Source organism: Perissodus microlepis, chromosome 23 (assembly GCF_051167445.1).
Source record: "Perissodus microlepis isolate ML-2025 ecotype Zambia chromosome 23, ASM5116744v1, whole genome shotgun sequence".
NCBI classification, from domain to species: domain Eukaryota; kingdom Metazoa; phylum Chordata; class Actinopteri; order Cichliformes; family Cichlidae; genus Perissodus; species Perissodus microlepis.
This window is the reverse complement of record NC_140482.1, coordinates 28640853-28757186: the sequence shown is the minus strand read 5'-3', so window position 1 is coordinate 28757186 and position 116334 is coordinate 28640853. Positions and strand designations below refer to the sequence as shown.

At 39.2% G+C, this 116334-nt stretch overlaps 2 protein-coding genes across 4 annotated transcripts; one reads left to right on the top strand and one right to left on the bottom strand.

Moving 5' to 3' along the window:
* Positions 1–22936: 22936 nt before the first annotated feature.
* Positions 22937–91800, bottom strand: tgfbr3 (transforming growth factor, beta receptor III). Of its 2 annotated transcripts, none has more exons than XM_084920612.1 (17): positions 91574–91800; positions 86976–87153; positions 65839–66026; positions 53374–53511; positions 45503–45686; positions 43393–43555; positions 42814–42961; positions 40403–40580; positions 40022–40275; positions 39117–39266; positions 37376–37474; positions 36714–36902; positions 35182–35469; positions 33571–33691; positions 30204–30251; positions 29571–29675; positions 22937–25560 (listed from the first exon to the last, which is right to left on the bottom strand). In XM_084920612.1, exons 2-17 carry the CDS (start codon positions 87034–87036, stop codon positions 25442–25444), a joined length of 2433 nt encoding a protein of 810 aa, XP_084776738.1. In that variant the 5' UTR covers positions 87037–87153; positions 91574–91800; the 3' UTR covers positions 22937–25441. The 2 variants fall into 2 exon arrangements, with proteins under 2 accessions (XP_084776738.1, XP_084776739.1); XM_084920613.1 differs by having other exon boundaries at positions 29571–29672.
* An 8912-nt stretch (positions 91801–100712) lies between these two features.
* brdt (bromodomain, testis-specific) lies at positions 100713–115198 on the top strand. Of its 2 annotated transcripts, none has more exons than XM_084922393.1 (20): positions 100713–100990; positions 104853–105123; positions 105257–105394; positions 105662–105797; positions 105991–106127; positions 106444–106785; positions 106877–107005; positions 107925–108122; positions 108211–108392; positions 108504–108793; positions 109611–109721; positions 109795–109971; positions 111237–111292; positions 111384–111507; positions 111867–111937; positions 112717–112777; positions 112872–112978; positions 113279–113451; positions 113683–113899; positions 114010–115198. In XM_084922393.1, the coding sequence occupies exons 2-20, from the start codon at positions 104932–104934 to the stop codon at positions 114070–114072; spliced, it is 2904 nt and encodes a 967-aa protein (XP_084778519.1). In that variant the 5' UTR covers positions 100713–100990; positions 104853–104931; the 3' UTR covers positions 114073–115198. The 2 variants fall into 2 exon arrangements, with proteins under 2 accessions (XP_084778519.1, XP_084778518.1); XM_084922392.1 differs by having other exon boundaries at positions 112714–112777.
* Positions 115199–116334: the final 1136 nt, after the last annotated feature.

The following is a 116334-nucleotide window of genomic DNA, read 5'->3' as shown; positions in this document are numbered from 1 at the left end:
TGGTTTAGCGCCTTATTCAACAGAGATATGTTTCTTTCAGAGATATTTCCAAGTCACTTACTGTATTTGTGCTTGCCTCGCTGTGATCTGAGCTCGTCATTGCACCCACCTAGATGGCAGAAAACACAAAGCAATTCCGAGGAGCGTGTTGTCTTTTTGTGTGAGATATAGGGATTGACACAATCCCTCTGTTTTCAGAGCATGAAGTAATTCTTTTAATGGCCTGCCAACTGCGCACTCCAAAGTTTGATTTTGCTCTGCAAAATGAGAGCAAAAATCTCGAACAATTTATTATGCTGTTTGTGCCTCGCTTCGCTAGTTATCGTCTGCAATTTATTTCCTACCTTGGGGTACTGCGAGCCATTTTTCTCCATTTTCAGTGGCTCACTTTTTTTTTTTCTTGATCCTGCACGCTGCTGACTAAACTCCTGCCTCCAGCCATGGTGTTGAAACATCACAGAAAACTACATCATTATGCTGAAGCTGGTTAACAAAGAGAGGCAGACAACCAGTTTAAATCACAGGGCACAAGACAGTATGCGAATTACCAAGTTCACCACGTCAGATGCAGCAATTCATATATTCTCTCTCCAGCAGCGCAGGTGAACTGGCTCGCTAATGACGACTGCTTCACACCTCAGTCTGAATTCAAGGTCAGCACCTGACCACTCTGCGGCATTTTAAATTCTATTTTTTTTTTCAATTATAAATTAAGCTCGAGTTGAAACGTGAGTCACACGTCTGCATCAGCTCAGAACCAGCGATGACCTTTTTCCCAGACATTTATTAATACATTATTTACACCTGCGCTGTTATTACTGCGACACGTCATTAAAGGCAGTATTTTCGAGAAAATTGTGATTTATTAGTGATTGAAAGTGGACACGGTGACGCAGATAAGGCCAGAGTGTAGAAACTTTTCCACAAGCTGCAGATATTGCAGGTGAAAGAGCAGGAGCATCATAAAACAGATTTTAAAATGAAAAGCAAACAGCAACTACAGCACCACAGCCTGACATAAACAGTAACCATTATTCAGTGTCTTATTTACTTGTTTCAATGGGAGAAATGTCAATATATTAATATAAGAAATTTACATTTTGCTGTTTATATACTGGGGAAAAAGGAGGAAGAATACCTTTTTAGACCTCACTGCTGAGAGCTGCACATCAAATGAAAGTTTAAAAGTATCTTCGGAGCACCCAAAGATGGCCAGGTCATGGCTGAGCCTCGTTTCTCTGAATGACATTTGAAAATTACAGACCAGAAGTCTCATAATGTAGGGCAGAAAGAAAGAAGGAGTGCTGTTAAGCCTTCGGCTGAGCACCACTTATCACACTCAGACACACTCTGAAGATGCAGTTCAGCTTTTGAGTAATGCAGCCTGTGCATCGCTTTGTACTGAATCAGTCTGTGTTGCATGTTAGCTTTGTCTGTGTATGAATATACATTATATTATTTGATCATTTTTAAATAATAGCAATAAATCAGGTTTTATCATCATAATGTGGAAGAGTACAAGTGGCTCAAAGCTCAATTCAAGTGGTTACATGTCAATGCTGATAAATTGATAACAAAGTTTGTGACAGTCTAGTTACGCTGTCCCTACTTCTTTATGTAGCTACATAGTCAAACTACCCATGTATTTGTAGCAGTTCCAAAAATAACTCAGATAACTAAGAAGATACTTTGCAGCTTGGATTTTTAAAATAGGAAATTCCCACAGACCATAAATTCTGGCCTTTATCGTTTGTGTCATAGCCTGGTTATAAACCTAGAGTATGATATTTGTGGCTTACCGCTTTAATAACAGCTGTATATTATGTGCACCTCACATGTGTCCGTATCAGGTTCTAAAATGTCAGGTATATTGTAAGATAGTAATAAAAAAATGTTTTGCACACCCTTTTCATTTCCACTTCAACCCTGCAGTTGGAGAAAATGACCACAAGGTGGCAGAGAGAAACTTAGTGTGCCCATCTGTACTGTGCCTTTTGAAATGAGTCTTATTAACTACCATTAAATCACTGCTCACAAATTGTAGTTTGATATGCAAAACGATTTTTAAACGCATATTATATGCTGTTTTAATCCGTAATATCAGTAAATATGGCATATTAGGGCTTTTAGTATTCTTAAGAGATTATCAGGCACTCGTTGCCTGTGTGCATATGCAGACTTTGAGCATTATCAAATATTAATTTTTCTAAACTTGGACTTTTAAGAGTAGCCCTTTGATGTAGATGTAATTTTTCATCTGCTAAGCAGATCTCACACAGCGGTATCTTTTAGAAAGCAGTGGGCCATAATTCATTGATGAGCCATGCGTGGAGTGCAGATATTCACGCCCTAATGCTTATGCAAGATCTTAAACAGTTCTCAGTTGTGGAATGGATATAACAGAGCACTGAGCTGTTGGCCTCAGACTAGTTTAAAGGGCTAAGTAGAGGGCGAGGAAAACTGATCAGCACGAGCTTTGTATTTATCAAAAATGCTTTAAAAAATCCAGATAAGTAATTTGGAACATGTGTAGACATTCGAAGAAATTAGAAGACATCATAACTTCACAGTTAGCGCTTTGAAAGCTACTTTTCCAAGTCTGTTAACAGCAGAAGGTCAAAGTGATTATTTTTTTTGTCACCGCTGTGAAAAAAACAAGCAGCGCTGCTTTGATTCTAGTCATGTCTGTTTGGCGCAGAAAAAATCAGGAAGAGTATTACAGAGGCAATTATGGCAAAAACAGAAAGTTTAAGGTTATCATTAGTAAATTATTCATTTCTGACAATGTTGGCCCTCTGAGTTTGGGAATTGATCTCTCTGTAAACACGCTAAAGCAAGTGAGATTGACATAAATTGCACAGACGAAGCCATCTTTTGAGCGCTCTTCTTTCTCTTTCATGTTGCCTCACTCTGGGGGCTGAATGTTGCTAATAAAAAATGGGAAGACCTTGGGCGAGTAACACAGGCTGATTAGTTCTGTACACGGGAGACGAGAAGTGCTTTGGAGTCTGCGATGATATTTGTTTTCTTTTCACAAGATATCTGAGGAAGAGAAATAAAGAGAATGCTTAAAGTTTCACCGATGTGTTTGTTCTCTTCAAAGCACAGAGAAATCTTGTGAGTCTGTGTCAGATGTTGTATGTGCATGCTCATTATTTCAATAAAGCCCATTTTGCCTCCTGTGATTGCTCCATAAAGAGAATAGTGGATGACCTCGGTTCTGTTGTTAAGTTAATGTTTTTGCACAAAGGAATAAGAGATGCTGGTTTGGATAACAGTGAGGTTACGGCAGGACCCCCCCTCCTCCCCGTCTGCCTTGTTATCGGCCTCAAATGGACTCGATGAGTCCGCAGCAGAGTGTGGCCCTCTGGAACATGCTTCAGTTATTAATCACACAAGACAAACAGCACTCTTCTGTAAAGTTTTCCACTAATGGGATAATTGATTGACAGTCTTTGAGCTTTCATGCAGCTGCATGCTGCAAACTCTTTCAATTTAATTGAGAAACAATTGGGTATAAGGGCAACGCTGCCATGGGGGGTATCAAGCGATGGGACTGTTTTAATGATTCCCCCTCCAGAAAAGTTAGATCCACAGTCAACTGAGTCTCTCTGCACTCTGATCTCGCAATGACTGTACACTATAGTGATTTTTATTGTTGATAGTGATCATCTATTCTGTGAAGTCCCATCCCAGTTGGAAATGTATTCAGCATGTAACGCTGGCAACTCTGCGTCAGTTTCAATATCACAAATGAATTCTTTTGTTTTCCAGACAGTAGTGGTGCAGGAGTTTCGCTTGTTTTTAGTGGGAGTGTGGCAGCATACCATGTACTTTTTCTGCTCTGAGGCCTCGGTCAGTTATTCCCCCAAACTTTGGCACGATGAGCGCACGCAACGAGCCAAGCAGCTTCCTGCACATCCGGCTGCTGTAATAAATGTGCTACAGTATGCTGGTCTGTACTGTACTGCTGTGGAATGCAGACTTTGGCTCAGGGTTGCAGTCTGCACTCCTCCACACACTCATCTCTCTCACTGCAGAAGTGTCTGTCTGTGCTGGAGGGGTTCAGTCAGGTTCAGATGCATCTCAAAGTATACTGCACTATTTTTTCATTTCAGTCAGAGAGGGCTAAGTGTACTTTGTGCATGAATTCAAAGGATACTGCTAGCACTGGGTACGAATACAGGAGGAACTAGCTCACGTTCATGAGTCTGTCTGTTCTTGATAATGAATACTGCATTTTACCGGCTCTTTTTGATGACGTTTTAATTATTTTCGGCTTAAATTTGCACCAGAAAATACAATTACCTAAAATGCGCCATACCGAGAATTATTATTTTTTCTTATGAATCATCTAAAAGTAAGAGAGTGGATGTATGAGTTTATAGATTTGTTCTTTTCTCTAACCCAACAATATTTTCTTCTCACATTGGTCCATGTTATTCTGAATGTATGATGTAGTCAAAAAAAACGGCTAGGTCAAAATAGCACAAAACAACAGTGGGTCTAGTACATCCACAAACCTGAAATTAAAGCTTTATGGTGATTAGGACTGGCATAGTTGAGAGTTTTAAAGTAACCCTCATTTATAAATGAGTTGTCACATACTTTTTAACATATAGTTCTACAGTATATGATCATATATCTGTTTTATTATACAAGTAAGTACAGACCATGGAAATATGGGATTTCCCCAGGCCGCATTCACTGCACTCTGTTTCAGAGTGGCAGCTAACTAAAGAGCTGAAGCGTTATATCAAGTAAAATCCATCTGCTCAGGATTCAAAACGAAAGCTTAATTCTGTTGGATTTTTTCCCAAAAATAAATAAATAATAATAGCTACCATCCTGTTTTGGTAGATTTCTTTTTAATACACATATTTCAATTTCAGATTTGAAAGTGAAATCTATGAATTGTGTTTAAAACTAAAGATGCAACTGAACTATTTATTGGTAAACACAGCAGAAGGTCGTATGAAAGCAGTGCAGGATCTCTGTGTGTTATTGTGTGGGTCCGGTGCCAGTTTGGCTTTTAGGTAAATTAATCAGCCTAAAAATACATAAAAGTTCTTACAGCCTGTTGATCAATCGTCTGATGCGTTTGAGGTTTTGAAAACACAACAGAGAGAAAGAGGAAGAGGGTCAGAGGGCCTCACTGAGAAGCTTTGATAACTGCACACACAAATGTAATTATGTTACTCAGTTTAGATTAGCAAAGTTCTAAGCGGTGACCTCAACCAGTTATAAAAACTTTAATTCAGTGAAAATGATTGTTTTAACCATTGTATGCACACACTCCCACATCCACACTGATACTCACCCAAACAATGTCTTAATATTTAATTTTATGTTAATGTATTAACAATATACTACTTTAAAAGAAAGAAAGAAAGAAAGAAAGAAAGAAAGAAAGAAAGAAAAGAAATAGGAGACTTTTTGTTGTCCAGCTCATGGCATTTTATTTCCACCAGAGGGCGCTGCAGATGAGCAAATGTTAGTGGCTTCATTTTTCTAACTTTCCATTTCATGTTTACCTGCGACAGCCGGGTAGCCTGAAGAAACAAATTGTGGCATGTTATTGATGGATGTATTTATTTATTAAACTAAAAGCATGACTGTGGTCTTTAGATTATAAAAAGAAGACACCCCATAATTTATTAGATAAAGTTGGACATAAAACATAAGATTCATATGTCAACTATGAATAAACAGACTGAAACGTAGATTTTAAAAAAAAAAAAATGTTTAAAGGCGTTTAAGAACATGCAGGGATTCATCTGAATTTTATGTGCGTGCGTGCATGCCCTTTCATATCATCTGCAAACGTATGCTTTATGGTCCACTTTATTCATCTGGTAAGCATGTGTGTCAGTCTGCAAAGAACTGAGTTTCTGCCAGTGGGTGTGCAGACATCTGAATTTTGTAGCGATGACACTGCTGCACAGTGTGCCTTCAATGACCTCAGCACTTCGACCTCAAATTGACATATGATGTTTTGTGTGTTATCTCACAGCTTGTATTGACTGAAAAGCTAAAAGTGAGCTCCTGGCAGTCGCTCTTTTTCTTGCACACTAAGATATGTGGTCACACATCTGCAGCCTGGCTGAGCCTCTATGACAAAGTCTGAGTAAAACTCCACTCAGCACCTTTTATTAGAGAGGCCAGTCGTCCTTTGGGACAGCTTCTTTAGTCTGATGGTTTGTCTCTTTCCCTCCCCATGGCAGATACTGCACAGAGCTCATATTAACGTTGCGCAATCCACTCTCCTGGTTCTTATCCAACACAAATGTTTTCTGCCTCCAGAGTGTTACCACGGCCCTCTGCTGTGCCAATGAACACATCTCGGGCAGCAGCAGAAACTACAATTTATGCCATCCCTGTAATCCTGCGGGGAAGTTTCTTTGAGCAAGAGCAAGAACATGCAATGGCTTCACTGCTGCCTTTTAATGAACAGATTTAAATGATCAGTAAAAGAAACTTACATTTGTTTTTGCTGGCACTCGAGCCATGCTCCTCCCTGAACCTTTTGTATGCTGCTGAATCCTGACTGCCACCTGTAGTTTTATTAAAAAATATTGGACCTTTTGAGGTGCTGAATGATGACACTCCTTTGTTGTTGTTGAGGTTTATTTTCTTTTTTGTAGGAAATGATACTGCTAAGCCAGGACTACATCTCCCAGCACGCTTTAGGATGCAAGTGTGCTTTTGTTAGGTAAAGTGCACTCATGCTTTCTAGATCTTTTTCTTTCTTTCTTTTTGCCAATTAAAGTCACTATTTACTAAAAAGTTTACTACTTAATTAAGCAAATTGTGAATATAATGTGCTGAAAGGCAGAGGCTAAAAGTTAATCCTCAGCGAATCCATGTGTAAAACATTAATAAACAGGCTGTTTTGCATTGTGCAGATAGAATCGGTGTAGTAACTGTTGCAAGAATAACCAAAAAACATTGTCTTTTCTCTTTATTATTACAGCATAAAAGGTTTGGGGATTGAGAACTAACTGTTGTGTTTGGCAAATGCAGAAGTATCTAAGGTAATGCTGACTAGGGCTGCAGGAGAGTAAACCTCTCCAAAGCTAATGAAAATAGCCCGATACCCTCTAAGCTCTTGGATAGTTTACAGCGAGGAAATAAGACACAGTTAATGTGCTAAATATGAAAAGAGTTTTTTGTGTATAACATTTTAAAGCTTAATAATTAATTTGAAGTATCCCATTTTCAGTATGCTGGGTAATTAGCTTTTTAGTTATAAATGCTAATATTTGTGTTAGATAGTATAAATACACTGTTTAATCTATTTCTGCAGTTTTACTATTCTGATTTTCAATTTGGAAAAGAAAAAAAAACACAAAATTGGAAGTTGTGATGCGAATCATTTCCTTTCATTTGTTCTTACTCTTATTAAATGAGGCGATAGTGGAAGGATGGAGAGCACGGCTAGGTTCATCTGAGGCTAGTCAACAAACATCCACAGCGACCCTTTGGCCCAAACACAACACAAGCAGGAGTCTGCAGCCCTTATGCCAGGATGAGTTATTCCTTTCTGTCCCGTCTGGAGGAGACGCTGCTCTGCTGCCAGGATTTTCACTCTAGGGAGTCACTTCCTCTACACATCTGGATCCCTGATCTTTTTCTTTAATTTGTTCATGCTCTAGGATTATTAGCATTCATCTGCAATTCAACATCTGTGAGCTGATCTTTATTCCCCCGTACTTTTTCTTCCTCTCCCCTCGATGATATGGTGTCTACTCACTGGGCTTACAGGAGGCAGCCAACTCTCTCCGAGCTGCAGATGTTTTTTGCTGCTCTGCACGAAAGAGCAGGTGGCTGCCGGACAGCAGGTAGACCACAGCTTCCTGAAGAGGAGAGCTCTGGCAAGAGGCTTTGTACTATTTCAAAGCAAGGTAAAACAAACACTGGAGTCAAAAATGCAGTGTGTTAACCAATACTCAAAAACATTTTTGCAGGGGTATTCTTAAGATCTTCATTTTTAAAAACGTAGTATTGGTAGATCGATTAAAAACACGCACACTGATACATGAAAACCACACGCTTTCGTGTGGTTTTCGGCAGCTCGTGGATCAACTTTAAGCGTTCCTCTCCTACCATTTCCTGTTTACAGGCGGAAAATGAGGATACATGTGACAGTAGTCTGTCTGTGAAACTGAAGACAGCTGATGTAATTTCCTACATTTAACACCCCTTAACTCACATGCGCTAAAGTGGCCTCAACCTGGAAACATCTGGCTCAGATAAGATGTACTTCACAAGCACATTCAAATCTCAGCCCACAAAGAAAATAAAGAACATTTAGTGTGTGAAGAGGCCTATTTTCCTTCAACAAATCAACATTTTTTTTTAACAGTGTTTGATAAGGTAGCTCCTTCCTTGCTCCGTGCAAAGATTGCGTTTAAAATTCGAGCAAGGCTCAGGGAAAATCTATGTGGTAGAGCCAGCCAACAGCCTAATTGTCAGTTGTGGCGAGTCTAATGGTCTAAATATGCTTTATAAGTGCAGGGAGAGCTTTTTGTGTGTACGCTGCGGTTTTGATCACAACAGAGCCTGAATTTTAATGATTGCCCACGTGATTACGTTTACCACTGGGAACGGAGATTTGGTGCAACCCGGATACCACACGAGCTATACGCTGGCACCATTAACCGTGCAGTTTATAGCAAAGAAGGTCCCTATCCGCTTTGTGGCCACCGCAAGCATGTGGTCTGCATTTTTACACAACACACTACATTTCCTTGGCACCACAGCTTATCAGATGTTGTTATCGGGGTTCAATCTGTGAGACAGACCTGAGTTAAACTGGCTTAATGTAAGGGTTTTACACTAAATCCTGTTATTGTCACGAATAAGTTTTATCAGTTGCTCTTAAATACTGTTTATTTCTGAATGTGACCACATTGTGCAGATAGCATCTTTCCACTATTTTCTTTTCTTGGCTCAGTGCTCTGCAGGCATGCAAATAACACAGAAAACTGGGGATATGATTGTTATCCAAAACAGAAGAAAAACAATCACTATTCATCCCAGCCTATTTCTTTAATGTCCACTGAGTAGATTAATAATTTTAAATATGCATAAAATTCACATCAAAACCCTTCTATAACTGGATTACTTAAAGAAATGTAAGGATTAACATTGAAGTGTCAGGTAAAAAGTTGACTCCAAGTGATTTATTTATATTTAATACTGGGCAAAAGTCTTGAGCCACCCTTCATTTCTTTATATTTTGCTGCGAAAATAGAAAATACATGCAGAGATTTATTGAAACATGCAAATACACATCGAAATACAGCATATAAGGCAAAAACAGTCAGTATTTTTTATGACCACCTTTATTCTTCAGCACAGCCTGAACTCTCTTAAGGAAGCTTCTTGTGATTTCTTTAAATAGCAACTAAGAAATAAACCAACCACTACAAAAATGCAAGGGTTGATTTTTTTCTGTCCCACTGCAGACCTGATTGTAGATTAGCCTTTAAGTGGGTTAACAAACAAAAAAGAAAATTTGAAAATGGTCAAGTACAAGGAAAAAACAACCAATATCCAAAGAAAAACTTTGAAAGACCTTCAGAAAGTGGTTTCTTCTATCCAGAAGTCTGAGCACACCTCGCTGAGCTGCACCACATTACCTTGTTTAGCTTCTACTTGAGTGTTTTTTTCCCTTGGAATTAAACAGTTTTTGTCTGAGGGTGCTGCTGAAATACACCAGAAGGGTCTTTGGAGTTTTTTAGAGCCTGCTGCATAAGGGATGACAGTGTTGTTTTTTTCTGTCATTCTGCTCCTCCATGGCTGATGTCTGACATTCTTACCTGGGAATCTCCACCAGTTGTTCTAGAGCTGAAGAAGCATCTTCAAAAACCCCAAAGAAGTCCAGTTGCATTCTTTTTAAGCACTCAACAGTACAACAATCAAAGTGCTCCCTAGTCAAAGCATGTGTGTTAACAACTGAAGAATACAGAGAACAGTGAATACAGGTTAAATATAGGACACCACAAACATGAAAACAGACAGAGGAAAAAGGAAAATTAAAAAAAAGAATATTTAAGAAAATCACAAACTGAAATCATAGTGACAGCAAAAAAAAAAGCACAATAAGGGACCACAGGTTCAGCAAAAGTCTAAAGTTCACATAGATTTGAGGGACTATTCATTGAATGTTTGATGCTCTCCATGAAAGCGGTTTTCCCTCTGTGAGTATGTGACCACTAATGCCTCTGGATCAGCAGCACTGAGAGAGATGAAGAGCAGCAGTGATACATTTAGCTCCTGGAGGGCACCAGTTGATCTCTTGAAGGAGTCCAGACACTCAGCAGTGAAATCAAATCAAAGTGGACCAGCTATCTCTCCAGTGGCAGGGACCACAGAGCCCATGGTTTAGTGTGTTGCCTCAAAGGGCTGCTTTGAATTCTCAAGTACACATCATGCATACATTGATCCAAAGACCCATAACAATAATAATAATAATAATAAAAAGCCCACAAACTGACATGTTAAATCATAAACTGGTGAATGCTGAGCTTATTTAGTTTTTGATTGCATACGGTTAGGTTATTTGACTATCAGATATCAATGTTTTTTAAAACAATAAAACGATTCGTACCATAAATGTAATTGTTAGTGTCTGGAAACCATCATGCAAATTACTAACTAAAATATAAAATACTATTATCATTTTACATTACTCTTCTGGCGTTGTTATACTTAAGCCCAGTTATTTCCATGGCTACCAATAGGGAGTGCCAAAGTGGGATATTTTTTATGTCAATAGTAATATCCCATTTTTACTGCTTAATAACATCATGTAGAGACATATAATGTAGCAGGAAGTGTGGTTTTTATTTGGCAGTACTAAACGAGGTAATTATTAAATAAACAACCACAGTCTAAATGATCAGATCCAGTTGAGTTTTGCACAAATAAAGGTTTTCAAGAAGTCAAGTCCAAGATCACATTAAATGTCTAAATTAAGACCCCCGATGGCTGTTTTATCCTCGCTGTCAAGCAGCACCAAAGAACAAAGAAAACAAGGAAAAACATAAAAAGGAAGAGCTGAAATCTTGTATGGAAACTTATAGAAAATAGAAGAGCACAGCTGGAGACGATGCTGACAGGTTCAACAGACCCATAAGTGGCGAAGAACTCAAGAAGTCCATTCAATCAGCACTGATACATAAGGCACAGTCAGTTTTTCACACAACAAGGTTGCTCTGTTAGCACTGCAGAATGAAGACATTGATATGAAGAAGAAGCAGGTTGTGTGAAGGATATTTATTTGGTCAACAGCCAAACTGGGAGGAAAGGAGGGATCCCTGGTTATGGGGCAAAAAGAACATGAATCTCAAACACTAAAAACCAGGTGAGCCATCTGTTTCACGGCAACAAGAAAGGTTTACATGTGGGTTCATCATCAGAGGGAAGGAACGACTGCAGAACAGATTCTTTTAAAACAGCAGCGTTCATGCAAGATCAAAAAATTATTATATTTTTTTAGACAATTCTAGATTTTTTGTACAGGTCTGAATGACTTTTAATAATGAATATTATCATTTAAATATCACATTCTGCAGTAAAGAAACTGATGTAAAATAGCTCTGCCCTTTGATGGGGCTTTGTAATTTCTAGGAAGGCTTCCATGAACGCTTAACTAGCCCTTGCAAGGTAATTAACTAATGTCTCTTGGGCCTCTTTGGCTAAAAGGCTATGATTATAGGTGCAATTTTGATAACTAATGACATAAAATATTCACTTAATTCTGAAATATTTGATCATCTACGTGATAAATAGTGATTTATTAAGCATAAGCAAAGCTTCTCTCTGGAGTCTTACCATATTATTCTGCGTATCACTTTGGTTTTAGTACTTCATTGCCCTGTTTTAGTCGTTCATTTCTGCCACAGGGAATATGGGGTATTATTTAAAGTAACAATGAAGTAACCGCTTCATTCTAAAAATTAAACCCTATGTTGAATTTCCCAAAAATTTAGTTTCTCAAATGGCCAATTGAGGCTGGCTAAAAAAAATCCTTATCCTAGACTCTCATGATAAAATAAAGAAGAAATAAACATTTTAGTGAAAAACCATCTCTATAATTAAATCACCCCTTCAGTATCTTTGTGTTCATGAAGGGTTTTTTTCTGTAACTTGGTCACTTAAAGTGAAGTAGCTTAAAGTTATGCATCATTAGGGAGCATGGCTAGTATTGTATTTTTCACAGTGTTTGCTGGTACTAAGACACTCTAAAGCTTTACATTTACATTTATTACAAGTCTAGACAAAGTTTGCACCCTATACAATATCCCAGTAAATAATGAATATACCTTGCTAAAAAGGCCTGCTAGCCAATGATGCAGTAACCATTGATGTTACAGTGGATACAACCATCTTTTATATACAGTCGTTGCTCAAAATATTAAATGCCATTCAGCACTGCTAATTAATTAATTAATTAATGCCCAAAATATATATATCCATCCATCCATGCAAGAATTTCTGTTGTGTCAAAATCATTTTGATGTGTTAGCCTTGCATACACTGGCAACCTGTTGCCTGGTCACAGCTGTGATAGGCTCCTCCCTAACCACAATCTTGAATCAGTTAAGCAGAAAACAATGGATGGATATAGCTCAGCTTGAAAATATTGTTTATTTGTTTGTTTGTCCTTTGTTTGTTTCGTGATAAGCCCCAGACCTGCCTTGCAGGGACGCTCATCCAGGACCTCCATAATAACAGAGTGGGGAAAAATGCATCTGGGTAATGCATTAGTAGATCAACCAGAGAAACTCTCAGCACTGCTCACTAAGGGCAGAGCACTCTGCTCTGCATCATATCTACTTATGATTTATCCCAGTACTGAGGTGTTAGCACTCCAATAAATTCCCCTCATTATTAGAAAAAATGCTGAACAAATGAAACACATGTGCATACCTAATAAGCTGAACAGCTGATGTAAACCGATGGAAGTCAGCATCTGCTGGCCTGCAGAGGTCTCTCAGATGCAGAGCAATGTGTGGCGTTTTCATGGATGTCAGTATTAATTGTGTGTTTGTAGAATATTGTTCATAGAGATTTATAACATCGTGTTGTTAAAGTGCACCGTTACGGCAGGGCGTAATGCTTAATTTCCCCATGTTTTTCATGGTGAAACTTTGCACAGCTGGGCTCCTGAACAGGACAAGAACCTTCACAAAAATGTGAATCCTGGAGATGTGTGACACTTCCATAAACAGAGGTCCATGTGAATAATTTGTTTTGGGACCTAACCCTGAGTGGTTTTACTATGCTGACCATATAGGGTGTAAAGTAGACTCTCGTGGTAGCACTGCATGACTGGATCCTCAGAGTTGGGAGAGCACTGTTTACATCAGAGCAATCAGGCCAGCAGGACTTTTATAAGAATCAGCAAGTTTTAATAAATTAACAGCCTGCTGCCCTTCTGCTCCTGACAGCCTGCAGAGTATAAGGAGCAGATATTTCAGTGTGAACGGTCTCTAAATCTACAAAGTTGTGAGACTGTTGTGTGGGGCCCTCATGACGTGAGCTCTTTAATTAATCACTGCTGTCTACAGGCATTATTGATCTTTAGATGAATTGAAGAGCATGTCAAGCCAAGCTTTTAGAATGTATAAATTAGCAGATTTGTAATAACGTCACATTCTGTGAGAGCTCTGTACAACCAAAGTAATGCAGAACACATTTAAAAACAGAATTTAAAAACTCTCTAATAAAAGAGAAAAAGGGCTTTCAGTAGCAGGAGTAAAGAAGAAGAGGACAAACCACAGCCAGGTGTAACCTAAGCTTGACTAGGTTGCACGGTGTCTGTTTTTAAGATTGTGAGAAGGAGAAGAGATGAGAACTCCTCGGGGAGTCGTTTTGGTGACGTGTCTCTGGAATTTAACTCAGTCCAGCCAACATAGAGGGCCCCATTATAGGATACCTTGGTAATTGTATTCTGCTGTTTTTCTTTGCCAGTAACATGACCACAATTAGGAGAAAATATTCCATATTTGTCCTTGAGGTACCTTAAAACAGATGCCAGTTTTCCTCTTTGTGTCATATTAACAGGAACGAGTGGAAGTGAGGAGGGAGACCCAAAGAGCCCAATGCAGCTTTTATTGCAGTCAGGTTTTCAGTTTACCAGAGAGGAGAAAACTGGTTAGTGGTGTTTAATGGAATTTGAGGAGTGAATTGTACACACAGTATTTTGATTAAATTCTTACTTAGGTCTCTTTCAAGGGCAGAATTACAACTTAAGGTGGACCTGCTCATGGGTGGAACAAGCAAGTCAGGACACTGCCCACACTCCACCTGAAAGCAGGAGAAAAACGGGGTGAAAAAAGCAGCAGTGCCTGCCAGAACCATGACAATTTAAGGCTGATTGGTACCACTTGCTGCAAGCTTATTAGACTCCTAGCTTACTCTAATGCCAACAAGATACATGAGATCCTTTTTCCTCCTTTTTTGTGAAATATTACAAAACAGAGCTATCAGCAATTACCTCATGTTTTCAAGTAAGTCTGGATATGACGTTAAGAGCCGGGCCTAATTCCAAGACCAACAGATTCAAGATGTTATCAGACTAAACAATCATGATTTGATTGTTTCTAATTATTTAATTTATTTCGGAGTCAAAATTGTTCCTTCATGTTGCAGGTGTTAAATCCGCACATGAAAATCCAAAATAGCAGTTGTTATCTGTCTGCTGGTTTTTAATATAAACACACCTTTCCTATCTGCCCACTCTGCTGGTTAGCTGTTGCTACACTGAATCACACTGTTAGGATAAGACAGGAGATGATTTACTGCACACTTTTGCAGTTATAATGTTCAATGTGGGTGCTATGAACTTAATGGGCAATAGTTATGTCGTAACATACTGGTTTCATAATGACGGTCGAATTGCATTTTCTGTTTTTTCAGTTAAAACCTTTTGGAATCAACGCCTTTGCCATTCTCACAGTCATCACCACAATTTAACTCTGACATATGTACACATTCATTTTTTCATGTCATATGTTCTTTTTTGTAATTTTCATGGAAAATGACTCAAAGGCAAGGGGTCAAAGGCTGATTTTTAATGATTTGTCAAAAAAAAAAAAAAAAAAAAAGATAGATGTGTGGTATGACGTTTCTTCATCATCTATAGTGACAAATGCCAGAAACAAAATTGAGAGCCTGCATTATGGCCTTTATTTGAGAACATGTCTCTCAGCCTCAGGGCTGCTTCAGGCTTTGAGGACTAGTTTGTGAAATAGACTCACACCTGATCCACACTGCTATTGTTTTTCTGTTCATGCCGGCCGGATATGTGATCAGTTATCAATGAATTTGATGATGTTATTGAGGCCATTTAAAGTACAGTCAGCATACACTGATCAACAACACATTATAGCCACCTAAACAACTAAAACAACTCTGACCAGAGAGGCATTGACACAGAACATTGGGAGTGGGTTATCTTAGATCCTGTGGGTTGAATTGGAGGGTCTCCTTGGATCAAACTTGCTCTGGGGCATCCCATGGATGCTCAATTGAATAAGAATCTGGGGAGTTTGAAGGTTGGGTCAGTGCCTCAGGCTATTTGTGATCTTCAGGTGGATTTCATCTCCCCTTTTTTTTCTGCAGTAAACAGAAAACTGTATTTCTGGTTATTATATTATAATTTAATATAGTAGGAGCCCTTATCCGCAAAGCATTTGTTATTGACCAGAAAAACTGAATTAATCAAATGATAAAATTATGCATGAACGTAGTTACTCATGCCTAAAATGAAGGCAATCAGTTTTCTGATTCCAGCGGTTTTCACCACTAAACCCACTGAAAATTTGGCATTGGCCTCTCGGTGTGTCAGTGTCAGCTGCAGCAGCTTTCCCTTTCCATGCACTATTTTACTATTCTTAAATTACACCTCTGCCTCGTTCACCTTTCAGTGCTGCCTCGGGCAGCAAACATAATTTCTACGCGCAGTCTGCACATCTATTTTCTGGATGACAGATTTCACTGATCAGCTGGGGCTTCCACTGGACCAATCACAGGAAAGGTGTGTATTTTCTCTTTCTCTTTCAGAAGGGGGCAGGCATCTGGTTGTGTTTAGTAGAGGGTACTTGGACCTGGTGTATTTGGTTTGGTTACAGCATAGATTTGAGCTCTTGAGGGATGGTGAGGCATTTTTCCGGATCCTGGATGGAAAAACAGATCTTAATGAAGTCTGGCCTTTCCTCGTGCAACTTTTGCTGCGTGTCACTTGTGGGCCCAGGCAGTAAGTAAAAGCTGTGTTTTCAGGAATCAGATTCTGTGTAGTTAAACTGAAAAGAAGATTAATGTCCCATGAGTCAGGTTTTTTGTGTGTGTGTTTGTGTGTCAAAATAAACCTAATAAACCTAACTAAGCTCAAATAATTTTATTTCGGAGATAACTGGAACTTCCCATTAAGCATCAAGGCCAGGTGATGAAGTTCCTAGTAAGTTCCTAAGTTTGACAAGTCCCGAGTTTTGTGATTCAGTTCTAGGGGTTTCAGAAGATTTGTTTTAAAGCTTTTAATGTACAAACACTAATATAACAAGGTGCCATTCCTTCTGGCACCTTTCTCCTCAACAATACACTCTGCCCTACTCGCAGACAAGCAGTGTTGTCTTACACCAATGAACACACATACAGTAAGGCATTTGCAGGTGAGACTGTGTGTAAGAGTTAAAACTTTAATGTGTTAACAGGAACAGGAAAAGCTGCTAATTATTGTCTCAAAAGGCAACTGGCGCTCATCAGAATCTGTTCCTGTCACATTCGGCTTTAGCATAACAAGTTCAAAACCTACATCCCCCAAGACATTAATTTTCAAGTCAGTGCTACAGTTAAAAAAAACAAAACAACAACAACAACAACAACAAAAATGGTAAGAACCAATGACACTTAAAAACCAAAACTAACACAGTAAATCCCAAACTAACAAATATCAGTTTAACACCAATGACTCCAAAGTCAAAGCCAATATTCTCTTTTGGACCAGGATACATTTGGCTTTCTTGTAAAGATATGAAATCTTATATAAAATCTGTCTTATTTACTATAGTATGTTCAGTATAACAAAGCATTACTTTTCCACTTCATCTAGATTTGATTTTGGTTTTACCAAATTTTATGGCCAGAGGAAAACAAGAGGGAAAAAAATGCCTACGTCCTTAATTTGACTTTGACTAACCAAAGATGATTGATCATACTTGACAAAATAAGAGTAAATAGTTAAAAATATTTACTGACTTGTGATTCTTTTCTCTATTCCGTGCAAGTCATGTGACATTGGCGTTGTGGTAGTTTGTTAAAGCTTTATTTAACAAGGTATTTTCGGTAAACTGAATAAAAAGCAACAGGCAGAAAATGGTATGTTAAACACACATCCGCAAACATAAAAGCAGGCACCATCTGTTGCATTAATGGCATCTGCACCACAGATGATATGATTGCTGTGGCACAAATCCAAACGAGCTCAACAAAAGTTCCTTCTGTTGAAAATAATCAGTGATGGTCCTGCGCTCTGTGAGTTTTAGAGCAAAAACAGTCACTCGCAAAGGTTAAAAACCTCCAATTCAGTCTATGAATTAGTCTCACAAAAACATAAACATATCTGTTTGCTCGTTTAGAGAGCTGCTTTTTGGATCTATCAAAAACGACAAGTAACGCATAAAACAACCAACAGATTGTGGTTCGGGATTCTAATCTGTTTATGTGTCATCCACTCAAAACCACCTCCCGGAGCGGTTAAAGTTGCTTTGGGGCTGAGGCCACAATGTGGTCAAGTGTAAATGAATGATGTGTCTGCACGAGCCACGTGCGCCCCTAGGCTCCTCCTAAGAAATTACGACTTCGACCACACTAGCAGGAACACAAACTGCCGCCTGCCTCAAATGAAAATAGAGTTATTTTCACAGGAAACTGTTGGGTTTATGCAATCTGACTTCTCCTGCGCAAGGGAAGGTGCTGCCAGGTGCGAGTATAACGCAGACACATGTAGATCATGAAATGAACAGTAGGTGAGGTGAATATGATGAGTCTAGCAGGTTTTTTGTGGTCCCCAGACTCCGTCATTAGAGAAGCATGTGGATATAGAGAACAGCTTTTTCAAACAGGAAAGTTTGTCCAAACAGTACAGACTTATGAACTGGAAGAATCGGCGAGTGCTGGCTCAGTTTTTCCAGTTTGTTTTTGTTTTCAGCTTGGATTGCGGCTTGGGCAGCAAACCACTTGGTGAAATTAAATGCAGGGAGGAAGGACCCTGTTTGGCTCGTGCGTGCGTATCATGCATGATTACACACATTGCACACACGCATGCAGAGGTCCAGCTTGGAGATGAAGAAATATGAGCACAGAGAGAGAGAAAAAAGAAAAGATGTTAACATTAATTGACTGGGAGATGTTTGTGGTATAAAACTAGTTATAATTGAGGTTTGTCATTATGAGGAGGAGTGTAATTTCAAGCTACAGAACTTTTTACTCGTCTTCCAACTGGAATCACTCTTTTCCATTTTCCAGCAATAAGCACGAGGGCCTCCAATCTCTACAAAGAAAAAAAAAGAAAAAAAAGCACATGCAGTACCCATGTGCCACAATCAAAGCAGAACTTGCAATTCAGCAAAATGAGTCCTGTTTTATGGATTCTGGCAGCAAAATGAAATGTAGCCTAGTCATATTTTTGCGCAGTATAAGAACCAGCTGTGATGTGAGGCTAAAGTTAGTGGACCTCAGATAGGGGCTATAGTTTTAGCATGGCTGAGAAAAGAATACCCCCAATAGGAATGGTATGCTAACTGGACCAAATAAACACTTTTATTGCTCAATATGTTGAACTTGTTGAAACGCAGATTTGAGGGATATCTCAGCAGAGACCTGCAAGGAGATTTTGAAAATATCACCGTGTGTGTACATGAAGTGCAGTGGGAACCCTTTGGCTGATGTTAGTGAGTAATGTTAACCTCATGGAAGAACTGTGTGACAATGGGTCCCAGGGCAGAGATGTGTCAAAGCCCCCCCCTACTGACTCACTCACTCATGTTAGTGAGACACCCAAACAGAAAGCAGGGCGTTGTTTGTGTTGTCATTTTGATTCTCCTTGCGGTCATTTTGGTCTCTCCGAGGCTGGTTTAACATCTTCTTGTGTTTATTTTGAGTCTTTTTTTGGGTCATGAGTTGATTTGTTGAAGTAATTTTATCTCATTTTGTTGTGACTTCACTTTTTTTTTTTTAGTAGTTCCATAAGTTTGATCTTTTTTCAGCACCTAAGCATTTTCCACTCTCAGTTAACTGCCTCAAAACTCTCCCTCCTCTGCACATGTCCAAACCATCTCAGCCTTGCCTCTCCAAATTTGTCTCCAAACTGCCCAACCTGAGCTCTCCATCCAATATACTAATAGCTTCTTCCGTGTACCAATAAACACTGATGATTTTTAGCTGCAGAAGCAGTAGAAAATGACCCATTCACCCATTCAGTCATGAGCAACAGGGAGTAACTAACAGTGAGCAAAGGAATGCCTCACTGTTGACAGAACAATATGGTAAGAATGAGTGGCAGGACCGGGGATATATATTCTGGAGTTCGATGATTAGTTGATTGAGACCATATGTGCTATTGTAGGACCTGTGGAAATCAGAGGAGTCCACACAAACATGATATGACACTCAACACAGAGGCCCAGTTCCACTCTTACATTAGTGGCACATCTAAACGAATTTTCAGTTGTTTCATTCACGTTTATTCACCAACAACGCTGCTTGAAAATAAACTTAGTAATCGAGTCAAAACTCCCTGAAAACGTTTCAAGCTCTTCTGCCGCCAAGTATTTGCACCATAGACTGTGTTGGCTTTATTATCATCGGTACATAATATAAAAGATGCACCAAATATATTACAATGAGTGTGACTGTGTGGATCAGATCCGGCAGAGATGCACCAGTTGAGATTTTCTTAGAACTGTGTTTTCACAAATGAGATCAGATTTCATTTGACACTAAGGACCTGCTTTTTTCAGTGCAAGGTTTGTTAGCACACGCACAACATGTCTGCTTTTCATCTATGAATAATGTGTTCTTTTTCCTGCCACAATATAGTTTTGTGCCCTGAGAAAGGAAGAGGTGCTGTAGCTGCTAAAGCTCTGCGTAGGTCCACAGACTGTTAATCTGGTCTCATCCCCCTCTGTTGTTGTATAACAGCCAAAAATTTCCCAATCTTCTCACTTAACTTGCTTCACATAATCAACTTTAGGACCAGATGTCTGGTCTAAATTAGTCTGGCCTCCCCAGCGTCAGTGTTTGGAGTCTTGTCAGCTTTTAAAAAAAAAAAAAAAAAGCCAGAAAAGAAAAAAAAACATCTCTTTTTAATTTCATCCTGCATTTGTCATGCTATATTGTCTGGGCCACATGCAATCAGTGACTAAACAGATTAGCTACAGAACAACAAATGTGTGTTCCAGGTACCCAGAAAGGGAAAGTTGGAAATAAAAATAATGACATCATAATCTACGGGCTGATTCGTTTGTTGAAAAATTCAATAAATTAGTCATCAGTTGGACAAGAGTGTTGCAGCCTGAGGATGCCTCGGTGGGGCCGCTTTTGGGGGGAAAAAATTACAGATACAGAAACAAAAACTTGAAAGGGGTCTGAAGGATTTGGGACATGTGGACGTACTGAGCCAAAACAGAGCTGGCAAAAGAGCTGCTTTACTCTTCGCCCTTGGCCTCTTTCCCTTTTCAGTTTACTCCAAGGCAGGCTGCTTACAGCTGTCTCTAAGGAGCCCTAATCAAAAACAAAAAAGGGTAAGGACTCACATTGCACTCATCTCAATGGTCACCCCCCATCCCCCCTACGGAATCCTCAAGGCAGAGGTCCACGTGGTCTATATCACGCTATGAGCTCACCAGAGGCGAGTCATGGCTTTAGCGCCAAAGAGCCAAGCCTAACACATCATTATTGCAGCTCATTGTTCCAAACTGCATCCTTATAGGAGTTACCCACATTTACGTACACTCACAAATAGGACTCAAATAAATACCTAAAAAATGGCAGCAAAATGAACAGTCATGACAATTTCGTGAGTTATCATGAACATTTATTGGTCATAATGGGAATACAAATGTCGTGCATATTTACAGCATATAAAAAGTTTTATAAACCAAAGGGAACAATAACGGCTAACTTGTGCTTGACACATGTACAAACACCAATAAAAGGCCGTCTTGGCATTAAGGGGAAGTTGTAATTTGCCATCGGTTGCTTTCAAAAATCAAATGGGAAACTGCTTTCAAACCATAATGGGGCCCCAGAAAAATAGCAAAGCAAACACTCACATAGATACAGACACACAAATAACACATTCATAGAAAAACATGAGGTAGTCAAATGGTTAAAAAAAAATACAATCAGTAACTAGTAATCCATAACTAATCTATGGATTTATGCTCCAATTTTCAGCTGTTCTGTATTCAGCATTTACTGTCTCTCAGCGAAGCCACATCTTTTACTGCTACAGTAACACGTTTGGTGTGGCACAGCATTATTTCGTATTTATTAAAAACCTGACATTATCCATACCTGTTCATGAGGGGGGGAAGTTTTGAAGCTTTTCCCAGCTTGCACTGGGGCAAAACTCAGGGAGGAATGTTGGTATTTGAAAAGTGACTCTCACAAATTGTATTGAATTGTTAGTTTGAGTGAAAAATATCCCCAAATTATCTCAAATGAGAAGATTAGATCCAGAACATAACTCGAGGCTCGGGCGCTTAACAGCATGAGTGGATGAGGGCGGGTGGGGGGTGAGGGGGATAATTATATGTTTAAAATGGCTTCGCCACACTCGATAAGAGAAACCACAAAAGTACAGGAATGCCAAAAGCGTTAATCCCGTTACGGCTGCTGATTATAGGCTGCGGCACATTTCAACTCTGCAGCGCATGGATCTTTCACTGAGGATGATCACTGTACCCTGTAGTGGGATAATGTTTTTTTACAATTATGCTAATTGCTAACAGCAACAGTGCTCTGCAAAAGGACTGCTGCATATATGCATAACTTAGCTTTACCAAATAAAGCTTTTAGCTGGATTTTGGCTGTGGACACACATGGCAGAAAGCCTGATAAAACAAACAAGCTGTGAAGGTTGCTCCAAACCGAGTGTTTCTAATACAGCTTAATAAAAAATATTTCTCGGGTGTTATTGAAAACAGTTGAGTTTCCACTATCAAAATATCTGAAGGTTGATTTTTTTTTTTTCCACTGTTCCATCAGGGGTTTAGGCATGATTTCATATTTTTTTCATTATCTTAAAAGAGGGTATATGTCACTGTTGTGACAACCAAAGAACCAAAACAAGTTGGGTATCTGGGTTATTTTATATAACAATGGGGAGGACTCCATCCTTTACTAATTTTATGTGGAAAAATATATATTTTTACATCTATAGCTACAGCTTATCTTTAGTGAAATAAACTTTATACTTAAGATGTACAACATCTGATTTCATTACTTCATATCTGACACAATTTATATAAAATAGCGAGAAGCGGCACATGGAAAATTGAACCCAAACACTATCTGACAAAATAATATCATGCTTAAACAAAAGATTTGTATTCCAGATTTGTTTACATATGATAATAATAACAATCTCTTTCTATTGTATTCTTTATGAAGTCAATAAGACACATCATCCCATCGAATAACAGAAAGAATTAAGAAAATAATCATGACATATTTTTTTACATTTTTTTCAAAAATATTAGTCCCTTTCTGACTATAAATACTACCATTTCATTTTCATTAAAGTGTCCTAAAGATTGGTATAACGTTTAAACAAATAGTGTAAATAAATCCTCCCGCAAATGTGTGTTATGTATGAGCAAATCCACAATTCACAGTACGTACTCACATAGAAGACAATAAATTTCTTTTAGTTAATATATTCCAAAATATAATTTTATACACAAATATATATATTTATACTCTCTGTAGAAAGCTTTATACATGTTTACATGAGGAGAGAAAAAAATGAAAAGCTTTAAGATGATACACATTCTGGTTACTGCTTACAAAGTTAAATGATAGCAGAGAAAGGGCCCAGTTTGTCTCCCACACACATACAACAATCATTCATCAACGGTGGGGTAATCGTGGTGCTGCAGTTTGAAGAAGGCAGGAAACTATACGTTGGTAAAAGTCAGCTTCAGCTGCAGCTTATTCAACACACAGTCAGTGCCGAGATTCATAGAAAAACATCTGGGAAAAGGAAAACCAAACGCTTTATGTTTGATCTCTTAAAAATGACAACAAAAAACTCTCTGATAAGGAGTTCAATGATTCATCAGCCAACTGACAAAGTTAGTCCTCGTGTTATCATGAGAACAAACCAAATCTTTATTTTGCAGCCTTTCAAATGTAAAAATGTTCTGCTTTCACTTTATAACTTTGGTTTTGGGGTTGTTGGTCTGACGGGCAATTGATTATCTAATAATTAAAACTGTGGGATCCAAACCATGATTACCATATAAAACCATGACTGTCAAAACTGTTAACGTAGTTTCTGTTATTATAAAATCTGATTAATGAAGCTCACGCTGATGATCCAGCGAAACTCAAAAAAAGAAAAAAAAAAAAACCTACTTTGCACACACGAGTAATTACAGTAATATACAAAAATATACAGGCCTTGAACGAGCAAATCAACGCTTCGAGAAATACCCTTATTCACTTGCTTAACATGAGTTGCATCAGTATTGAATATAGTGCTGAAGGCAGTGGCGGACTAGCGTAGCTTAGCATACAAACTGCCGGCAGAAAGAATCAGTAATATGAGGCACAAAAAGGCCACGTCCCAAATTTTAACTTTTCTGATTTTTTTTATAAAAAGACAAGATCTAAAGTAGCATGTCTTTTTAAAAAATCTTTGCTTTACACAAAAGTTGGTGATAAGCTAGGTTTAGCATAAGGAATAGCCTAGCTGCTAGCATCACGGTGTCCAAAGCTTTAGTTTGGTGGGCCTATTTCCAAACTTTTGGACAGAGTATTTAATGCTCACTAATCCACAAACCTAAGGGATAGTTCAGTCCTATAACTGAGCCTGGGCAACAGTTTTTACATAAAATGTAAAATGTTCAATAATATTTCATAAAAGAGATATAAAAAAAAAAAAATCACATAAATCAATTTATGGCCATTTTTGTAACTTTGTAAGGTCTCACACATAACAGAGTCAATCACTCCCTGCAATAAGTTCCAAAACAATGCCTGCCCACTGTATAATTTAGTTATTATTCATGTCATAATTATAGTCTTGCTGTCACAAATAAATATTGATTCCTAATATTTTGTATTTTATATTCACCATGACTTAAACATACTGAGTGTTTTAGGCCTATTACCCGGAACTACTCTTCCTAGAAATGACTACCACTCCCCTGAACTACTCATTTCCACCAGGTATGCTAAGCTAGGCCACTCATCAACTGAACAGAGCTCTATAATTCACACACAGACATAAAAGAAGTGTCAATCATCTCAAATAAGAATAAGCAAATATTTCTCTTAATGCTGAAGTTTTCCATTAACAACAGCTAGTAAAAGGGAACCCATAATGCCCCTGTGAAGTTGAGTGAAACTAAAACTCAAATCTTTGCCTATACCAAGAGTTACTAAAGCATACTATTAGATCAATATACTTTACCGGCCTCCATTAAAAAGTACAAACAATTCGAAAACGTGGAATTTTCTCAGCACATCTTTCACATTTTTCATTCACATTTTTTTGGCATTTACCCTTTTGAATACATTCATACCCAGACTACCTTTTTAAAGCCATAATCTCTGTGTCAAGATGATGACTTGTTCATACTGCACACTTGTCCGCATGAAAATAGTGGTTTATTTGCTTCCTTGCAACTTTCTAGGTTCCACTGTCATAAAACAACATGCTCCAGCCCAGCCATCAACATCTCACTTACTAATACTGACGTCACTCCAGCCTTATTGTGTTGGCTTGCTCTCTGAGCACACCTGCTTAGCACAACCAGCCCCAATCAAACCATTTAAGGTCAAAACAAAAGGCTGTGTTGTGGTCAGAAAAAAGCAGCATTTGGATTCGAAAGAAATGTCTGGAATAAACTTGCATCTGTTTCTCGGATGAGGCTGCCAAGCTGTGTCTCAGAACTAACACACATCAAGAACCTTCACAGACATAACACACATCAACATAACCAAGACAGTTCATTTGTCTGCACACACTTAAAGTGGCACCAATTTAGCACAAGGACTTAAGGTGTTATTTTTTCTTTTTTTTGTAATCATGCTTTTTTTCTGTCCTGTCACGTCCCCAAAAATAATTCCTTTCATGGAAGGAGATAACAAACCGGTCCCTGTGAACCGTCAGAACTTCCTGGCAGTGCATCCTGCTGGGCTACGCGGTGCTGCTGCTGGAACACGGCGTGCTTTGCATGCTGCCGATACTGTGGCCTGTACTGCTGTTCTCCGAGGCAGGCTGGGACTTCTGGACCGGCTGTGTGCCAGCTGTCTCACCTAGATGTAGAGCAGAAGAGGGAGTGGGGCCGCAGGAGGAAGGGGATTGGACCAGAGGGAGAGAGGAAAAATGAGTATAATTTACAAAAAAGCCAACCCTAGGCAAGAACATTACAAAGTGATTTGGTTAAAGCTACAAATTGAACTCCTCTAAGACTGTCGAGCCTCCATTGTTCTTCTGCACACAGAATAAATGGGCTGCATAAAGCTCCTACTGTTTACTATAACTGCCACTTGACATAAAGCTTTCACTGAAGCCCGTATAAAATCTGAGCATTCCTATTTAGATTAATGTACTTTTATCCCTAAGAAAAACAGTGTACTTTTACGTATAAAGAACTCGGGACTTCATCTGCCCTCATTTTTGACCATTTTCAACCATAATCTGCCACAGATTCTGTTTTTAAAAACGAATCCTCTAAAGATGCCACCTCAAAACGACCAGAAACAAATGGTCGCATCCTATCTGACAGATGATATTTTAAACAAAGAGAAGAAGATGTTTCTACGTTCACAGAGTTCATTTCTGTCTGGAACCAATTAGCCTTGCTTTAGCAGATAAAGGCGAACAAACACAACACGGGCCCTGTGACCGGAGCTCAAACCAATGACTGGTTTATTGTTCTATGTCTAAATAAGCGTTTCATTTCGTAAACTCTTGGGATCCAATGGCTAAAATGAAGGGAAAATAGAAGTGCTTGAGTTTGTTTCCAAAAACCGTCTCTGACAGACAATGAACAGCTTCTGAAATAAAGCCAAGTCTGTGTTTAATTTGAGTATTTGGTACAATTATTACTGCAGTGTGTCCCTCGCTTGCTTTATAGCTTATCTGAAATGAAGATAACACATTTTCTCCTGGAGAGAGATTGTTCTATCGATAGTTTAGTTTGTACTAGAGGTCGTGTGTGTTTTATACATATGCTTGCATATATGACAGGCATATGTATCCACAGGCATCCCTTTCCCTCTTTCGGGCCCCACATTTCTCCTAATGTTTACCAGAACAGGGCTGCCAGCAGTCTTTCCCTCACAGGACCAAGAGTGCTGCACAACAAAGGCACTTGGATTCACCTCATCTGTCAGAGGAAATTTTAATTCCCAAGTCTGATATTATCTTTCTAGATAGGAAAGATAAAGGCTGCTTTTATCTGACCGAAACATAAAGTGAATGAAAACTCTCTATGAAAGTTGTTGAAACAGATGTCTACTCAGGGACAATTTGCCTTAGATTTCAGTTTGGGAAAACACTGACCCCGGTATCTCTTGGATACAAAAATTCAAACATACAATGTCTTTGTAGTGGCTAAGGATACAGTAACAGCATCCAGGACAGAAACTTCTCCACCCAACATCCGCTCTTTGCATGCACCTGCACAGAAAGCACGCTAACACAAAGTTAGCAACGAACCCGGCCGTTTAGCTGGCTTCATATTCAACTCATGGCACAGTCAGGCTTGTTCCACCCTACTCCTTCTACAGCAGAATCACTGTGGTGATCTCTGTGAGGTGTTCTTTGGGCTGGTTAATATTCAGAATTTCTTTTGGTAGAATTTTCCCAGACCATGACAGCCAGAATCAGCCAAGCATGCTTTTCAAGGGCAGGAGAAACCAGAGCTTCCACATAAAACCCAGTCGTAGGACTGGGAGAACATACAAACTCTACATTAAAAATAACGACATAGCTCTGGCTATAAGACCACGTTGCCATTATAATTTTATAAAGGCTTGTGGAGTAATATTGCAGAAATCTGGACTCTAAAGTGAAATCTAAAAACAACACAAAGCTCTGCAAAATTTTATATAGGTACAGCACAACTTTGAGCTAAATCCCAATGTGACAAAGATAATATGGTTATGTTTAACAGTCTCTTACTGACCATATCTGTCCAGCTTTTAAGCATGACGACATTTGGGAATTAGGACTAAACAGAAAGTAAAGCAGGGGCCCATGGGATTAGCGTTGGTCTTGAATGTAGTAAGTATAAGACACATTCACATTGTGATAATCAAAAAGTATTTTAATTCATTTTAAGAGGCGTATAAAGTATTTATCATGGAGTTGAACTCATTTGATACTAATTTATACAAAAGTCAGCCTCAACAAAAATCATGTAATCGTGAAAAAAGTGTTTCAGTAGTGACTCAACAGAATGCCATCGTCATGCTCTGACTGAGCTTAGAAAAGTTGGTGTGGCCGTCTAGGTTTAGGTTAGATAAAACAGTGAGTTTTCGGATTATCTTAGTAACGTATTTAAAATATGAGTGATAGTGGGACAATTTACTATGGCCAGATGAGCTTGTTTAAGCATTTCTGAAATAGCAAGGCTTGTTGTGTGTTCTCACGGTCAGAGGAAGGACAAACAATGACCTGGTGACAGTGTGTGGGATGTACTGGAACAAATTTGACCCGAATGGGTCCAACTTTCAACCTGGAGGTTTTGCTGTGGGTATCAGATTACACGGGACACATTTAAAAGTCCTGCAGCATCCTAGGCCTCGAAGTGATTGGACCTGCTTAGGTAGGAGAGGTCCTAACATTTTGGCTCATCGGTGTCTCACTGAATTTCAGAGCAGATAATGTGTGAAGTTTCTCCTTGTGTCTGGCTGTTTTAACAGTTGGTTTCATTTTGTGGATGAAAACAAAATTCTTGCACAAGGTGACAACAGCTCCAGCAATCTCCAGCAACCTACAAGCCAACTACAATATATGTACCAAGACAATGAGAAAACTGTCAAAGGTTATAATGTGAGGTTGATGTTAAAGCATTTATGTTGCTGACTGCCTTGTAGGGAAATAAATCGTAATAGATAGAAAAACCCAAAATATAATTCCAAGGACTATATCTAACTGTTTTCTGAGAGGTCCTCAGACCCTGAGGGGATAGGCTCAGTTTAGTTTTCTTGTTTCATCATTGGTTTAAAATATGCTCTCAAGTGGTATTTTGAGTGGTTGTTTTGGAGGATATACTTTCTTGGGTTTACATGGGACAGAAAGTGTTGCCATATAAGGTCATTTCAACTAATCCTGCTTAACACACCCATCTAAAAGTGTATTTTAATAATGGAAGGAGCTCGTGCCTTTAAGTCATCGCCATGCATGTTTCCTCCTAACTGCTATCTCCACCCCTGTTTTTCATGCGTGTTCACCTTTGATATGTACTGCCAGCCAAATGTAAAGATTTGTCTTTCTTTCTTGGTCACCCACTAGAAAATCCATGAAGCACAAGTGAAGTGGTTTTCTGAAGAGAAGCCAATACCAATGTTGTGACAAAGATAAAGGCTCTAAACTCTGACAGCTGATCTTTACGTCTAAAAGATATTCAGAAAGAGCTAAACTCATTAATGTGACAGAGCATGACTGGAACAGTTTGCAGCACTGTAACCCGACTCGTGCCTGTATTGTTGTAACTACCTGGGAGAATGATTTACACTGCCAAACTGTGAGCTCTTAAAAAACTTTCACTTTACATACTAAATGCTAAAGTGAAACAGCCTAAACCCTTCTGCAAAACGCACGGTCAGTCAGTTAAAAACTAAGGCAGAGAAGAACAGGGCAGCTCTATGCAACGGTGAACTCAGTGGGCTGCTGGGAACTCACTTCCTCTCATAGGTCAGTTAGGGTCAGCGGGCTAGGGACGAAGGGGAAGGTCTTGGCATCTAATGGACAGATTGTGTGTCTTTTCCTGTGAGCGCCCACTAAACCCTACAAGGGGAATTTCCAACTCGTCTCCAGCCATTGTACTGGGAATGTACTGAGAAAGACCACCCCATGGCCCCCAAAACATTCAAAGGCAGGAAAGAGAAGAGCTCTTGCTGCTGACCAACAGGATATATTTACAGTAGAGGAGTCAATACGTTATTGTGAGCAGGCCTCTGTCAGCAGCAGGATGTTTGGCAATCACAGCGGCACATTTCTGGCACAGAGACCCTCAGGCATTCCTTTGCATCTTATCTTTTCATTAATGTGGAGAAGTGAGTTGGGGCCACGGAGAGGCAGGTAAAGAACCTACCTGTGTGCGCGTAGATGAACCACAGAGCTGCGGTCAAGAGAGCCCCGATGACAAAGGCTGCAAAGGCGATGCCCACCACCACAGGAGTGTCCAGTACATACACTACTGAACAACAAACCAACACAGAACATGGTTTTAATGTTAAACAAGTGTATTATACATACAAATACAGTACAAATATAAATTACCTAAAATGTGTAAAACAAGAAAACAAATATTAGGAACTGAAATCATAACTAAGTTCACCTTTTACCCAGTCACGCTGCCCTTGAATCTATTGCCTATATTCTTGGACTCTAATAGAGTAGCTATGCATGATTTACAAAAAACAAACAAAAAAAACAACAACTATTGCCTGGCCTAGTTAGCTGTGTTATCAGCAAACTACAGATCCATAGTTACTGGTAAATTTTAGTTACCTTCTTCAATTTGAAAGAAAAAAGTCCAGCAAGCATCACAACTGTTATGGTAAGGACCAATATGAAATAATAAGTGACCTAAGCTGATGATTCCTTATATAGCTTCATTATTTACTGGTTTATCTTATGCAGTTTATTCATTTTTGGGATCCATATAATCCACTTATATACACATGGACATACGCAAAATAAAATGCAATCATATAATACTTACCATCAGGAGAGGGCTTACGTGGCTCTTCTGATAATTCTGATGTAGGATCTGCAAAAACAACATATAATAGTTTAAATATATGTTGACTATTGCGTGTACAGATGCACAGTATACAGTATGAATTATGGTACATTAAAATAGCACAATGCAAGCTCTGAGTCAGCCTGTCAGGAGCAGTAGATTGCTGATACTGCAGTGTGTTGATAAGCAATTCTCTGTGGAATGTGATCCAGAAATCTGAACCAGGAAAACGCTGAAAAAGCAGCTATTCTGTAAGCCGGCAGTGTCCTAACGGATGAACCTTTTAACTCCAACCAATCATGCTCACCCATTTATTTCAAGCCATCTGGAAGGCTTTCAAAAGTGAAATTAGCTATAATAATGTCTTAACAAACAATACAAAGGCGCTTGTGTACGGGCGAACTCAAGAGGCAAACCTGGTATACGTCCAAGACTGGGGCACAATGGCTGCTATTCTCGGACAGAACACCTTTAAGTTTTCATCTCGGGTAATGGATGATGACAGGTCATCAGAGAAGACTTTAATTTCAGAGGGGACGATGGCCAGAGGACGTCCTCTGTGCCACCCTACTCCCCTTCAGTCTGGAGCCATCTGTCCCGGGTGACTTGTTATGCTAAAAATGTCGAGGCCATGAACACATGCAGCCTCATAAGCAGAAGATAAAGGAGGAATATACAGACTGAACCCAGAAAAGCACAGGAGTGTTTAATGCTCTCGTGTTAACTCGCCTCAGAGATCATGTGCAAAGCTGAAAGCTCAGTGCAGTTCTAGGGTACAGCTCTCTGCAGGACATCTGACTGGTCTTGAATGTTGTTTTCTACTTTTAACAGAACCAGACATCTGCTTCAAAGTTGAACTTTTGATTTATGCTAGCTTTATGTTGTTGCCAAACTTGAAACAGCCCTGATATCTCTATGAACATCATTTATTTATGTAAATTTGCCTGATGTGGAAAGAAGCACTCCTGCGTAATGACTTGTTTTTGTTCAACTTTGGCCTTTCGTCATAGAGCTGTCGCTCCAAGACTCTCAACACAGAAGAGTTTCAAACTTATAAACCATGCAAAGGTTGAACTCCGTAGCTCAAAACATGTTATTTAACCCAGCTCAGGTCCATAAGGTTACTAGCTCTGCCTAAAGTGCGGTGTACAATCTGCAAGCATATGTCAAAGATTTACTCTCTTCCTTTGTTCATACTCTGCTGAGGCATGAATCCTAACTCATGTTCAGCCTTTCTTTTTCAGAACTAAAAAAAATATATATATATATATTTATGATATTTTTAATGATAAAGTGAGCTTCTTGACATCTGGCCAGTGAATACAGCAAACCATATGGAGAGCCTCATTCAGTTGGTTTTAAAGTAATAAATTAGATATTTTATGAGAAATCAGTTACTTAGAAAGACAAAGTTATCTAAAGGATGAACGCGTTCATATATTAAACGCTGCAGTTCAACCTGTTCAGTCCAATGTGATATAAAAAATTATCCTCTGCCTTTACACTTTGCAGACTTTAAACTAAATTAATACTACATGTACTGATGTGACGATATAACCAACACTGCCAGCCTCTCAGATAGATTATACCTTTCAAGTTTTTCTAAACGTTCCTGAACCCATAAAAAAGGGATCAAATTTATTGACGTTGTGAAGCAGTAAATCTAATTTTGATGGTAGAGCTTTGAGGCTGTTATGTTTTTCCATGCACCAAGTTGGCCACAAGTGGCTCCCTTTGATTTGTAGATTGAACTCAGCTTTTTGGGATGTTGTCCAGTGCAGAACCGTGGCCCTTGAAAAGGCTGCTTATTTTGTTTGCCATCCTAGCATAAGCGATGTCTTTGTGTTCTTTGAATTCGAGGGTTTTTTTTTTTCCAGTGTGTTTATGGCATAAGTGTGTTTACTTACTCCATGGAAAATAAACCCACTGCACTGGCATAGTGGTGCAGGCAGTGCACCCTGCCTGTACCACTATGGACTAGCTTGGCTTAGACACTCAGCCATTACTTCAAATTTCACAGTCTCTGTTCACCAATATCCTCAGCATCAACACTGGCATGTCTGTGCTAAAAAGTGACTCCATCCATATAGTATCATTGCCCAGCATTGGAGGCTGACGTCCAATTAAAATGTAATAAAGCCACAAACTTCTGGTTAGAATTATCCTGCACAACTCTGACTCACACTAGAGCTCAGACAAGTAGGAACTTTAAAGCTAGTAAAATTACTGATGTTGAAGAGGAAGACCAGGATCTGAAAAATACCATCAGTGCATACACTGCAACTGGGAGAAATCAATCAATCAATAAATTGTTTGGTCTATGAAGAGCTCATCACAACTGATATTACCATCCGAACAAAATACAGGGTTCAAATCCACAATGGAACACTATTCTGAATAGCACACATATACTGTAGCACAGAGATTGACCAAGCCAATACCAAAACCAAGTTTCGTTAGGTAAAGGAGTAATCAGTCTATTTTCTACCATTGTGAAATAGCGGTTGGGCTGTAGCTTACACCAATTAAAATGATCTAATTTACATCAAATCACAAGCCAATAAACATGACTCAAACTGACCCCAGGTCTCGTGTTGATGTCATTGCTCAGAGGGGGATGCTAATATGAAAAATGCTGGCAGTCCGCTAGAGAAAAGGCACTGATTATATCAGTCCATTTAGGTTTAGGTCATAATAAATATCATGTGATGGCATTACCTCAGGTCTCCATCCTGCCTTCTAAATGTACTTACACCCCCTGAGGTGCTACGATAAAGAGTGTGAACCAACGAGTGACTAAACATCGAGGGACCTTTAGGCTCTGATTGGGTGCTCAAACCTAAAAAGGGGACCAACGCTCCTTATTTTCCCCCTCACTAGTGGAAAGCTGAGGCCACAGTGAAGGGCCTAAGTGAAAACAACTGGATCTTAGTAACGTATGACTGTTCTTTTCCATGTCTCCCTCAGCATGGTCTGGTCCACAGCAGAACTGGGCCTCAGCGTTAGCACACTCCCCTTTATCAGCCATATGCTAGTTTGAACACACACACCCAAAAACACACTCTTGTGTACAGATGTCAATGTAAACGGAGACACACCATATGTGTATGCCTAAGCACCTGTATACACAATCATATACACACAACACAGTTAATAAGGACCAGATGTTGGACCGTGATCCCGTCGTTTGGTCTGATCTCCAAGTATCGACTTTATGCGGTTCCTCTGCCTTCAGAATTGCTTCTTTCACTGTGCATACTCGTATTTGTGGATGTCACAGTTCCAAGCACAACTGAACTCCTGGTGTAAACAGATGTAAATTATGTTTGCTTTTGCTTTTACTGACCCGGTATGTGGCTCAAGTCATCCACCACAACCAGCGGTTGAGTCGAGACCTTTTTGTTCATCATCATCGCCATGATATTGTCCACAGAGAGAGAATCACAGTTTTCAATGGGTGGCAAACACTGTGCAGAAAATAAAAAAAATATCAAATTAATAACTTGACATTCATATTTCTCAAACTCAAAAGTGCATTCACTCATATCTGCTCAAAACTCAAAAGTACTAATTTGGAATTCAAAGTAAGGAAAAGCTTGCAATCTTCACCCACTACAGCTGATGGCAACTGTAATAGAACAGTTAGCACCACAATCACAAGCCAGCCTCAGGATACCACACACACACACACACACACACACACACACACACACACACACACACACACACACACACACACACACGTTCAGCTATCTTAGTGAGGACTTTCATTGACATAATGGTTTCCCTAGCCCCTTACCCTAACCATTAAAAATGAATGCCTAACCCTAACCCTTACAAAACAAACAAACAAACAAACAAACAAAACAAAAAAACATGACTCTATTAGTGGTAGAAATAAGCTTATAATTATTTTTATATTTAAAATATTAAATAATTATATAAAAATATTATATTCATATCAGATGGATTAGACAGTTTCCTCTTGCACTGAGATTGCAAATAAATGTGTGATTTATAAAAACTAACAAAAAAATTGTGTGGGAATGTTGAAGACTAACAAGTAATTAACCTCACAATTAATTTTAAGAGCACAAAATAAAGCACTATAAGACTCAGTGTTTTGTGGAGGCTAAATCCTCTCCACAATTCTTTGGAGGAATCTGTCTGCCTTTCTGGTTTCAATATAATGTTTTTAGTTTATTTTTAGGATTTTTTTATATATACCACACTTCCCATTAGCTCATAAGCTGAATTCTTACACAATAATTTAATATAAGGACCAGTCAGTCAGATGGGCCAACTACAGTATACGCCAAAGAGGACCGTCGAGGAAAGGAGAAGAGGAGCAGAAAAGTTTATCAGGAGCCTTAAAGGAGAGTATGGATGATCCAGCGGCCCCTAGGACCGTGCACTAAAGCTTTAACAAAAGAGAACTAAATCAAACTCTTTTTCATACCTAACCATAACCTAATTGTTACCCTGACACTAAAACCGCATTTTGAGCCTCAAAAATGCCTTCAAACTTGTGAGGACCGGTGAGTGTGTCCTCACAAGTGACTGTTGGTTCTCACAAGTATAGTAGAATGCAGATTGCGGTCCTCACAAAGATAGCTAGACAGGAACACACACACACATATATATTTATTTTTTTGGGGGGGGTGGGGGTAACATTTAGGTAAGACTTACAGAAAGTAAAAGAAAGCACTTGCACCAGACAGAACAAATAACAGAGGGAGAAAAAAAAGATGATTATTTTGCTCAGTGGTCGGCCACTTGGGAAACTGTGCATCGATGCATGGTTCCCGCTTAGGTTTGGGGGCAGACCTGACACTGAATGTTGCAGGTCAGCCGGAGTAAAGATGGTCTCCTACAGGCCCGGCTGCTCAAACAAACTCTGGGAGACTAAAAAAAAAAAACACGGCAATGGCTCTTTGGGGAAGATTATTCTGCATACCTGTGGTAAATTTAGATTCCTCTGAGATGACTTTGAGCACAGAGACATCTCACAATGCAGGAAAAGCAGGGACACTTTGAAAGTTGAGTTGAAGATGAAGCTGAAGGTTTTCTTATCCATCTTTGTAGGATGGACAGGGAATTGAGGATAGTATGTGACGGAGGCATCTGTGGGACAAACTGTCTCAATGAGTGTGTACCCTGAAGACACGCTGGGATTGGAGTCATGAGAAATGAAGCACGATATGATGGTGAACCCCAGTTCTGGATCTGATGCAGTTGATGTGATCTGGAGCGGATGAGAGGCAAGTAAAAACAGATTTTATTTGTCAGTTGTCGTGACAGGAGTCTTCATGAAGTGAAGTGACAAAACTGAACGGCAACACAATACTGCTCCGATCCGATGTGAGCTTTACTTTATAATATAATCATTTTTGGAAGAAAACCTAATCTGCTGTTGTCTGAAGGAAGTCTGCAAAGTAATCTTATTGGACAAAACATGCAAAATGAAAAGGTGTCATTTTGTATTTGTGTTTCTTTAAGAAGATCGCAGAAACAATAAATACAAATTATTATTGTGTTTTATTGCCTAGTCCTAAAATTGGGAACAACGATAAACACAAATACAAATAAACATAATTTACAAGATGTTAAAATGCTAATTTAAAGCTGAAACAATCAATATTTTCGTGTTAACACTGGGCAGGACAAAAGGGGCACAGTCATGGTGATAACCCTCAGCTCTAATGAGCTTCTGGTTTCTTTTAGAGCGTTGTTTTGGTTTTATGCTTCAGCTCACTTTTGCTGTACCAGCAGCTGTTCGGGAAAAATAAAATTCAAATCCTACCTTTTACTAACCACAACAGAAAAAGAAGTTCAAAAGTTAGCAGGCAGCTGGTGGCAACTAAAGTGCCAAATAATTCTGTCAGCAGCAACCCATAGCTGAGCCAAAATAGACTAAATAAGTCTTCTAATAGAAATATTGCGATGTATTTATTGCTGCCAGTGTAAAGATATGCAAAACAAAACAAGAACGACTGCCTGAAAGGTGAGAAACAAATATTTAGTCATGTTTTACTTATTTCTCAGCTAAAATAAATGCAATGCACTTAAGAGGGAAGGATAAAGACACTCTGTGAGCACTTTGTGTTTACAGCACACTGTCTTTGTGTCCATGCTGCGAGTGAAGCATCTCATGCTGATGTCATCCTACATCACCTCTTCTAAGGACTTTTCAGTCTTTGCTATCTCTTATATGACTAGCATAATTACTGTAGTGAAACAGATATTTTTAGCCAGATGACATGCAGAACTGTGATATAATAAAAGCAAGAAGCGAAAGAAATTATTAGCTTTTTAGCTTGAAACAGTCACAGTGCTCTTACCGACCGAAGGGCTCGGTAAGAGATTAAATCTGGAAACGCTAAAGCCTCAGATGGAGGCAGATGGTTGCAGTTTTCTGCCAAAAGTTTTCATTTACACCAAACATGTATTCTGGCGTGAGAGGTAATGTATTATAAATGCAAAACATACCTCCACAAACACTTTCTGATTTTGTGAAACGGTGAAGAAATTCTGGCGTGCAGGGTTGTTGATAGGCAGCGAGTCGTACAGCTCCATGTTAAACGTCATGTTGTTGACCGGTTGCCTTGGTGGTTCCTGTACAATCCTGGGAGCTGAGGTTTCCTGATTCTTAGTTTTTCTTGTGTATGTGCAGTTGAACTGTTAGAAGAATGAGGCAAAGCCAAAACAAATATCAGCAGGACTCTGATGTTACATTCCACGGCTAAGCACTCTCACTCCACATGACTGTGTGTCACTGTTTGACCACATTAAGACAGACCAGGAACAAAAGAGATATGTATAAACAAGAACAATAAGTGGGAGACGAGGACTGGATGAGATAAAGGAAACTAAGCTAGCAGAGAAAAGATGGAGAAACTTCAAAATGGAAAATGGAAGGTCAAGTTCATTAAACGGACATCATGGAAAGATGGGGAGATTGCAGCAGCCAGAAGAGTCTTTACTAGCAGCCCAAGGGGCAGTAGGAAACTGGTGTTTCTTCCAACTATGCATGATTTACTGCAGTTGCGCATATAGAGATACAGTTTATCAGTAGTCTCGACTTGTCAGCTTTCCCCTTGCAATGAAGTGCAGATGTGACAGAAAAAGGACCACAATGATTCCAGTCTTACCAATATGGTAGGTGAATCGAAGGTTTTCACGGGAAGCATTCTCTCGGGCCCTCTCTGGTCGCTATTCCCATCTTTAGTCTCAGCATGACTTACAGTGACCTGCACATCAAAAAGAAGTTTGTTACTAAGCCTATGCTGACAAACCTGAGCACAACAATCAGCAATTGACGGAAAGTTTACACAAGATTTTTTCCAATTTTTTTCCCCCTTTTCTACTCCTTTAGCATTGCCTCATTCAGGTGGAGATTTGAATTGTTAAGAGAGGTCGGCAAAACATTCTTGCTTAAATCTGGGAATGTCCTGTGGCCTCAGTGAGACAGGACATATTTCTAATTTCTCAGTGGAGTAGTGGCATGTCAGGGCCTGAGATGAGTCTGCTGCTTTAGAGAGAGGATGTCTCAATGACACTAACAGAGCTGTTTTGAAGTTTGCTGACCTGCCTTTGGTGCCACTGCTGAAATAAATCAACATATCACAGCAACGTGGGGACAACAGCCAAAACACATTAGCTTTGATGAGTGGGAACCTAGACAATGAAAATTAATCTCCTTTGACCAGAGGTCAGAGGTTGTCTGCACGTCCAAATGCTAGCACAAAAGATGACCTTGGACTTATGCCTGGGTTTTCAATCTGCACTGGACAAAAAAAAGTGTTTTTTCCAAACTTCCCCGAACAAAAGATTTTAAAAGGCCAGGGTAGAAGTGATTCATGCTTGCTTGTTAGAACAAACATGCTGAATGAATGCATTCCACAATAATGAAGATAACTGGGGATGTCTTAATCACATAAAAGCAAGTGATCACAATTAGATACGAAAATGAGTCAGAAATGTAATCATTTTCCCTGCACATATTGTCCATATTTTTCCAGTTTCCATTTGTACACAAAAAGAGCATGGCTATCAGTGGACATCTTCATTAAAAAATATTTATTTATGACACAAATAAGTGTCAAGCCTCTGAGTGAGCATTTCCCATGGCAGTGCTGACATTTAAGTACTGGTCATGCTAAAAAAAAATACCCTAACAACTAATCTAATCAAATTAGCCTTCAAAGCTTTCTGCCAGATCTTTTTTAAAATGTGATTTATTTTCTTTGAAAGAATATGTGTGTTTGAGTATTTCAAATGATGATCTTTTTCTAAACTAATCAAATACATTTATTCTCTAAATGTAATTACACTGCAAGTGAAAGCTAAAAATACCTTAAAATAAAACAAAAAGGCTTTCTGACAGTGGGCACATTTTTCCCTGACTTCAGAGTGTCACAGCTCTGTACTGCCCATAGATATCAATGCTTTAACAAGCCCAAGATGTTACTGGTGTAAGACCAGTAACATCTTAATATGTTAAACCTAGGCTAACACACATCTGTTTGGATGCTTGTCACTCAGGAATTGTTTAGACAAGCAAAGTTTGACTTTGGCACATGGTTAAAACTGTGTAAAGGGTGTATTTCAACAAAAACTACAATCTTTTCTAAAGCTTAACCAAGTAGAAAAGAAAGTTTTCTGACTGAAAGCCTTTCTGTTAAAATGTTCTCATTTTAACAAGTTCACAAGTTAAAATAAAGCAAAAATAATTATAGTGACTTTTTAAAAAATGAGAAGTGTTTTGTAGTTTATTTCAATTTTAAATTAAATCATATCTTTGTATTTATAGTAGCAACTAGAGGTCTGATATACAGAGAGGGCATTTTCAAGTAATTTCAGCTACACTGTAACACCAGATAATATACTCACAGAATTGATGTAGAACGTGCTATCCTCTATGGTAAATTCGGTGGTCTGACAGCCAGTCAAAGGAGTTTCCAGAGTGTAGTGGGTGGCATTGACTGTTGCTTTGCATTGTGGGTCTTGAAGTGTGAGGCTGGCATTTGTAAACCCACTTGCCTAAGTTAAGAAAAAAGAAATAAAAAGACAAACATGGATGGAGATCAAAACACTTTTCCTTTATTAACTTTTCAGAATTGTAAAAAAAAAAAAAAAAAGGAGAAAAAAGTCCAAGTACTTGTGCAAAACCTTGAGTTCTCAGGAATAAACAAATCCCACAAGGTGGTCTAGCTCCAGCTCCCAATTACAGCCTATGCCAGTTTCCATTCTGTGATGTGGGCTGATTGAGCTGTCCCTATGTTCAGACGCCAAATGCTTGAAACAGCCCTGCCTGCTTCAGTGATTTATTTTTTCTCATTTCACTTTTGTAGAACTGAAACTTGCTATCCCCACACAACAGATAGGTGGGGTCAACTGTCTCCATAATTATCCACATGTAACCATTAGACCAAGACAGCATCATTATTTGGTAACAACCTCAGCACACAGTGCGTGCTTTTTGAAAATAAACAACACAGCATCATGGAGGTTTATGCTAGTATTTTGTAATCGCTGCAGAAGACATTCATTCAGCCTTTTAATTGGTCTAGACGCTTCTAGTCTTTTTGGATGAGCTCCATTTTGTTGTTTTCTGCTCTTCTTGTCACATTTTGTCACACTGACTCTGTGTCGTGTGAAAAGAGATGCAAAAGTAAAACAACAAAATGCCTTTCTCATTGATCAGAAGCATAGAATACATCGATATTTAAAATAACCATTATTTGTAGCCTGTTGGGCTCCGGGCAGAATCAGAGAATGTCCGGTTTTTTACTCACCTGCAGACTCTGTTTGTCAATGCTGACCACCATCCTTTCTTTTTTGCACTGCACAGTAAGATCAACATTCAAAACGTTTTCGGGCTCATCGGGCTCGTAGGGCAGGTGTCCCAGCGGAGGCATGCCCCCAGTTGTAAGGAATGGAAACGGCAGACCGGATCGTCGCAGTGGCGTTCCATCTACAGGAAGAGGACTAGAATCACGCAGGATGGCGAGTTCGGGAGGTAATTTGCTCTCCAGAGAATCCACGACATCTAGAAGTCACACGCAACCTCATGAGGCTGATTTTGCATCCAGGAAACTACACCTACAACTTTTTACAATTGCACGCTAGTTTTATGCTTCATCATGAATGGAGAATGTGATTCTTCTTCAGCTTACCTGGCTCTCTAAGTCGGATATTGAAGTGGTTTGCCACGGGAGTGCTGGTGTAAGATGTGACTGGATTGTGGCCACGATCGCTTGCCCACTGGATTAAGGCTTGTGGCCCCGATGGCAAGTGCTGCATGGGGGATTTGGACACTAGCGCCTGTGAGCCAACAGTCACTGTATCAGAGGCCTGTGGAATAGAACTCTCATTAGATGCTTTCTCAAAATAACAAGAAGAGAAATTTAAGTTAGCCAATACAGAATCTGATTTACAAAAAAAAAGAAAAAAAGAAATATGGTTTACTGTTCAGGTTTTATCACAGATATTCAACTTCAAGTACAGTCCTGCACTTATTCTGCATGAATCATGTGTGAATCATGTGAATGAGTGTGAGGTAATGGGCGTGTCGCAGCTCGATCATTGCTCAGAAACCAACATGTTAGCTTGCTCCTAAAAATTTGCGTCCTGCCCTGCTGCTCCCCCAGTGAGGGAGGCCTCATTCTTTCTCACAGCCATTTCCCACACATTCAAGTCTCTTGAGCAACACTGACGAGAACCTGCTTTCTGACAGATCGAGGCCTGAGTTTTATTTTGGCCATCATATCACTACCGTAGCTGACGATCTCTCACACATTGGTTGCACAAGCAGCGTATCCTGTGTACCGCTGCTGTCAAGTAAAAGTCAAAATGTAAGCAGTGGGGGAGCTAAAAAAATGACTCACCTTTTGGATGTTTAAGATAAATGGTTGAGGGATGTCAGCTGTTGTAACCGGTTCAGGTTTACAGCAAGCTAGTGTTACACTCAAAGTCAACCATTTAGACACACATTCACCATGTATGTGACAATCTTGTAAACATCAATTAAAAAGAATAAAACAACAGTGATGTTAGGTTCTATTTGAACAGTTCAGCTGGACGTAACAATGCTAGAAGATCATAGCAATGCCTGTTGCTGTGTGATGCACTGCTACATGCTAAAGTTAGCGGTTTCACATATGCACAAATGACGACTTTAACACGCTGATCTTTACGAGGTGTAATCTTCCAATCATATTAACATTAAGCTGTTTGCTAATTAGCTCTAAAACAAAGTAAAGGAAGGAATTCAGATTTTCCAGAGGCTGCTCTCATTGTGAAGACGATTCAAATAAACTGCACCTGGGACCACCACATTAAACAATCCAGGGTGTGTACGCAGCTATCACACTAGTCAAACGAAGTGGTGTTTGAGGGACAAACGTGCTGGAGCACAGATCCTCCAGTGAAAATGCATCCCTTAGTTGTTACATTTACAGCCAAATTGATGTTTTTCTTTGTTTTGTACATCTACTAAGCTGCTAGCTAAATATAATCCAATAGATGAACAAAATTTAACTCCGTAAAGTTGTTTTATACACAATGCATGACACTCAATTGTTCTCCCCACTAAGTGTTATGGATTTTGACCTGGCATTACACCCAAAAAGCTGATTGACTCAGTGTATAGCAGGCAGCTGTACAAACATAGCATGCCTGGCAAAAGTGCAGTGTCACTGCTGCAGCAGCGAGTATCAGCATTAGACACTGAGGAAACACAAGCCCTCTCCCACACACACAGACAAACACACCTCAGGGAACACAAATATACATGCTAGAAAATGCAAACTTAAGAAAGTGGCATACAAAATGAAAAAAGTTGTTGGTGATTCTCTTTCAGTTCAACTGGAATTGTTTTTTTTACTCCAGGAAAAGAGGAGCTCTAAATTCCAGCCTTGCAGCAATTGTGGTGGTTGGACCACGGCCAGTTGTGTATCGACATGATCTACAGTTAAACTATTCTTCTAAAGTGTGCACAGGTGTCATATTCTTATGGTTCCCGAGGGTCCTGAGACTTGAGTGGCAGTAATGAAGATTTAATATCAAAACTATATGCTCAAGCACACCATTGATACGCACAAACCCAGATTTCTCAGTAAAGTGTATACTGATATATTGTAGTAATTAGCCTCTGTTTGTCTTTTGTGTGTGGTGAGGAAGCCCGAAAGCCTGAATAAAGCGCCTTGCGTATTTCACATTATGATTGATGGGAAGCAGCTCTGGCCCAATACTGCAGCACGCCTGGCTCTGAAAATATATGATGCCCTCTTCACTCCAGCCTCTGGCTCTCTCAAAGTGATGACAATTCCTGGAGGTGCCACAATGACATTTCACAGTTCCTCCTAACCTGTTATCCCCACCCTGTCCCCCAGCGTGGACCAGGCGCCAGTTCAACACACATTTTTGCTGTGACAACTTCTTCCAGCAGCGTAAAGTGTTGACATTTCTGTCCGCAACACCCACAGTGATATGTGATAAACTATATAAAATCATCCGTGATGCCTGGAGAGCAAAAAAGATATCATTTGATGGAAAGCCTTTGTCTCTTGTAATGCTGCCAACTTACCACCACATGCACATTGCCCGTCACATTGTGGACTTTGACGACCCAGTTCACAGATTTAGCGCATTTCAGCAGCAAGACAACGTCACGATGTACCCAGGTACCTTCCTTCAGTGGCCGCAGATCAACTATGACATCCACCTGGAAAGCACTGCAGGAAAAAAGGAGAGAGAAAGAATAAATAATAATAGATGGTCAGGTCTACGTAATGTTACTGTGCCTTTGTCTGGTCAACTAATTAAAAAGCTGGAGGTATTCCCAGAAAAAAGAATGCAGACGTATGCACTACATAACAGATAACACCGCAGCAAGATACAACACATTCCCAGATTTTCTGTCTTTTGGGTGTACAGAATAATCACTCCACTGGGGAGTGAGGACATTATCTGGCAAACTGGACCGTTAGACCAAGTTTTGAAATCTCTTCCTCAAAAGAAAACCACTAAGTGAACATAACCCCCCTCCGCCTTCATGTTAGTTCCCATCCAAAATAAACTCCACAGAGATTATTGAGAGCATCCTGACCTCAAAAATAAACCGTGACAACATGTATTCTTGGCCTCTGCAGCCTTGGCTGCTCACCTGCTGGCGTTTGGGGCTTGGAGCTCAATGATGTGGACTTCTTTGTCTTTGTGGGGCACAGAGAGGACGCAGCCTTTTGATGTCTGTGGCTCCTTGTAGCTGCCCAGGTAGTTCAAAGACAGGAACTTGGAATCAATCTTGCAGGTGTCAGAAGACAGTGGATCTGAAAGTGGAGAAATGTTTGTGTTACTGTTCAGAGGGGCTGTGAAACTATTTTGATCCTGCAAAGGAGAAATATAGCTTCTGGTACTTCTCTACCACAGAGAGGTCAGAGCCTGATGTCAACAACAGAACAGCAACCCCTGCTCTAGTGGCGAATTCAACGTCCTGCTCACGAAACCTTCGGAAGACTGAACATTTGCTTTAACCCAGCTGTTCCCATCTGCAGCAGAGTTGCTCTTGTAACCCTGCAGCTACTATTCGCAGCACTAACAAGGCCCTGGGTTGTGTGCCCAACGAGGTTGGGTGTGCCCTGGTTGGCATGATCTGTCTTCCCATCAACAGGGAAATTAGATTTTATGTAGGAAATCTTAGCAAGATGTTTTACCAGAATTCTTTTGCAATAACAGGACAATAATATTCATGCTCAGTCATCAAAACTTCTTGTGTTTTTTCCTTCAATTTCACAACAGTTCAAAAATTCATTAAGATGAAAAGTTGTGCTCATTCTCAGCACAACGGGAAAACACAGACAGATGCTTCCTTATTTGGCAAACAGAACTTTGGACAGAGTGTAAACTGAAGGCTGGCACCTTCCTCTCCGGAACTCTTGTGGCACTTAAAGAGCTGAGGAGAGACCTTGAGTGTGGGCATGCTAGAAAGAAAAGTGAGGATCTCTCCATCTTCATGAAACACTTCTGAAGATGTGAAGGAGTGGAAATCTACAGCTCTTTACTTGAAGTAAACATCATGGCACTCTGAGGTTTTGCCAAACCACAGCCCCTAATGACACCAGCCAAGAGCGTGAAGGCTGAGCAACCTCTCCGCTCTCCACAGAAACTAACAAAACACAGAGAGAACTTACTTAGTGGAGCCATTAATTTCTTTCTGGACACAAGCTTTGCTCTATATTCATGTAGTAAAAGATTCTCATTAAAAACAAGTTATCTTGTCTGAGAGCTTGTCTGAGTTGGATGTGTTGTCTGTTCACAATGTGAGTGCAGAAAATAAAGAATTGTAATTCTGCATCTTGAACATGTGTGAAAATCAGTCATAGCCACCCCGGAGACTCCTTCTGTGCTCTTCAATTGAGAAACCCTCCTCCCTAAACTTATTGAAAAAAACGGAAAGAATTTGTCTAATTCTTTCTAACCTCATCTTTCCCTCCTAACTTTTTTCTTTCCTGGTAAAACTACCACCTATTCCCCCAACTACAGAATATGACACCTTGCACCTTGTTAAAAAATGAAAAGCAGTACTGTGTGTTTGTTTGGCTTCACTATAAAGTCTTCTGGTGTATTAACAGCAAAGTAGCAACTACTTTAGTGTCTGTAAGCCCCAAAATTCAGTAAGTCAAAGTACTAAACTCGTCATTTTGGCTTCGTAGTTCAGCTGCCATAACTTTTGTTTTACAGTTGTTGAAATACAAACCAATGTACATTTTAACTGCAGAGTTGTTGCTGACAAACGTCTATGTGTGTTTTTTTCTTTGTTTGCTTGCTCTGATATGAGGATTTTAAGTTTGAAATAAGGATGATAAAAGCGCGACATTTTCAATTTAAATGGGATCATTTTTTTTGTCTTGTAGAGAAAGTACTTGCCTGTATATGTTTTTTTTTTTTTTATGTATTGGCTTTATTCTGAACCCAGTCATTTTTAAAGATGTTACAATGTTACAGAAATACAACCATTTTTGTTCTGGGTTCCAAGAACTCTTGAGGCTGTAAGCAAGCAAAACTTAGGAATACCACAGGCGGCCTGTTAAAAAGTGTGAAAGGGTGACTGTCTTTTGAGGGAAGGAAAATCTTTTTCTAGCGTAGTGCATGTAAACCTCTAGCCCGGGCTAAAACACAAAAGCTAAGTAAAGTTATGAAAGCTAAAGGGGAATGGGGTGGAGGAGTGCCTTGGGGCCCAGAGCTATGTTTGGGAATTTTGGGAATCTGGTGCACACCTTCTCCGACTTTGATGTAGATGTCTTGAGTCATCTTGAGCTCAGAGAAAGAGGTGACTGCCCTGTACTTCTTCTGGGCCCAGTTGAGGAGTTGCTCATTGCCGTGGGGAAAGGTCTCTTGCTGTATGCGGGTGGAGAGGGAGAAGTTTTCCGGCTTAAACCTGACCTGTGAGCCCAAAGATACCTGGAGGAGAAGGAAAAAAAGCAGGAGTGTAAGGAACAAAGGAACTGTTGGGATAAAACGTTACCTGCTCTATATAACGTGTTCTCTTCAGTTTTTTCAGCTTTCCTCACGTCCAACTCAATTTCAGAGAAAATGTTTTCTGTTAAAAGTGTTTCACTTGTTGAGAATTACATGCACTTCAATGTTGCTCATTCTTATTGCGTCACAAAAATATAAACTGTAAAACACAACAAAGCAATCAAACTAACTCTTTAAATACGATTGAACTTCTCACTTTTTTTGCAAAGCTTGTACAAATATGCTCAGGATATTTCTACACATGTTCCTCTACACAACCAGGTGTCTGGTTTCCAGTGGAGTGCGTCATCACAAATGTATAGTTGTGTTTTAAAGTGGCCACAAGGGGCTACAGATATCCCACAAGGGACAACACATATCTTTGACACACACAAACCCAAGAAGGCAAGCACATTTACATATTAAAAAGAGAAAATATAAACTTTTTCAGGAAAAGACCACCTTTGCAACTTACTGGAATTCAGAGCTTCATTTCACAGACATAAACATTCACATACATATTTACTGAAAGCCTACCAAACATCCAAATGAATCCTAGCGCACGGTCTAGACAGCCCACCTCCTTTTATTTCCGTGCTTGTTCTTCTTTCCTCCAAGGTATATTATCTGTATGCATGAGCTGAGACAGTGCTGGCAGGCGCAATTGAAACATTAAATCCATTTGAATCTGAGAAATAATACGTCAGACCACTTCTCTGTGATGAATTTATGAAGTTGTCCCTAAATTGCAATCATGCTTCAATGATAACAGAGTAATATCCCTTCTGACTGTTTAGGCTTTTCAGACATAACTTTTCAAATCTCCGCATGCACAACATCTGTCTGACCTCTGGACGCTCCTCTCAGTGTTCCTGGCATTGTCACCAGAGGCTGTAAATACTGCTGCCTAGGAGACAGACATTGTCGAAGAATTCACATTGACTTTATTTTTAGTGTGTTTACTACAGTAAGAAGCAACAGAAAGAAAGATGGCGAAGAGGAGAGGGGTGGTGCGCTAAGCTGCCGGGGAGGGGCCGGGGTATCCTTGCCAAGCTCAGCAGAGTTTATCAGTTTAATTGCGGGAATACGACCATAATTAGTCGCAAAGAATTAGAGGGGAAAGCCTGAAAGCCAAATTAGCTCCAGGCCTTCCAGAGTGCTGGAAACCTCAGGAATTTGAAACGGGGAAGTGAGGCACCCACTCTGGGCTTTAACAAACTCTCTCTCTCTCTGCTCGGCCTCTCTCTGCACGCCTGGCAGACCAAAAAGTGCTGGAAACCAAAGTGTAGTTTCTTAAATGGCATTTATAAATATAAATATACTGTACTGCGTACTGTTTACATAAGCTGTCATTCAGTTCTCTGGTGCTAGTTTCGTTGCTGGTGTACTTAAACAGGGTGCTTTAGTTAATCCATTTTGCTTATTCTCATGTCAGGAAAATCTGGAAAAAGATCTTAAAGATGATTGCATTGTATTCATGTCCTTATAGGGCTGTAGCATGGACTGTATATATTTTGAAACCCAACATTAACAATTTGGCTGCAACCATGTTTGTCTTTTGGAGCCAGAAGTGACCGTATTTGGTCGAGTTGTTGAACTGCTAAGTTATCAGTTAATCCTAGCATGCCTAGTTAGCAAGCTGCTTCTAAAAAGTGCGTAGGTGCAACACAGTGACACATACCTGCTGAATAGGGTTAAATAACCTAAGGCGCTAGAATTTCACTCAACAAAACCAAAGCATAAACGTTCTGTGCCACAGTCTGCCATATTATTTGTTAGATATTTCCATTGAAAATATCCCAAAAGACACAAAAATTGCACAAACTGGTAGGGAGGGCCCCGTTCAGTGACGTTAATTAGTGTAAAGTGGACACTGTAGGAAGTGAGCTTGTGAGGCTTTTGATGTTGGCTTCGTTTTTGGGCTCCAGCGGTTCCCGACTGAGCTGTAGAAAAGAAATACTTGTGAAGTAAAATTGTCTCTACTCTCGGGTGGCGATCTGTTTTAACAAAGTGCTGCCATACTGAGTTCTCTGTAATGGTGTCAGTTATTTTGAAGCTGAGTCACAGTAAATATATTAGACTACCAAGCTGGGGAAGTCAAAATTTGCATGTTTTAACAGGAAGTCTGATGTTTCAGCTTCCAAAATTATTGGATCAGTTCTGGAGGCTACTAATGTACCACTCTTTTTCTGATTAAAGTAACATGGGCAAGAAAATCGAAGTTTAAAGACATGACTGCCCTGAATAGAGAGACATTTCTCAAATTTTGCAGTTGTTAGAAATTAACTTTAGACCTCTGCCACTGACACACATGCTTTCATGTTCATAATGGTACTTTTAGTCAACCATGTTACTGAAAGTGGTTACAGTTGGAGAGATTAAATCAGTTTTTTCTTGTCATTTCTGCTGCCCTCTTAAAAAAGAAAAAATCTTATTCTCTATTAGATTTTTACCTGGATAAATAAAGGATTCCAGAAAGCTGATTCTGGTCATCTGGTCATTGCATTTTCAGTGTTTTCAATGAAGGATATATTAAAAATCATGTAAGATAAAAGCACATCTGCCAGTCCTGAAGATCCCAAACATTTAACAGTATATTTCCGGCTCTTTCTGCCTGTATGGATCAACATGTTATGGCCATATGTGGAGCAAAAGGGAGACAGCATGCCAAATGTTTGAGATCAATTATCACGAGCTGCGTTCTCACTGAGCAACACCCTTAGCCTGGGAAATTGCAAAAAGCTGTTTGGAAAATAAGAGGTGCTGCAAACACAGGAGGGTGATGGAAAGTGCAGAATGAGTTGATGGATATTATGAGCATGCAATAACTCTCTGATATTAATGTGATAAATGCTTTGGTGGCTGATTTGATCTTCTCTTACTCAATGAGATACTGGGACCTAATCATGTTGCTCTCTGCAGATGTGTTCCTGTGAACTGGCGGGCTCTGTTGTGGAGAAAACAATACCATATGTCTCAGCGCCACTCTGGAGCGTTCCTCTGCCATTACTGTCTCCAAATAAAAACACTAGTGGCTACCCATGGTTTCCATTGGTGATTACAGTGAGGAGAGAGCTCAAACTATGAGCCTACAAATAATGAAAGAAATACTAGAATGAAAAGGCAAAGTTTGGCAACCAGGCAGTGGACGACATACATGCCAACAGCAAAGCTTAAACAGTGTTGTTCCATGAAAAGTCATAAAACATTTGCTCCAGATCAAGCCTTTCAAGCGAAGATGCAACACAGCTCTCAACCTCAAACCCACAAGAAGAAATATATGCATTTGGCCACAAAGTCAGCAAAGCACACTTTGCAGATGTCTCACTTCTAATCATGGTGTCCCTTGGTAAAATAAAATTTGGCCTTTATTCAGTGTTCATATTTCATGTCAGTTTACAAACGCAATGATTCCCACCTGCAGCTGATTGACAAAAAGCACTGTGGAAGGCATGTTTTACAACAAAAGTCTGGCATTTTAAAAGCCATCGGAGTCCAGTGGCCAACAGTAACAGTGTGCTCAACATCTCTGAAGCTTTTCCAGGCAGCCCATCTGTGTCCATGGAGCCCTGAGCACTGGGACCAGGAAACAAGGACTGGCAGGTCTGATTCAGAGTCCTGTTAGTCGCAGGAAACAGCCTCTCCAGTGGAAAGGCAAGTGAGGGAGGTCTGGCATAGGGTTTCTGTTCTGAAGTGTTAAGTCCAAAACCGACTTAACTTGACTCTTTGCTCTCACTAAAGCGACATCTCAACTCCTTTCTAAAGCAGAAAGAGTGGAAAGTTCCTTAATGTGCTGACCTTTTTTTGCATCAGTGGTCATGATCAGTTGTCGTTTCATGCGCAGTACCAGAAACGAACCTTTTCTACCTCATTAAAGGCGTGGATGTCAAAGAGCCCTGTGATGTACCTTTCCAGGGTTTACTCCACCTTTTGACAAGTGGTTAGGGAAAAAAATGGATGAAGGTAAAAGCATAAAGCAGGTCTGACCAAACATCGATTAGAATTAGTTATGACAGTTATTGGAGATGACGAAGATGAATACCAATTAACAGTTAGGAGAAGACTCAAGCAAGATGTTGAGTTGTATTTCAGTTTTGTGGCATGTTAAGGAGGTGTCATTGTGGTGAGAACCTGAGAAGAGGAGCAACATCCGGGACTTCTTTGGGCAATGTGCAGCAGTCAGGCTGGTGGATAAGATACCAACAGCTTGCACTGCCAGAGGGCTCAGTGCTGCCACTCAAACAGAAATACTTAACACCTAATTCAGCAGGGGCCCCTGTAGTCAGTCAAAGCCATTAGTTCGGCCTACAGTGTTTAAATTCCCTTTATCTCTTTTCAGCTCGCTCAAAAGCTGCTATTATGTGTCGGACAAATATTGTACTAAAGGGCAAACAAGAGAAAGCTGACGCCTCGGTTTTGTTGGGTCTAAAATGCTTCAATTTAATGAATACTGTGAATTAAGTCAAAGATGTAAGAATGCATTTTATCATTTAAAAAGAAAATTCAATAAAATATATTCTTAATTGGAGATTAAGCTGAAGTTATTAAAACCAACATGGTTACACTCACAGCATTAGCTCTGCCTTGAAGTTTTCTTTAAAATGATGGTTTTCAGCTGCTGTCTGTTCGCCACCACTGACAAGGGAAGATATTTAGTGTGATGCTGACCTGCTGGTCTTTGCAGAAACACTCATCTCACTGGCCACACATTATCAGAGCTTAAGAAAACACAAGCTGGCCAGATGCTCATCCATCTGTATGAAATGCATCAGTTTCTTTCTGACATGAGAACATTTCCATTTGTACAGGAAATGATAATTAAAAGGGCTGTTTAGCACTCAGGCCTAATATCCTAACGTAGTAAATTTCTCTGAAAACTATGATCCCACTCAAGGACAAACAGATCCCATATTGGTTAGTGAATTTTAGGAACCTCAAACATGTCTGTTAATGCTTTATTTAAAAAAATAACAGATTTTCTAAATTTCTCTAAAAATAGAAGAAACCTTTCTAGGATACACGATGAGTAAAAACAAAACCTTGTCAGCTAACTATGTAAACACTTTATTGTACAGGAATCACTCTTGATGCAGAGGTGATGAGACCTAATATGACTCTGTGGTGAAAGTCCCTGTCACACAAGCCTATAAGGTTTCATAAGATCTAGCAGAGGCCTATTAATACTCAGTGAATTACTGTTCTAAATGTCAACCAGGCTGGGACACACAGAACATTTTATTGGAGTACGTAGTTCTTAAAATTAGATATGGAGAGGTGACAAATTAAAGGAAAAGAAGTTTGTTTCAAGACATGACTGAGCCTTTACGGGAGAACCTCTCTGTTGAAAGTTGTAACATAATACACAAGTGGCATTGTCTCTAAACCAGTTTTCAGTAGTAAGAACACATATGAAGGAGACTATGCTCTGCTGTGTGCTACATGTGAGACAGGGTACTTGAGGACAAGCTAATTCTCCAGATACTGCCCACTGTTCATGAGTGAAGACAGCTTTAGTGAGGTGTTTGGTGTTATGTGCCCTTGGCCCTCTGGTTATCTGTAAATCAGACTCTATAATCCATCCCTCATAATTTGTTCACTCTTTATTTAGATGTCTCTGGTCTGGTCTAATGAGCTGGAAGCCAATAAAAGAGAACAGGAAGCTTGTTCCTCGTCTTTCTTCTTCGTCCACAGCAGCAGCAATGTATACCTGTACAGATTATATTTGTTATTTCTTTATTTTCTTTTGATCTTTTTTTCTGTTTGGTTTAATTCTGATGTTAGGTTAGATTTTGCGACCATTCCAAAGCTGGTCTCAGTGAATTTGATGCTTTCTGTTGATTTTGGCTGGCCAATCACTTTTTTGTTTGGGAGTAATATTTGATTACGGTTAATATCTTGGGTTTTTTGCTTTTGTTGTTGTTGCTGGATATGTTAAGCATCGTGCATTTGCTTGAGTGTTTTACAGTGGGTTATGTTGGGACAACTTTTGTATACACCAAGTGGAGTCTATAAAAGCTGAAATGCATTTAGCATTTAGCAACTGGTTCCTAAGGTTATTACCAGTGTTTTGATGATAGCAGTGGAGAGTGTTTAACATGTCAGACTCGAACATTTCACATAGGTTTTCCACCAGTTTGAGAAATGATAAAAGCAAGACTGACATCATTCTCAAACTTTTGGCAAACTATTCATTGACTGGGGGATTGTGATTCTGGAAGATACAACATCTATCAGGATATAAGTCTGCACTGGATAAAAGTGATGACCCACTTTATTGACTTGTAGTGACCCTTTCCTGTAACAGGGCCAGTAGAGTGAAGCGCTGCCAGCAAATGCTCCCAAACAACAGTCAGTGGATCCTCTTGCTGTCCTTGTGTTATGCGCCTGTGCGTAACACAAGGCTTTTGCCATTTGTCCGTATTGTCCTCCATATCACATTGGCTTTATGGGAAGATGTTTTGAGCTTAAGAAGTAAGCGTGAAAACTCTCAACCACATATGGAAATAATTTGCGTACCTGATGCTGCGTTCTTGCACAATGCTTTGGTGTTAACATAGAAATTGAAAAATGAATACTTCTGGGAAGCCAGCAATACAGAAAAGCCTTCAGCTCACATGAATGCAAAGCGAAGTTTTCATAGTTATATAGCACAGTGAAGCCACAGCTACAACAGAGACCACAGCTACAGCGGAGGCTTCTGGGTTTCATTTCGCACTGATTTTCTCATGTGATACACGGGCTTTGAACAAGAGCACTGAAGCAGTGCATTTTTACATTTTTTATTAAGTTTCCCAGAGAGGCCCCCTGGTACCTTCACTAAATATGGCTGACTCCCCAGGGGACCTGGCTCCAACTTCACTAAGATACCCTTCACTAAATCTTTGCCTCTTCCACCCGAGTCCTAAGAAAAACTTCAGTCTGCAAAGCAAGAGGAAGAGATCTTGTAACAAATAAAAGTTACATTTGTAGAAAGAAAAACACAGGATTTATCAATATTATATACTTGCTTGCAAACCAACTTGTACGACAATTTCAACAAAAATCAGTAGGCGAAAGGATAAAGTTGGTGAAGCTTTAGTGCTACAGTTTTTGGTACCACACCTTCACCGCTGAGGGGGTTTTTGTGATACATGGATACACCCAGTGTCATATGGACAGCAGCCAAGCTATCAACAGGACTGTGTAAAGAAGGGTGGGGGACACGACTCTGTGGATGTCGAGCATGAATAAAGCTGACGAAGCAGACTGTGTTAGATAAATACATTTTGGCCCATTTATGAGCGTAAAAACAACCTCTTACAGCTGCATCCTGTATAAGATAATGTGAATCAAACTTCCGCTAAATACTTCCAAAATTATATTACGACTAAAGAATCCACTGCACCAGATGAAACATTATGCACGGCTCTACACAAGCTACGACTGCACATGCGCGTTGACCAGATGTGCCCCCAAAACATTGGAAACCTCCCTTTGAAGTGCAGAACGGCCTCCTCCGCAAATTTACATCGCTTCAAATATGTTACTCATAGAAAAGGCTACTGAAACGGTAATGCGGTTTAGCCTGTGAGGAAATGAATACACAGTTTTAGGAAGCAGGACTTAAAGGATTTTTGTGTTCTGGACTCACATAAAAGGTATGTTGGATGCGCAGAGCCAGGTTCTCTGTTTTGACATTCCAGATCAATGGTTGGGGGGAGCTGAGCACGAAGACCAGGGGCTTCTGGTGGTGCAGCATCGACTGGATGGGCTTCAGATGTAAGTCAACCTGGCAAGAGCAAAAAAAAAAAGGGGGGGGAAAGGGGAAAAAGAAAGAGAGAAATTAGCGCCCTGTTACCACAAGTATATTGAGGAAGTGAGAAGAGTAAAAAAACACAAATCCTACGAGATCAGTCAGAGTACATAACATGATCTGATTTCACACAGCTGAACTGGGCAAATGTCAAAGCTTTGATATTCTCATGTTCCGTTTTTGTATAAGCATTAATATCAGGCAACTGCTACTAGTCTGGTGAAAATCCAGCTCTGTTATGATGTAAATTGTTCTACGTTATCTAGCTTTGTGGTTGTTTATGTACTCACTTTGCTGATAAACTTACAAAGACGGCGTGCTGTGTTCTCCCTAAAAGGCACTTGCTTAGCTCTGATATGTATCCTCAGAGGGCTCTTAACTTTCACACAGTGGAGTCTTTGTTCACGGGGAAAAAAATAGTAAGTCCCTGTAACCATCCCTACAGCTTGCAACTATGCCTTTTTTTTTCAGACTCCCATTAAAATAGATTTTCACAGTCTGTTAGTGAGATGGCGAAAACAAACGTGCGTGTTTTGGGACCTTAACTGATGTTTCTCGTTTCTAGTGTTAGCCTTCACTTACGCCAAAGTGAGTCAGGTGGTTCAAAGTGCGAGCGTTGGCTTAACCCAAAATCATCTCAGGCAAGGGTCTGGCTTTCCATCATTTTCTTTAAATTGTACTCAAACTGAAAAACACCAGCTTACTAAAGAACTGTTAAAATTCTCTATTGTTGTCACTGATGAGAACTGACACTCTCGGGGGGTTCAGAGGTCTGTCTGACACTCATCTTTAAACTTCCTCCTCTCTGTATTCACAGACTAATCAAATCAGCTCCATTCTGTGTGTCAGCAGTAAAAAGCTGTAAATCACTAACTGAACCCACAAGGACTCATATTTTAGGATCTACACAACACCAGTTAATTATTCACAGCTCAGCAAAAGATCAGCTTTTGCTTTTAAACTCAAAATATAGCTTTTGTACTTCAATAACAGAACAAATGAGCTGAAAACAGAGTGATGGTGATTAAAAAGCAAGTTGACAGGTTATTATTAGCAGTGCTTGAATTAGTGAAAAACAGGCTGAGCATTAAGTTGCTCAGATGTGGTTATGGAGTGCGTATTATCGAGACAGAGATCTACACGCTATAATTGAAACCGTTAACATTTTCTGCTACACTCATATGTTTTCAGTCACTACAAAACGTATTTGCAAACACTGCAGTACTCATTTAGATGGATTTATTAATGGAAAAAGTAAACAGTTTGTTATAGGTTCTGAACCAGACTAAATACTGAACAGAGTACAATATCCTTTATCCCTTTAATATTGTTTTACATTTGCTCTTGCCAAGTTGATATTTTACGGTCCATGCTTATTCCCGGGGTGTCAAACACTGGAGTTTTGTCAAAACTGCTGGCCTTTATGGCACATCTGCGACACATCTTCCCTTCCAGCTTGTTGTTTCAAAGCTCAGTACTGGTAAAAGCGCCTCCGTGCCACATTTAAGCCTAATTTTTCAACATGCAGCCTCAACCAAGCTGGTTTTAGCACGGTTTTAGCGACCAAGTAGCATTGTGTGCCTTCACCTAACCAGCAAGAAGAAGCAAAGTAAAAAAAACAAATACATTTCTGCTATCACATTTTCAGACCTGCTCTATCATAAATAGAGCAGAACATCAATGCTAGGTAACGTAATTTATCAGCAGTAACTGTTGACTATGCTGTATGCCGTCAACAATTTGGGGTGGTCGAGTGGGTTGTCTACCAACTCGAAGATTAGTGGATCTATCCTTGACTCCTCCAGTCAGCATGCTGAAGCATCCTTGGAAGAAAGCCGTGTGTGAATGTGTGTCTGATTAGGTGAATTAGACTTGCAGTAAAAAGCACTTTGATTGCGCAACTGAGTAGAAAGACGCAGTATAAGTTCCAGTCAATTTAACAAAAAGTAGTAAAAACGGCTAATGTGTTTGTTTTTACTGTTCTCTAATCACTATGAATATGTATGGTATTTATTAAAACATAAAGCGTTATGGGTGTTTGCTTACATGAGATGACAGTAGGCAGTGGTTTATGTCATATACGCAACAAAATGAGTATTCCCTGACTGGTAACAAGTGGTTGCTAACAATCACTTTAGGCCTATAGACTGGTCAGTGATTCCAATATGAAGCATTGAGCAGGGTGTTTTCTTGGCCCACCCCTACAGCATTATCCTCCTCTCTGACTCCCTAAGTGGCCACTGATTCACAAAAAGAACATCATGTTGTATTCAATAATATTCAGACTAAGCTTACAGATTTCAAGCACTAAAGGGACGGTTTCCAAGGAACTTACATACAACTACATTTAAATACAGTCATTGGAGCTTGAAAAACAAGCTACAGCAACTGTGCAATATATGAAAACACTTTTCACTTTTGAATGTCGTAATATATGCAAAACTTCTGTATTATTAAATTAAAAGCTTGATCTGGTAAAAAAAATTTTACAGTGAAACTAGAAGTGTTTTCCGAGGAAACATTACAGGAATCTTGGGAGAGCATAAACAAGAAGCAACCGCACCATTTTATCGGAATACTTTCACACACAAACAAGATAAGATTGTGATCGCACTCGAAGCACATCCTCAAAGCCAACTTCGAGGAAGAGTCCCCCTAGGTGCCAAAAACATACAAAGATTTACAATTTATTTCAACGAGTAAAGATTTGCTTTTTAATGTGCTTCCTCATGTCGGACAAAGCTGCCACTTATACCAAAGGTTGACTTTTGTTTCATTATCATGTAGACTATAATAACTGTGCCAAATGATATCTTCTTTATCAAGAAGTATGCAGTTAATGAACAGGCTTTTTTTTTGGCATTTCTCTTTTTTCTGTTTCCATTTGAACCATTTGTCACTAAAACAAGAATTCATTGTAATCTGATGTATTTTTGAAGCCATGCAGCATTCTAGACTAACATATACCTCAGCACAGAAGGAAAGTCTGACTATCATTTTCTGAAGTACAACGATGTGTCACTGTGATGATTCATGAAGTCATTTAACAAGAGATACCAACAGAACAAACAGAGTCAGCATCAAAGTCCAATTATCATTCCTCAACAGATGTAAGCCCTCAAGGAGAGTAATGCAAACCAGAACGTTCAGTTATGTGGTCCATGAAAGTGTTGCAAAAATCGTTAAAACGTCCCTATGAGACAAGGAAATGGAAGAAATTACTAAACACTTATCTATGAGGCAATCTGGATGGTGATCCAAACAAACAGATCAGAGATTCATCGCTCTCTCTGTCTCACTATTTTTCCCCTTTTTTTTCATATTTGCTCCCCCCCACACTTAATCCAGACACTGGAAAAAGCGACTGTATTGCTCCTTTGAGGATAACAACAACCAAGATATAATCATACCTGGCTTGGCTCTAAGAGCCTGGCTTCAATAGATGGAAGAAGGAGGTAGAAAGAAAACGAGAGTCGGGGAGAGTTGTAAAAGATGAGGAATTTTAAACCCAGACAGAAACTTTTCCAGAAGACGTGAGTCACCTGCAAACGCAGGCATAAACAGAGCTCCAAGAAGAGGAAGTGCCAAGAGGCGCTAAGGGGTCGGAAAGGGCGAAAACTGTGGTGATTATTATGGGTTTTTTTCCAAGTTTAATGAGAAAACAGCATTAATAAAAATCTAAACCCTTTCTGGGTTGCACAATGTAAGCAATGATGAGGACTCAGCAGCAGCTGGTGTGCATCTCTGCCCACAGAGCTGTGTTCATGAGGTCTGGTGAGGCTAGTGGGCATAGCAACAGACCTTGTCAAGCAGCCAGGGTGTGGAAAGAAGAGGTGCAAAAGCACCAGGCATCAAAGTACCTCTTGTGGTGTTTGTAAGGATCAGGTGGCGCTGAGTTGTCCTTGATGGAGGCAGCTACCTTCGGAGAACCCTGCAGGGTGTGCTCGGGACAGGAGGTCACGCCACGGCTGATTGATTATCAGGAGCCTGGCACAAGGATTTAGGGGTGCAGGGTCCATTACAGTTAAGGGGGGCATTTGCCAGCAGCCACGGATGGAGGCTTGTCTCGGACTATCACGTTACTGAAATTAAACTCCACACAAGGGACGACAGCTGTAGCAGGATAAGCCGTCACACAGCATACCATTAGTGGTGGTAGCATGTGTAAACAATGGAAATGTGAGGAAAAAAACAACACAGCATCAACTTTAAGCTCTAAATCAGCTCCAACAACAAACACAGCGCCAACTACAACAAAACCGAAAAAAACAAAACACAAATCACAGACAAGCTTTTGTTGTATAGCAAAGCCACATGGTTAGATTTAGATCCTACTGATGCCTGTGACACTGAAACTGTAAAGGGTGATTTGTTTGTCCTGCTTTGAGCATGCATTTGCAATTCCAGGACCTTTCAAGGCAACTTAATTACACAATGTTTCAAGAGTGCTTTATAAAGGCTGTGCATCAACATTGTAATGAAATACTTTCACCATCAAATATTTTGCATAGCCGTGTAAACCTGCACCCTGCAGTTAGAGCACACTATCACTGCGGCTCAGTGTCCTTGCAGGAAAAGGGAGTTTCCTTTATTGACAGAGCTAATTAAATGCCTGATGAACCCTAGTGATTCTGAAAAAAACCCAAAACATCCTTTAATTATCTGAAAAGTAAGACTAATCTGGGAACACACTCTCCCACCCAGGAAATAATAATCAGCTTCAGAAAAACAGAAAGAAAGCACAGCATGTATCACATGACATGAACCATCATCACTAAAATCCAAGAGTACTATACAAAAAAACAAAAAAACAACAACGACATACACAAACTGTGGCTAAACCCCATACCACAACATTTTTATAGTTGAAAACATAGACAACAAACTCCGAGAACTGCCTGGAACCAATCATACTGTGTTATCTGATGTGTGCGTATGTGCGTGTGTCTTGTCAGTCTGGATCTTGGTTCTTTCCGGATCACTGAGGGTGTACAGAGAGAAGGGAAGCTCAGGCAAAGAAGCTCAGAGATAAAGGAGAAGCGGACCAAAACCTGTTGACCGCTCTTATCAGCGCCACCCACATATTTGAGAGAGATGGTGATGCTACCTGGAGCCTTCCTCCTAAATGTGATGATAATCAGTCTGTACTCAGCTAAATGCAAAGCTCCAAAGAGGGAAAAAAAAACCCCTGAAAAGACGCTGAAGTGAGACAGGACGTCTGGATAGCAATCTTTTAGTGATATGACACAAAAGCAGGACATGTTGAAGTAAATAACACAGCACTGAAGGTGGGGAGAGGGGAGCACAGGGTCAGGAAGAAAAAACACTAGATTAGAGATGCAGTGAAATCAAAAGCATATTTAGCTGTATATCGCGTCCTGTGTTTTGTTTGGACTATGTTCCTTTTTGGGCAATTTCCATTTACCAAAAACAAGAAATGTTAATTGCTTTTGTTAACAGGATCCTCCCAACTGCTAAATGTTGCAGGAGCAAAAGCACTTGTAAGAGAATCTGCAACTGATTCCAGTTGAGACTGGTCAATGAATTTGATCATTACTGGCCTACTTTTCTGACAGTTAAAAATAGTAACGTATGACTCGTGCAATGGAGCATTTGTACACCCGTGTTTTTTCTACTCTGTTTCTACACTTCATTCAGACATAAAAGTTACTATGTACAGTAGCGTTAAACTACAAATCTGTGTACAATCAGTAATAAATAATGGGATCAATAAAGAATGGCATTAACATACATAGTCTATATAGGCCAACACCACAGTTACCAGTGTGTCTTCTAGAAAAGCCAGCTCGAGCCCTATTATTTGTCAGAGGATGCCAATAAAAATGGTATAAAAGGCGCCAACCCCACAAACATGGTTCAGTGACTCGAATTAGCTGAGGTGAAGCCTAGCAGACAGCTCCTGGCCACAGGTACCTATAAGGTCATGTATCTGTAAACCCCGGCCCCAAATTTCAAAATTGCTGTTTGTGGACCCAGCCTTAAGTGGCCATTAGAGAAAATACAGTTTTTGTTGAATGAGGCATCCTGTTTAAAGCACTTTAAATGCTCAAGTGGAGTAGAAAAGCGCTATAGAAGAACCAGTCCATTTCCAAAAATGTTGTTGTACTTTAACGTGATGTATAAGTTCCGCTACTTTTTTAAAAATAAAGGTTATTACTAAGTTCCAAAGTAAGCTTCAATTTAAAAAAAGAAAGACCTAAACAGGTTTACTGTATGTGTTCGGTTTGTCTTGTGTGCTAGCTAAACTCATATCTGACACTGTTACGTTTCTGCCTGGTAAGTTCTTCCAGCTAGTCACTCACAGTCTAAGATACCAGCAAATTCCAGCTGATAAAGCAATCATCTGCTCTACCTCGCCCTGATTCAGAGCCAGTGGCTGTGTTTGATGTTTGCCTAGGGTAAACTGATTAGAAAAAGATGGGTGATTTGAGATATCACTGACCCCTTTTATTTATTTTCTACCCTATCACCCAACCTTATGCCCTGACAAGACTCCTTTTTTTTTTTGAATTGCTTATTTTGGCTCCACTTGGGAACAAAGTGTTTACAGTAATGTTGGGCTCGTGTGCATTCATGCGCATGCAGCAGTGGCTTGTTAGGCAGAGTACAAAAGGCTACCTCTACACGTGACAGAAAAAACATGTGGGAGATTGTTTAAACTTGATACCTACATCTTAAAACCAGAGCAAATAGAGAAGAAAAGAACACTTTGAGATGAGGTCACTGTTTTTTTTAGAGCTTAGGTGGCAAAACACCAACACCTCCAGGTCAATAGTCAAGCCACGAAAAGCTATTTTGCCTCAAAAACCCAAAGGGCTTTCAAGCTCGGAGGAAATATGAGCAGCAGTCCACAGGTCGCTCTCACTAACTCTTGTCTTACTCTGCAAGATTGGGCTGTTTTTATAAAATGTAATTCAATTTTGTGAAAATGTGAAAATCATTCTGACATTATTTGAGGAAATCATTTCCTTCTGAAACACACAACCTGGTATTGCAGCTTTACTAGGAATTGCAGCCCAGCTAAAAGTCACTTTTGACCTATCCAAGAATACTGACTTTCCAATTTGGCCTGTCTCTCTGTCCTCGGAGGCCCACATGGGTAAAAGAGAGGGTTTTCTGTTACTTTGAGCAGGGCCACTGAAGCTGAAGAAATCATCTATCTCTATTTCAGACAAATGTGAATAACACGTTACAAGTAAAAAAAAAAAAAAAAAAGAATTCCAGTCGAGCCAGTATCATAAGTGGTCATATTTTGAAAGAGGAGAGTTGAGAGTCTATGAAACAAAGCCTACTGTTAAAGGCAAACACTGAATTAAAAAACAGAGTTTGGGGGGGTGGCTTAGATTTCAAATCCAGATCAAAAATGTTACTTTGAAATTGCAGAGTAGCTCAGTTAAACCACCACACATATTTTACCCAATGTGGCCTGGCACTGCTCAGCACGCATTGTGTGGGGTAACATTTAAAAAGAAATTATTGGCAAATGGTTCAAGTTGCTGAAATATAAATAAATGATTCTTTACCAAACTGGAGAGATGAACCACTGATTACTCTGTAATTTTAAATTGTTTAAATAATAATAAACAAAAAACGAAATCTCCTGTAAGCAAATTTCTACCCAGCTGCTAACATGATCACAGTAACCATGTTAGCATGGTTACTGCTAATCTGCAAACGTAAGCAGAAACACACTTATGAGTCGATAGCATAATGGGTAGAGTGTTTCCTAGATGAAAATAATAGGTTCGTAAATTAGTAATAGTGTATCCTGATATGACCAAGAACGTGCAGAGAAAATCTCTTGGCCACTCAAAGCACAAAAGTTCTGACATTTTATTAAAACCTACAAATTTCTACATCATGGTGGCAGGGCGCCGAGAGATACCAACTCTTCTTGGATGTCTTCCAGTCAACAACAGAGTTGCACATTCTTGGCTTGTTTGTGCAAGATTTGTCATTTTTGGCTGGTACAAAAAACGGCCTTAACTTGGTTGAAGAGTCTCCTTCAAACCAGATGATTTTATGTTGACGTAAAAACCTAACAGCTTTTGTCACTTGTAATATAAACCAGCAGTGCTTTTAATAAATGCCAGTGAGAGTCTGTTCTTCTTTTGGATGTGTCAGTAATCAAAAATGGTAATTCAAACTGAAACTTGGAGCACAGATAGGTATACTTTCATCACTTTGAACGCAAAGTTTGCAGATCATTCAAAATCAGATCATTGTATGCATTTCTAGCTTCAGTCTTCCTAAATGAGTGATTAGCATACTGTCAACCTCTGGTTGTTATTGTACAGTCAAAGCAATCCCTGCAAATGCCACGTTATCCAGACGAAGCACTTTGCACAGTCACTACTGAGGTGTTCTGTTGCACTTAATAGCTCGGCTTTAGTGTGAGATTGGCCAGAAGCCAAAGTGTGTATTGTGAGTCAGGTCCAGCTGTGCCTTTTCTTTCAATGAGTAGCAGTTCATACCTACTGGTTAATACCCATAAAGAATGGTTTCACTGGTACAGGCAGGAAACAATTCATTGCTTTCACGTCTTTACTGAAAACACAGACAAACTGCAAGCCATGACTTTTACACATGGGCGTGAAAGAGATGTGAAGCAGGCCTCACACACTGCAGCTGCAGGATGTCTGCGCGACTGTACACATGTGTGCATAAAAGTGTCTGAAACTGACCATGCAATCTCCCTTGTCCATATTAGCCCATGCACACCATGTGCAATAGCAGATTTATTCCACTACCTGGTCAAGCCTTAGCTGAGCAGACACTTATTAGGAGTCACCGGGGCACATTGTGTTCTCCAGAAGCTGAAGACAGGCAAAGCTCACAACGACACATTCAAAACATCCAAATACAGACTGTACTGCAGCCCAGTCACAACCTCGTCCCCTATCAGCTGAGGTGTGGAGGAAACCTCAGAGAAGGTCTACAGTACCATGCATTGACCAGGCGCCTTCATGAAGGCTTAGAAAATAAGCAAAGGAGACACACTAAAGCATACTCAGGAAATGATCGATTAATTAGAGTGAAATAAATGTGCAATCCTTCAAATTCAATGACAAGAAATGTATTCATACACTAAAACTGAACTCCAACTTTAAATTAGGCATTACTTGCTTTTCAGTCATCAGTCCCAGTTTCCTTAGTATCTTAACATAAAATAGAGTCTTATAATAGGACTACTACAGTCTTTTCACTGACAGTTAACATATCTGAATTACTGTACTGTCAATAAACAATGTTGCTGTATTTAGCCATAATTTTCTAAAATATGTTGGACAAAAACCGCAGATGGACAGAGGAGAAAATGATTACGCTGCAAGAGTGGTCTGAGGACTTCATGTGGGAGTTCTATTTTGCCACAAAACCAGGATGTTGTCTTGTGTTGGAAATCACAGTAACTGTTGGGAAGCCAAGCTGACTACAGCTATTTTCCTACACGCTTTTCAGATCCACCTTTTAAGCCAAACAGTATTACTGCTGAAAACTCAAAAGAGTTCTTTCGAAGTTTATATGTCATTATATAAACTATATATCAACTTATAAGTTATAAGTGAGCTCAAGAATTTGCAGTAGAAACTGTCTTTTTTACAACTTTACTTGTTTTTTGAAAGAAGTAAAGGGTTTAGACGCTCTGTGGTCAAGGATAATTAATGAAGACCAATGAGGTCTTTTCTCCAACAGCCTTCTAAGTAAGAACATCCTTGCCCAAATGCAGACTAGGATGATAAGATCCCCTTGTTTCACTTCCATTTTCTCACTGGATTATCGCCACCTCCGGTCACAAAAGATCAGGGGCAGATTGTGTCAATAAGACCATAGTCTGACGCATTGTTTGCCCTCCAACACGGTCCTGTTGAAGGCTGTCAGGAGCTGCTTGTATCTGAACAGGCCAATCTGTGCCCACGTCTCAGGTGGAAACAAAATCAAGGACCAGAGTGGGTAGAGGGTCTGGGTGTCCTTTAGGATATCTTATCTAATCACAAGCAGAAACCTCCAGTAACAGAGTGAGCTTCTGTAGGGCCACCTAATCTCAACCAGACCTGGCGTGACCTTCTGTAGCCAAGGCTGTAGGCAGGGGAACAGACAGCTGGATTTCTCCCTCCTCCGCGCTAGTCCTCACTTGACCATGGAGGTGATGGGTGACCGAAAGCTAGATAAAGTGATGCGTTTCACAGACTCTGGAACTAAGTCCTTTACTGTGCTATAAAGCTGTAGTTTTAAATACAGCAAATTAGAATAACATTCAACTTTTGTACACCACTTATAGAATAATCCAACTGTAGTTAAGCTAGTAGAAATTCAACACTGGTGAAGTTTAGTGATGGACTTCTCACTGATCTTGAACTTAGAATAAATAAAGTCAGCTGAAAATAAGGATATATATCAAATGAGGATATATATCGAATAAGCAAACCAAAGGTGTGCTAAATTAGTTCTAGCAGACATTGCTGTTTGACTGTATTTATGAGTCATCATTTGGTCGATGACGACGTGCAGAAAGATCTCCTGAGAGCAAGTGACAACAAGATTTAAACAGTCAGTCTTGTGGGTTGTGAGCAACTTTCACAGCAGCTAAAATATGGTTAGGATTGTTTGATTTTCCACACAAGTCTGTTCAAGCTTAAAACAGGAACGCTCTTTGTCATGTAAGTCTTAAATCCATACTAGGCATACTTTGACTTGCACTCTGTCTATTAAAACGCCAATCAGTTGGTCTGGGAATTACCTTAAGATGAGGAATGTGCTAAGGCCAACAATCATAACTTTCAGCAGGTGAAGACAAAACCCAGTTCAGTTTGTTCTGTGTGAATACAATATCTATCTGCATGTAATCATAATCCACCCTGACACAGTAAATCGGGAAGTAGATGAAACAGAGCAAAGCCTTCAAACTTTGCAGGACACATCCAAAAAAAATCTACTAAATGATTCCACAGAAATTCATAAATAAGAGCAGCTACAATTTGCATCGCACTTATGGTAATCCCTGGTATTTGGGGTTCAAATTATTACAATTATAGTGATCCAGTGTAGTTTCTGACTGTGAAGGCCACGTGCACGTGTAATACTGAAGTCCATCATTTTTTCCATAAATACTGACTCGGTAACTTATCAACTGGATAATAATGTTTATCTTCAAGACTCGCAATGTAAACTCTGCTAGTCACTATAAAGGAACATAAATTCTTTCGACATTGTACCATTTTAGGTTTAATATTACATTACATTTTTCCTTAAAGGTGAGGCTTCAGTTGTTTTAGTTCAGTTTAAGCTTTGTTACTGGCCGAGTCATTCCTTTTATCGTGTGTGTGACGTACGTAGCTCTCGTCTCGTGAGTAGTTCACGACCACTGTGAAGTGCCCACCGACAGCGATGACTAAAACGTCTATAATAAGACATAAAGTGTCAAGATATGCATAAGTTTCCATTTCACAGCTATTTAAATGTTTCCCTCTCAGCCACCCAAATAACATTTCTTTATTTATGTGCTGATGAAGCATACCCACACACACTGTGCTTCTGTACATTTGGCCTTGGCAACGCTAATGCTTACATCAGCAACACAACTGCAATGACAAGTCTATACATGCTGCTTTTCACACTTCTCTAACTGAGGGGGATGAAGGTTTAAAACTTAGACACCGCTGTTTTGAAGGATGTGGGCCTGTGATTCATCTCCAAACTATGGCTGATGATTGGGACTCCAGCCACGAGATGTGCCGTTTAACACCCGAAGATAGGGAGCGGTTTTACAATTTTTACAACATCAAATACAGGAACACTATCGGTAGATGTGCTGACAGTTTAAATGAGTTTAAATGAGGCAAATGGTGGGAAAATACCTGGTGCTTAAATGACTTGTCACTGTGTTAATTACTCACGCTAAAAAAGTATTTCTTCGAAAGCTCTCCTGATCGTAATGTCTGACACTGTTTTTGTTTTTTGTTTAATGAGTGGAATCAATAAAATACAAAAGGCGTTCACTTTTGCCAAGAAGTCTCCTTGAAGTAAAATGGAAAATAACTGCAGCCATTATCAGAACTGAGAAAACTAGGGCAGTGGAAATATCAACCACAGCAGGTCTTACAATCTTCATCCAGCTTATGGCAGGTCACTTCTAATTTGAAATTCTTGCTAAATTGAAAAATTAATATAAATAAATCTATGAATATAGTTTCTCTGCCTACTAAATTTTGATCAACATTAAAGCATTTACAGGTTAACCTAAGACAATTTAAGTTTCAGGTTCTTTGACTAAGGATGACTCACTTTTACTGGAGAGTTGTCTGGTCCCTCATGAGCATGTCCTCTCAGGTTGATGATGTGGACCTCTTCAGGCAAGCTGGTGGTGCCCCTGCTTGCACACCCTGACAGGATAGTGAAGCTCTTCAGCATGGCTTGCACTGGGTGTCCCGTCCCCACTGGCAGCAACTCACATGGGCTGCGAAACAGCGGTCCTGCAGCAGAGAAACAACAATTCTTGCAATAAAAATAAATATTAAAGCATGTGTATGATTCATAGCCTCATATATTGCTGTCAATTTAAATCCAAGCAACATTCTTGAGGGCTTAAAAGGGAAACTAACCCACGAGTGACAAAAACTGCAGTCCCTTAAGTGGCCACTTGAGCAGGCCATACCCCATAGACTTGTATGTTAAAAAGCACAGCTTAACAGCAGAAAAATCCTATTTATAGCCTATTACAAAAGCATTTTATCTCTCTATATTTAAATGTCTCCTTCATAACTGCACAGGAAGCTTTTTTTAAAAATAATTCATTCACTTTAACTTACTAAAGTTTTTGTTTTTTAATCTTGACACAGGCAGCTGTAGTTGCCACCTTGTCCTCACAGAACAATATATTTCATCTGTTTATGCTGCTGGTGCCTCTTGGAGAATATCTGATAGGATAATCTGGCCAATAATACGTAAGTAGCCTGTGCTCCAGTTTTTTTGTTAGTAAAATGCTTCTATATTATTAGTCTGTTACTGAGCATTTATTGTCAGATATGTCTGTTTATTAGACCTTACTAACCTTTTTAGTGTGAGCGCATAACTTAGTACTCCAACCTCTCATCCACTGTAGTCCACAGGTGGTTTAGCTTGACTTTTTTTAATGCTAAAATTGGATTTTATGAGGTGAAACTTTTTTAACAATCATCAAATGCTAAAAAAAAAAAAAAACAAACCCAAAAACTACATGTCAGTAGAATGACTGGATACATTTGTTTTTCTGATTCCCCTACAGTCTAGGTTTTTCCTCTAAATGGTGCCATGTTACGCACTCTAACTGTATGCTGAGTAACATGAAACGCAAAAGCATCATCATCCCACAGTATTCTAAATATAAATGCCCTAAAGTAACTTCACCGATTTCCTGCAATGGTTACATTTAACATTCAACAAGAACCAGGATTTGCAGTCCACATCTTTTAGAGTCTGAGCAAAGGTCTACAGTAATGATTTAGTTCATACTTTACAACTTTGCATATGTCAGCAAGAAAAGTGCAATTTCCTGAACAATCAAAACATCTGGTGAACACTTGTGGTGTAACAAAACTGCATAAACTAATTGTTGTTAAGGTCAGTCAGTAGGTTTTACCGATCATGGAGACTATTTAAAAATCGGAAATCTTTCTATTCTTAAAATCAGAAGTCTTATTTACTGCGAATCATCCCTTGTAGTTGATACCATCGTAACCTGATGCCCACAGTGTGGTTTGAGCCAATGCTAACTGACATTGGATCAGATACAGATGTAGAGAAAGAACCGTTCATGCTCATGTTCACATAGTGGGCAATTTAAGGTTGCCCGTAAACCCAATCTGCATGTTTTCAGACTGTAGCAGAAAACCCATGCAGACACAGTGAAGCCATCCAAATCCAACAAAGAAGGCCCCCAGCTGACTGGGCTCCTTACGGACTGCTAGAAGGTCGTGCATTTACTGACTGGCTGAAAGATTTAGGCCTTCTGTGGGATTCACAGAACATAGTCACCACCTTAGTCCATTTGCTTATTGCCCAAGTTGTTCCCACACATAGACTTTACCTGGGCTGGCCAAGTGTCTTCGGAGTCCTTTATTCTTTTAGTCTTTTCTTTTATTTTGTTTTATCTGTCTGAGAGAACAACGCCATCCACGAACGGACAACCCTCTCACTTTTTATTTTAAAGTTCACCTGGTGGTAACCAGTACTGCCCTAGAGAACGCCTTGTCCCTTAAATTCCACTGCCTGCAGCTGATATCAGTAGTCCTTGTTCTGCTCTGGGGACTGACTTTGAGTTGGAGGGCCATTCTTACCAGGACTAAGTAAAGCTATGAGGCTGCGAAGAAGGACATGGACTACTGTCGCCAGCTGCAGTCCAAGAAAATTAATTTGAAGTTCAGTGACAGGACAAGAGACTCACTAGAGAAGCAGTGGATTTTAAGCACAGTTATGTGTTTGTTTGTTTCAAACAACTACCAAATATAAAACTGTGTTTATTATTGTTTATCATCATTTACTTTTAGGGTACCTCCTTTTGTCCCAGTATACAACATTAAAGACATTTTTATAAGGATTTTGGTCTTGGTTTCCCCATCATTTTTAAAGCATGTCATACAACTGTCAACTCTCAGTAATTAAATGTTCATATTAATAGGTTTTTGGCAACGGGGGAACTGGATGTACACATATCTATTTTACTTTCCAGTAGATGTTCGGAGTTCAGTCAGTCTGGCTATGCTTTCTCTTCTGCACAGTCAGCTATAATGAACATTTCTATCATCCATTAATGCTGCAATTCCTTGACCGGCACAATGGTTCGTTTAGATTCACATGACTGCACTTACCATTCACACTCTTGCATGATATGCAACTTCTATTCATAGGCCACAACCTTTGTGGTGGTTAACTAACCTAACCGCAGCCTGACAATTTCCTATGCTGTAAATTTCCTTTACGTTTTAAGTGAGTATGACCCACTTAAAAACAATGAGGGTGCATTTTGCAGATGCACAAACCTCAAGTGGGACTCGGGGTGGTACAAGAGAATTTGTTCTGAGTGAGGTAACAAACAGCACTTTTACATTAGAAGGTCAAGTACACTATGAGAAAGAGTTTGGCCAAGTATTTTTTTTTCTTGGGGTCAGACCTCACTGGCTTGTGCCAGCCAAGGCCCGCTCACATTTCAAACACATCACACTAAACACGCAAAGGCTGCCAACAGCAATCAGATGGAACATTTGGAAATAATTAAAGTCTAAGTGAAAGACAGTTTGATAACAATGTTAAACTCTCCAACTGACTCCAAAAACACAGCGCCTCAGCGGTGGGGTACAGCTAGGGGGAAAGGGTTTTGGGGTTTTTTGTTGCTCAGAACACATAGCTATTGTTTTCTCTTTCTGTGCCGCCAAATAAGCCTATGCTGGATCAGCATAAAGCCAGAGATCATGTATGGCATAGTTTCCCTCTCCTTGTTGTGAGGAAAACATCAGAGGATTTATTATTACCATGTTTTTCTCAAGAGACAAATCCCAAACTCTTCACAGACAGCCTCAGCCTGGACTTTATGCTGCTATGCTCTTGTTTCTCGTGAATTTACTACAAACCCAGAAAGATTATCTTTAACTCTTACTGAAAGGATACATATATTAAAATACGGTAAGGTCTTACTATAGCGATAAAACCACCAGACCTAATGGCAAAAACCTGTGGTGCATCAGTACGTCAACCCCCGCCTAACCCCCCTCTCTTTTCCTCCCAACGGGCCGAAGCCTATTCCCTCCCCAACCATGTCAGCACGCCTCACTCCCACAAACACGTCCGAGGGCACTTCAACTCACTTTTTCCCCTCACACATGGAGAATAACAAACAACTGCCAGACAAACAAAGAAAAACACACGTCTTTCTGGGAGACTGCCAAAAGATTACAACAGCTGCTGGCCAATGATGGGATTTTCTAATTGTTTAAAAATACAGCAGAACAGAGAGACATATGGGAGAAAAGAGCAACACATGGATAGAAAAGTAGGACATTCACTGTGACATTGGTTTTGTTTTTGTACAAAAAGGCAAGATCAGCCAGTCGGTTGCAAATCTGTACGAAACCTAAGCAAAAAATAACAAATAAAAGTCACCAGATCTGTGTGGAAATAGCCAGTGATATTTATTATTCCCAGAAGATGATGATGTCTCTGGCCAATTATCATAGGCAAAATGTTCTCATGACAAAGTATATCGACAACTAATGTTTTCAACAATGAAAAATACAGCAAATAGTCATGCTCCCAAGGGATGCATGGATGATCACACTAAGTTTCCACAGAAAATATTTAAAACTTAGAGGAAGACTACCTTATTGAGTCAAGTGAAAACCGAAACCCCCGGCTCCAAAATACATGTTGTTGGATAAATGGGCAAATGTTTTACAAAAAAAGTTAAGAAACAAGGGTGTCTGTTCACTAAAGTCTTGGTGTGTTTCATTAAAAAAACGATCTATGCAGTGACAAGGCTTAGCTAAGATGTTATCATGTTATTGGTTCATTTTATTTCATATAAGGAAAGGTGTGACACCATGAGAGCAGCAGGTTACAGGATTCATCGTGCTTCCTGTGTTAGCGCAGTTCTGGTCAGAGTGACGAACTATAAAAAACAATTAGCTGCATAGTGTTGCAAAAACTAAAGATTCTCTGCAAAGCCAAAGTGTGAACAGCAAAGGTCACACTTTCGCACATAAACACGAGGAATTATACACTTCAGACAAAGCGAACTAGTAATAAAGGTATTTGTGAATCAAATACATTAAATGTGTGTTTTGTCAGAGGATAAGCTCCACCCATTTTCCTGTCACCTCTCCCCTTTCACCACAACCTATTTTAGCCCTGAAAAATGTTCATAATTTCTCCCATGGGACAGTTTTCAGATTAAAACTGTGCATTAATATCGAATTAGCCTCTTATTCTGTGCAACATCATGAGTCCTTTCCAGGACACTGTCTAAAGAAATCCATCATAACTTCTAAACTGTAACACCTCTTGTGGAACAAGTCTGATGTCTTTTAACGAATACGAACTAGTTTAGGTGACACTGATCTAACAGCATCACACAAATAGAGAGTGCAGTGCTTGATCAAACTGAAACAAACCGTATCACGTATGTCATTACCATCAGCATACAACCACAGTTGACATCAAAAGTTATACAGGAAATAAAACGAGCATCTGTTGGCCCTGCCACAGCGTGGTGTCTGCTGTCACCTTTCCTGTCTGCCTTTCTCCCCCGCATCTGTCTCCCCTTCTCTCCATCCACCTTTCTTTTCCCTCAGTCTTTGGTGGCGAGCAGAGTGTGTCCTGTCCAGCTGCTACTAGTGACTTTAGCTGGTCAGGCAAAACACCCACAGCACAGGAATGAGAGAAGCCGTTGTTCACTCGGTCTGAAAAGCAAGTCCACCAGACACTCTGCAGAATACATCCTTAACCCATCTCCAAAATTTTTAAACACTACAAAATCTCAGACATACTGCAAAAGGCACAGCCCTCCATTATTCTGTAACTCAATCTCACTCCAGTCAGCCATGTCAAATTGATCTTGCAAACTACATAAGAAGAAAAGAGCAGTAAATATTCACCTTGAATCCTGACAATTCTTTGTTGCAGTATCATTCAAAGTAGGGCTGGGCCATATCGTACCGTTCACGGTAATACCGGTATAATATTGGGCAACGATAAGAAAATGAAATATGGGTAAAACCCGCATGCGCAGTGCCTTCGTCCGTCAGATACACAACAAAGCACTATTTTTGGTAGCGCATGCTAGCGGGCCGTTGTTATTACCGTGTTTTTTGGAAAATACGGCACACTTAAAATCAATCCTTTGATTTTTCTGAAAATCGAAAGTGCCCCTTATAATCATGTGTGCCTTATGTATGAACTCTGGTTGTGTTTACTGACCTCGAAACGATTTTATGTGACACACGGTGCTCGAAAATCTGTCAAATGTTTTAGTACAACTTTGCTAAGCTACGAACCCGCACCGCTTGATGGATTGTCGGAGCATTACGGCTATCGTAGGCAGGAGCCTCGCGGAGTGATACGTACTGTGCTTCAATGTAAATTACTGTGTTGTGTGTGTATAACCTCTTTTTAAGTTTTGTGGATATTATACATGGTTATGCTGAGGATATGTCGGCCGGTTTCCACTGGAAATGCCTTTTGGTTAAACTGTCAGAAAGGAATTTGCATTTGCACTGTTAAATTTTATATAACTTTAATGCACATAAAAAACAGCTGCTTGTTTAAGTGAAAATACGTTGTTGTTGTTTTTTGCACTAATAAAGTTGTGGCGTTGTAAAGTATTTTGTCTCATATCAATTATATCGTCAGTTATATCGTTATCGCAAATTTTCAAATGTATATCGTGATAAATATTTTTGGTCATATCGCCATGCTCTAATTCAAAGCAAAGTCTATTTCTCACAGGCCTCTCTCTGAAAAAAAAACACCTGCAATAAATGAAATTTAAGAACCAACAGCTACAAGGACAAGACAGCTAAATCTTCATTAACACCTCATCATCAGCCTAATCCTTCCCATGTCAGATCACAACCCAAATTCATTAAAAAACAACAACTATGATTTGAATTCAAATTTCTTTGTGTACAAAGTTACAAGATTAAGATCTTTAAAACGTGTTTATTAAATTAGTTTAAATGGTTAATATCTTTCACCTTTGCACGCTTGTATTTTCTGACAATGTGTTAACGGACGAACGATCTGAAACTGAAAGAGAAAAAAAGAAACCATTTAGTCCACCTGCAGTCTGAACTACACACCTAACCACCCACTGACCTCCCAACACTGTGTTCTGCTCTGCGGTTCACTCATCTACAACACTGCATTAGCAGATAGTCCTCTGTTGTAACAGGGCTCAGGGGGAGGGTTTGACAGCTGGCATACCTAAAGCAAAAAAACAAGGGCTCAGGAATAGATCAGACTTTATTTAGACAATAGGGTTTATCAGCAGATGGATGTTTTGGGCTGCTGTTCAGAGTCCTGCTGATCAACACTGAAATCTATGGAGAGCCACAATTAAACTAAAGATTACTATTCATCAGAAACTTCTTCGCAGGCAGCTTACAAGCTTATTATAAAGTATTATGCATCAGCACCGGCAACTACTGCAAATGTCACAGCGTCAAAACCACATGTAATAGTATAAAAAGATTGTGGTTTCATTCTGAAAGTGAGAAGTTCTACACAGACAGAGACACATGGCAAATAACTTTCACCGCTACGTTTGTTCCCGTTTACGCTACGTGGGCACACACAGGAAGATGCTGTGACGTGGATTTGTTTGAAATACTTCGTTAAATACTATCTTGATGCTTCCCTTACGATTTACCACGACAGAGGCAGCGTTTATAAAAGATTGTGAACAGATAATTTAGTATCTGGCAATGTAATGCTGAACTATGTCACTGTAGCATATATTTGAGCAAACTGCATCTAAAATGTACCTTTTTCAAAATTTGTTGTTCTGGTTCTGGCCAGGAATAAAACAGGAAAATATAAATGGCAGAAAAAAGAAGCTGAGCTTGGCAGAAATTGTCGAGAAACTTTTGTGTTTAAAGTAGAAACATTGTTTAAAGAGTTTATCTCGTGTCACGATGGCAGAAAGAGAGTAGTCAACAACATGTCACACAGTGGAAATTTGTATTTATCTTGTATATTGTTTTTAATTTTGATTTTTAGTGTTTATTTATGAGTGTCGTTTTATTTGCATGGTTTTATTCTGTTTCTATTGCATGGTTTTTAGTGTTTTATGTGACATAGTTTTTAATCCACTGTGGACTGGCTACACATGGGACAAATTAGCTGATAGGGACCACCTGCTGAGGCATGGGTGTGTCCAGAGGTGGCCTATCAGCTGTGTAAAAACCTTTTAAAAGCAGGCAAGCTGAGCACTGAAGGAGAGAGGCCCCAGACTGGAAAGTTAATGCTAGATGGCCAGCGTGACACGGCGACCCAGTCCTGACCTCATGGAACGGCAACAGTAGGAGACAACGCGTGTGATTGGCAGCAGGGCAGAGGTTTACCTCTGCCTGCATTTGTGAGTAGGGTCTCTACTGTTGTTTACTGGGTGCAGCTGGGTTGGGAGAGGGTCGCCATGGCCATGAGCCAGGGCCGCTTCTGGGACCATTGTTCTGGCCCCTATTTGTTTTTTTCAGGACACCGACGCAAGTGGAGCTGTGGCGGTGGTCGCATGATGGATTCGGGTGCAGAACGCAAGCTGGGCTGGGATATGATGGGCCCGTGGAAGGACAAGAAGATGGGAGGCTCTTCCTTGTCTGCTGAAGACGGGGCTGGCGTGTACTGTGCTCTAAAGCAGGAATTCCTGGCCCGCTGATGGACCCATAATGAACATGTGGCATAATTATAGCAGGGGGGTTTTAGTGAATGTAGAAAATGGTAGTTTTACGGGTTTTAGAATTGTTTTATTTAGTTTTAGTAGATTGACAACATTTTATTACGTACATTTTAAAGGTGTTTTTATTTGTTCTCCCTGGCCTAGTAATAAACTGTTTCTGATCAGACCTGCTTCATCTCTGTGCCCTGGGTATCTGACTTGCTTGCTCCCCCTTGTATTTTAAAGAATCTTTCTTTTTAGCAGGACATTCTGGCGCAACTGCTTTAGTGTCCCCATGTGTTACAAACACATAGTGCATTTAGACCAAGAAAAAGGTTTCTCCAAGTTAGACTGTTGGGGACGACGTAGCTTCTGTGTAGGTCTCTTGCCTGTAAGTTCGCTGATGGACTTAAAGTATGTTTCGGCTGCAAACTACCCAGTTTCCCCTCCATCGCCACCTCAAAATGTACTTATTTATCTATTAGTTTATCTGGTTTTTAACTGAATTATAATGAAAGTTCAGTGGTCAGTGAGGCCTGCAATATAACAACATAAGTCAATTTTAACACTGAAATATGCAAAGCAAGGCTCTGGAGTCCCAGACTAAAAACACGGAGCTGAAAATTAGCACAATATGGTGATCAGTATTTGCAGAGTTCACGACCAGGGCTTCCTGCAGAGTGACTGATTCTATATGAGAAAAGCACATGAACATGAAAGAGTAGCACCAATGACTGACACGCACTTTAACCTGCTACCTTTTCTCCTTACCACCCCCTGGTTAAATGTTTATTTCTTCAGTTATGCCTTTTTGAGGATTAGTGTCAAATATACAGACACTGAGCCTAACAGAAACGTTGGATATAGTGTGACAAGACCATGTGCAGGAAAAATGTATTTTCTGTAAAAAGACATTAATTATATTCTTTTATTTTTCTTCACTGTCTAAGCGTCACTGTGATAGTATTAGAGCTCAGATAGGAAGTGAGCATATAAATCCATTATAGAAGGGAGAGACTGTGCAAATACTCACTTTTGATATATTTAAACAATGTGAGGTCCAAGCAGTGATGTCACTAGACACTTTTCACAGTCCTTGGCAGGCTACTTTTGGACCTCATTTGTTATACACTAATATCTCTTTCAGATATTTTGTTCCAATTCAGCAGATTATTCTTCCAGACTATTATGTGATAACGTATAAAAATCCGGCTCTTGTTTTTATATATTCCCTGACTACAAGCTTCCTCAAAAAAAATTTTAAGTGAAGAAAACCAGTCTCTATATAATTTGACATTGTGCAGACTACTGGTTGCTTTGCAGTTCGAAAATCTGTCCTGTTGCTTTCAATTAATAGAACCAGCCTCATGCTTAAAATAACTACAAAAACACCAGGGCAATTGGAGTGGAATTGCAAGAATTTAGAAGAAATAATAAAATAAGATGGCCTGGAGGTAGAAACAATGTTGTAATTATGTTGCAATGCTCTAAATTTTTCTGTTTTTTTACTATAAACAAATATAGTAGATGTCTGTATCACACATATCTTTGTTTATTCCAGTAATAAAATGCATAGAAACATAGGGTAAAAAATATATAAGTGCAGAATTCACATAATGTTATCACTATCAGATCTAAATCTGGTTGCAACACATTTATTTCATCTATAAAACATATACAGTTGGGAATACTATGAACAAGAGAACTAATTTCTCACAATGCCATCTTGAGATAACATACATGTATAGCCACATGTATATCATAGAGGCTGTCTGGCCATTGTACTGAATTTTTTCACATTATGCAACGTATTGTAACTTGTAGTGACTAATTAGTTACCCAGAGCGTGACAGTGTTGAAATCATGACTACGTTTGATAGCAAGGTGATTGCACAGGTCACCAGATAGGAGACAACCTTTCTGCAAACAGTAGACCTAGACTGACTGCAGTAACCTTCAGAGAGATCTTCGAAGGTTTGCAAATAATTGCTATCTAATTTATAAATGCAGACAGATTGCCAACATGTTCCCATCAGTCTGAGTAAGTGTTTGTTAATGAGCACGCTTGAGGGCACTTAACTCAACTGGCTGCCAGCTAGTCGTATGCTAGTTCATAGTCCTATAAAGCACGCCAGTTGGTGAGCAAAAATGTAATGTCAAACTGTTAAATTTGAATTTTTGTCTACATAGACATCAACAGATATGTGATGTTCGATGATTCATCGCAGTTAATTGCTGTATTATCGGAAACACATTGAATTTAATTCCCAACATGACCTCAATCAAATTGCAGACTGATACCTGACTGTCGTACGATAACATTTATGCAAGGCTTTAGAGACAGTTTTAGTATGCTTGATAATCGCATTTTTCAGCAAACAAACAGTAAAAGTAAGACTTGGCCTTATTCTGTAAAATAGATACTGACAGAGCTGAACTCTTAAAGAATAATTTGCAGATGAAAAAGATGCTAAATCGCAATATATGTTATTGCATACTCAGCACATTGGAAAATGCTAAAAATCAAAATAACATCGTTTCGAGTGTGTGTATAATGTCGTGATAATATCGTATCGTGACGTGTCTGGTGATTCTAATGTCCAGGATGATGATTTCAAATGTCTTTGTTTATCCAAACAACCCTAAGCTAAAAAAGGCAGGTTGCTAATGATGTTTGCTTCTTTAATGACCAATTTATTCATGTAGACAAACTTCTTCTGTCATAGTCCCTGTGGCTGTCCGGCTGACTCATTAAGGCTACATGTGTTATTGTTTTTGTTTTGCTCTCGCTCTCTCTACCTCTCCTGCCTCCTCCCCTGCCTAGGCGGAGCTCACCACAAGCTCCTGCGTTTGGCCACACACCTGCAGGCAATTACACACCTGAGGCTCACCATCCAGCAGTTTCGTGGGCACTACTTAAGGTGGTGGCTCAGAGCTTCTCATCGTTGGACTGTTGTACAGACTCACGTTAGTGTAAGCCTGGCTTTGACTTTCTGTTTGTAAATAGATTTCCCTGGGCCCGTCCCTTGAGCCTTTCTTGAATTCCCGAGCGTGAGTGTTTGACTGAGCAGTGTGGCGAGTTTTTGCGTGGAGCGTGTTGGAGTACGAGAGCGGAACGAGTGTGCGTATGTGGAGCGTGGAGCACCAAGCGAGTGAAGAGACCCTTCCCTTGGATCCCCGGGCCACTGATCTTTCCCCACACTTTGTATATAGTTTACTTGGTGTTTGTAAATAAAAGACTGTTCATTTCAATCTTTCCATCTGCACTTGAGTCCGTTCAGTCAGCCCAGACACGGTCAAGATTGTGAAACATGTATATGTATTTTTACAATTAGAAAACTACCCCCTGTGAGTGGTGCATCTGACGTCACAGCCCTCTTCTACCATACAAAGAAATATACGCCCTGTTTCCACAGAATGCACTTTGTTGCTTTCCACAGCATGGCACTGAGCCAACCACTTGGGTACAGGAAGTGATGTCAGTCTGTGTGCCAGTTAGGGACAAATCTGATATTCCCACAAAGCCATTTCCAAAGATAAACATACAGAACCGTTCCCCTGTGTGTGTACACATCCTCATTCAGTTCCCAGTATTTCTTCAACAATTCTGACTGTGTTTCTTCAAATGCAAAAGTAAGGCAGCAGCACTGCAACACACACATTCACTACACAGACAGACAAAAGAGCCGTGGAATAATGTTAAGAAAAAGCCAAGTTAATTAAAATGTATGAAGAAGCATAAAGGTGTATCTTTGAGATATGCCAGTTCCCCTGGGAATGGGATTAAATGAATTGTTATATCTTTCCTTCTTACTGCAGGGCATAATTCCCATGGACCATGAACCTTAAAAACCAGTTTAGAGAACATAATATTCTACCCGCTTTTGTTTTCCTAAGGGGGTTTGGACTAAAGAATCACTAGCTCTGCAGTGTTGACATAAGCACAGCCCACTCACCCCTGAACCTTGAGCCACTACTACAGGAAGTGAGTAAAGCCTTTCATAAGGGTAGTGTAAGTTCACTTCACCGGCCCTCCTATGAAAAGGATTTATCTCTGGACTGTAAAACTTGGAGGCATGAGAGGAGGAAGCTGGAATGGGATGAAGAGAGGAGGGGCAGGGGTGAGCCTGAACGCCATTAGGGAAGTCATAAACTTCGCCATCAAAGTGTGAAGTCTGAAGTTAGATATCCCACAAATCTGTCTGTAACTCAATATCACCCAAACAGTCTTTATTGGTAGATTCATCTCTGCAGCTGGCATACAGTAGAAAACACAGCTAATACAGACACTCATTTCACTGGATTATATTTTATCTACTGTTTGAAGGGAGTAAGGATATGCAAGCAAAGCTTCTTTTAGTTCCTAAGTATGTTAACAGGTGTTGAGATAATAAATTAACTTCATTTTGGATGTAAACTTCGACGTTGAAAGGCAAGTATGGTCCTATCATTTTGAAGGTGTATGTTCAAGAGTGGCCAAATAAAGGGAAACTTACTTTAAACCAGATCAATACTTACTGCTAGCGCCATTTTTAACTTAAGTACACTTAAGTTAAAGTGTACTTAGGTACACTTAAGTTAAAAATAATGTTACAAAGGGCTAAACAATAAGAAACTTCAATAAGTGAAAAATGAATTTCATAGAGTAAAAATTATTTTAATATAAACAGGAAAAAACAAATACTGCATATTAAAAATAGGTTGAAGTAAAAAATAGTTTTTGCAAAGAGATGTCGAGTTCAACTGCCTGCGATCTTCAGGCAGAGAATTCCACAGTCGTCGGGCCTGAACTGCAAAGAACACCTTTAATGACCAAACGACTCTTTGGGGCTGCTAACATGCGTCAGGCAGTAACCAGTGTTCATATGCCTTAATCACTTCTGTCTCTTCAAATGACCCCAAACTGACTCAAAGCAGTGCATATCAAGACCCAACATAGTGAAGGACTTCTTTGTTCTTGTCACTCAAGACGGTTCTTTTTTAGTGTTGCTGTATTTTTAAGACAAGTGTCTTGTGGTGGAATGAATGCAGACTTAATCAGATGACTCCCCGAAGGCATCTGTACGTTGCATAACGATCTAAATAGCATAATATAAGACATCAATCTACCAAATAATTACAGAGAAAGAAATGGGTTCAGGTAAGTGACTGATTTGACTGGTCCTTCTAGAAACAAGTTTTGCCACTTGGCCACCGCTTTAACAGTTAATACAACCATGTATCTAATTAATGAGGAGGGAGCCAAAACTTGAATTTCAGTAGTGATTGGCATATAAAAACAGTTCAGACCTGATGCAAACCTCTCCAAAAGTTTGGTGAGTATGCCCAAAAATAAAATTTACAATGTTTTCCCACTGCAGGTTATACTTCTACATATAACATATCTACAAACATACAAACATAGACGGCATTAGAGGTTTATAAGCAGCTCGAACCAGACTGCCAGCATCATGAGCATATTTGGATAATCCCACCAGAATTCTTAACAAAATATTCTAATTCACATTATAGATACCGCAAGTCTGTCACCACACAGCTGAACCTGTTGAAACCTGAAACCTCTACTGCACTATGCATCAACACAGCAACATAAATGGATAACATTTTTCACAGTTGGGTTGCTGATTAGCTTTTTGGGGGCAGGATTGTTTTATTCAGGATTCTTTAAATTATGAATAGAAGGATTTCTCTTAGCTATTTTCTGATATATCAGTATCATCATTTCTAATGACCAATAGATGTAAAAAGTAAAGAAGAGATGAGAGAAACACTTTTTAATAATGTTATGGGTGTTGATGTTGCAAAGTTTGGTCATGTTTAAGTTAGAAGGTTTTTCTTTGTAAATGCAGATCTGAAAAGATACTTAACAGCTTAGTGTAGCCATGATTTATGTAGTATATAACATACTAGGTACTGATAGTGAGACTGGTCATTATTCATCAGCCCTGACAGATGTAGGAGGCACATGTTGGTAAGTGATCAAAAAAAACAAAAAAACATGACCACTTACAAGCAGCATATGAAGTCACAGGCAAGCAGGCAAGATGGAAGCGGGTACATTTCTCCCTACCTCTCCATGCAGGCATAAATCAGAGGTCTTTGAAGAGATGGAAGACAAGGCTAATTCCCAGAGGAACACAGGAGCCACCGTGTAAAGTGAGACAGCTGGGAGAGACCGAGCATATGACTAAAGACTTTACTGGCTGTGCTACCACTGTATGTCTTTACTGATGGGTGCTGACATGTGCTGTCTGGACCTATAACATCAAAGCAAAGAAGTTGTCAACTCAATCAAGAAACAAGAAGTGGCTTTTCATATATATTTAAAGAAGTTGTGAATTTTCCAACTCTGGGACTAATGTAGGCTAGCTTACCTTATCTTTAATAGATAACATCAGCTGAGAATTATACACAAAATAATACAGTAACAGTAAAGAACAAAAATGCAAGAAGGAAGAGTCCTATAATGCTATAACAACAGCAACACAAGCACTGCTACAGTCTGTTATACTGAAATACCATAAGTGGCGTGCAACAGCCATCAGCCAACCCAGCACAAATCAGTTCTCAGCAGTACTGAAACTACCCAAGCAGTACAGCATTTACCATGCAATGGAGAGAAATGTCTGTCTTGCAGCTCCAAGGGCAGCTTTCTCATCAATCATAGATGCATTCAAAAGCAGAGTTTTTGACAACAGCTCGGCAGGGGTTTGGGAGCAGCCACATCGTCTGCATTCACAAAGATTTAGACGTAGTTGTGGAAGTAGAGAGGTGTGCCCTGGGGTCTTTCTTCTTGTCCCACTAGATATCAGACTCATTTCATTTGTGCTGGATCATCTGCTTTGCCAGAACTCTCAATGTAAAGTATTTAATACAATCCACCCAACAGATTTAATAAAAAAAGAAATCTGGCAGATGGACTGGGGATCAAGTGGAGATGAAATGTTTAAGTTAAAGTGCGGTGTTTTAGTTCAATAACCGCAATGTCCCCGTTATACAAAGAGACAACATTCTAAAAATAATTTTGATATAAAAATCAAAATTTGAAAGAGTGTGTTAAATAGACTATAGACAAAAAAGGAAAAACTGGGAGCCGGCATGCTGATCAGGATCACAAGGAAAGTGTTTCTAGGTATCAAGATGAGCCATCCTTAGCCTCCTCAATCTGACATCTGAATTTACACAGGCACACACCCTTACTTACCCGTTAAAATCATGTCTTGCCTAGTTGGGCATATTTGGAGGGGAATTTGCCAAAGCAATAAATAACAAGGAACTTGTTTAATCAATCATATAGCAGCCCAAAAATGTCTTTGTTCTTGTGATATTTTATAGAACTATCATCACTCATATGTGATAACAGGGGCTTTTGAGAAGCAGCAGGCTGCCATCAACAGAAGGCAAAGACTGAAACAATGCTGGGCCTTTGTGCCAGTAAGTGAGCCCAGTGCAAGAGCGCCAAAGAGGTGGAAAGGGCAAGTCAGACGGCATTTTCACACACACTGGAAGAGACTACATTCCACTGGGCTTCTTCAACTTTACAAAGGGGAGGGCAAAGAAGAAAAATGACTTGTCAAGTGCCATGTTGTCTCATATATTAACACGCACAAAGGAGGCTTGGGAGGGCCTCTTAACTGGACAGTTAAAAAACAGAAAGTGTGATGAATAATTGGCCAGTTAGAGAAGACCACAGACAATGAATAAGCAAAGAAGATTTTCAACAAATAAATCAATAATCATGCAGCTGAAATGAGCTCCAGCCTCCCCGTGATCTTGAATTGGATAAGCAGAAGAAATCTTAGGATTTTTTTCTTGTTTTCTGTTTTGCAGATGCACTATTACAGTGCTTTTTAAGTGTATAACAGCTCACTACAAGCTACTTCAGAACTACTCTCTGTCAAATTCTGAAAATCAAGTGGAAAGCATGTGTGTTTGTGATCTATAGCACGGATCAAGCTCTGAAGGTCTTACTGTCATTTTTTGGAAGTCACTCCTGTTTTCCAAGGGATTATTCCAAAACTGCGACATGGTCTTTCATCAGGACTCATCTGGTGGAAAAGGAGTGGGGAAGGTGAGGCCCCAGGAGGGGTGAGTCTGTTGACAGACACAACCTGGAGGCCTTCACTTTGCATCCCATATCAGGATTTTTTGAGTCATACGCCCAAATTTGGTATCTTTGCAAAGTGATGAAACTGCACTTAATAAAAAAAGACACCTCAAACAATATAATATGATAGCCCAAAATATTTTTTCTCGCTGCTTCCGTAGGTTATCAGAACAGAGGGAGTCCAATTTTTTACTATTACACTCTCATTCTTCAATGAAGTCACACTCCACATAACTTTCTTACTCTTACTCTCCAGATTTTTTTATTTATTTTTTTCCACGGGGCTGTTAAACACAATGGAAAGCGCACGATCACCCCAGCTGTCTCCCATTACTGGCTCTGACCAAAATTATTTACACGCCTGCTTACTGGAACTATGGAGAGAGTGAGAGCGAGAGAGGGGAAGAGAGAGGGTTGGGGGCGGGATTTGGTTGACTCCTTCAGATTTACGTAAGCATCCTCTTAACGGGATGCTGATAAGAAATGACAGACATAGAAGATCTTGTGTCTGTAGAAACTTGTCTGCTGCACTTCACTTAGGCACTCTTCCATGTGTTGGTGAGAGTCTGCTTTCAAAAAAGCTAGTATATGAGTTAGTAAATCAAACTAAATACTCCACCAATCACTTTACACACTTTACACTGTTAATTAAACTGGGTAATACTGCGGTTCCCTTCATTCATAAGTAAAAGCTATAAACACACAGGGCCGCAATGACTGCCTCCTACTTCACAGCACTGTTAAGATAAAGGCTTCACCATGGGGGAGAGCAGATCTGTAATTAGACAGACTCAGGACACCCGTTGCTATGTAAACATCCCAACCACTCAGCGTAGCAGCACACTGCCTCTGCGCTGCGCTGCTCCGACTCCTCGCATGAATCACTGGGCCACATCTGGTTTAGCATGCTGGAAGGGACTTTGTCGGTTTGGCACGCCGTGCGTGTGTGGAGTGTGTCGATTTGGACCAGACGACCCACGGCTGCGCTTACTTCTCTCCTCCCCCTGGCTACCCCACCTCTCAGATTACAGCGGTTGCACAATGCTCTCTGGCAGTCCTGACTCTTGCTGGCCCTAAGAAAGCACCGTGGATACACAGACAAACCTTTTGCTCAACTGTGGAGAGAAAAAAAAGTTACAACCACTTTTGGCACCGCAGTGACTCGCATCTGCCAGGAGTATAGAAAAATGCAGACTGAGAGAAGTTGTTTACTCGAATGTAAAGCTGAAAGCGAACATATGGACTCTGAATATGAGCACAGCTCCAAATTCTCTCTCGTTTTGTTTAACAGTCTACAATGAATCGCTGGAGACAAATTTGCACTAGTAGCTTGGTCATCCATCAAGCCACCTCATAAGTAAAATCAGGATAGACAATAAGAGAGAAAGTGCTTTTGCACTCAATAACGCTGGTGTGTTTTTCAGTTAGCCAACACCCGGCCTTGTGCCTCCAGTGTAACCAGCATCCTGCCGGAGCTGTTTTTGGCAACTGTCTCAAATTAATATCTGGCGTGGCTCCTGAAAGACTTTATTTCACTGTAAAATCCACAGTCAGCCCCAATGTCCCTAATATATCCTTCACAAAATTACCATTATGGCATGCTTAGGAGACGCAACCGTAAAATGGCAGCGATCATATTGAGGGAGAAAAAAAAACAACAACTTATAAACAGCAGAGTGAAGCAGCAGAGCACAGAATTGAAATATGGACATCAAGGTGCTCTCAGTCTGACTTTTAAGAGTTATGGGAGGCTCAGAACCTGGATTGCATTACGCTGAAAGAAGACTCATTGCAGACTAATCTAAACATTACGTAAGAGCACTCCTGACAAGTTTAAGGGCAGATGTGACTGTTTACACAGATGCTGTGCGATAGTAGGAATAGACAGTAAAAGACAGAGAGGTGAAAGAAAGAGGCTGATGTGGTGTGGAGTGTCCGTGACGTGGTTTGGAGTAAAGAAAAACTGATAAGCTTCTCAGTGGTAGTTTTAAAAAAGTATTTGGCAGAAAGCAAAAAGGATAATGTTCTGAATGTGCTATTTGGCATACGTTTTTCCTTAAATGATAGAAAACAACCCCCCCAAAAAAACAAATCATTTGCCAGTAAATCAGTGAATACAGTCACTGCCAATACTCTTTGGAGGAAAGGGCATTTGGTTGTCAAACTGTAAATATCTGTCCCTTGTGACTTAGTATAACAATGCGTCTTGCCGTGTGAGGAAGAATTTAGAGGAAAACTTCGTATGGGACTTCATTGTGTTGGAGATCCTGGCATTGTGGCAGAAATTATGTTTGCTCTGCCCACAACACATATTCACTAACTTGCTATTGTCTGAGTAAGAGTCAGCTCTCTGGAGTGTGGTTCAAGCCCCCAGAGAATAAGAGAAGAACTTTTACAATAATTACCTATGGCGGCAATCAGACTGAAACTATGAAAAATGCGAACCACACATTATTCCTGTGCTGCCACAGAAAAACAAAACGGGATACTGCAGTCTAAATCTGGAGTGAGTTCAAGTCGAGAGCCGTACATTGTGAAACTGCTTTCTGTAAACAGGACATCTTACATTCTAAAAAAGAGACCAAACGGAATGAACACTTGAATCTGAATATGGTTTGTGCTCCTTTCAAGTCAGCGTGACAGATTTGTCCTCAAACTGTAGGGCTAAGTGTCAGGATTGGGTCAGTACACTATGGGATTTGTTCAATTTACCAAACAAAGAAACCCACAGTTGAACTTTGCAGCCAGTGTAGATGTAAAAGCAACAGAAGTTCCTCTAATTACCTCTCATGGCCAACTCCACAACTACTTGAAACTCCACCCACTTCTAGTCAACACAGATGTGGCCACAATCGCCAACTCCTCACCCGAAACAGAACATCAACAATTCTCCCAACAATTTTCAAGGGACTGGCATGAAATTTGGTACAGATAATACTGGACCAGAGGTTTTTAGTTTAACGCTATTAGGATTGTTTTATTACCTTGAATTTCTACGCATATGCAGTTTTCTTGTATCCTATTTGGATATTGAGGAAAAAAAGTGGTGCAAATATTCATGGCACTTTATCTTCATTAATAAAGATAAATCGTGATGGATCTAGGTCTGCAAATAGGTTGACATTGTTAGGGTTTTAGCGAAATTCCAAGAAACTCATTCTAGTATTTCTCTACATTTTACAAACTAATTGGCACAAAATCTGCTAAAGACATTCATGTTCCCCAGAGGAAGATCCATGGAGTGTTAGATTTTTTTTTTTTTTAATTTGGTCTATAAAATCTTTAAAATATTTTGGTTTTCAGTGTGATGCTTTAAAAAGTTACTGGCTACCAGTTGCTAAATTGCCATTCCAATTTCTCCACACCTGTGAAACTGACAAGTTTTTATGCTTCCAAGGGGATTTATTCTGATGTCTTCATAGATCCATGAATCCATCCTCTGCCATCCAGGTCTGGTCCAGACAGCAGTCTAAAAAGAGATTCCTACACCACTCTCCAGCTCTTCTGGAGAAACACTGAGTCATTACCAAGAGATAACATCTCTACAGAGATTTAATCTCTCCAGCATGCCCTTGCTCTTCCCTGGACTCCTCCCAGTTGGCCATGATCAGAACACCACATCTAGGAATTGTCCAGGAGACATCACCACCAGCAGATGCTTTTTTAGGTGAGAATAAAATCGTCACAGGCATTCTTGCCCCCTCATGATGTACTCTATATATTTTGCTGATCCTCTTTGAGTATTCATCAATCAATATTCATATGAGACTTTGCTCTGTCTTTAAATAACATGCAGAATGTACAGAGTTTGTTTTTTAAAGAGCAGCAAAAATGCTAAGAGAAGAAGATAAATGTAACCTTTTAATATCAGACTATTATAATTGTCATTGTGTGCATGTTAGCATGATAATGCCTTTTTTTTTCCTTTGTACTGCTCAAGTGTACCAAAGCAAAGTCTCAAAGAGCTGATATGACTGCAGAGACTTGACTCTGTGTGACAGGACTGTTTTAGGAAGTCTAAAGGCCGCAGTATACCCACGTTTCAGAGAAACTTGTATTTATACCCATGGTTACGGCGCAGGAAGCTCCTGCAGTATTCTCCGAACAATAGGTGTCACCACTCAGATAATATCACCACATAAGGGCTGATATAGGGGGAGAAGAAGCTAAAATGAGAAGCCAAGACTTTGTCGAGTGTTTTTTGCGAAGTTTTTCGACAACCTCTCGAGTTTTCAAAAACTGTCAACCTGTAGCACATACAACCACCTGTGTAGCAGTTTACTTAGCTATTTTCTCTCTCTTTGGTTTGTCTGTATCACTGCTGTGAATTACGGAGTACTTGGCAGAATCTGAGTCTCATTCCACCCAATCTGACAGATACACGTAGGCCTGCTGAGTGTTTTGTATTCTCAGATCGAACTTGTCAGCACTTTCTTTAGTATAAATCCCCCTTACTCATGACTCTGACAAGCACTGTCTAGAAAGGCATGCTGGGAGATCAGTGGAAAATCCCATAGCATAGGCAACATTTTGACACCACAATGTTTCAACACCATAAGGATTTTTGCAAAGTTTGTATGATTACAACAATTCTGAAGCAGAGCCAAACATTCAGAATAATTAATAAGTTCCATCTTCCAAAACCATACTGGAGTTGTTAACGCCGAGCTAAATTATGCACATTCAAGTAACAAGTAAATTATCAGGGTTTATTTTTGATTATTCATCTCCTCTAACGCTATAAACTAAAATCATGGTTCACAAACTGAAGTATGAAGCAAACTTTGGCTCAGGAGATGTTTTTGCTCTTCCGGCACAACCACTTATATGGATACAAACAACCACACATATATCTGATAACACCTAGTCTCACACGAAAAGCATAGGAAGTGGCTTGAAATGAAATAAACATACCTGCAGATGCCAGGCAACATATTGCAAGAAGCATCAAGGGAATATGGGACCTTGTAGCCATTTTATTATTCTGCAGATTCCAGTATGATAAAAGTGGATGAACTGGCCGTTCTTCAGCGTCTCACAAAGGTTTCCCTTCTTGAGAATGGGTCTGCAGAAAGCCACGTTCAGGCTCCAGCTGCAAGTGAACAAAAATAAAAGATGTCAACCAGAAGAAGCAGGTTCAATTAAAGCATTTACAAACAGCAGGGAACTGGGCTCTGCTTAATATACAGCATGGGAGTGATGAGATGAGACAAGAAGAGAGGCACTTAGGAGACCAGGGGATTAATCTGGGAGGGTTAATTGGAGGTTATGCATGCTTCAAAGGACCATGCTGCACACACCTTCCAAGCCTGTTAGAGTGTGCAAGTAGTTTGGGATGGATGACTGACTTGCTGGGTGTTAACAGTCCAGAACATGCCACAGGTTATTAACACACTTTAATTTAAAGACTCAGGAAACTCTAGTGGGGTCTTGAGTAAGCAGCTTAGTACCACCGCACTAATTACCATGACCCTGACTGAAGCTTTAACTTAATCTAAGTGTAAACAGTGACGGCTATGACATGGGGAAAAATGAAATTCATGTACATTTATAAAAAAAAGAGAATATCCAGAATTTTACAGAGTTTCTCTCAGAAAGTGGCAGAAGGAAAAATCCTAATCATCTTGCATAGAAAGGAAAAGGGTGTAAAGTTTAATTATGAAAGTGATTTTTGTACAGTGAAAAATTAAATAGTTTTATTCTAGTTGATAAAACTGAAAAAAAAATTCTGCCACTATAACCACATTCCTCTTCCTTCCGTGGCAAAGGTGGTGGAGTATGTAAGCAGTGCCAATGACTCAAGAGTGGCGGAAAAAACAAGAAACCAAAACTGATTTCTAGTCTGAATCAATCAAAAAGGTCACCTGTCTAGGTTTCACTTTTCAGTTTAAACGAACCGAACAACGCAAACGCATTTCCCAAGTGTTAACTGTTGCAAAGCTACAGATGGTTAACATGCAAGTGGACAAATAAGCTTATGAAAGAAAAGGGTAAAAGTAACATCCACTGGCCATATAAGGCTGTCAAAAAGGACTAAGTAGCGTGCAATGTCAGTGTGTCTGCTGGCAAAACCACCCCACAGATGTCAGCTACTACCTTTGGGAAAAACCCGTTATAAGACGCTTGCAGCTTAGATGCTTTTTGACAAATATTTTTAAACACATCATGAAATGTAGAATCATTATATTTTGTAAATTCTTTTGCAATAATTAAGAATTAATTTTCATTTTTTTTATTGATTTTGATAAAATCTTTGATTTAGCAGTATAATTGTAATCATACTTGGTCCTTACAGAAAAAATGAATGAGGCAGGAATGATTGAGTCAGGAGCTCAGACGAGCAGGTGCTTTTGACCATGAAGTCCATCTTGCAAAAACAACTGTGTGATATCTGCAGCCGCAGACACGGCTATTACAAGTATATTTTAATGCATTTTTATCAAGGTTATAAATTCCAGTATCAGCAGCAGAAAGATGCCTTCAAAACAGTGCATTATAAGAGTCAGACCAGAGAAGCACAGAACAACTTCAGAGCAGCAAAGCAGATAAGGAACACATGGCCATGCTGTTCTTACATTCTGACAAGTATTAATAAAAACAGTACACTGGAACCTAATATATCCAAATGAAAGCAAGCAAGCTTTTCCATTTCCAATAATCCAGCTCGTTGTTTTTCAAAGGCTAAATCAAGATTAAAACGTGGACTTCTGAAAGATTTAACATGTTCCGAAGAATCCTTTTAGCTCTTTCTAATTCTCAGTTATTATGTGGGTATGTTCTGTAGATACAACCAAAACATGTCTCTAGAAAGATATGGTCCGCAGAAAAAGTTGTGCAAATTTCTTCTCTGAGTGATGTCTGACTCTTTGTGGCAAGAAAAGTGAAACTGCTGTCATGTTAGAAGTGTTGTAACAAGAACTGCAGGTGCTCACACTTTAAAGGCACTGTCTATAACTAGTATAGAGCTGTGTGGAAGAAACACATGTGCATCTATATAACCTGTGGTGAGCTATACAGTGTATATAGGAAGTGATGCACAAAGTACTGAGGTGCATCACTCTGCAGTGCAAGCAGCTTGCACAGGACAAAAGGGCCTTTCACTGTGTGGCAGCTGCAAGGGCTGGGAAGTCATTTTGGAACATCATGACAAATATTACACTTTCAGCTTGTCAGTGAGAACCAGAGCGCTCTGTTTGATTTATGCCGCTCCTTGACCTTCATCTCTTCACTGACTAAACAAAGCTAAACTGTGTTGCAATACCTTTTGGAAAGCAAAGACCAAATCAAAGGAGACTTTCTTTACGTAAAACAGTGTGTAGCTCTTTTGATGCATCTATGGTTGGAATCACATTTGCACTGGGTTAGAATACTAAGAAAGCTGGTGGTAAAACAGCTTCTAAAAACCTATGTGCAAAAGATTTAGTCATAGCCTTTTAAAGCTGTTTTGGGTTGGAGAAGGTTTTAACTCTATGCTATGGTGATGGTTTTGTTGCAGCAACAACTCAAATCACCTCATGTGACTTCTTCTCAACCCTGACTGTCTAAGCCGAGCAAAGTATTTCCCTCAAAGAGAATCTGGAAAGTACATTATAGCATGCAGACCCCAGACTGAATGTACTGAACATCAGTGAAACCAAGCTGAATACTTGTGGTCAGTTAAGTGTTAAAGCCCTGGCTTATATCTGTGTCATCACGTATGCATACGCTGCAGTTAAGCGATGTCAAGACCCAAGGGCATTTACAGGGTTCCTGTAATCGCAAAGCCATGCGCGAAGAGAGCAATAACACAAAGGCTGAGGTCTGTGTTATATAGTGCATCTTGTGGTGTATGAGTAAGATACTCAGGATTAATACTCATAAGTCATTTTGAAAATCATGTGGTCATATGAGCTTCTGAAAGAACTATAGTGAGCTCTTCTGCACTTTCAGTGTCTATGGACTGTCACGAGACTGCAATTTCAAAGTCGATACCGATACCCCTCAATATTTTAAGATTGTCTTAAGGTTGTGCAAAACTGTCTGCGGTAGTTTGTACTGTGTTTTTGGTGACATCAAGCTATATTTTTGTTGCTAATCAAATAGAGCTGGTAAAGTAAGCCGCAACTGCTTCTGTATAGCAGCTGGCAGACTTTTCTCAGTATTGATCTGAGACTGTGTTCCCCTGTTAATGTATTAATGTTACAGATAAAATGTCACAATGTCTAATTTTCCCCTTAGACAGTATCAGGGTTTATCCTGCATTGAAATGGGCCTTTTGTGGGTGGCATGTAAACACAATCGGTTGGCACAGAGTAAAAGCAATAACTCTGTTTTACTATAATTAATGAATTTTCAGCCACTTGATTAACAAAAACTTCAACAGACTTGAATATTCTATCAACAAAACATTTTAAAAACATATTTTTATGACAGCACTGGCGATCTTATCTCCAGACTGGTCTTAAAACTTAAAAGATGGCTTACAAAATGTTCCATCTATTTATGTAAACATCCATCCATTTTATTTTCATTAATCCTTATCCAATGTAGCACAGAAGGGGGCTGGAGTCTATGCCAGCCGACACTGAGAGGGAGGGATTGCCAGTCCATCACAGGGCGATAAACAAGCACAGAGAAAGCTAAACAAACAATCACACTTATGGACAATTTAGAATCATCAGCCTAACCTAAAAGGCATGTCTGTGAACTGTGAGAAGGAGTCGGAGAGGCCGGAGAGAACCCATGCAAACAGGAGAACATGCAAACTCCTTGCAGACAGGCCCCAGCTAGCCAGAGGGTTCGAACCAGAAACCCTCTTTGTGTGAGGCTAACCGCTTCACCACTGTGCTGCCCAGATAAAATGCAAATAAAATACCTCATGATTTGAGGTATGATTTTGAAAATATATATGTGGTTGCAGTAATATCCCTGAACTCACCATCTGGATGTGTGAAGCTAAAGCAAGCTAAAAGAATAGAGAAAATATCCTAAGCATGAGCAACCATAACATACAAGTACACCGTGACTGCCACAGTAGTCCTGTCCATTTTCATCCAGTGTAAAGACACGTGTTTAGTTTTTCTCTAAACTTCTTGCCCTGTCAGTCACGTTTGTGCCCACAGAAGCGCGCGGGCGAGAAGAGAAAGCACACCCGTGCGCGCGCACACACAGTATCGTGCTGTTGTCACTCTGAAGGGAATACTTCACTCAATGTTTACCTGTGTTTTTCTTTAAAGCAGCTTTCTTATGAAACACAACCAAACCAGCAACAAAGAGAATTTAAGCAAGAGCTCTGTGCTGTTAGCCCGTAGCTTCAACAACAGCGGGAGAAAGCAGGAGAGCATGTCAGCGGAATCATGACAGATGTTCTGCTGGAGTTTTGAGCGGCTAAGTACACTGTAACTGTAAACAGCATTTTCAAGGGATTCACACCCACAGTGCTGCCTGACATTCTTTACATAAACCTTATCTTCTGGACAAAAGCTAAGCGTTATCTAGTCAAAGCCTTAGGTCTTGAAAACAAGCGGACATACCATGCAGAGTCTTCAGAAAATGCCCAAGTAAACTTGGTTGAAGTTGAGGTCGCAGCGCTGGATGCGGATATCAAAGTCGTTATTTCGGCTGCACATTCACGCAGTTATTTTTGATGTAGTAGATAAAAAAAATCACAGAGAACAATGTCGACGGGATATTTTATCACTTTGTGTTCAAACAACCGCACTCGCTCAAAGTTTCTAACAGTTTACTACTATCTGTCTGCCTTTTTACTGAGGGCTTCATCTGGGGGCGGGGCCTGGAGGGAGGAGGCTGAGCTGCTGCTGCAGAGCTTCCCAAAGCAGGGTGCACGGTCTGCTCAAGAGCTCCTGCAGGAGGATCACAAGGTCCTTAAGTGATCGCACATATCTAAGTCCGAATGTGAGAGTGCGTAACTTTAATATCTCAAAAGGACCCTTCAGTCCCATATGAAACATAAAGACTGTAACTGTATAGGCTTGCTTCAGGTCAATCTCACCACACAGGCCAATAGAGTGATCCTTATCCACATGGAGGCCTATTATGACAGGTAATACAAATATCTGGTTAACCAAGACTTCTATTTGATGTGCACCTTTTGCTGCAGCAAGAGGTCTTTGTTTTGAGTCATGAAAATAATTGTGTTGCAAGGTGTTTGGCGGTAGGGTGTTTCTGTGTAATCCTTTGGCATGTAATGTCCAGTTTATTAAAAATCTCCATGTATAGGATATTGTGCAATTACAATTTTACAAAATACCATGATTTATAACATATGATATAGTAATAGAACAATCAGACATGTTACGACTGTTAAATCAACCATCATCATCTATATGCTTTAACTAAACTAAGGTCAAACTTTGTCAATATTTATTTAACTGAGACAAACATGGCAGACACTTGGGATTGCAAGAAGATGCAGCTTGCAAGCCCAAGTGGCACTTGGTATTTCTGTGACTTGCTAAAGAACAATAATATTTTTGTGAAAAGACCACTGCTGCAGGAAATCCAGAAGTTGTCGGAATGGTTGTACAGTTTAAATAATGTCTAAATTATCCAATCTGTGTCTGATGTGTATGCTTTTTGGATGCGTGCTATCCAAAAAGCATACAAACAGAAAAAAAATCACAGTATCGCTGCAACGCGATGTGAGGAATTCACAACCCATCCAACCTGATTGTACTTTAAGCCAAATCAAAGGAGCAGGTATATAAAAAAAATGCTGTTATGACAGCTGAATTCTATTCTAGCTGCTTTATGTTCAGGACCATTACGCATTTGAATACATTAGAGCCATCATTAATGTTGAAGAACGTCTATGCTTTTCCTACTATTTCCTACTATGTCTGCTGTGAAAAAGACCATATGCACTCAGTTTGGGTTTATTATTTATATAAGCACGCTGAAAGTGTAATGAATAGGAAATTACAGTCAGCAGATTGAGAGCAGCAGTGACAGGTTGCACTGCACAGTGTCTGAAATGCCCACTGGGCTAAAGATGCAGTCACTAAACATCTCATGAAGTCTCTCACCCAAAAAAAAACATAAAGTTGTCTACCTTTTTGAATTAGTTCATTGTCACATGATGATGACTACTTAGCAAAAATTACTGTAATTACTACAGGAAAGACATTAGATGTTCACTGATGGAGTAATTTGTCTGTTTTCTTTGCCTAAAGATAGTGACAAATGAAAGAAAATCCAGTTTTGGGAAGTGTTTTGGGAAAGTATCAGGCTATCAAATTTTCCCAGAACAGCTTTTAGACCAGCTGACGCAGGACGGATGGCAGGGTAGGTATGGCACATAACTTTCATGCTGATGAAATCATTCAGTGACCGCTCATGGCCTAAGGGCGGAGGCAGTTATCCTCCTACATGTGTTTCATCACAGGGAGTCAAATTCTGTGCTTATTTACAAGGATCCTTCACACTAGGGGGACCAAGGAACCCATTTCACCAAAACAGGCCCCAAAAGCATAACAGAGCCATCAAATCCCATCAGTGCAGAGGTCAAGGTCAAGAGAAGTCCTGAGGTTTTACTTTAAATGTGCCATTTGACCGGAGTGAATGTTTTTTTATGGTGAATGGGAGATCTGATGTCACCAGATAGTGATCAAAGACCACCAGAGGGCCTCAAACAAAGACAGTTTAGAGGTTACAGTGTGACTGATGTGATGCCTTTGGGCCTACATACTTTAAATTCTTTTTGTAAAGCAAAATGACAAAAAGAAAACACGAAAAAAAAAAACCTTCTCCACTCTGTGAAATATTGCTTTCCATGTGAAGTAGAGCAAACATGAGACGGCCATTCTAAAATGGCATTCATTAACTGTTATGAATTTAAGATGCCTGTACATAAAACACAAGTAACATGCTGGGAAAACATTTGGCAATTTTGATATTTTGACTGGGGTTTTTTTGTTGTTGTTGTTTTTTATATATTTTTTTTTATTTAAAATTTTTAATTTGTGCCTGTCATTGTGATCATTTCATTAGAAATAAAGTATTCTTATGTATTAGTTTCATATTTATCATCTCAGTCATTTGTATGTTTAAATGTTTTGATTTTCTAATATTAGGAAGTTTTTGGGTTTTTTTTTTTTTCTTTTACAGCTCTCACAAGAATTTTTTTTGTCACATCCTTTTTATTTCAGCACCCTGCAACCCCCATCACAAGCACTAAACTGTGTGTGGAGCGATTCCTGCGTGTGAAATCTCTCGTACGCTGCTAAACAAACACCGAATTGCTCTGCTGTGATATCAGACTCCCAGCAAAAAGGAGATGGTGTGTGACTTGGTACAACATAAATGTCAGCTTAGTGATTCACCACTAATGAGATGGCACCTGTGACAAGAGGGAAGGAAACTTTTGTTGTGGAAAACACACAAAAACACACTGATGTGCTGCTTTTGAGAGTTGACAAGGAAACGCTCAAAGGGATCAAATTATTTTACATCTCATACATATGCATGTCTCCGTTAAAGTGTTCCACTTTGTTTATTTACACTGTGTTAGGGTTGTGAATACAGCTGAGATGAAGGGGAATAGAAAGTGTAACGGTGCATCAAAGATATGAGGAATCTGAAGCTTCTTCACTTTCCATTAATGTAACTCCCGTTCTTGACTCTTTATTGACCCAGTTGATTGCTCTACCTGTCAAGACCAACCATGCTTTTCACTAATATTGCTCTACTTTGAGTGCCACCAAGTGTCACCGCATGAAATAATAAGTGATCTTGGCTGAATTGCATTACACGCAAAAGAAAAATTACAGTTTTAGACAATCTGGGCTTGAACATGTTCATTTCTGCTGTATTGTTATTTTCTATCACTGCTGTATGTGGTTAATGTATTCTTACAAGTAAATATAAATTACATATACAGATATGTTAAGTAATGGACTACCCATAATACATTAAACTCTTTTGTTCGGCTTCTTTACATGATGTTTCAAGGACACAGACAATGATTTTCTTTTTATACTGGAAGGATCATTTCCTTTTTACGGCAAAGGTAATCATACAAAAGACAACAAAAGCAGATTAATGTGTTCAAAGCCAGAATGAAGACAGTAATAAATATATGCAGAATATAAAGTGGTCAAGTTTAAAGCGCAACCTTTTCAATGTCCTTTACAAGGTGGATAAACGCAAAAAATAAGTGTCACAAAACAATGTTAGTAGTGAAGTAGAACTACAACACATCAGATATCAGTATTTCAGAGTATTGTGCTGTTCCGTTGTTAACGGAACAGCAATGAAGGTTTTATGAAGTGTACTTTCACCTGATAAGACCAGAATCAGTGTGCCCCACACCCCCACTTTCAAACACACTGCATCTCAGTAGTCAATATTTTCAGCAGTCATCTCAGAAGAACAATTAGACGCCTCCATTGTACAGGTATAGCCACTGTTCTAAAGAGGGTCAAATATTTGCTTCTGTAAGTATTCCAAAAAGACCAAAATCAGATGTACTTTATGCAAGACAATCCCTTTTTTCTCTGATAATATTTTATCTTGAATTGGGTTGAAACAATATTTTTTTGAATGAAAAGAATAAGTTATTATCACAGCGATAGTCCCCCTTGCTTTGTCCTCGGTTCAGCAATGTTTTTTGGACACTCCAAACGTTTGAGCAGGGCAGGGTTGTTATTGGACTGCTGTTGACTTGGATTGCAGTGTGTTATCAGATGGATAGAGTGAAAAGGGATTTTCTGCACCACATTTTCTCAGTCACACAAAGGCCACAAAAAAAAGGCAAAGCCAACGTTAAAGCCTCATTCCAGCTGGCTCTTGGTACAGCACGGTGTCTTTGACTACTGACCAGGACAGCATCTCACATGTTCTCACTTTGATTTCAAATACCTATCAGTAGCAGGAAAGATGAGAGGGCTTACTGTAGAGCACTGGTTTTATGGTAAAACTGGGGGTTTTCTCCTAAATCATTGCAGAAACACATCTGATTTCTATTTAAATGTGGCCTATTGCTTTTAATTCATTTTAAAACCAAACCAAATGCTTCTAGACCACTCCAGACATCTTAAGTTAGATGAATGGATATTCCATCTGGTAACAACATATGAAGACAATAATGCAGCAGGTGAACACACAAATCTGCACATGTATTTTTTTTTCGGTAGTCAGCTGTGAAAGCATAGTAAAAGTCTTCTTGTAATGTTAATTTAACGTAGCTATTAAGCAACCAGACAGATTGGCAGCACCTCTCACTTCGGGCATGGCCAGTAAACTTACATATGAGATTCTGAAGTCCCTCAATGTGCTCAAAAGTTTAGACTTTCATTTAGTCTGTTGTTTATTCAAAGATTTTAATTATATTCAAATTTTTCCAGGTTATTTTTTAACTATTTAAATAAAGGTAAACAAAAAAGACATAAGAAATACATTCTGTCAATCTCACATATAGTTTAAAGGTCACCTGGGGGAAAAAAATGTTAACCTCTTAGAGATCATCTCATATCTGTTATTAAAAGGCAATACACTTTCATTTTACCAGAGTTGCATTAGAGGTTTCCTTGTAATTTGCAATTTTCTTTAGAAAAACAACAGTTTTGTGGTGATTTCTGTCACTCAGTTTAAATGTGATGCACAACAGGAGATTTAGTAGATTTTGTTCAAAGGTTCAAAATGGGAATAAGTATTTCTTATTCCCATTTTGGACTGAAAAATGGGGTGAAAAACAAAAAATTGCATTTTATTTACACAACATAAAGTGTAGCATAATAAAAATATGGATTCTGTTGCCCTCTTATGGATGGTATAGAGCAAGGTAGGGATTTGCTCAGCATGTTTTTCTGCTCTTCAGTGAAGGAGTTAGACCATTGAAAATAGCAATACGTGCAGCACAAGCAGAGGTAAGAAAAGTGCCATCCTTTACTAAACCCTGCTCCAGGAACAGGCCATATCGGTTATTAAAAGGCAACCCGCCAACATTTTTCAAGGGTTACCAAACACGAGACATTCTCAGCCCAACTACTGAGAATAAAATTAATGTAGCATGGCTATATTTCAACTCTATAGTTTTCAAATGATTTAGAATTAGAACACTTTTAATAAGATCATCATTTCCTGGCTGATTGTTGTCAGGCTTTTATTTACGCTGTGTATGAATTTTGGATTAGAATCCCACTGGAATTACAGGGAAAAGACGTTTATTGTCTTGTGAATAGAGCCAAATATTATTTATTGCCTTATAGCTTTGGAGTTGCTACTGAATTTAGGATCATCTTAGGTGGGAATTTTAAAAAGTAAATAAATTAAAAGTTTTAAGCAAAGTAAGAATGGCACGGTTTTGTAAAAGTGCAAGCATCAAATTGTATTTAATGCATAAATACTCAATTTTATAAAATGGAAATATTCTAGTCATTTTGGTATTAATGTAAGTTATATTAACCATCATGTCTGTCTTGATGTGTTGTTGTTTGAATTAGAGTTTATCCTGATTATTTAACATTTGCTTAGCTAATACAGAACAATGCGTCACCTAGGATCACTAAAGGTTTGGAATGTGGTAAACCAGATGTAAAGCCTTTCCTGAAAATACTATGACAAGTACTTTCCAAGTAACATAAAGTAGCATTAAAGCTATTTGACTTCTGATTAGAAGCAGTTAAATGTGTAAACAGTGTCTGTTCCCTCACTTCTTTTGAGTTTATGTTTGTTCATTCAAAAACAAATACCCGTTGTTTCTCCTCACTTTTGAAACATGGGCAGGGCAGAACCTTTTCCTTTATGACCTCCTCCCTTCTCAACAAGCTTCCGGTAATTGTCAGGGGAACTCACACTGTGTCAGTATTTACGCTCAGATTCAAAACTCATTCTGCCTGCCTATACCTTTCACTTTCTGAACTTCCTTGCATTTGGTCTTTTATTGGTATACTGAAGACTGTTTAACACCCTTTTCTGCCTCAGTTCCTCAAAGGTCTATTTCTTGCATTTAAATTTAGTTTGATGCTATATAAATTACAATATACATGTAAATAAGTGTTTTCACTTAAAACTGCAGTCAAAAATCTCTTTTACCTACAAAGATATACAAGTGAGCCTTTAGAAAAGACTAAAACCTCCAAAAAACAAACTGATGTTAATGTTCTGAGTTTACTTCCAGATGTTTAAATGACAGCCAATAATTTCATAATGACATTTAAACAGAAACGTGAATATTCCAGTTAAATAATTTATGGGTATGTGGGACATAAAGGAAAGCAACATGCCGCCTCCCTTTGCACTGGAAGCTGTATAATTTCACCACACATTTTTGGCCATGGCTCCATCTTGTGGAAAAAAGGTGCAAGTGACTAATGTCGAATTAGTTTTATACTCCTTTTTACTGACAAGCTAAAAGACTTAAAAATACAATATTTTTCAAATTACCTTAGAAAGAAAACAGGTAATTTACATATAAAAATGCATGCACAAATACACTCACTGGCCACTTCATTAGGTACACTTTGGTAGTGCCAGGTTGTTCCCACTTTTGACTTCAGGACTACACTCATTCGTCATGGTACACATTTAACAAGATGATAAAGGTAACTGAATCATTCCTCAGAGTTTTTGGTCCATACTAACATCATAGCATTGTGTAGTTGCGGCAGATTTGCAGCTACAGATCCATGATGCAAATCTCCTGCTCAACCACATCCCAGAGGTGGTCCATTGGATTGAGATATGGTGACTGAGGAGGCCATCTCAGAATAGTGAACTCATCATGTTCAAGAAACCAATTTGAGATTAACTGAGTTTTGTGACATGGTGCATTAGTCTGCTGGAAACAGCCATGGGAAGGCTATACTGAAGTCATAAAAGGGATAGCATCAGCATCAGCAACATGGTGACCATGGAGTTTAAATGATGACCACGTGGTACAAAGGAGTCCAAGATGTAATATATCCCCTATATCATTATGCCACCTTCACGAGCCTAAACCATGGATACAAGGCTGGATGGATCCATGCTCTCTACCATCCGAATATTCCACTACTAATTGGAACTCATTAGACCACGTAAATTTTTCACAATTTTCTAATCACAGTGGCAATTTTTTCTATATATCAGATTTCATTAGAAGCAAACTTAATGTACTTAACATGGAAGAACTTAAAAAGTGGTGGTAGGTTTACAATGCCAAAGGCAGTAAAAAACTACAAAATGTAATAAAACAAAGCAAAACAATGCTGATCTACAATCTTCTGTCCAGTTTTTGTGGAGCCTGTGTAAACAGGAGCCTTAATTTCTTTTTCTTAGATGACAGGAGTGGCACCCAGTTTGAACTTTGCTAATGTAGCTCCTCTGTTTTATATAGGCATAAAGCAGTCTGGCCATTCTTCTCTGACCTCAGACATTAATAAGGTATTTTCAACCAGAAAACTGCTGCTCACTTGACATTTCTGGACCATTCTCTGTAAATCCTAGAGCGAAAATCAAAGTAGATCAACAGATTCTGAAATACTCAAAACCAGCCTGTCTGATACCGACAATCATGCATGTTTAAAGTCACTTAAATCACCTTTCTTCCCCATTCTGATGCTCAGTTTGAACTTCAGCAGGTCATCTTCACCATGTCTACATACCTAAAAGCACTGAGTTGACCATTCAGGTTCAATAATAAGGAAAAGAATAATTAGAAATAATATTGCCAGTAAATTAATTAATGAAATAATTGAAAATTTAAAACATGCACCACTTGAATTATAAGAGCAAAGTTCTCCTTTCATTAAAAAGAGCAGCAGCAGGAAGAAGAAATTCCACCAAAGAAGCAGCAATCCACTTGTTGTGGTATAGTAGCCTACAGCCTCCACCTTTTAATAGGGGTAATTAGATTCCAGCATTTCATTTGGCACAAACTCATTTTAAACACAAGATTGGAAATATTTAAAGGGGGGGTGTTTGGTGAATTCTGGACAAATTTGTATTAAATAGCATTACACAATGAAGAAATTTGACCCAGTCCTGGCAATTTTATTGTCACTGCATAGACACACTCAAACTCATTGAAGTCTTGTTTTATTTTAATTGTTCGTACTTATTAACACCAATTTTGTTATTTTTAAATGTTAACTCAACTTCAACTTAAATTCAAGGCCTGTTTCTATTTCGCAGGAAGTAAAATTATGTCTGCTTCAGGTGATCCTTGTAAAAGTCACATTCACCTCAAGCCCTCTAATATTTTCCACTTTCCTTTCACAACTAAGAAAAGCCCTTAAAACTGTTTACTATTGATTAGAAATTATAATGTCTCGTTGCATTTTCAAAAGTACAAAAAAATTTAATGAAAACTTTGAGTAAAGGCGCGTAATTCAAATTGTTTTTCTTATAAATATACTTTTTAAAAAAAAACACGAAGACGATAGACAAAATCGCTTAATAAATCAAGTAGACGTAACACAAGGGATGTTCGCTGCTGAGAATTGTTTTGTAGCTTAGTTCTGTTTAATGAATGCAAATTTTCCGTTTCTGAGTCAGCCCGTAAACTCATCGCTCCGCCCAGATCCCAGTTTTGTGTTCCCGGTGAGCCACAGGCACGTTTCCCCCAACAGTTACCACAAGTCCGCAGCCTGCTTTCGCAGGCTCACAAACCAGGCGAGTGGCATTATTATTTGCAGGAGTTGCACAGCGGAAGCAACCGATAATGTACTGGGATGTTATCGAGTTACCATTTTGTTGGGAACGCTCAACATAAATCTGTAACTCATGGTTTAAAGAGAAAAACAGTTAGCTAAACACTTTGCAGGAGGCTGTGTGACGGTGATTTTAATGGCATTTTTTAAAACTATTTCAAAGAAAAACACGGGTAGGTAGGTAGAATGTAGGCCAATCAAGTCTGGAGTCTTGAGCAGAGGTGTATAAATATGAAGTGGTTGCCTTAGAAACGTCCACTACCGAAGAGTTGAACGCAGGATTCCGCGAAATCTCGTAAGGTAATGTTTGTTAGCACGACAAAGACGACGACTAAGGTAGTGGTGATGATAACCAGAGCAAACTTGTATTATGGTGGTTGGTGAATTTTATTTCCCAATATGTTGGACTTATATAAAAGTCATCAAACTGATAGGAAGACCAATGAAACGTGACCGCTTCTAAACACTTCGGTTATTAGCGCGCTTAGCCGCGTTAAAAGTTTGTCTAAAGCGACTTGCGTTAAAAAGAAGAAAATAATTTACAGACTAGCTGTTAAGGTTTTTTTTGTGCAAGATTCAACTGCTAAAATGTGCAGAGATGAAAAATACAAAGCGTTTAACTTTCTAGCGCTGACGACCAAACTCATCCGGGAGCATTAGCACATTATCAAGGTTGTTAGTGCATAAAATACAAAATGCTGCTACTTAAATTGCTCCGTTAGTACGCGGCAACTGTGGTTATTTTATTTGGTATAGTACACCGACTGTTGGTAACGTTAGCAGGCAGGCGGACTAACCGGTGGGCGTGGCTGAAGCTGGTTTTTTTTAAATGTGCCTGGCATTTATTGGTTTGACAGAGAGGGCGAGAGACGCACTCCTGTGCATCTCTCCAAGATCTTGGCTGCTCGTTGCTTAAAAGCAGGTGACGTGAAGCACTTTAATCGGTAGAGAAATAATACATAGTTAATATTAAATATTTAATTTAAATTTACGATACTGATGCCTAGTACTGTGCATAAGTCGTGAGTTGCCCCTAATTTGTCGATCTTTTACTCCATGCACACAGACTTTCTTTGTATTCAGCAATAGCTCTCCAGGCTTTCCGAAGGCCTTTCAAAGTATTTCTATGGACATTGGCTGTCTTTTAACTCAATTTCAGTACAATTCTTGTACCTGGCCATTTTTAGGGGATTTTTTTGTTATAACATCGACCTATGAATCATTTAAGCATAAATAAGGCACCTTACTTAAGTGATGAATTGTATCTTTACTCACCTTCTTACTTGCAGCCTGCTGCAAAAAGATGCCCTGTTCAAATTTCTTCACTTTAATCTATGAAAAAAAGTAACACAGGTTGACCAGGAATCAAACTAGGTAATTCCCAGTGATCTGTTGGCTGATAACTTGGCATCTGGTGTGTCAGAGAAAATAAAACCAGTAAAGAACAAAAGGTGTGAATGCCTTAAAAAATTTTAATCTACTGCAGATAAATGGTATCTGAAAATCATGCAATTAAATTATTTCTCAGAGATACATCTGGATCTTCTGTTGATCCATCTACTGCCTCATCAGAAATGCTGATGGAGTGTTGGGTGTTTGGTTCAAATCATCATTATTATCTACAAAGGAGGTCAGGAGAGAAATACTTAGCTTGCAAACATGAGCAAAATCCAGAATCCTATCACCTATACATGTATAATTTGCAATCCAACATATTTCCTTCAGCACACAGTTTACAACTGTGAATCTGTACATCATCATCATTACACAGATCTTTAGTCACCACATTTACAAATTACTTTCCCAAGCACATTGAGGGGACAAATTCACTTATGGTACATATGTTTGTAGAAACCATTATCCTCTTTTTAGAGTTGAATTCAGTGTCACACTGAATAACTTGAACAGGCCCTGAATAACTGCTGGCAGCCAGCACTAAAAGGAGACCGCAACTAAGTGATTAATAAGACCGTTTCCAGTAATCCAGTGTATGTTTAACTATTTAGAATGCTCATTAATGTATGATTGAAAAGGATGGGTAACAATACCCCAACGTATCAGACCCACATAGTGTACTTAAAGGATGCAGACATACTGCTGCCTCATCTGAAGTAAAATGTGCACTGGAGCAGTTTTGGAGAGATGCTGTAGATGGCAGTATTACATGTGTCTAGCACAAATGAGCCTCTCCTAAGCTTCCATTCTTAAAGAGTTATTTGTTGTTGTTTTTTAATATTTATTTTCTGTTTTGATTCTGCTATAAATCTAAGAAGTGTTTGTATGTACTCATTTTCTGCTGAAGAGACTATAGTTGTTAGACTCATTTATTGATATTAAGGTTTTTTAAGAGACAAAAGATTCATCCTTTCCAGCTTTACCTTTTTTTTTTTTTTTTTTTTTTTCATACAGTGGGTAAATTAAGTATCAAACACGTCATCAAATTTCTAAATAAAGATATATCTAAAGGTGCTATTGACATGAAATTCTCACCAGAAATTTGCAACACATCCAGTCCATACATGCAAAGAAATCCAACCATGAATGTCCATAAATTATGTGTAAAAATGAGAAATGACGCAGGGAAAAGTATTGAACACACTTAATGAAATTTTTTTGAAAACTTCATTTGTTTGATACTTTTTACAAAAAAAGGGGGGGCTGTTCTTCCACACAGTCGTTAAATCCTGCAGGTTTCCCTGGGCCCCTGCTTTGAACTCTGACCTTTAGTTCTTTCCATAGATTTGGATTCAGGTCGAGTGATTGGCTTGGCCGTCCAAGCAGCTTAATTTTCTTTCCTTAAACCAATTGAGTTTCCTTGGCTCTGCATTTGGTATCACTGTCTTGCTGAAATGTCCACCCTTGTTTCAGTTTCATCATCCTGGTAGATGGAAACAGATTTTAATTAAAAATGTCTTGGTAATTTTTTCCATCCAACAGCCCCACACCATGATATTCCCACCTCCAGATTTCACTATTGGTGTTTTGGGCTAATAGAAAGTTCCCTTTGACCTCCAAACATGGCGTGTATTGTGGCATCCAAAGAGTTCAATTTTGGTCTCATCTGACCACACTATATTGCCCCAGTATTTCACAAGCTTGTATAAATATTGTTCAGCAAAATTTAAAAGTGCTTCATCATACAATAGAGTCTTCCATGGTAAATGCACATACAGGCCATGGCAGTTCGTTTCATTACTTACTGTTTTCTTCAGAACCATTGTACCTGCTGATTCCAGGTCTTTTCACAAGTGGTCCTTGGCTCTTGGACAGCTGATAGTTCTTTTCACTCCTCTGTCTAAAATCTTGCCAAGAACACCTGGTTGTGGCTGGTTCATGTTGAAATGGTGTTCTTTCCACTTCCAGATTATGGCCACAACGTTGCTTACTAGAACCTTCATTAATTTAGAAATTCTTTTGTAAACAATGCCATCAGTATGTTTTGCAAAAACAAGGTTGCAAAGGTCTTAAGTGCGATCAATAGTTTTACATATCAAGGGATGTTTCTTGTGTAACGACTACACCTACACCTACACCTACAACTACTACTACTACTACTACTACTACTACTACTACTTCTTTTTTTTCTTTTTTTTTATATTATTTATTGGCTGTGTGATACCTTGGTAATGAAACCTCTTTTTATAGGCCTTCAGTTGGGACTGCAAATTAATATCAGCTGATAAAGAGGCAGGCTTGCTTTCTAATTGCTGATAGATTTCAGCTTGGGTCATGACGTCCATACCCGTTTGCACCTCTCTTTCTTCATGTGTTCAATACTTTTCCCTGTGTCATTTCTCATTATTACACATAATTTATGGATATTTATGGTTTGACTTCTTTGCACGTGTGAAATGGATGGATTGTTACTGACATCTTGGGGGAATTTCATGTAAATAGCATCTTTCGAAATATATTTACTTAGAAAACTGGTGACATGTTCAATACTTAATTTTACCTATATGTATCTGACATTTAAGTATTCAATTTTATATCAAGAATATGAATGCTATAGCAGTCACGGGGAATATTAATGCTCAATATAAATTTTTAAGAATTTAGGGGGTCGAGAGACTAGTTTGCGGCATTCTTGTAGTAAAGTAGTTTTGTTATATTATTGTTGGTTTAATCAGCAGATGCTTTCCTTTTTTCACTTGACATGTAGGAAAACGCGCTACGAGCATCGAGTTTCTGCAAAGCAATTTCCAGGTGGCTTTCCCCCTGCATGCAATTTGGATATCGCAATGGCTGAAGTGAACGTCGGCCCCCCTGTGAGTGGAAATCCCCCTCCACCAGAGGTCATAAATTCCAAGAGGCCTGGACGTGTAACCAATCAGCTACAATATCTGGAGAAGGTGGTGCTCCAAGCTTTATGGAGGCATCAATACTCATGGCCTTTTCATCGGCCAGTGGATGCAGTGGCACTGTGTCTCCCAGTAAGTAGTAAAATTGTAGTTGTAGCACTGCAGTAAGACTGCAGTCATGTGTATTTAATGTTTGAACCTAAAACTGTCTTCATGAGCCACACTTCAGAAAGGCATGTTTTCATGTTCATGTCTTTGTCTTCAGGATTATTATACAATTATTACAAATCCAATGGATCTTGGCACCATTAAGAAGAGGCTAAAGAATAGTTTCTACTGGCAAGCAGTTGACTGCATAGAAGACTTCAATACTATGTTCACCAACTGCTATGTGTACAACCAGGTAAGATGATAATAGTTATGTTGCTGTATGATACCAAAATGTAACCACAAAAGCACATTTCATATTCCTTCACAGAAGCAAGATGTACAAAAATCAAAAGTAGTCCTACGATGAAAAAAAGTTGGACAAAAAAATAACAAAGTCACACTTTTGTTTTGTGTAACTTTTGGTGCTTAACAGTATTGGAATGCATCTCAGCAGTTTAAACTGTCACAAAAGCACATTTGCCTTTTTTTCCTATTTAATGCATCATTTGTCTTTCCACAGCCTGGGGATGATATTGTTTTTATGGCAAAAACCCTCAAAAAGCTTTTTCTGCAGAAACTTTCTAAAATGCCTCAGGAAGAGTTTGTGGTAGAAGTCACTACAAAGGACCTACAAAAAGGGAAACACTCTAATGCAGGTATGTTGCATGCCCCTAACTAGTAATGCAGGGTCATTTTGTCCTGTCTTATAATTTTTGTAAAATTTTAAATGAGAAAGAGAAACTTCAAAAATGATATTACGATGTTACCACAGGAAGATATTAAAATTGCACTGATTTTGTTCACCGTATAAAATTTTGTTCATGTTTAACTTTATCACCTGTGATTCAGATGCATTAAAGCACCGATCCCTCATGTCAGAGGTTGTTCTTCAGCAGACTGTGACAGTCATTCCTCCAGATGTCCCTCAGTCGAGCCTACCCATCCAGCTCTCTGCACAAACTGACTCAACACTAAGCACTGAAATGGTTTGCAAGCAACTTTCAGAATATACATAAAATCATGCAATGTTCTATTTAAGTAAAATGTGAGATAAACGTTTTACATAAACTTAGATGTACTAGTAACGGTTCCTTATGCGATTGTCTAACCAAAGACCTCAAACAGTGCATGCATTTAGTATAGTAAGTGCATCATCGCATATAGATGATCATCATTAACGAATGATGTCAAAAGTTCTTAATCATATTTATTACTGATTGTTTTTGTGCCTTAAAACCAAATTTTAAATGTCAGTTTTGTTATTTGTGTCCCACTGCTTTTTTTTCCTTTTTTAATATCTAGAGCAAAAAAGGTCTCAAGCGGAAAGCAGACCTCATCACCACCTCAGTGATCACCAGCAATGAAGTCTCCCCTGCTGAACATTCAGCACCTTGTACGCTGATCTCCCACAGAGGCAGTGGAAGGCCCATCAAGCGTCCTAAGAAAGACTTGCCTCTCTTTGAGGCCAAGAAGGTCAGACTGTCTGAGCAGCTCACATGCTGCAATGATATCCTGAAGGAGCTGCTCTCAAAGAGGCACTCTGCATATGCATGGCCCTTTTATGTGCCAGTTGATGCGGTTGCTTTGGGTTTGGATGACTACCATGATATCATCAAGCATCCCATGGACCTGAGTACTATCAAGGTAAAATGTCTGAGCTGATTAACTGAAGCATGTAATGTGATTTTCAGTATATGGTAGATCAGTTTTCTCAACAAAAAGGTTACTTCCTCAGAAAAAGATGGATCAACGAGAGTACGGAAAAGCAAAAGTATTTGCTGCCGATGTTCGCTTGATGTTCTCCAACTGTTACAAATACAATCCACCTTCAAATGAGGTGGTACACATGGCAAGAAAACTTCAGGTACAGTTTATCAATTTATTGATTTCTTAAATCAGTAGGACAATATTTAAATGTAAGTTATGTTTTATGTTTACCTTCACATGCATTTTGCATGTCCTTAAAGCCGCATTCACATCGAATGAAATTCACTTGTCCGACATTGGTTGGTTGCTTATTGTTGGTCACTAGTTGATATGTCTTTTAATTACATGCCTTAAAGTTGTACCCGCACACCTCAGCTTGCAAAATGGCATCGGCTTCCTGTTATCCCTGGTTGCCAAATTGCTGCTGGTTGCTTCCTCCGGGGATGGGGCTCTGGGCCTAAAAAGCAAATGTGTTTTAGGTGCTAAACTTGAAATCTCCTCCTCCTCCTGAGCAGATTCCCACTTAAGTGATTTATCTGCTGTTTGCTAACTTCTAAGAACATTGCAGTTAACAAGTGTTATATGATTTGAAACCATTTACAGTGTTGTATCATCATGAGCCACATCTACAAGACACTAAACAGAAGCACAACAACAGCATGCTTATTATATGTTAGAGTGCGTCTTAGCAGTAACTTGTTCCACACATACACCTTTTGAACCAGTTTAAATTGAACTCTAAAACCCCCCCAGATAAATAGTTTTTCACTTAGTTGCAGCTGCAAAATGTAAAAAAAAAACTAGTGTGGACTTTTAGGAGGAAAGTGTCTTTGCTTGTCTAACTATCCTGTGATTATGAGCAATTTTTGTACAATAGGGGTGGTTTACAATTTCTTTGTGCATGATGGAGCATTTTTGCCACTAATCATCCCCCCAAAAAAACAAAACAAAAGGCCTTCAAATAAAACTTGCTTTGACATGCCCCTGTAACAGTTGTATAGACTAACCTATGTCAGTTGAAGAATTACAGTTGGTGTAATTGCTAACAATACTGCAAAAATATTTTGTTTTAACAGGAAGTTTTTGAGGCCCGGTATCTGAAGCTTCCCCGTGAAGCAGAGTCCTGTCAGACATTACATCAGCAAGAAAAGGGAAAAGGAAACCGAAATGGAAGTCTGTCAACTTCAGAAAGTTCTGACAGCAAAAGCTCATCATCTGAGGAAGAATTTTCATCAGAAGAGATAGCCATTCAGCTTGCCAATCTGGAGGATCAGGTCAGTATTGCGCACACAGTAACAAGCAAGCTTTGAGAAATAAATTACTTCAGTGCTCTATACTTAACTTAAATGGCTCGCTTTTCAGTTGAAGGCTGTCAGTGATCAGCTGAAGAAGTTTGTCCAGGATCCCATGATGAAATCAAGCAAGAGAGAAAAGCTGAAGAAGGAAAAGAGATCAAGGGAAAAGGATATAGCTCAACTAAAGAACAAATCCTTTAAATACAAATCTGTTGTTGAAAGAATCGCAACCAGCAGGAGCTCTTCCTTGTAAGTGAACCCCACTTAATCAATCAATATTTTTGTATTTTTTACCTAACATAAACTGTTGGGCTGTGTATGCTACTATATAAACTAAACATAAATATTTCATATGTATAGGAAAGAAACCAGACCTCCTAATCTCTGTGAATCCATGGAAGATGAGGGTTCAGCCCCATTGGCACCAATTACTTACCAGGAGAAGAAACAGTTAAAACTGGACATCAACAAGCTGCCTGGTGACAAACTGGGCAAGTTGGTGAAAATCATCCACACCAGGGAGTCTTGTCTGCGAGATTCTACTCTGGAGGAGATTGAAGTTGACTTTGACATGCTCAAGCCTTCCACACTGCGAGCTCTGCAGAGGTTCGTCGCAGAGTGTCTGACTAAATCCATCAAGAATGTAACCAGTAAGTACAGCGTGACTTAATCAGAAAATACAAGTTGGTCTGCTAAACTTGAAGTCTCTTTACAGTGACAGTGCTTGCTTATCAGGTCAAGCAGTCAAAATCTGTCCAGTAATGGTAAAAAGAAATATTAGGTTTAGTATATGCTTGTCTTTATACATACAGTACAAGTCAAAGGTTTGGACACAACACAACAACTCATTTAATGGCTTTTGTTTATTTTTACTACTTTCTGCCTTTTAAATACACGCTGAAGACATCAAAAATATGAGTCAAAATGTATGGAATCATGTAGCATAAATAAACTCCGGCTTTTAAGGTGTCGCGGATAAATACAACAAAATAAAACTAGCACCGATACAGAAAAAAATACGATTTATTCATAACACACGTGAAAAGACCCAGGAAGACCGAGTTAACGATAAAAACCCTGAAAAACATACATTTCACACCCGAGCCTCAACTCTCGCGGCCCGGTACCAAACGACTCCGGTCCGTGGCCCGGGGGTTGGAGACCGCTGCACTAAATGAATATTTATATTATAAGATATTCTCAGTAGTTACAAACCAAAATTCTGCTCCACAAATGTATCTAGCATGAGTTTTTCAAAAATGGCTGAAGAGTAGGTTTAAAAAAAAAAAAGTCTGTCCAGTCTGGAAAATAATGGGAATTATACTGATATGTTTCTACTTATCAACACAAACTGATAAAATTATAGTATTTACAGCAAAATAATTAAACAATAAAAACAATGTTATGTTAAATAGAAACATAATTTTTCAATTCTGTTGTTGATGACCTGTATGTCGTGCTTCTCAGAAAAAAGACCCAAGCCCACAGGAGCAATGCAGACTGCAAAACTGAAGGATGGCGGAACGTCTCAGACTGTCGGCAAAGACCAGCACTTAACTGGTAAAAAGAGGTCATCAGGTAAGAAACAGATTTGTTGCAATGGTACTTCCACGTGTGAGACAGTGTAAAAATGTCAGTCTTGTGTTAACAGCTCAAGTCGTGGCCTCTCCTGGTCTCAGCTGCTCCTCAAGTGGGAGCAGCAGCAGCAGCTCATCCGACAGCAGCAGCTCATCCGACAGCAGCAGCTCATCCGACAGCAGCAGCTCATCCGACAGCAGCAGCTCGAGTAGTCTTTCTACCGCCTGTGATACCAGGGACACTGAATCAGGTCTGGTGCTGTCTTCAGCTTCTCCATCTCTTTTTCCCCTTCTTTCTTACATGGGTGCCTTTTTTCATTAATTTGTTTTATTTATTTATTCAATTATTAAGGTCTCTTTTCTTTTTTTTACATTTCATACACACCTTTTTGTAATCTGTTGACATGGATGAGTCCTGCATGTTTGTACCAATGACAGCTGCAGTAAAGTCTCGGTCTTTTGGGGGGGTATTTTTTTCATTGTTTTAGTAGGCACTGAAGTGTGTCACAGAATAGTGGTGCCATTAAACAGAAAAAGCATAACTCATAAAGTAAATTTATGCGAGGCTGAAAAACGGCATCTCTGATGGGCGATTGGTGCAGTCAGGCATGTGTGCTCTCTCTGATGACAGGGTCTTATTGCTTTTTTTCTCTCTCTTTTTTTTTTTTAAGGAAAAAATAAATGAGAGCTTATGTAACAAACTATTCTTATTTTATGCTGCCAAGATATCTCAAATAGCTTGTTTTTCATGATGTTTGAACAGGAAACTTTAAGAGGCTGTAGCCTAAATTAAAGAAGTAAAAAATCTAATCATATGCTTACCAGCTACTTTTTTTTTTAGGTATCCGGTCTTTAAATGATGACATGATGAATCCTGCTTCTGGGCCCAAACTACCCTGCGTTTAATAAGGCTGTTTAACACGTTTTAATGCTTTGTATCTTGTTCTTTTTAATCTCAAAAAGCCCCTAAAAACAGTCAGTGATCACTGTCAGCCTCTCTCGCTTTTTATTACCGCTATTCATTTCAAAGCTCCGTTTTTAAAACCTTACGATGTAACTACAGCCCAGCCCATGCAGCAGTATATTAATGACTAACCTCGTATTGCAGATGGATTATCTCATTTGTTCTCCTGACTGAAGTTTGGTCCGTTTACAGCATCCTGCCATGCGACTGCATTTGTCCCTTACCATCGGGAACCCTCACGTTAACTTTTATCGAGTGGGAAAAAGTTAGCGTTCATTCTCCAGCTTTACTGTGTTTATGTTATGCTAACATAGCTGTGTCGCTAGCGATCACGTAGCACATCATTAAATACCAGCTAGCGAAACTTCATTAACCCTATTTGGGCAACCACCTGCTTAAAAGTCCAGGTGAAAAAATGAATAATTAATTAACACTTGGAACTATTTAGCTTTTCTTGAAGGTTGTGTGAAAAGCAAATTGTTATAAATTTTACGGTGTCTTGTTTTTCCAATTTATGGCACAAAATGAGTTATTATTGTCAATGTTTTTCAGTGCTGAAAAAGAGGAAGCGGGAATCTAAAGACCATTGCCAAAAGGTTAACAAAAAGGTAAAAAGATTCTCTTTTTTCTTTATTCAATAGATCAATGTAAGCTGGCGGGTTACATTGATAAGTAAGACTGTAATTTCTTGTGTCAAAGGTGAGACATGCTGCTGGTAAACAGATGTTGGGAGGAGCAGATTTGACGAAAGCATCCGTCAAGACCAGTCAGCTTCCTGCTAATGGGCAGTCTGTAAAGGAAGCAGTCACTTTATCGCCTCCAGGTAATGTTTTTGTCTTTACAAATGCAACATTTGTCCAAAAGTAAAAAAAGATTTACCAGCCTCTTGAAAAGATCTTTCCACAAGATTCTTTATTTCTCAGGACTAACAGTTTTCCCACCATAAAAAGTACAGTAACAGTTACCTGATTTTACCACCACCCATTTACCTGGTAGGCCAGACAAAGAACTAGCTCCTCCTTACCCTCCCCCCGCTCCTGGTTTGGAATATAATACTCATGCTTGCCTTTAGTTGGTTTTACTCAATAGTAGCACGTGTGTTTAAATAAATGTGCAGAAATCTGCTTCTTGTGTCATTGTAATGAGTTGAGAATGAATTCCTGTAATTTACTGTTTGTCCAGATTTGTCTGCACTTTTATCCCCCATGGGATCTCCCGTAGAGCCACTGGACTGGGCTGCTGCAAGATTTGAGGTATGTCAAAAAAGGCACATTTCTGCACACAAAGGCAACTTTTACAAAATCTGCTTTGTAACAGCTTTTGGGGTAGATATTAGATACATGTTTTATCATATGTTAGGAAATATGTGTAGGCATGTGCTGCAACTACTATGAACAGGCCAACGTCAGTACCAGCAGCTGATTTAAAAAAATAACATGCCTGAAATGAATGAAGAGACCTTTATTAAGAACGTGTAGTCTAGCAGAATCTGCCATCTTTCCCAGCAGCAGTTTACTATTGCATTATGTAGGGATATGTTTTGTTTGTTTGGGTATTTTTTCTCAGCAATTTGGAGCCTTCATAATTTGAGTGCATGAGTTAGCCACGTGGAAAAAACTGCACCCACCCATTCCATGTGTCATAGTTGAAAGCTAAAATCTTATTTTTGTTTAGTACAGTTGCGGGCTGGCCCAAGCAGTTGGCTTATAAAAGGTGTCATTTTTGCCTTGATTTTGATACAAGGCTCATCTTCTGCTCACAGTTACATTGTCAAAACATTTGTCCAACATAGTCCTATATTAGAAAAAATGCATGGTGTTGTAAATGCAGAACAACTGAACTTGTTAACAGTCCAGATCAGCGTATGCTTGAACTTCCCGTTTAGGTATATCATATGGTAGACTGACATAACTGTAAGCAAACAGAATTACCAAATAAATATTCTGTTTCATGTACCTGGCTGCTCCAAGAGCTTCTGCTTGCTCTGCGTAGCAGACCTTGGTTTTTAAACAAACTTTTGCTTTTCCAGCAGGGTCCAGTGCTGTCCCCTCTTGGAGACAGCCCTCTGCAATCCAAAGACGAAATAACACCCAGTAAGTCGCTTTAAATCACTTATTATTACATCACCATCTTTAAAAACTACCGTTTTCTTCATAATGTTAGGAAATGTTAACTTTATTATGGCAGATTTCAGAAACACTGCAGATCTTCCTGACAACCAGTTGATTAATGTGCCTAACACTGATGCTGCGAGTAAATCTGCTGAGGGTGAAAAACCCCAAATTCCCAAAAAGGTTGGTTTAATACTCCAGAAAACTGTCATGATCATTTATCTCACTTTTATGTGCTGATATAGCTAGAAATTATATCAATGTCCAAGGATGTGCTGCTTTTTATGTGCATTATTCATTAGAAAGTGGTGCAAATGCTTTCAAATGTGGTGTTTCCACCACCAGAAGGCATTAAATTATTACAACTTAACTTTTTTCTGTGTTTTTTCCCTTTCGTGGCCAAAACCTAGCTGGTTGATGCCAACAAATGCACACCAATGTTTGAAGTGAATGTATCTAAACATGGTGATTTCCCTTGCTTAGGATATTGTGGTGAAAAACACCGAGTCTTGGGTGAGATTGGGAAGACAGAGCGAGACGGTGATGCCACCTCCAATCAAGTCCTCAAAAGAGATCTTCCAGATGTTTCGTGAAAGAGTACTGAAAAAGAAATTGTTGGATGAAAGCAAAGAGATCGAGGTTCCTGAAAAGACCAGGTGTTCACACAGTTAATAGTTAAAGCATTCGATGTGAATTTAAATTAATATGTAGATTTAATTAAGTTGTCTGGCATACAGTTGTTGCCTTTTGGCCAAAGTTTTAAAGATGCCAAAACTACTGAGTGCCTGTATTGGTTGCTATAAGCCAAGATATATATTTTTTTCTCTGAAAACATAATAATTGATTTAAAGAGAGCAAACTCAGTAACTTAGGTATTCTCCTTTTAGTCTACAAGTCCCATGTAAATCAGAACAAAACCCACAGCCTGTTAAGGAAGTTTCGGGTTTGCCTGGAAGTATTTGCACAGAAGGTCCCTTGGATGCTCCCAAACATGTTGAACAGCAAAGGTCTAAAGAAACGCAACCTCTAACGACACAGTCGTCTATAGGTAAAGAAAGAGAGCTGGCCCGCAAAAGAGCGCAGGAACGTCGCAAGCGAGAAGCAGTGAGTACCTTCTGTATCTGTTTCAGTGATCCATTTGTATCATTTCATTTGATTTTGGTAAAAAATATCATGTTAAACTGTTTTGCTGTTTGTTTTTGTCTTTTATATAGATGTCTGGTATCGACCTAACCTTGCAACAGGATGTCATGACTAGATTTGAGCTTGACCTTTGAACTGGACGGAGATTTATCTGAAACATGTTTGATGTCTTGATAGTTTTTTTTTTTCCTTTTGATGCCCTGTACATGTCATTAAACCTAATAAAATAAATGCTTCATTTGTGGGGGTGGTAGTAATTTGAGCCCTTTTCAAACATCATTATATCATACTGTTAAGAGTTAATTTTGTTAATGTTCACGCAGAGAGTTTGATCGGACATGTCAGCGATGGAGGAAACCACAGTATACACACAATGTTTCCACTTTTGCAACAAGCATATTTTAATATGCTCGTCTTTATTTAGTGGAGTAGTTGGAAAAATTTTTTTTAGTTTTCTCTGCACGGTATGTCCTTCTGTTTGTTTTATAGTGCTGCTGAGAGGATTAAAAGAGGAACATTTTAATCTTAATGCACTTTTGAAACTAAACTGTTGAGATACAAATGCTATTATGTACATGTTATTGCATCCCGAAGATGTGGGAAAGACCTGGCGAGATTGATGTTGTAAGCATTACGGAAACCTGACCAGGTGCTCTTTGGCACAACTTGACAAAATGTTGAGGCGCCATCAGGTGAATGTAAAGTCGTGCACATCTTAAAGGGGCTTTAAGTGCAAATGGATTTAGTCCTTACTTAGCATTTGATAAATGCCTGCACTAGTGCCCTCTGGATTTTCGCCTGACTAGGGTTAAAGTGCCTTCATAAAAGAGTTATGTTTTTCTCTACTGTTCAGAGGTTGATAGATATGCTTGGTAAGCTAGTTCATATCCCATGTACTGCAGTTTCAATGCCACCTTGTTGCGTTGTCTACTTAAACATGCAGCGGTTGTTCTGGTATTAAATGTTAATGTCCTGTAAGTGTTTACCGTGGTTTTGTTAATACTGACTTAAATATACTTGAAATGTAAACAGAACACTGTAGCATGTTTACACACTGACTTTTTTCTTCTTTCTTAAAATATTCTTGGATTTTATTTTTTTATTTTTTTAAAAACTGAGCCAGGAAAAAATATTACAGTACCAAAGTTTTCTTTGTGCAATTGACTTCTCAGTTCCTTGAGTACTTGAAATGCCAAATATTGTGTTAGCTGTACATGCACTGCACTTTATTATTCATGCAGTTTTTTCTTACTCAATAAACCTTTTTCACTAAACAGTCTGGATCACTTTATCAAAATATCAGGTTACTGCACAGATGCAGTTTACTCATAATGCAGATGATCCCCCATAAATCCATACAAGAGCTAATCATATGGTTACCAGCATGCACCACAACTACTGGTAAGTTTTCTTTCATTTAGTTATGGTTGCTGTGCTGCATGTCATGTCAGAGTGCAAAATAAAACCCAACTGCTGGCAGGGCAAATTAGCTAAAGGTATATTATTTAAACAATTTAATCTTCTACACTAATTATTTATTAACTTGATGAAATATGAAGGAGCTTGACGTGTGTGTGTGTCAAGTTCACATTATTTATGCTGTCACGGATAAAGCTACACAAGAAATTATTAAACTTGAACTTTTATATTGTGCTTGATATTTAGCCAAGCACAGAATATATACTTTTTAATGTTTTCATGAATACAGAAACATATCTAAGAATTGTTTCCATTCTTTGTTAAAATCAACCACATGCTCTTTGGAGTTACTATTCATAACTGCATTGGTAATAGTGCAGTCATGAATATTGATAATCCATTAATTAGTGATGAGTTTTTGATAAATCAATTGGATTTAATTATAGATGAGGTTATTCTCTTAAATGCATTAAAATTAGAATTTAAATGTCTGAATGTTTTAGTAAATTTCTACAATATAAATGTGATGTAGCTGTAAATATGTTGTAGTATTCCCATAAGTAAAATAGAGGGGTAAATGTAAAAAATAAATAAATGACTAAAAAGGGGTAGAAATCAGTATTTGTGCTTCAGGCATATATAAACATATCTATTCAGTATAGGTTTACTATTGCATTATGTATTTTTTTTTCTGTGCAGAGCTTGATTAAAGTCTTGGATTTAAAAAAGAAACATCATGTAGGGTAGATTTAAAACAGGAACAAAACTGTTTATGAAATGCTGGTGCCATCCTTGCTTTTTAAAGAATGTGTTCTGTTAAAATGTTTCTCTCACAGCGTCTCTGGGTCGGATTTACAATGAAGCATCCAAACTAACAAAATGTTTAAGAGTTAGTAGACAAGTCAAAATGTGGGAGACTAGATATATAGTAACAGACCTCCTGTTGGCTAAATAACTAAAGCTGAGTTTAAAGGCAG

What these genes read in the sequence shown, in the direction of transcription:
- tgfbr3 (XM_084920612.1), bottom strand. Translation starts at nt 87,036, where the DNA reads ATGGCTACAAGGTCCCATATTCCCTTGATGCTTCTTGCAATATGTTGC. An exon ending in GGAATCTAAATTTACCACAG is followed by an intron (nt 33,692 to 35,181) that starts GTATGCAGAATA and finishes TTTTCTGCACAG; the next exon opens with TGTTTGCCACCCATTGAAAA. An exon ending in GTTCATCTACGCGCACACAG is followed by an intron (nt 25,561 to 29,570) that starts GTAGGTTCTTTA and finishes CTCTACATCTAG; the next exon opens with GTGAGACAGCTGGCACACAG.
- brdt (XM_084922392.1), top strand. Translation starts at nt 104,932, where the DNA reads ATGGCTGAAGTGAACGTCGGCCCCCCTGTGAGTGGAAATCCCCCTCCA. An exon ending in ATCCATCAAGAATGTAACCA is followed by an intron (nt 108,794 to 109,610) that starts GTAAGTACAGCG and finishes CGTGCTTCTCAG; the next exon opens with AAAAAAGACCCAAGCCCACA. An exon ending in GCCAAAAGGTTAACAAAAAG is followed by an intron (nt 111,293 to 111,383) that starts GTAAAAAGATTC and finishes CTTGTGTCAAAG; the next exon opens with GTGAGACATGCTGCTGGTAA.